The following is a 144,179-nucleotide window of genomic DNA, read 5'->3' on the forward strand; positions in this document are numbered from 1 at the left end:
CTTTGTTAGGGGCAAAAAATAGTTAAGAAGGAATAAGTTTCAGTGGAAATCTCTGATTAAATTGAGGCAGAAAGTAGATAAGGGTAGAGGCTCTGCTTTGTTTTGCCACTATGCTGTTCTGTTCAGGGAAAAAAAAAATAACCAAATATTCTTGTGAAATAGATGTGAGTTCCTAAGATTTATTCACTCATCAGTTTAAAGATCTTGATAACCCATGTTCCTGATAACTAGGTCAAAGGCAGTCTTGTTCTGCAGGTAATTAATAACAAACAAATGTTTATTAACTATTAGATGCTTCATTCAGTTCCTACCAGGAGCTTTTCGAATACTTGGAGAATCAAGAATAACATGTCCCAAAGTACAAGATAATAGATGGTTAAGTGCTTAATGACTTTATCCTTGATGTGCCTCTCTGTACACTCTTGAATATCTCATCTCTCATGACTTTAAGTAGTAACTACATGGAACAGTATTTCTCAGTCTCAAGAATGTAGGAATAAACTGGTGCAAAGATGTCTCACGTTCCCTTATTATGGAAGGAAAATATTTTTATAATAACTTTACCAACCTAAAAATAGGCAGAAATAGTTTTGTCTCATAATTTAAAGAACTGTAAGAAACAAATTTACAAGTTAAATACAGAAAAGCTATACAGTCAACAGGATTTTAATTAAATTAGTGACTGTTTTATTGAAGCAAAAACCACAACTGAAGCCCTAACCAGCCAAGGCTCGGGCTCCTGGTACTCTTTAGGGCTTTCTTAGCAGGAGTCATGTGATGACAACTCAACTCTTGCTACTGTATTTAAACTACTGTGAAGCTATTTTTTATATACATGCTATGGATTTTGGATTTTTCCCCCCTATTTCACCTGTGGAATTATAAAAACAAACTGTGTCTATATTAACTCTGTTTGTTGTATTTTTTTCCCCTTATTTGGCAATAATCAATGTACAACTATGTATGGTCAATCTGACTGAAATACAGATGAAAGGTAGGGAATATAATTTCAGTGCTACTTGATATAAGGAAGTCATTCAGATGGTCCAATTTTTTTGTTGCTTTTTTTTTTTTTTTTAAGAGAACTCTAGATAGGGCAGAGGGGTTGAAGGGGAAGGGTGGGGGCATGGGGTCATTAATGATGGTGGAATGGGATGATCAATAGTATTCAAAGTACAGGTATCAAAACATGAACACACACAACCAGAGATATGAAAAATTGTGCTCCATATGTGTAATAAGAATTGTAATGCATTCCGCTGTCATATGTAAATTAAAAAAAAAGAGAAAAAGATTACGTTTTTTCCCATAGAAGTCAAGGACTCCTGCTTGTTAAATGCAATAGCTCATCGGTGAGTTTTCCTGACTTTGATATTAATTGCAGGGACTATCAGTATAATTGTGACAAATTATAGTACAGACTATAATGAAAATGAAAGCAATGTTGCACTGGTTTTTTAAAGATCATCATCAATATGAAAACGTGAAATTCTCATTAAAATGTATACAAGTCTTCAGTAAAAATTCAGGGCATCTGTGGTGGACACAGCTGTGCCTTCCAGACCTCCCCTAAGAAGGAAGCTTGTGGTGCCCCAGCTATCAGCAGAAGCTAATCTCCTGCTCTCACTTCCTGTCCAGTGCTCAGCTGCAGAGAGCTGCCTAGCCCAAGGGCTCTTCCTTCCCCAGGTGTCCATTTGCATTCCCACTGATGGAGGCAGCAGTACTAAAACTTTGGCTATTTACTCTGAACTGGGAGAGCTCTGATGGGTCCTATGTGCTCCAGATTCTCCGTGAACTCGAAGGAGGCTTCGCCAGCTTGCACTGCAGTTCTATTTTTCCTTTCCAATCCTGTTTTTCTCTCCCTCTCACTAGTTATGATTCCTGGTCAATACCCTGCAGGAGAAACCCTATTTCAGCATCTACTTCCAAAGGACCCAGTCAATAAGAGCTTCCAACATATCTCTGAGGAGAGAGATGATGCCTCTTGTGTAGCTCTGATTCTTACTGCAGCTTCTAGTCATTCAGTTCAGCTTCTCATTGTATCTTCCTGCCAGCACTGCAAATTCAAGAGTTCCAAATTTGATGCACAAATAGTCTTTAAGGCTCATGCTTCAGAACAATACATGTGTGTGTTCTGTTTTTATAATAATGTGACCATCATAGTCCCACAACATCAAAAATTGGGAGGTGATTTTACTTCCTCACACACCTGGGTCTGCACATCAGATCTATTATTCAAACTTCTTAACAGTGGGAGCATTTTACTCCAGGGATCCACTTTTCCCTAAACAAGGGATGCTACTAAAGTTATAATAGCTTCTGTTTGTTCTTCAGATAATCATTCTTTTTAATTGTTTAGCTTCCCACTCGCTTCGATTCTATATACTTTAAAGACTTTTTTTTTTCTCTGTCCTGAAGGACACATACACAAAAATCCAACTCATAATCACCTACATATTTTGGAGCACAATATCTTGGCTCCCATGTTAAGTAAAAAGAGTAATGCTTTGATGAGATTGCAGCAAACATTAAAGGCTTCACTTTTCTTTCCTCAATTAGCATCAGTGTACTGAGGTCAGAAGAATGAAGCATTTGTTCTAGTTTACAGTAAAATATATTCAGTTTTCTTTATCTTTTACATTGCACTGAAGAGTAAACAAACACAAGTCTTGATAAATGCCAAAATGATAATTTTATCATATAAATAGAGATAAACGTGAATATTATTAAGTGGTTTAGAAGTCTATGAAAACATGCATATTTTTAAAGCTGTCAACTCATTGAAAGAAGCTGATGTTTAAAATGGAAAGTTGTGTTGTCAGTTGAAAATGAGAATCTGAGATGTTTGTGAAGGAGACATTGTCAGGAAAGCAGTAGAACATCTCCTGCCCATGGGTACAGTCCTGAGGATTTGTGATAGCCATGATGAATCCAAAAATCATGACCACAGCACCAATGGGAAGCATGACACAGGACACAATCTTATCTGAGTGTGTCCTTGGTTCTTCTGACAGTTTCAGATAACATGCTGAGGGGATGATAAAAATCAGAGGAGCTGCACAGAGCACACCCTGTGAGTTGAAAACAAGAAACAAGATAATGTTACTAGATGGAAACATTCTTTGGACAATTTTTAAAAACATTTTTCAAAATGTATTTTTCATTGCACCTGTTGAATCAAGCAAAGGAAAGAAAAATAATTCAAAGAAAGACTCAGAAATAGGTTTTTCCTTTTCCAAAGAAATATTTACAAATGAAAAAGATAATATATAATAGTACATCAGACTTAAGACCAGATGATCAGAAAATAATATAGAAAATGAAACATAATAAGACCAACTTCTAGCAAATCTGCAGTCTCCCTTTATTTCAGTCACGTCCTGTGTCCTTATATTCTTCATTTATGGTATCCACTATGCCTTTCAAACCTGAGTGGTCTGTTTGTCATTTGTGTACAAATGGGGACTTTGAAAAATTGTATGGGCATATTGTCTTCCTCTAAATCTGTGCTTGTATGAAAGTAGTGCCTGTCTGTGTTGAGAAAGGAAAACTATAACCACAGGGCATTTAACATGGAAGAACATTTCTAAATCCTCTTTCAAGCAAAATGAAATGCATTAATTACCCTAGAAAATTGACAGCAGAACTAAATGACTATAACTTGCCCCTACATTAGCTATAGATAAATTTAACCTAAGGCATAATGTCAGATTGAAAATAATAGCTAACAGAGTTATAGAAATACCAAATTAAAGCAGGGTATGGTGGTGTATGCCTGTAATAACAATAGCTTGGGAATCTGAGGCAGGAGGATTGAGAGTTCAAAGCTAGTCTCAGCAAACGAGATACACTAAGCAACTCAGTGAGACCCTGTCTTTAAATAAAATACAAAATAGGGCTGGGGATGTGGCTCAATGGTCCAGTGCCCCTGAGTTCCATCCCTGGTAACCCCATCCCCAAAATACCAAGTCATTGACTTCAAAGGAAAGGAGACTTCTCCCTGAATAGTCCTAAACCTCACTAGACACTTTGCAAATGATGTAAATGTTGAAATTCAATTCATTTTTGGTAATATATTTTTTCTAATTATTCCATTTTAATGACATCATATATTAAATAGAACATAAAATTAATAAAATATATTAAAATATGGTGAATTTTATTCTCAACCCACAAAATAAAAGTTTTCCTTTAAATTATGTGGGATTTTTTTGTGTGTATATTTTAGATTTATCCATAACAAAGTGTTATGGATACATATGGATAGTGAAATGATTATCATAATAATGCAAAGTTCATGACTTTTATTTTACATAATCACTTTTTTGCATATGTGAAAAGAACAGCTAAAATATACTTAACAAGCATCCCATATACCATACAATTTTATTAACTGTAGTTCTTATGTTCTACATTAGATCTCTAGACTTGTTCATCCTATCTGCTACTTTGTGTCATTTAAGCTTTATCTCATTTCCTCCCTACTCTCTGTCCCTGGGTAATCACACTTTTATTCTCTGTATATGTATATTTGACCTTTTAAAAATTTTTCATATATAAATGAGATCATGTAATATTTTTCTTTCTGTGTCTGGCTTGCTCACTTAGCCTAATATCCATTAATGTCATGGCAAATGGCAGGATTTCCTTCTTTTAAAAGGCAGAATGACATTCCATTGTGTATATATTCCACATTTTCCTTATCCATTTATCCCCTGATGGGCATTTAGGTTGTTTCATATCATGGCTGTTGTGAATAATGCTACAATTGACATGGGAGTATGGAAGTACAGAAATCTTTATGAGATGGTGATTTTACTTCCTTTGGCTATAAACCCAGAATAGAAATTGCTGGCTCAAATGGTAGTTCTGTTTTTGATTTCTTTAGGAACCTCCATAATGTTTTTGATAGTAACTGTACCAATCTACATTCTAACCAACAACGTACCAGCACTCCCTTTTCTTCACAGCCTTACCAATATTTATTGGTAGAATGCCAGATTGAAAATAATGGGTAGTAGAGTTATAGAAGTATCAAGTTATTAGCCAGGTACAGTGATGCACACCTGTAATCCCAGCAGCTCAGGAGGCTGAGGCGGGAGGATCTAGAGTTCAAAGCCAGCCTCAGCAAAAAAGAAGTACTAAGAAACTTTATTTTATTTTATTTTATTTTATAATATTCATTCTAGTAGCTCTGGGGTGATATTGCACAATTATTTTAATTTGTATTTCCCTGAAGATTAGTGATATTGAATACCTTTTATTATTGGTCATTTTTATATCTTTGGAGAAAGATATATTTAGGCCATATGTCCATTATTTAATATTTCTGTTATTTTTATATTTTCTGCTACAGAGTTGTAAGAATTATTTAAAATTTTTGTATATCAACCCCTTATTATAATACTTTTTCCCCTAGTGCCTAGGTTGCTTTTTCATTTTGTTGACTGTTTCCATTGCTGTGTAGAGGTTTTTAGTTTTCTGCAGTTATATTTATATGTTTGTTTGTTTGTTTGTTTGTTGTCATTGTAGCCTGAGTTTTTGCTATGATATCTAAAAGTAATTGACAAAAACAATGTCAAAGAGTTTTATCCCATGTTCTTTTAGGAATTTTATGGTTTCAGATCTTACAGTTGTCTTTTAAGCCTTTCCAGTTGACTTTTGTATTTGATAAGGGTCCAATTTCATTCTTTTGAATGTGGAAATCTATTTTCCCAGCACTATTTATTCAGGAATTATCCTTTCCCTATCATGATGACCTTGTCAAATACTGATTTAACTATATGCTTGGATTCTGTTCTGCTCAATTAATATGTTTCTATTTTTATCCCAGTGCCATACTATAGCTTTGCAATATCTTTTAAAATCAGGAAATGTCATTCCTCTTTGTTTTCCTTCTTTAATTGCTTTAGTTTATTTGGGCTTTTTCTGTGGCTCCATATAGGTTTTAGATTTTTTTCCTATCTATGCATTACTCCATTTGAATTTTGATAGAGGATGTATTGAATCTATACATTGCTTTGGAATATACACATTTTCACAATATTAATTTTTCCAATTCATCATTACAGAATATCCTTCTATTTATTTGAACCTCCTTAAATTCCTTTCAACAGTATTTTATCTCCTTGGTTAAATTTACTCTAAATTGTTATTTGTGTAAAGAAATGTTCCTGATTTTTGTATGTTGACTTGGATTCTTCAGCTTTACCAAATTCATTTGTTATTTCTAGAATTTTTTGGAAACCTGGCACAATTGCACAATTGTGTCATCTGCAACTATAGTTTTACTTCCCCCATCCTGATTCAGATGTCTTCTATGACTTTTTCTTTTCTGATTGCTCTTTCTAGTATTTCCTTTAGTACGTTGAATAGAAGTGCTGAAAGTGGGCATCTCTCACTTGTACTGGATCTTAGTGGAAACACTTATAGTTGTTTCCCATTGATTATGATCTTAACTGAGAGTTTTTCATAACTGTTCTTTATTACATGGAGAAACTTTCCTTCTATATTTAAACTGTTAAAAGTTTTTGTCACAAAAGGCTGCTGAAGACTTTATCAAATGCTTTTACTCTGTCAATAGAGATGATCATGTGGTTATTAGCTTTCATTTTGTTAATGTGAAATAGAACATGTTATTGTCTTAAAGATAAAAAAGTGTTAAAATACATAATCAATAACTAAAAATGCAATATTGATTCATAATTAAATACAAGATTTCTTTAAAGTGTTTTTCTGTATTTTAAAAGGTCATTGTGTAAATTTGTAAGTATATATAAGCATAATATAATGAAACTCTATGTATCTATAACCTATGTTTTATGAGCTCTTTGGAAAACTATATTCACAGATTTTTCCCAGATTCAACCAAAGCAAACTGAATTTGAAGTTGGGTGATGAAGAATAACAAATTATATTTTTTAAAAAAAACTTTACCTATTTTCTCAATGTCACCACTTAATCAAATTACTGTGTGTTCCACATTAAGCACCACTTATATTATTATAGGTGAAATATTATTACTATGATTTCAATAATACACCTCTTTTTGTTTTTTACAAAACCAAAAAAGAAATCTAAATTGTCAATTACATGTTTCACATTATCAAATCAGACTAGTTAGGGAGTATCTAAAGGTCTGTGGAAGAATAGTAGTGACCACACTGCATGGAAAATATTTCACCAGTAAGAGAAACACAAGAATGAGGAATGAGTAAGATAAAACAATATTACATTCCAATTTAAAATATGTAGACAAAGTACTTTTGCAATTTATAGTGCCTGAATACAAAAGAATACCCATAAAGGTACACAATAAACAAAAGATTAGCTGTCATATGGCTAGAATTAAAGAAATGCTAGGCAAGAACTCTACCACCAAGCTGCCTCTCCAGCCTCACAGTGCTTTTCTAAGTTATAGAAAATATTATAGAACTCAATCTGTGCTTATACTCTATGATTTCTTTGAAGGAAGAATTTCTGAAACAAAGTAATTCAAATCCGTGTATATACTGGTTTGTATATGTAGTCTCTTCTCATTGTAGGAACAGACCTGGAGCTGCAGAGTCTGAAGGTATCATCAGGATGACAACTGCTGTCAGCTGCTATGGAAAGGCTGCTGTCAGCCCTTGAAATATTTCAAACCTAACTCCCTGGGCAGGGCAAAGAAAGGGGTGTTCTGTTTATGTTGTAATTCATAAGAGGTGAGAAAGTAACAATTACAGAGAAAATTACATTGATGATGTTTGTACTGGAAGGAGCCCAGTTGATTATCACGTCTTGAATACCAGTTACTTTCTGGTAACTTGAAAGTTCAGTTTTGCGAGAGGTTGTTGCTGGAATTCAAGATCATCAGTAAAATGATAGTGCATTTCTATCTGCTCTATTTCCCATAAATTAGTCCAACTTATTTCCTTCCTTTAGTGTAGACCTGTTTGAGGATACATTACTGGCTTTGGAATGATTTTTAAAATTGCTTGACAGTTTGTAAAATCAGAACTACTTATTAAAGAGAGAGTAAAACATGGTTTTATTTATAAAGACAGAAGAGTGCTATCCACTGGTAATAGTACAACTGATGCCAGGACATTTTACCATTTGCAACAGGGAAAGAACAGAAAGTGTTGAAGAATTTTACCAACTATATGGATGGGAAAAGTGTCTGAATTCTCTTTTCTGAACAAAAACCTCTCAAATTGTGCAGGGAAGGTAAAAAAAAATAATACTTATTAATCTTTTAAATTTCTATTTTTAACCAGTTCAGACACATGAAATTTATTTCTATACCTTAAAAAAACAAATACTGTCTTTAGCTCAGGATCTGTCAACTTGGACTATGTCTTGCTCACTCTGATGATTGTATTTCTGTATCTGGGTTCTCACTGGGTATTTGGCTTGCTTTATTACTTCCATGCAAGCTTCACACAATGCCTGTTGAACTGGTTACTCTGGCCACAGGCACCAGCTGTTTCATTTTTTTTTTCCTCTCTTTGTGCTGCTGCAAGAAGAAACCCATAGGGCCCAATTACTGTACATGCCTCTTTTCTATAATAGCAATGTCAGTGCCAAAATCCTGGATTCTTATTATCAAGAATGAGATTTACATTCATTTTATTTGCTTTTAAAATTAATCCTTTAAAAGTGAGGGTACATTTGCTTTGGAAAAATATTTCATTGTCTACTGCCATGAAAATGATGAATTAAACATAAAACTCTAAATGAGGTTTTAATTTTATTGAATAAGTAATATAACCCCAAATAATTTATCCTTTGATGTTCAACTTTACTAAATAACATTTCCCTAATTTCCAAAGATCTTATTCTAATATGTATCACATCTATGAAGGTCATTGTTCTACTTAGTGATAATTGAGAAGCCATAATAGAAAAGAATTCCTAAAGTACTACAATTATTAATGAAGATGACAAGGACCTGGGTTCAGTCTCCACAGTCCCCACCCCAAATTATAAATTAAAATGAAGGCTATTAACTATAACTTAAGATTAAAAAGTTTCAGTTTGGGCTGAGGATGTGGCTCAAGCGGTAGCACGCTCGCCTTGCATGCGTGCGGCCCGGGTTGGATCCTCAGCACCACATACCAACAAAGATGTTGTGTCTGCTGAGAACTAAAAAATAAATATTAAAAAAAATTCTCTCTCTCTCTCTCTCTCTCTCTCTCTCTCTCTCTCTCTCTCTCTCTCCTCTCTCACTCTCTCTTTAAAAAAATAAAATAAAAAGTTTTAGTTTTATTTTAATCCATTTCCTGATATTTTAAACCATTATTAAAGTCAATTCATATGTATTGTGAATTACTCTGAACCTTATTTGCAAATGAACTCAATGCATAGATTTTTAATTATAAAATGGGTAAAAAAGCAGAATTATTTGACATAATTTAATACCTGACATGTAGAAAATCTCAGATGAATGCAATGATTAAATGTATGGGCTAGAGAGGATCCAAATACCTGTGTTCAAATCTTGATTCTTCTACTTAGCTTGTATGGCCTCAGATTGATTATTAATCACTGGGCCTCAATTTCTGCATCTGTAAAGTTAACATGATCAAGGAAGATAATGCATGCAAAGTGCTTAGCCCAGCATATGCACATGTTAGCTCATATTATCCCTATGCAGTAGAACACAGTATGCTTTAGTTAACTCCTCACATGTTGCATGTTCCAGCATGTATTAGTTACTGACAGAAATGATGCTAAATTTGGCTTGATTACTCATTGTCAGTGTCCACACAAAAGGGAGGTGGGGAAAGAGCAGAAGATGTTATTGTGCATACCAAAAACTTTTTTGATGGACAAAACACATATTTTCAGATGGTCTATAGAGAATGGAGATTCTAGATTTTACTAATTTCTGCAAAATGCTTTTAAAACAGGTGTCATTGTCTTGGGTTATTAGGTTATAGCCAACAATATAACACTTTCCTATAATTGTTTTGTGTGTATCTCTCTATATTGGTTAAAAAATCTAAGAACCTAGAATTATGTTTTAATTTTTTTAAAGTAGTCTTCCACAGAAGCTCAGATTTTGACTTTTTAATATTTACAAGGTATTCTCTGACTATAATAACCAGGACCTATCTTAATCACAAATGTTTTTAATATAAGTATAATAGTGAATATTTAGTGTTAATGTTCTAAGGATTTTGTTGTACATGTGTCATGAAAATTAGCAATTAAGTCTATGTAAAGCAATGGTTAAATTTACAAAAATATATCATTTCCCAAAAATGAGCCATATGTATGTGCTTGGCTAACTAGAGACAAACAAGACATTTCTTAGTTTACCAAGATGTGGTTGCCTGTTTAGGCAGCTGATAGATATATTTTTCCTCATAACAAAATTCTACAACATTAAAAAACAAAACTTGTGAATTCAAATGAGACGTTTCATAAAACAAGAGAAAACAGAGTGGGGGATGATCATGTTGGTCGTATCTACAGCATAGTTGAAAGATCACTACTACTATTAACACCAACACTTTTTATCATACTTTATTTCCTGGTACTACACTAAACAATGTCATATGTGGGAACATGGAAATAAGTCCTGATCTTTGGTCTCAAGGGGCAATCACCCATGCAGGAATTTGAACACACTGTTTTTATCCTTATTCCAAGTATCATGGAAAATGAAGAAGGTGGCTACACATTCTCTTCAAAGAGCTTACATTTTGATAGGGAAGACAAATTTACAGATGGTTCAAATAGCACATGATATGAGATAATATACAAATGAAGTTACTTCATTAAAGTTACTGCATCAAGGTTGCTACATGAAATAATCTTGAGTGGACCTACTAGCCCTGTCCTATGCAAAATTAGGAAGCAGGTTAAAGTTGCCTTTGGCATTTGTCCACCTCCTGGTTGGTTGGTTGGTTTGTTCTCAAGATGGGGTCTCACCATATTGCCCAGGCTATCCTTGAGTTCCTGGGCTTAGGCAGTATTCTTCACTCAGGAATACTGGGACTTCAGGCACACCTCACTGTGTGCTGCTGGGCTTTGTTTTTCACCACCAGTGAAAGGGCAATTTCCTAGTGCCCTGAGGTTTTGAAAAGCTGCATATTCTCCACTTTCCATTTACTCTGTTCCCAGAAAATTCCCAGAAGTGTGTTCTCAACAGAATCTCCTATGGCCTTTTCTGGGAACTTCAAATCATAATGGCATCTGGAGGGAATAGTGTCTTGGGCACTAACAATAATACTTTCTCCAAGCCCTAACTCTTAACATAATGTGTGAATGATAACTTGGGATCCTACCTGTAAAATTTTGCCCTCCCATGGTGCATAACCTAATAAATCCTAAATGGTGTGATTTCGTTTAGAAATCTGTGCTGTTTCTGCTTAGAAATTAGAACCAAGGAGTCATGCATAATGTGCCCTTCTATTCCTCTGTCCTTCTAATTAAACCTGTCACCAAATTATGACATATTTTCCTCAAAAATGTCTTTAGATATCCTATCTACTTCCCTATCATCTTCATCACCTACATAGCAGTTGAACTTTTATGTTTGTGAGAAAGCAAGGATCCCTTCTGATTTCCTTCCATCACTCCTGTTTTGTGGCACGAAAGAAGTAAACAATAAATATGTGATCTATGAGTACATGTGTTATTATTTGCACTCGATTGTGAAGTCTTTGTGATATATTGACAGAAATGAAAGGAAACTGGTCATTGTAGGAAAAGGAAACAGGTAAGACAAAGGACAAAAGAAAGAACTGATTTGGAATATATATATATAAGCCATAAAAAGAAGGTTGGCTGGTACTGAGGGTAGATTTTACTAAGTAAAGGGGAAATAGCTTTTCATAAAAGCAAATATAAACTCTGCTTATATTTGCTCTGGGAAGAAAGTGGAGATATTTGGGGCAGGATGCTAATAAACTGAAAGTAGAACTTTAATATGTTCTAGTGGAAGCAAAAAAAAAAGGATCAATTTAGATGTAGTTGTGATGAAGATCTAGATTTGAATGGTGGCAGTAAATGCTACAAAAGAAAGATCTGGAGAGAGAAAAATATTAAAAGAAAAAGAAATTTGGCCTGGGTAAGTGATTATACAATATGGATATAACTCTCTTCCTTTCATATTTTCAATGAATTTCACTAGGTATATATTTTTACCCAGAAAAAATATTCCAGGTCCATTTAATTAATATTTTTTTTCTTTTAGAAATGTCTATGGGCTGGGGATGTGGCTCAAGCGGTAGCGCGCTCGCCTCGCATGCGTGCGGCCCGGGTTCGATCCTCAGCACCACATACAAACAAAGATGTTGTGTCTGCCGAGAACTAAAAAATAAATATTAAAAATTCTCTCTCTCTCTCTCACTCTCTCTCCTCTCTCTCTCTCTTTAAAAAAAAAAAAAAAAAAGAAAGAAATGTCTATATATCATACAACCATGACCTTGCACTCTTGATGTTTTCAATTAGTTGATACTTTATTGTGAGGGGCTGTGCTGTGCACTGTGGGATCTTGGTAGTACCCCTCACCTTCTCACTAGATGCCAACAGCACTGCCCACCTAGTTAATAGTATACCTCTAGATATTGGTGGGGAGAGCAAAGTTAACCCCTATTTGAGACCCACTGTTTCAAAACTATATAGTCCTATGTAAGTGCAGAGTATCATTGTTATAAATGTTTACTATTATATTACAAACATGTTTTCATTCTAATTCAGAAAGTAACAATTCTCTTAGGAAAATACATCTTATATTAAATAGAAACATTTTCACCCACCCCAGAACTGAGTACTTTACCACTGAGCTACATCCCCAACCTTTTTTCCTTTTTTATTTTGATACAGGGTCTCCTCTCAGTCACCCAGGCTGGCCATCAAGTTGTGTCCCTCCTGACTCAGTCTTCATAGTAGGTGAATCAGAGGTAAGTGCCTCCTCCCCCAGCAGAACCATTATTTTAAAAGAGTTTTAGGGGGCTGGGATTGTGGCTCAGCAGTAGAGTGCTCGCCTAGCACGGGCAGGACCTGGGTTCTATCCTCAGCACCACATTAAAAAAAAAAAAAAGAAAAAAAGGCCTTGTGTTGTGTCCATCTACACCTAAAAAATAAATATTAAAAAAAGGAGGTTTAGGATGGAAGAAGTAGATCTTTAAATGTACTTACATTGAGTTCTAAAACTATTCCAAGGCAATCAATCAGCAATGAAACCAATGTGGCTATCATAATTATAACCACTGTTATAAGCACATGGAAAAATGATGAAAGAGTCCCTCCAAAAAACACGTTGGCAATGACCTGCCAAATAAACAGATTATTTTGAGAGGTAGTCTTCAGACATGCAATATTTATTGAAAGAGTATTTTGTAATAGCATGTAGGAGTATATACAATATTGTTAATAAGACAATCAAATTTTGTCTCTATGAATGTTTTATATTTCCAAATTACTTACACACAGACACATAATGCAAGAACAAGTATTTTTTTGTGGTGCTATTAGTCAGTCAGTTGATTATATTACAGATGCAAAGCATGACACAACAGGGTTTAAATACATGCATCTCTCAAGAATAAGCAAACCCTTAGGAAGTTACCTTATCCTTCTTCTTGAGCCTAACAAGGTTACTACTAAAACAAACTGCAGATGCTATTTAGATTACTTGAATGGCCTCTGAGGAAAGCATTACCACATTTCCTTTTAATGATGCTGGATGTGTAATATCCTTTACTAAGAGGAAATTGATTCTACATAAATGAAATCCTAATTGTTACAATTTAAGTCCATGATATATTGCTTTTCCTCAACAAAAATATAGAGAAGATTTTATCACTATTTCTTATTAATACTCAGATCAGGAGACCAATTGACAGTCTCCTATGTAATATATCCCACATTGTGGTATAATTTACAAAGAGAAGATGTCTGGGAGATTCTTCCTTTCTCTGGAATTAACAGCCTAACTAGAAATTGACAACCCATTTAAAGAAATGAATGTATACAGGAGGCTGAGGCAGGAGGATTGTGAATTCAAAGACAGCCTTAGCAAAAGCAAGGTGCTAAGCAACTCAGTGAGACACTGTCTCTAAATAAACTATAAATTAGGGCTGGGGATGTGGCTCAGTGTTTGAGTGTCCCTGAGTTCAATCCCCAGTACCAAAATAAATAAATAAACAAACAAACAAATTTATCAATTTGTGATGGTACAAAAAATATCAAATAGCTTTTAGAACTAGAAAGAGCTTCAATCATCCAGATCTATCTCCCTTCAAGTAATCTTCTTTACAGCATTCCTGAAAAGTTCTGGACTCACCTTGGTTTGAGATAGGGATTGAAACATGGATAAAATTTGAAGCTGAATTGCCAACTGAGTCAATAGCATGCAAAAGAGCAAAGAGGTGAGAGTAGGAACAAACCTGTGGAGGGAGACAGGAGACTGAATAGAGGAGTGACTATGCAGAAGATCAGGGGTAAAGATGGCATGGTAGGAGAGGGTCAGATGCTTAATATGGTAAAGAAGCAGATCTCCAAGTTGTGTTATCTTGGTAGGTAACATTCCCCAGAGGCCAGATGCTGCCGTGGCTCTGCTAGAGTTGAACTAATAACTCTAACTGATTATAATTTGAACAGTCTTCCAAATATCATCTTATTTAAAATCTATTATTATCAAAACTTCTAGTATAGGACTGTGAGAATGAAAAAAATCTGGGCAGGCTAGTGAGGGATATTTATTAGGGACACACAGCCTTTTTGTTCCTTTTATATGTGGTTGGATATCTTACCCATGATTTGAGATGGTTTCATTATATTAGCTCTGTGTGTGTGTTTATGTGTATAGAAAGAAGTGGACGGGTGAGGTATATATGACATTCCTCTGCCTAATATTTGCTACGATGGCAAAGATCTTGATTTAGTTCTGTCTTCCTGTCATGGCAGCTAGAAAGGAAATTCAGGTCCAAGTACTGAAGACAGAGGCTGCCCAGGTGAAGTGACTCAGACGGTCCACACACAGTTTACCAGAAACCGCATGGGAATGCACCATCTGTTCTTTCTGATCTAGAGATCAAATCTGAACCTCAAGTCCTGGGCAGACGCTGCAAGAATACCATTTCCTGCATCTAATAATAGTTAGAAAATTTCTAAAAGGCTCTTATATTTTAAAAACCTGCATAAAGTATCAGTGTATTTGACTTCTCCCTCTAGTCAAGGTAGAAAATGGCCTGTGAATGCCACATTAGCAAGTGAGCAGAAATGCTAGTAGCAGAGGGCACACACAGTGCTGCCCTCTTCCCTCTTTCAAGTCCCAGTGCTCGTCCTCACCCAGCACTGCCCATGGGAAGGGAAGCTCCAGGCTGTCCTGAGAGGCTTGCTGATTACTGAGTGCATTTAAGGCTCTGTGGACGTTTCACTTCATACATTAGACCCATTCACATAGTGCACTGTGTAAACAGCCCCCAGGAATAGATCCTAAGACTAAGCCCTTTTCAGTATGACTCCTGAAAGAACCACTGTGCCTCAGGATCATGTTTCACTGCTAACCAGTGCAGTGGGTGTTTAGCTGTCAGCAAAAGGGATTCCTGACAAGCCATGCTATCCCATTTCACACCAAAAGGACTCATTCTCTTTCAGCTAATCTTTCTCCACAAATCCAAGTGGTTTATACAACATAATTTGGAAATGGATTTATAAACAAAAAAAATTGTAGAGAAATAATATACTGTATGTTTACATTATTTATATAATTTTTGTATGTCACATATAAATACATAAATGAAGTATATATGTAAAATCATAGGTTGATGTTGCATTTTGATTCCCCACAGTGTATAAGACATTTTAGTTTTTTAAAAATAACAAAACCAATTAGAATTCAATGCACATTGATTTACAAAATGTTTTCCCAAAACTACAATTTTGAAAAATGCTTTTTAAACCTTGGTACTTAATTTATTTGTAAGAATACTATTTTTAAAAAGCCAATAAGTATGGGCTGGGGATGTGGCTCAAGCAGTAACGCGCTTGCCTGGCATGCACGGGGCGCTGGGTTCGATCTTCACCACCACATAAAAATAAAATAAACATGTTGTATTCACCAAAAACTAAAAAATAAATATTAAAAAATTCTCTCTCTCTCTCTCTCACTCTCTCTCTCTTAAAAAAAAAAAAAGCCAATAAGTAAGCCAGGTGCAATGGTGCAAACCAATAATCCCAGCTATTCCAGAAGGCTGAGACAGGAGGATCACAAGTTGGAGGCCAGCCTTAGCAATTTACTGACATGACACCCTGTCTCAAAATATCAAGGGCTAGGGATGTACCTCAGAGATAGTGTACCCTTGGTTCTACACATGGTATTGGGGGGAAAAAAAAAAGAAAAAAGCCAACAGCTTCAGTTTAACTATACTAAAGGCTGGCATTCACTTTGGAATGCATTTGTATAAATATTTGTGCTTATGCTTATAAATATAATTTTCACTTCTAACTTTTGAAAAATTAATCTTATATTCTAATATTCTAAGTTGAGAAAGAAAATTTTATAAATTACATCATAGTTGTGTCCTTGAGAATTTTCAGAATAAAATTATTTATAAATCTTCCTAAGTAAAGTGTTGTAGAGAGAGAACCTGGGTAAAGTATTAAAGAAGAATCATGCTTACCTCTCTAGTTACAAAGCATTCGATTGGGTATGTCAAAATGACAGTTATGCCATAGCAAAATCTTCCAAAGGTTACCAGGTCATCACTTCTGCAATAATTTTCAAATAAGTCCCCTAGAGAATAATATAAAATAATTTATTTATTAGATACTAGATTTTTGAGATACATAACAAATGAGATATTTATTATTATAAGTCAAGCTCTATAATCTTCATTTTATTTAATTAAAGGAATAGATTACCAGGTCTAAATGTGTTTGCATTCAGTACCATATAGCTATTTATTGATATTAAAATCAATACGTGTCCCATTTGATGAGAAATGCAACACGAATAGTTTTTTTTTTTATTATTCCTATTATTTGTTTTTGGTGTATTTGCCTCAAGTTTGAATCAAATTCTAAAAAACACTTTTATCCATTGTCTTCTTACATTAGAATCAACTCCCTAAATTCTTGTTCACTGGCTTTGTAAATTTGTTTCTGGCCTTTGTTTGTGGTAAGTGACTGAATTACATATATAAAAAAAATCTATTAAAATAAACAAATTTCCCTTTGAAGTGCTATTCTTAGATCAAGGACAAATCTGAAAGGAAGAGTAGTCCAGTACATCTGGGGAGTTGAGTTTCCTGCACACGATGCTGTGGGGGTTAATCACAGTCTTGGGACCACACCAAGGAATTCTAAACATATTGTCTTTTATGTCATCCGATGTGCCTGAGTGTAAATGCACTGTTTCAAAACTGAAAATATGGCTGCCTCCCAGAAAGAACATTAAATTTAGTTCCAGACTAAATAATGAACTATATACCTTGAACCAGTTCTTTAGATCCCGTATGTTTGCAGAAATTGATGAAGAAATACAGGAATCTAATTAGGACAGAGAAGTCATCAGGCAGAAACACTCAGTCGTGTTTATTTCCTGAATAACATTTTATTTCCCAAATAGCATGCATTTGGATCCATTTATTTCCCAAGTAGTGTGCTTAAATTTGAAAACTGCAGTTGCCTTTTTTTCAAGAGCACTGAGTACAAAACTACATCAAAGTCACATATCTCACTACTGTTTAAAAAGAAAACAAAATAATGCCTTTGTACTCTTTTCATTAAAAAGCTAAATACCCTAAATGAACTGCCTCTTGATCCATTTAAGTGACCCCCTCAACTCCCCCATCAAGTAAAACAAACATACATTCCTTTCTAATGTCCTTTTTTGGGCAGAATGAGTTTGTACCACAAAGCAGCAGTGACAGGGAACTGTCTGAAAATTGATTGAAAAGGCTCCAGATTCTCTGAAAATAAAAAGAGTGAAATTCCCCATTCACTAGCCTTCACTAATAAATGGGCCCTGCACCTTATCAAAAGTCAATGAGAATGTCAGCAATAATCTAGAGTTCCTACTGCCTCACAAGCTGGACTTTATCTATTCATCAAGGGGAGCAAAGCAGCACACAGTTTGTACAAACAAGACCAGATTTGCCTAAGGAGAAATGACCTGAAGGACCAGGGTCAGTTTATTCCAGTTTGAAATGAAATATATTTTAGGGAATTAGAGCCAGGGGAAAAATAAGGACAACAACCACCACATCAAACACCTGTCAGCTTTGTGATAGAAAGATTTAATTATACTGAGTAATTACCACTTATTAAAAAAAAACAAAAACAAAAACACATACACACACACACACACACACACACACACACACACCAGGAATGTGTGACTAGCAAAAAAAAGGTTTATGTTTTAATGAAGAGGCATTTAAAACCCAAGGTCCCACACAGACCAGAACCCTTAGGCCATTCATCTTGACAAACTGTGTAGCAATAGTGACACATGCCAATGTTTTGAAATAGTTTTTATCAAGACCTTCAAGGTCACTTTTAACTGCTCTTTACTGGCACACACAGGTATTATATTTTGGCTGCATTGGTATCATGTTATTCATTATTTATTAAGCCATCTTTCTTCATTTTCTGAGAAATATCTGTGTACAATTACAGTGACCTGTAACCTCTGTTAAAAAAAAAAAAAAAAAGGCAGCCATTCTCCCAAGAACATTCTAGTGTCACAGAAAACTGAGCCCAGAGGAGCTGGAGGTAAGAGATAGCTTTTAGTGGGTCATGGTAGATCAAAATGGAGGAGGCAGGAAGAGAATGGAAAGAAAATGGGATTTGGATGTCAGAAGACTTTTTCTCTAATTCGTCACAAACCAGCATAGGCAAGCTACTGCAACTCTTTGTGTCTTAAAAGGAGGTAAAACTAGTTATTCCACTTAACCTTCCAAGGGTTGTTTGAAGGTCAAGTGAGACACCAGACCTGCAAAAGCTGTGAAATACATGAATCACAGCCTTGGCCTGCTGTCAGACTACCTTCATATTGCACTCTCTGTCGGAGTGTAATGAATGAATGAAAAGGTCAAGGGCCCTTTAAGAAAGGATGATTCAGTTGTTGCACCTGGGTGAAAACAAGAAAAGAGAAGTAACTTTGGAAGGAGGAAGGGAAAGGACTGCTTTTATGGAAAAGATGATGTTTTGTAATTAAGAGGAGAATGGAACAATTCAATACAAATGCCCTACAGGCTGGGAAAAAAAAAAAGAAAAAAGTCTGGATAAGAAAAGTCTGGATTAGAATTAAAATGATGCAAACATCTAGAGAATTTGTTAACAGAAAAGCAGGCAACTTGCCTAAACTAATCACCCAGGTGAGGTAGGGGATGAGAGAGATCAAATTAAAAAAAAAGAAAGGAAAAATCAACAGAAAGAATAACAATGAGAGTACAGTAGGAAGAAATTTGAGCAAAGAAAGGATGTTCAGTGCTGTTAAGTGATTCAGAAAGAGACAGGAGACACAGAACCCAGAAGATTATCAGCTTTGAGCATGAGGAGGCCTTTGGTAGTTGAGTTTGAAGATGCAGTAGAGTACGGGGAGGACCTGAACCTGGGTTCGTGAGCCTGGAGTGAGGATGGAAGGAGAGATTATGGACCACAGAACTAAGATTAACAATTTAGAGGGGAAATCTGAGGAAACAGCAGAGAGACAGGAGGGTAGAGCAAAGAATGGGTGGAAGAGTGATTATTTCGAAAATAACAGTGGACAAATTTGTACTAAAAATTGAGTAGAACATTGGGTGTATTGGTACCAATCCACATGAGCACCAAAATACCATGGAACTGAATCTCTCATTTTACCTTGGGTAAAGCCAGTGAAAGTCAAGTATCCACACGTAGCAAAGAGCACACAGATAAATACAGAAACCAAGATGGACATATGGATGATGCGGGACCATTTTGCTACTGTGGCTTCTTCCAAAGAACCATAGACTAAGAAGCAGTTATGGTGGCAAATAAATGCTGTAACACAAAAAACGAAAAAAGGAAGCAAGCATTATTGAAGTAAGCCCAGGGTTGTTTTTTTTTTTTTCATTTATTCTGTAATTTAGAGATGAATACTACTTTAGAATGTCAATCAACTGATGTTCAAAATATTATTTTACTAAATATACAAAAAAACAATTTTTCTAATGAGTCTAGAAATGAGAAACTTCATTCATATCAGGCTTATGTTGTATCTTGTCTTGATATAAACCAGACTATCCAAACTTCTCTCCCACTTTCCTTCTCCTAATGACCCTTCCCATCTAAAGGAAAATCTAAACAACACCATAATTATCAATGCATGACTTCCTTTGCCATCTGGGACACAGAGTTGCTTTAGATATCCAGCCAATTCTTAGTACATTGTGTGCAAGTTTTGAAGAAGTCCATAACACTTGCTAGAATTTCAAATTAAGAAACAAGATAACTATAAGGGTTTCTGTGTGAGAAATGGATTTCTCCAAATTGAAGCAAATTTTAGTAATGAGTGAGAAAAGTTTGAGCATAAATTAGGTCATACACTGCTAATAGGAAGTTTAAAACTTAGGATATCAGACGTCCAGGCATATATATCAAATAGATCTTTTTCAGTGAATAGGTGACTCGTTATTGGGAAGGGGCCTTTTGAAGCCATGTACTCACCAAAAGACATGACCCCAATAGCCTGAATGGCATTGGGCTTTGCAAATACCCAAGCATCTTCCATTTTGGGTCTAGAAGAGAACCAGTTAATTTGATAAGTTATCTTTAAACATGTCAACATGGATATATCAGAGAGCAAGAAATGGTGTTACAAATAAAAACTGGGGGCCTATAAGCCAAAAATAAAAAAGGGGCCAGCATGAATCTTATTTAGTCATAAGTAAATTTCCTAGGATCATCAATACAGTCTCAACCCCAGTCCTTTAAAATGCATTTGGAATACTTGTGCAAATTTTTACATATGTAAAATAGCCACTGGCTATGTAATTTTGTGGATTTGTTTGCTCATCAATTTAACAACAAGCATTTGTTATGTACTCATTGTTGAGACTCTCATTGAGGGAGATATAAAATTAATAACGTCCAATTGCTGCCCTTTATTCTCCTCCTTACTTTTTCAGGCTCCATCTACCCAAGGTATATTTAGCATTGCAGTTGAGGGTTGATGCACATGAACTAATAGTAACTAAGAATGTACTGAGTGTATCCTGGAAACTCAACTGTGTCATCTCATTTAACTTTTACAACAACATTGAGTATTACTCTCATCATTTAACAAATGAGGAAAGTCAATGGCTGGGTGGTGACATAATTTGCCAAGCTCCCACAGATAATAAGTGAGGAAGTTGGGGTTCGTCTTCTTGGTAAACTTTATCCTTATCAAATGTCTCTTCCATGCTGAACTTTCTGCCAGTGGCCTCAAATTTCCACCTGTGGTTATATTCCTCAAAAGGAGTTTTGGAAATATATACACTTTAAAGAGCTTGAAGCACCCTGTATCCTAGCAAAATTAAAATATTCAATATGAGCAGGAATTTGCCTCCCTGATTAGAATCCTCTTGTCCCCCGTCAGCAATGATGAACAGCACAGGCTCTAAGATCAAACAGATGGTCTCTGTGTTCGTCTGACTTCTTCTATTTATTATCTATGTGACTTCAGGCTAATTACTTGATCTTCCTGTGCTTTGATTTCTACATCTATAAAATGGGGATAACAGTAGACCTAAATCATTGAATTATTGTGCAGATTAGAGAAAATGTGTAAAACTTCCAAAAGAGAGACTATAACATAGCACATGTTAAATAAGTGGTCATTTTTATCATCATTTTTTATTAATACCTTTATTATCATCTATAGTTATTTAAGAAAAGGTAGCAAAAAAGGGCATGCTGGCAGACACCTATAATTCTAGAGACTTGAGAGGCTGAGGTAAGAGGATGGCAAGTTGGAGGCTAGCCTGGGTAACTTAGGGAGACCCTGTCTTTTTTTTTTTTTTAAGGCAGCAAAAAGTATAAAAGTATGGCCAACTTTCCTAGAAAGGAAAAACTTAGATAATACTTAGAATAATGCATGAAGGTAGAAGAGATGGGCACGGGAAGTATACTATAAAAATGAAGGCACTGGGGCTTTAAAATTTTAAAAAGAGAAATTCCAAAGATTAAAATCCACCTTTCCTAATTTTGTTATTCATTCTTTATGTAAATAGGACACAAAATAACCCTGTGTATTTTGCCAAAGTTTGTGGGATTTGTGCGGGATATCACCTTTCTTTCCACATAGGAAAGGAGCTATGATAGGAAAGGCTGTGGCAAGGGAGGCCCCGAGGGTGCCCTGACCTGCTCTGATTCCACTTGTTGGAGCGGGAGCTGCTGCCACCTGCTGCCCGCACTGCTGCAACTACAGTCAGCATTAGCAATCCCAGCACACCTGTTAAATTCCAAAATTAATGTGGAAAACACACACATTTTGTTTATCATCCTTAAAAAATTAATTTAGATCAAGGACAAATAACCGTTATGGAAATTTGAAGACTGTCTAAATTTCTAGGATGTTATAAATGATATCCTTTTTCATAGGGTTTCTGCTTGTGAAAAATACTCTCTTTTCCCCTTCAAAACAGATTGTGATAGTGTCCTGCGTTTAAAACTTCTATTAAAAACAGAAATGGAAGAGTTTGAGCTTCATTTTCCTCCTTTAATTCAATTTTTTCAGGTCCCTATGGTCTTTTTTGAAGATATTTCTGGCGTGTACAATAATACCTGAAGATGATTTTGGATTTTCTCTGTTAATCTTTTTAACAATATTTTTTAGTTGTAAGTGGACCTTTATTTTATTTTATATGCTAAGAATTGAACCCAGTGCCTCACACATGCTAGGCAAGCGCTATACCACCGAACCATAACTCCAGCCCCTCTCTGTTCATTTTAATGATGGTAATTTTTAAAGATGGGAAGTGCCAAAGAAGATATTAGAGACAGAAAAAAATGCATGTTGCCCAAATCTAGAGGAAGAGAAGAGATATTGAATGTGACTTTTGAATCATTTATAAAATAGTAAAGGACTGAGTACTAGGGGGAAAAAAAGCTTCACAGGAAAAAAAATGCACACACACACACAAATACACACACTTGGATATTTTATGTGATTGTGAAGTAATCATAAACTTGTGTGCTATAAAGCAAGTGTTAAATGCCAAATGTACAAAAAATAAAATACATGGAATAGAATATTTAGGTAAAATAGTAAGTTATAGAAAAAATGTAAAAATTATTGCTCAGTAATCATCAATATTTGTTTTGCAAACACATTGACTGGTACTACATGTTGTCAATAATATGTGCCTGTTAAGGGTATAAAAGCATGAACATGAATGAAGTTAACTTTAGCACATAATGGTAATCTCTGGGGAAACAGAAATGAATCAACTTTTAAATATGATCATATATCGCCCATCAAGATTGGATGCAAACATAAAAATGATTTTCGTCCAAGTTCCTGTTTCCTGAACTGTATGTAATTATACAGTATTTTCTACATAAAACCTCCCTCTCAAAGATGGAGAGGTAGTTCAGTGGCAGAGGGCTCGCCTAGCATGTGCAAGGCTCTGGGTTTGATTTCCAGCACTGCAAAAACAAAACCTCTCTGGATCTTAACCTAGTTTTTAAAAATTTTTTTGAGTTGTAGATGAGCACAATATCTTTATTTATTTACTTGTTTGTTTTTATGTGGTGCTGAGGATCTAACCCAGGGTCTCACACCTGCAAGGCAAGTGCTCTACCACTTAGCTCCAGCTCCAGCCCCTTAACCTAGTTTTTAACCTTGAATTTCAATGAGTATTCTAGAATTGAAACTTGATACTTCTTGTTTTCTAGTTACTTATTCATTCATTTAACATTCAACAAATATTTGTTGACCACACTGTGGTAATCATTGTTACAATCTTTGGGAATACTGCAGAGAAAAAGACTAAAGAGGTGAATTATTTTGGTGTATATTCTGCATCATAGAACAACTCTGTACAATGGTATTTTCTGTAATGATAGGCATGTACTATATTCATGCTGTGCAATATGGTTGTCTGATATAGAAGTCAAAAATGGCTACTGAGTATTTGAAGTTATGGCTAGTGTGACTGAAGAATTAATTTTTAATTTTATTTAATTTCATCTAACTTAAATTTACATAGCCACAAGTGCCTAGAAACTATTGTATAGGAAAGCAAAGATATAAAAGGAGTCATGTAGAAAGTCTAAGATAGCCTAAAGGAATTATACAAATTACCTAAAGAAGTTTCATTTTTCCTGTAACATAGTTTGTTCATTAATTTACAGTTTACTATTTACCATTTGAAATTTCCAAGTGACAACTAAAAGAATGGAGTAGTTGTGTGTTAAGATAACTAACAAGTGTACTTCATTAACTTCTAGAGAACCATGGATATTTGAGAATTTGCCAAAAAGAAAAAAAAAGGAGGGAACGTAATTTAAAGTGTAATTACATATAGAGTTATATGATAAAACAGTACATAGGAGTCATACTTTACTATAAAATATGAATTAAACTACTTCATAATTAAAAGATTAAATTATGGAATAAGTGCTTGATTTTATTTAAAACCAGAGGTGCTTTACCACTGAGCCACATTCTTGGTCCTTTTCATTTTTTATTTTCAGACAGCATCTTTCCTCACTAAGTTGCTGAGACTGGCCTCTACCTTACCATTCTCCTGCCTCAGCTTCTCGAGTTGCTAGGATACAGGCATGTGTCTCCATGCCTGGCTAAGTTCTTTATTTTAAAGAATAAGTCACAATAAGTTACCTTTAAATAAGGAATATTTTTCAGTTGATTATTCAAATTCAACCATATTAATTAACCTAGACTTTTCAGAAATATTTCTTTTCCACAAAAAGTCAGAAGAAACTCCTAAATAAGAACTTCTCTCCAATTTAAGTTTGTTCTAGATTATTCTATTAAAATTCATTTCCCTGAAGAATTGAAATCAATGTCACTTGCTGGTGTGTGTCTAGAATTAACAGAAGCCAACAGTTATGGAATTAGTTCATTGATCTCAGTGTTGTCTAACCTGCGAGTGTGAGTGTTACCCACCTATGAATGGAAGCTCTTTATCCACATCTTGCTCCTCCTGCTTCTTTAATTTAATAAATGTACTTGCTGGGTAAAGACCAAATAGTGACTAACATAATCAAACAAGGAACAACTAAAATAAGAATAAACTTAATTTTCATTGCGAAGAACACATTTTCTTTATGACTAAGAAATACACAGCAGATTGTAATAGAAAAAAATATGGACTTTGTGCTCAAAGAAACTTGGATTTAAATTTTAACTTTATGATTTATTAGCAAGTGACTTTTGGCAGATTGCTTAGTGATACTGTTCTCAATATTGATAATGCTATTTTATGTATTAATGTAAGAGTTAAATGAAAAGATGAAGGAAAGAAAGTGGTACACAGTGGATAATGTTAGATGAGTCCCTCTTTTCCTTGTTCTTTTTCCTTGCATTATAATTAAAGTCATAATCCATGTCTAAATCTGGGTGTAAGGATCAGCAAATATGGGAAATGAAAACTTCTTTATAGTATTCATAATTTTTTCTTCAAGAAAAAAAGGACCTTGGGCAATGCAAGATAGCTTATTCTTTTAAAAATAAGGGATTCTGGAAAAACATCAAAAATTTGTCTATCTCCCTACATACACAACGATCGCATTGGTACAGTCTGCCTGACATAACCATTTTAGAACTCTGGAGCTTATTGAAGCTTGAAACTTCCAGAAGAAAGAATCATTAGATGGTAAATTGAGGTTACTTTTAATCAAGTGGAGTTTTCACCATCGGAGCAACCACCCAAGACCCATACCGGGCAGACAGCCATGCTCACACATGTTCTAGGAGGAACTTGCCTGGAGCTTGTGGGAGCCAGAGTGGACAAAAAAGCACCATGTGTTCCAGATACAGGGATCTATGCTCAGATTTCTGATTGTTGCTTCTGATGACAAAAGTGCTGACAAAAAGGTGACAAACCATGATTACTGCATCTCCTCCCATTGTGGCAAGCCACTTCCTCTTGGCTAATGGGACTTCCACAGTGTTTGAAGAACCAGCACCCACCTCCTCTTAATTTTTGTATGTCAATGAAAAATATAAAGAACAAAATTATCTAACTACTGGATCATCTACTTCCTTTCTCTACGTGTTAGTTTATAGTTGCAATTACCCTACTTCATTAAGACATTAGGCAAAAAATTAAAAATAACTATATTTTGTGGAAATATTGTTGTGGCAGCCGTTGAGAATGGAACGCATTACAGCCAAGTAGAGGAAGCTCATGATGAGAACGAGCTGGCTTGCTGCACACAACCCTTTGAGTATAAACTCAGAAACATCAGAAAGCTACCAAGGATACTTCACCAAAAGGTAAAAATAAGAAAAATGGAAGGTCCTGGATAGAGGTCAGTGGATGGAGGTAAGAGATAAAGGAACTCCTAGGATGACAATGGGAAGAAAACGGAGACTCCAGTCTCTCTGGAGAGAATCAGTACAACAGAATGAAAGCTTTTTGAGGAAGCTCTCCAATAAATAAATAAATAAGTAAGTAAGTAAAATTAATAGGTATCCATATGTTTGAACATTTGAAAGAGGAGTAACAAAAATGATCAAATTTAAAAGCTAAATTGGACACCTAGCTAAATGGGTCAAAAATAACTCTGAGAGTAAAGTGCTCACTGTAGGAAAAAAACAAAAACAAAGAAAGAAAAATAAAACTATTTAACTTTAAAAGCTGTGCTATGTCTTGATGTACTATGATATGTATGATATGTATACCTAAAAAGAGGAAAGATAATTTGGGGACTGGCTTATAGCAGTTTGCAGCCTTAGTATGGCAAATACCTTTAAAAGATTGCTTCCCTTATCCTCCAAAATCTAAGCATATGCTAAGTCACATACTTGGGTTTTTGTCTTTGTCTTCTGTTGTTGTTGTTTGATGCTAGGGATTAAAGTCAGGGCTCTCTTGTGCAAAGGAGTTTTAGCTTTGAGATACACCTCAGCCAACCCCTTTTACTTTAAAAAACCCTTGGTGTGTGCATATGGCAGGGTGATGAAGGTGGAGAAGTTGGGGAAGTTGAATTGGTTTTGCAAAGTTGTCCAAGTTTTCATTCCAGGATTCAGGCTCTCATCCTGTTTTGAAAGACAGACTCCTCCTTATCTCCACATCAGCTGAGGAGCAATAAGGCCAGGCAGTAGGAAGCAAGTCCTAGGTATACCTCCAGTCTTCACCCACTCAGGAAAACAAGCTTTAGAGTGATTGCTCTGGAGCCTTAGAACAGGAGGCCTCCACATCAGGATGATCAAACAACCTTATGTCTCTCTCTGGCACATGCCCACGCTCTTTCTGGCTAAACAGAAGCAACCTCCAAACAATACAATCCTGGCAGAGCCTCCATTTTCGTTGTAAGTTTTATATGTTAACCTCCTCAATCACACATCTGAGAGTTAAGTGCTCTGGGTGGCACACAAGGCTCTTGTTTCCTGTCAGACCACAGGCTGTTCATGACAGGCAGATCTGAGCACTTCCTGCAGCTCTGGCATTAGCTGATAGCTCTCTGCCACTTCCTTGCCTGGATGGCTTGTATTCTGTTCTTTAGACAGTTGTGGTTTATGGGAACATAAAAACCTGACCGGGAAAATTCTTCTTGGGGAACTTTAACATCAAAGCTGATACGTTTTTAAAAAATAAAATTTAAAAGTTGATTTTGATTTAAAATGTACCTAAATCTTCAAGCTGGCTTTTTTGCCATAAAATAATTTTGGTTTTTAAAATATGAATATGTTCCAATTCCTGTGTCAACCCTTTAAAAATGGTCTTTACCTGTTTACTATTGTTCAGAATGAACAGTGGAGTGTGCGTAGGAGAGGGTGAGATTCACTTCTTTCATATGATAAAAATTTGTTAGAATTTTGGATGTTGTTTTGGTTTTCTATTGTGTCTTTCCACAAAACAATTTAAAATATGATGTGAATTTATATTAAAAATTAACATAATTTTAGATGTGAGCTACTGATAATTATTTTCACTGGGTTTCTACTCATGTTTTAACTGCTTCACCTTATATGCTGTCCCTGTACAGTCTTGCCCCCACCAGACTCTCCAGATACTCTAAAAGTTGCATTTCTAAAACTCTGGATGACTTCTTCTTCCCCCATCTCCCCCCACAAAAGTTACACAATATATAGATATCAAAATATCAAAAAGTTATTATATTTTCCCCAAATCTGCTTCTTCTCTGTCCTGGTAAGGAAACTAAAAGAGGATCCTGTCCTCTACATTTCTACAGCACCCTGCTTATAGCCCTGTCTATTGAGACCTGGATATGGTGGGCATGCCTATGGTCCCGTTTACTTGGGAGGCTGAGCAGGAGGATGGTTTGAGCTCAAGAATTCAGGGCCTACCTGGGCAAAGTACTGAGACTGCATCTCTCTCTTTTAATTTTTTAGTTGTAGTTGGACACAATACCTTTATTTTATTTATTTTCATGTGGTGTTGAGGATTGAACCCAGGGCCTCATGCATGCTAGTCAAGCTCTCTACTGCTGAGCCACAACCCCAGCCTTTGAAGTTATATTTCATGTGCTTATTTGTTCTGCTTTACCATCGATAAGCTATAAGAGAACCACAGAAAGGGCAGGGGTATATTTTCTTTTGAGCCCCCAAACCTAGAAAAGTGACTGACTTGCAGTCATTTATTTAATAAATACTAATTGATTGAAAAGACTCTTTCATTTTCTCAAATTGGTGGCAAGTTCTGGACCATCTACTGATCTACTTGTCTATGCCAGAAGTCTTGGTGTGACCAATTGCCCCTAGGTAACTCCTGCTCCCATGACCCTCTCTGTCATTAAGTCTTACTAATCTCATCAGCTTGAAATTAATTGAATATTTTCTCCACTTCATTTTTATCTGCTTTGCCTTTATAATGTTCCAATTGTCTTTTGCCTGGACACTTGCTATGGATAGCCTCCTAGGTTTTTACACTCCTATCTGTTTTCACCTCTGTTGCAAGAGAAGTCCAATTAAAATGGAGACTTAACTGGCCACTCTTCTGCTTAAGAACTGTCAATGCCCATTCAACTAAAGAACAAATCCCAGTTTCTTACCACTACACATGAAGTTTTTCCTTCATGTTGGTCTCTGCTAAACTCTATAGGTTCCTTTCCTTTTATATTCTACCCAAACTTTGTGCCCAGAATCACCAAATTCTAGGTACTTCTTAAATATAGAAGCTATATAAGGGGTGGTGATAGGGTTGTAGGGGCTGGTGGGAGCTATGGTTTGAGTAATTATGTCCCCTTTAAAATTAATGTTGTGGGCTTTTAAAATTAATGTAGTAGCATGCTTGCCTAGTACGCATGAGGCCCTGGGTGTAATTCCCAGTAGTGTTAAACATATAAATGAACAAATAAAATAGGTAAAATAAAATACTTGTTGCAACTTAATCCCCAGTACATCATATTGAGGTGTGGGGCCTTTAAGTGGTAAGTAGGCTGCAAGGAACTCTCACTTTGTAAAAGAACTTGAAGGAGTAAGTTCAGCCATTTTTGTTGTTCCTTCCCTTCTACCAGGTGAGGACATAGAACTTATTTCCCTCTAGAAGAAGCAGAGTTCAAGACACCATCTTGGAAGCAGAGAGAGCAACCCTAACAGCCACTGAATGCTGGTGCCTTGATTTTGTACTTAGCCTCTAAAACTGTGAGAAATACATTTCTGTTTTTTAATAAATTACCCAGTGACATTTCTGTAGCAGCAAAACAGACTGAAACAGTGGGCAAGGACAGCACAAATTTTCAGCAATTTTTCAAAAGTGACAATATGGAGATTAGTCATTGTTAAAATCATATAACATATATATGAGCAATATAAGAGCATATAGAATTCTTGACAAAATTATCAAGGCATTCTGGATACAGGGTACCTACCACAAGAAGGAGGAAAAAGCAAGTCCTAGGATGACAGAAATAGACACATTGTTTAGAAAGGAGTAGCATAAACTTATTTTTACAGGCTAGCTCCCCCAACCAATGGCAGTGTGTGCCTGCTGTCCAAATTTCTCCTAACATTGGAACCTTGAACTTCTGCCACTGCACATAGTACATCTCTAGACCTCACACATTTGTGCTAACAGTAGCTTCCACCCCGCCCTCATCCCCTTTTGACACAACCAATGCCTTTGTGTTTTTTCAAGCACCAAATCACATATTGTCTTATCCTGATATATTACCTGCCTACACAGGTTGGATTAAGAGCCCTTCCTCTGCTTCCATGGCACCAAATAATAATATATTGAGATTGTCTTTATATGTTTATTCTATATAGAACTAACCATTACTTTATATGTTTATTCTATAAAACATAAGGATGTGATGTCAGGGACTGTGCTTTCTTCATCTTTGTAGTCCAAATATTTACAAGAGAGACAGGTGTCAGTTGGCCATTTAATAACTTCTTACTGGCTCAAAGAAAAGGCTATTCATTTTTTGCTCTTTGTTTGTGAATCTGTACCAGAGACCAGTTAGATTTCTGACTGGAATAAACAGAGAGCTGTAAACATGACTAAGACAGCCATTTATAAAAATACCTGATCATGAGTAAAGGAGGACTTGACATTGAGCTACTGAGGCTGTTCCTCTTGCTCTTCTGATATTTGGAATGACTGGATGAATCCTCCTTAAGCACATACCATATTGCAGACGTTTTTCCTATGTTCATGTAATCTCAAATCAAACAATAGTTCTGGGTGATGTTTCACATGGGCAATTTGTCAAGTGAAACATACCACTAGCTCTAGCAGTGAGGCAGAACCTAAAGTCAAATGATGTATTAGCAAATGAGTTAGCAAATTTTTTAAAGCATTGGAACTAGACTTAGGAGAATTTTGTTTGACATGAATTTTTTTTTTTTTATCGTCTCAAGACAACTTTTATTATCTCATTACTTTGAAATTTTGGTCAGTCAATCCCCAAGTTACATTGACTAAATCCAGAAAGCATATGGATTCATTCAAATATTCAACTGATAATTCAACAATTCTTTGCTGAATTCTAATTTCATGTTAGGCACTCTGCTGAGTAATAGGTATACAGTGTGAAAAAGCATATGTGATTTCTGTTATCGTGGCACTTGTGGTATGTGGAGAAAAATAAAATACAAAGGGAAATGCATAAAATATGAATAAAGACAATTTAACAGAAGTATCATCATTTTATTCCTGTGTGTGGCTCCAAATGTAATCAACTAGAATATTCAAGTCCTGAACCTATTCCCATTCATCATACTCTCAGGTAATAATCTCACTGTTGAGATAATTGAGGCTACTGGGTATAGACACTCAAGTCTCCTACTATGGTCTTCAGAAGGTATCCATGTTTTATTCTCCATATCCTTATTCTACCATTTCAAGAAATGTACTAGCTCCTTTCCAATATTCTAAATTTCAATCATTCAAGATTTCATGGAGGACTTGTGGCTTCATCTTTTTACTTGATCTATAACATGCTCACTATCTCCCATGGTAAAAAAAAAAAAAAATATATATATATATATATATATATATATATATATATATTAAATACACTTTTTAAAAAGTACGTTTAGAGCTCTGACTCAAGACAGTTTTACCATACTACTTTTATTCATTGATGCTTTTCATCAAAGAAGAAAGAAGAAGAGAGATAAGAGGAAGTGGAGAGGGGGAAGGAAGAAGGAAAGAGAGAAGGGGAAGATTTGCCAAATTAATTTTTCTATTATTTTCTTAATTCTTAATTCTCTCTCAGTTGCTTCCTCCTGTACCATTTAACTGAAACTCCTATCCTCTGAAGAGGATTTCTGAGGTTTGCACCACATAATGGCCACTCTTCTAGCATCACTGACCTGACTTCTTTTGGGATCACCTTTTGTTTTTTCTACTCTTTGGAAGGGTTGACTATATTCTTAACTCCAAGAATGGGCATGTATAGTCCAAACACAAGCAACTCAACACAAACTGTGATGATGAGGTCTGAGATCATCCTGGGTCCTCATTAGAATCCTCATTAGAGCCAACCACCACTAATTCTGGGAAGTGAGGCTGAAGGAACCCTAAAAGAGAAAGCTCTTTCCCTTTCTATGGACTTGGACTTCAATGGATATAGGTTAAGATGGCTGAGGCCATTGTGACACAGTGAGGAAAATCTTTCAGATACAAGATCCAGAACAGGAAACAGAGAAAAGAGACAATAACAACAATAGCCCCAAATCAGAAAACAAAAAAACTATACCTGATTTCATTATTTGAGACCCTACATCCAATCATACCTAATTATAAAAAATAATCTTGAACTTTACAGTTGTGTCAATAAATTCTCCTTTGTGTCAACCAGTTCATAATCCTGTGGTTGTCATTTGCACAACAAAAAGGGGAATAATTTATATATCATCAAAATTTTCAATGGCCAGTATTTGGCAGAATGAATTATTTCTTTCTTCTATTATGTACTCTTTCTCTGCCTTTACTCATATTTTAAATGATCCTTTCTTTAAACCGCCTCTAGTGCTTTATACATTAAATGGTAGAATTTCAAGGTTAGAGTAGATAAAGGGTAAGGAAATTAATATGTACTGAGATCTATGGAAAGGCACACTGTATATAAATGCTTGTTAAAAGTTCAGACATACAAAATTATGTTTAGAATTCCACATTATTGATTGAAATGCTTTTTTTCTAATTTTTTTTAGTTGTAGATGGATATAATACATTTGTTTTATGTATTTATATGTGGTGCTGCAGATTGAACCCAAGGCCTCACACATGCCAGGTAAGCGCTCTACCACTGAGCCACAGCCACAGCCCAATTAAGATGCTTTTAAAAGAGATGTCATAGGAAGGAAAAATAGTTTTAAGTTTGGAACTGCATATTATTGTTCCCATTCTGAATGTAAAAATCGAATATTAATGAGAAAATAAATGAAGGATTTTGCCTCTTACTCTAGCTAAGAAAAAAAAGTAGAAAAAAATAGGAGAAATGTATTACTGCATTTTTATCTCACACACTTTCTGGAAAGCAATTAAATTTCCTTGCCACCTCAGTTTTTAGAAAGCAAAAGGTTAGAAAACACAATAAAATTGAACATAATTTCCAAAAAGTACTGGAAGTCATTGGACTGTGAGATATTTGAAATCATATCAAGAAGCAGGATTTATAGCCCTATGAGTTATGGAAAAGGAAATTGAATTGTGTTTTATTTTTAAAACACAACCACTAAAAAGATGTTTCCATAGTAACAAGGTCAATACCAGTGGCCATTACAGACCTTCCTCTTTTCTGATAGCGGGTTTAAAGATCTTTTTCAAATACCACTTTAAAGGCCCTATGAAAAAACTACAGCTTTTCTGATCATTCATCTGAACCAAAAATGAAGAAATCACACATGGTGTATTGAATTTCTCATGTTTTATGGATTATAAGCATTCATGGCTGCCATATTTTCAGAAAGAATCTTGCTTGACTAGCCAACCCCTGAACATGGGATTTAATTAGCCTGATCTTAAATAGGGACAAACAGAAGTTGTTTGCAGTAGTATTCAAACAGAAATAAAAGGTGGCACAATATTTTAAAACATACTCCTTTAACATCTAAACATTGAGAGAGTTAAGTAAATAGCCCCTGTTATTAGAAAATTTCAAAGGTTCAGATTAAATATGATATCACTGCTAGAAGAAGATACTGTCCACATTTTGTTTATACTGCTGAATTTAAATAGCTCTTAGTACACAAAATCAATTTATTTAACACCACCAGGATGTGGACTCTCCTACCTGTTTTCTCTGTATCAAGCCACACTATTCATCTGATAATCATTGTATAGCTTTATCATCTTCACTAAATGTGAACCCTTGAGAGCAGAGATATTTTACTTTGTGTTCATGATAGTACCTCACATTTCACTTATATATAAAAATACTGAGAAATAGTGGTGAATGAATTGTAAAAAATAATCATACAACAGCAACTAAGATAACACAAAATCTCTGGTTTAATTTTAGAAACAATGTGTCAGTTGATATACTCATGATTGTAATCTCTTTAAACCAAGAGCTTTTAATTCCTGTAAGCCAAGATCCTTGTTCACAGAGTCTTCAACTGTTAAGTAATGAATTCAGTTGCCTGTCTCTTAGGTCAGTTCTGTCAGAATCTCTGCAGGTGGGGCATGGAAACAACGGATTTTAAAGCTATTCAGGGGATTCTAATATGAAGCCAGAGGTGGAAATCACTGATTCACACTCTGCTTCTGGGGCACAATTAAGGATTAATTTCTTTACTCCCTAATTTAGCTACTTCACCCCCCCCCCCCGCTTTAATTTTGCCTGAAAGTATTATGTATATCAAATATAGGGCTGGGCCTCAGTGGTAAGAGTGCTCACCTAGCATGTGTGAGCCCCTGGCTTCAATTCCCAGTACCAGAAGAAAAAAAAAATCTAAATATATGTCTTCTTGTTGTAATACGATTTGTTCCTTAGAATAATTTTTAACAATAAAATGTTTCAATTACAATGGTTTGGTTTCATATAATTAAAATTTTTAGCCAAATTATTATTTATTATATTCTGTTGAATGCTTTTTGTTGCTATAAATTTAGAGTTTGAAAAGCAGAGTTGAATACAGAACCAATATAATAGATACTAAATAAATATCAGTAGAATTGAATATATGCTTTTGAACTCTTATAGCTCTTATAGATGCCTTTCTTGGACCTGTAATGCCTTTTACCCCCTTATCTATCTAGAAAAATTCCATTTTATCTTTCAAAATTCCCAGATCATATTTTCTTCCTCCCGGAATCTCCCCTAATCTCTTAAACACTCTCTCTCGGTGTTTCCTCTGCCCCTTTCATGGTTCTACTTGGTACTTATCACGTATTACTTTTATTTATTTTTCTTCTTTGCTTGTTTGTAAAATAAATCCCTTCTCCATAATTGACTGTGAACAGCTTGCATCAGGTACTGATTTATGCCTTTCTACTCTTTTTCTCTCAGAGACTGTTACAGTAACTGGAGACAATAGACACTCAGTAGAATTTCACAATCTCTACTGTTAGGGACTGACTTGAATCCCCTCCAAATTCAGGTCAAAGCTCTGACTCTGAGTGTGATGGCATTTGGAAAAGAGGACTTTGGGGGCAGTCAGGGTTAGATGTGGCCATGAGAGCTGGCCTTCATGATGGCATTAACCCCCTCATTAGCAGAGGCCACAGTGACCTTGTTCTTTCTCTCTGCCGTGTGAGAACAGAGAAGAGGAGGAAGACCCTCCCCAGAATCCAAACTCATTGGATCTGATCTCTGACTTCTGCCCTCTGTTTAGGGAACTCATTCTACGGTGTTTTGTGATGGTCTGACCTAACTAACACGACTATGAATCAGGATTAAGTAATTTGAAGAGAAAATTAATATCAACATGACTGAGAGTTATACTTTCTTTAAGTTTTCTAAAAGATAGGCATTTTATTTTGTAAAGCAAACGCCATATTAAATATAATTGGACTATATATTTAATACCTTCTTCCAAATAAACTTGAGGTTTATTGTTGTTGTTGTTGTTTTTGCATTTTTCTGGTATACCAAGAATTTTTTTTCATAAATACATACAGTTGAAATGAAGTAATTTTGCAGAGCAGCAATCAGTCCAATTACCTTGTGGCCTGCATTATCAATTAGAGCTAGTCAGCAGGTATTCTTTTCATTTTTTGTCATAGATACCACTCATTGAAGACTCAGTGTCCCTTGCACTGCTTCAGACATTATGTCTTAAATTTGTTTTACTTTGCCTGGTTTGGTACAGACAGAATATTTAAGGTATCATGAAAACTCCCTAATGTATTATTTATTCATTCAATAAATATTTATTATGCATTGTAGAAATCCAACTCTGTTTAAAGACTATTTTAGTTGGTTTCATTCCAGCAAATTCTTGGGACTACAAATGTAAGTTACTTGGCCCTTACCTAGTGAACCTGTTCTATAAGTAAAGCATAAAAACTGTAGCTTAGTTTAGCAGTCACACACTTGAATTTCATGGATGAATAACATTTTTAACATTTGGGGAACTAATAGCACTGTGCCAATATTTTACTTGACCAAATAATAACATTTAAAACAAATACCACTGCCAACTATCACCATTAGTTAACAAATGATGGAGCATTTATTTTTATTTTATTTTATCTTTATTTTTATTTTCTAGTACTAGGGATTGAACCCAGGGGTGCTTAACCTCTGAGCAACACCCCCATCCCTTTTTATTTTGAGACAGTCTCACTAAGTTACTTAGAGCCTTGCTAAGTTGCTGAAGCTGGCCTCAAACTTGTGCACCTCCTGCTTCAGCCATCCAAGTCACTGGAATTACAGGTGTGTGCTGCCATGCCTCACTGATGGAGCATTTTAACACAAAATAATTAAAGAACATAACCTTAGAAGAGAATAAAAGGCAGTCTTGAAAATGACTACATTTAACTTAGTAGGGTAAAACACTATATTCTTTATTCTCATTTTGGCTTAGACTGCAAAACTTTGTTAAAAATAAATCCATGTATACTTTGTTCCTGTTTTCCATCATTCAAAATCCCTTTCTTATTCAAATTCTTAGGACTGGTCACTAAAATCTTCAGTAAATTTGTTTTAACCCCTTCAGCCTTGTAGGGTTCAACTGAATAATGCATAATAATAATAATAATAATAATAATAATAATACATTTTACTTGTCTATACTTATTTTCTGTTAGTTTTTCAAACACTAAAGATAAATGGTGTTTCTGATTAAGTTTATTTCTATATTTTCTTCATGTTTCTGATTATATTTCTGCATTGATAATATATCATTTAAACATCTATGTAAAGGCTATAAATCAAAGTCTAACAAATGTAATAAGACTTACATGTGTGGACCCAGTGAAATTGCCCTTGTCATTACAATTCCAAGAATTACAACTGTTAAAATTGTAGAAATAAAGGAGATCTGCAAAGAAAAATGTAAAGATTGTTAGTGTAGCATACAGATTATTTATTTTTAAAATATTGCGTCTTTTTCCTTTTTACTTGGGTAAACTAATGCAGTTTCTTTTTTTTTTTTAAGTCTAATTCTTTAGTCATGTATATTCTTATATGCTAGTGTTGTTAACCTCAGGCATGTAACTTCTTATCAAATCACAGTTTGGTCCCTCACCTCCAAATAGATATTCAAGTACCAAATATGACTATTGGTATAATTTTGCAACATGGCTTTAAACATTTTCAGTGGCTTTCTGTATAAAATATAAAATTGTACTTTTTTTTCTTCTGTTTCTGGGTCTGTTCTGCTCCTTCGTTTTTGTCACTATTTTAACTGATTAAAATATCAACTGCTAAGAACAGAGCAGAGAGGAAGAGCATGAGAAAAAGATTAACATTAAACAGGGACGAGAGGTGGGAGGGAAAGGGAGAGAAAAGGGAAATTGCATGGAAATGGAAGGAGACCCTCATTGTTATACAAAATTACATATAAGAGGATGTGAGGGGAAAGGAAAAAAAAACAAAATAAGGGAGAGAAATGAATTACAGTAGATGGGGTAGAGAGAGAAGATGGGAGGGGAGGGGAGGGGGGATAGTAGAGGATAGGAAAGGCAGCAGAATACAACAGACACTAGTATGGCAATATGTAAAAACGAGGATGTGTAACCGATGTGATTCTGCAATCTGTATAAGGGGTAAAAATGGGAGTTCATAACCCACTTGAATCTAATGTATGAAATGATATGTCAAGAGCTTTGTAATGTTTTGAACAACCAATAAAAAAAAATAAAAAAAAATATCAACTGCTCTGTATGTATATCTGTTTATTGCAACAAAACTGTAGATGTCTTAAAAAGAGCTATTTGGCTTAAGGCTGTGTTAGGGTCTGTAAACAAGTCAGGATGGCACCTGGCAAATGTTAGAGTCTGTAAACAAGTCTGGATGGAGCCTGGCATTTTGCCAGAGGGAGTGGTTTGTGAAGTAATGCCAGTGAGCCATTAAGTGTGGAGATTTCTTATTGGTTGACTGATGTATCTAGTTTATGTTAATTAAGATAAGCTGTGTGGAATGTATAAATACCTCTGTTGTCCTACAATAAATGGCTCCCACTCCTGCTGTATCAATCTACACAAGTTGTTCGTCACCCCCCGGCTATTTTGCTGCAGACAGACTGTGGCAAGGCTGTATATTGTTTGCATTGGGTGTTGTTATTATTTGTCTTTCCCTTAAAGGACAGGTACTGGAGACCTTCAGGGACCCTATGGGTTTACAGGATAGAAACTGTATTGCCTCAAATCCACACTGCTAAATGGATAGACACACAAACAACATGAAAAAACAAGAGAACAAATTGCCCTACACAAACCAAGATGCTCCAATAATAGAATCCATTGACACTGCAGTAGAAGAAATGTCAGAGGTGTTTAGAATGTACATAGTTAAACTGATCTGCAATGTAAAGGATGATATAAGGAGTGAAATCAGAGATAATATTAGGAGATGAAAGATCACTACAATAAAGAGATTCTAAAAAGAAATCAAGCAGAAATCCTCAAAATGAAGGGGCAATAAACATCATTGGAGAAAAGATAGCCTATCCAAGAAATAATGCTGGGAAAACTGGAAATCCACATGTAACGAAATGAAATTAAATCCCTATCTCTCACCCTGAACAAAACTCAACTCAAAGTAGATCAAAGACTTAGGCACTAGAACAGAGACCCTGTGCCTAATAGAAGAAAAAATAGGCTCAAATCTTCATCGTGTCAGCTTAGGAACTGACTTCCTTAACAAGACTCCTAAAGAGCAAGAAGTAAAATCAAGAAACCGATGTGATTCTGCAATCTGTATTTGGGGTAAAAATGGGAGTTCATAACCCACTTGATTCTAATGTATGAAATATGATATGTCAAGAGCTTTGTAATGTTGTGAACAACCAATAAAAAAATATATAAAAAAAAACAATGGGCCAACTGACAGAAGACTGAAACCATGAGCCAAAATAAATCTGTTTTTAAGTTGTCTAAAAAAAAAAAAGAATCAATAAATGGGATGGATTCAAACTAAGAAGCTTCTTTTCAGCAAAAGAAACAATCAAGATCGTGAAGAAAGAGCCTGCAGAATGGGAGAAAATCTTTACCACCTGCACCTCAGATAGAGCATTAATCTCCAGGATATATAAAGAACTCAAAAAACTTAACACCCCCCCCCAAAAAAAATAATAACCCAATCAATAAATGGGCTAAAGAACTGAACAAACACTTCACAAAAGAAGAAATGCAATTGATCAGCAAACATATGAAAAATTGTTCAATATCTCTAGCAATTACAGAAACGCAAATCAGAACTACTCTAAGATTTCATCTCACTCCAGGCAGAATGGTAATTATCATGAATACAAGCAAGCAACAATAAATGTTGGCAAGGATGTGGCGGGGAAAGGTATACTCACACATTGCTGGTGGGACTGCAAATTGGTGCAACCATTATGGAAGGCAGTATAAAGATTCCTCAGAAAACTTGAAATGAAATCACAATTTGATCCAGCTATTCCACTCCTTGATTTATACTCAAAGGACTTAAAATCAGCATAGTACAGTGACGTAGCCATGTCAATGTTTATAGCAGCTCAACTCACAATAGCTGAACTATGAAACTAATCTAGGTGTCCTTCAACAGATGAATGGGCAAGGAAAATGTGGTATATATACACAATGAATTATTATATCAGCCTTAAAGAAGAATGAAATTGTGCCATTTATGGGTAAATAGATGGAACTGGAGAATGTCATGCTAAGTGACATAAGCCAGTCCCAAAGATCAAAAAGCCAAATGTTTTCTTTGATATGTGGATGTTAATATAAAACAAGGGGAAAGGGTAGGGAAGAATAGAGGTACTTTGGATTAGACAGAGAAGAGTAAAGGGAAGGGAGGGGGCATGGGAATAGGAAGGATAGTAGAATGTATTGGACATTATTGTCCTATGTGCATATATGTTTACATCACCGGTATAACTCTACACCATGTACAATCAGAAGAATATTCCATTTATGTATGATGTGTCAAAATGCATTCTGCTGTCATGTCTAACTAATTTGAACAAATACAAAAATAACATATAGCTCACATATTGAAATAATATTTTGGACATATTGGGATAAATAAAATATTAAAATTTAAAAATGGAGGGAAATGTTCAAATATTAATAGTAGAATAAATATCAGTAGCTTTATTTTCATGAGGACTTTGATTTCTGTTCTTGGATAATATTTCTGTCTACACTGAACATGTAAAATGAAAAACAGTTCTATCATTCAGAAAATTAACACACACACACACACACACACACACACACATAAATCCCATTTTGGTACTCTTATTTATTTCTGAATGACTGTTAAGGATGGAAGATATGGTGGAAAGAATACCTTTTTATTCCCCTCTTATTGGTGCATTATAGTTGTATACAATGGTGGGATTCTTTGTTAAATATTTGTACATCCGCACAATGTAACCAATATAACAACATAACTTGGCCAATATCATTCCCTTGCAGTTCCAGAATACTCTTGAATACTGTCTCTACCCTCACTTTTAAGTGGAAGGAGAGAATTCATCACTGGGTATGAAAAGTAAAATTTTACTTTGAAAAGTAAAATTCGGTCAATTGTTGGAATTGTTGAAATAGAATATAAAAGTATCATATAAATAGTCCTTTAAAATATTCTTCATCAGAATGCATAGAATCATGGAGACAGCACCAATGATATTTTGGGAAAAATATAAATATTCCTTGAGAGCAAGGGTATAAAATACAGTCAGAAAGTCTAGTTTATGCAAATAAGCTTATGTGATGAGTACAATAATTATGTGCTTGGTTTCCCTAGAAAGAGTTCAGTATTTATCTTTAGCAAAAAGAATAAAACATTGGCCAAATTCTCAACAAGTGATGAATCAACACATTGACATTTAAATTTACTGAATGGAAAAAGGCATAAAAGACATTATAATCTACAAATAAAAATATTTTGTGCCATTGAATGATTCATCCTTGCTACTAGGTTAATTTATTTTATTTTTAAAATTTTAGCTAATACATGGAAACATAAAAGTGGTATGTATTAATGGGGTACTACACAATTTTCAATATATCTATATATTGCATAATGTTTAAATCAGGTTAAACATGATTACCTCTTCAACCATTTCTCATTTCTTTGTGATGCTTAGTTTAGTTTTGAATTGTTTAAATATGGAACACTTTTCCAATAATTGAAACTTGCTTTAAATATAGTTCTTTATTATTTCTAAATTTAATACCTGTTGTCTGATACCACTTAGGGTATCTATTTTGAAAAAGAAACACAAAGAATATATTTAGTTCACATTCATCAACTACTTAACCATTGGTTTCCTCAAACAAGCTAATGATTCAACCATGGTTTATTCTAGCATAATCACAAAAACACTATAAGAAACTAAAAAGAGTACTGTACTTAAGAACTTTGCCAACTAGATGCTAGATCAACAAAATTAATGCTGGTAACAAGGTTCATTTCTACATCAATTTAATATGTAAAACTTACCTTTCCAAGCTTTGCTATATCTCGGTACAAGGACAAAGGCAGAGTAAAGGTTACCGTGGAAAGCACAATAATGAAGTGACGACCAATAAATACATTCTCAGGATCAACTAAAATACAACAAATAATATTTAGTGTTTGGAGATACAAGTAGCACATTGGTCACACAACTAAATAGGCAAGCAGTTAATTATAAAAAAATGACTGAAATAATATAAATTATCCCTAAATGAAAATGATTTTAAACATATGTAAAAATAGAAGGTAAATAGGGAGCCTACATCCTGGGAACAAATTTTTACTCCTCACACTTCAGATAGAGCCCTAATATCCAGAGTATACAAAGAACTCAAAAAATTAAACAATAAGAAAACAAATAACCCAATCAACAAATGGGCCAAGGACCTGAACAGACACTTCTCAGAGGAGGACATACAACCAATCAACAAGTACATGAAAAAATGCTCACCATCTCTAGCAGTTAGAGAAATGCAAATCAAAACCACCCTAAGATACCACCTCAATCGAGGAAGATTGGCAGCCATTATGAAGTCAAACAACAACAAGTGCTGGCGAGGATGTGGGGAAAAGGGTACTCTTGTACATTGCTGGTGGGACTGCAAATTGGTGCGGCCAATTTGGAAAGCAGTTTGGAGATTCCTGGGAAAGCTGGGAATGGAACCACCATTTGACCCAGCTATTGCCCTTCTCGGACTATTCCCTGAAGACCTTAAAAGAGCTTACTATAGGGATACTGCTACATCAATGTTCATAGCAGCACAATTCACAATAGCTAGACTGTGGAACCAACCCAGATGCCCTTCAATAGATGAATGGATAAAAAAAATGTGGCATTTATACACCATGGAATATTACGCAGCACTAAAAAATGACAAAATCATGGAATTTGCAGGGAAATGGATGGCACTAGAGCAGATTATGCTAAGTGAAGCTAGCCAATCCCTAAAAAACAAATGCCAAATGTCTTCTTTGATATAATGAGAGCAACTAAGAACAGAGCAGGGAGGAAGAGTAGGAGGAAAAGATTAACATTAAACAGAGATATGAGGTGGGAGGGAAAGGAAGAGAAAAGGGAAATTGCATGGAAATGGAAGGAGACCCTCATTGTTATACAAAATTACATATAAGAGGTTGTGAGGGGAATGGGAAAAAAAAACAAGGAGAGAAATGAATTACAGTAGATGGGGTAGAGAGAGAAGTTGGGAGGGGAGGGGAGGGGGGATAGCAGAGGATAGGAAAGGTAGCAGAATACAAAAGTTACTAATATGGCATTATGTAAAAATGTGGATGTGTAACCGATATGATTCTGCAATCTGTATTTGGGGTAAAAATGGGGGTTCATAACCCACTTGAATCTAATGTATGAAATATGATATGTCAAGAGCTTTGTAATGTTTTGAACAACCAATAAAAAAATTTAAAAAAATTAAAAAATAAAACATCTATGTGACCGGGGAAAAAAAAAGAAATAAATTACAAAAACAAAATAACTTACGGGTATACCAAGGCCTGAAATGAATTTATAAAATTTCATATTCATATTCTTTTGGTAGTTCCCTAATCAGTTTCTCTGCTCTTCAAAGCAAATAGACTCATGGTCTCTGAATTATTCTTAATAACCATGATATGGTGAAATGTTGAACAGGAAGTGGGATCCTGGTGCATGTTGTAAAGGTCTGCTTGAGAATACTGTAGCAACTTTTTTGTAACCATCCCACCCTGCAAATAATGAGAATGTCCCTCTCTTGGGTGAAAGACACACTTGTCTTATGTATATCCATAAAATGGAAAGCCCCTACAGAGGCCAATTACTGATACAACTGTAGATCTAGACAAATCTAAAACACACTCTGCCAAGAAAAAGAAGCCAGTCTCAAAAGATACACATTGTATGATGTCATTTACATGGCATTCTGAAGAAAAGCCAAAGACAGGGAGAGAAACCAAGTCAGTGGTTGCCAAGGGTGGAGATGAGGGCGCTTTTCACTAGAGGGAGTTGGGCAGAACTTTGGAGGGTGATGGAAAGGTTCTGTATTTTGTTGTAGCTGTGATTATATGACTATAAACATTTGTGAAAACTCACAGAATATATCCTAAGGATTAATTTTATTGTATTAAATTATAGCTTGATACAAATAATTGGGAAACTATTTTAGAAAAGATATAGTAAAAATAGGATGTGAAAAATGTTACCACAGAGCTGTGATATGAAACATAAGGAATTTAAAATGTAGACTATTCTAAGTATGTGAAGAATGACAATGTTTTTAATTGGCTAAATAAAAACTATGTATAAAAATAGATCAAAAATTAGGATCAACATTGATCATGGGAACTGCAAGATATCTGAAGTAATCCAAGTCTTCCACTTTCAAATATTTTATTTATATATTATAATGAAATACATTAACTATATATAACCATATAAAATAAAGCAATTTAATTCTTCAAAAGTCTTATTTTCACTTACCTCCAGGAATCCTTTGAAAAACTTTGCTCAAAGTATCTCCAGCTATTATGTTATAACTTATCATAGCTAAAAATATAATTAAAATAATAGTCATTAATAAACCACCACACATCTCATCTTGAATATTTTCAATGTAATCAGTTATTACTTTCCAAGAATTGACATAATCCTACCTTTTAAAATATATATTGTAATTACTAATATTAGCCACCTTAAATTAACTATTCAACAGATTTATGGCAGAATATCAATTTATATTACAAAAATATTTTCAATTTATAAATAGATTTTCCTCAGGACACCTTTAAATAATGAGTTCTGGTAGTCATTTAAAATTTAAAATGCAATTTATCTTGGTATTAAAGTTCAGTTTCAAAACCTTTTTTCAGGAATACATGTACTGCTTAAAGTGAGGAATAATAATAGTAAATGTTGAAGGCACCAAAGTATTCCTTCAATTGAAATTGTAAGACATTTGGAAGAAATACAATGTTGACCTTTTGTGGAAACATATGCAGTTAGACATTTGGACAATAACTTTTGTGATAATGATTTAAAAAATGAAGTCTATTTGGGCATTGGTTTCTATTAACATTTAACCATTTAAGAAGTGCCATGTAGGGGCTGAAGTTGTGGCTCAGAGGTACAGCACATGCCTGGCATGTGTGAGGCCCTGGGTTCGATCCTCAGCACCACATAAAAATAAATAAATAAAAACAAAGGTATTGTGTCCATCTACAACCAAAAATAATTAAGAAAAAAAAAAAGTAGTGCCAGGTAGCATTTTCACCATTGTCATAGAAATCTTAGATAGCATGTTTGTCTAGTACATCGTTTTACAAATGCTTAGGGTTTCACAACAAAGAAAAAAATATATTGAGCCTTAGAAGAAATTTGTTATGTCTCTCATTCATTTCACTTTTAATTACAAAACATTCTATAGTTTTGCCAAATAAGAAAAGCCCAACCTTAACTAGATAAAAATCAATGTCATTTTATTTTGGAAAAACACTCAGAGAATTGACCAAAAGGACCAGAAAATAAGGAGAAAAATAGTGAAGATGTAAACATTTAATTTGGAAAATATTTCAACTGCTAATTTTCTTTAATGATTCTTAAATGATTATTAAAATGTTTTTATTCAGAAGTAACTATTTAAAACAAATCATTGTAGTATTCATCTTCATAATCATCTTACCTATAAACGGATATAAAAACTGTAGAACAGAGAGGAGGAGATACCCAGGAAAACCAAAGGTTTTGTTAACCAAAGACTGGTAGCTGTCTGTTCCAGAAAGGGCCCCTCCTTTTATCAACAAAATAAGGGAAAAGTCTGTGGAAAATAAAATACCAATTAAACAAATGTCAAAATACATTTGATAAAAATAGTTTTTTTTTTGACTTATCACAGAGATAAAGGGAATGTTTTTTTAAAGTTTAATGGTACAGCATTATCATGACTATATATATAATATTATATATATAATTACCTTTCATGAACTGTCATGTTTTTAGTGACATATTTTTTTAATCAGGCTGCATATGCACTTAACATATCCAGACAGTGAACTGGATAGAAGAGGGATACAGACTGGATGGAGTCAATGTGTCAGGATTCCATTTTACTTTTCCAACCAACAATGTAACCACTGTTACCATAATGTGACAACTCTTCAAGCAACAGAACACAGGGACTTAAGAGTTTCATACATAGTCAATGTGTAAATATTGAGAATGGACGTGCTATAGACATTTTAGAAAATAAATTTTAGGAGATTCATAGTATTTGTTTTATAACAAAGTAACTTGATTTTTTATATATCATGGTTAAGAATATTTTAAAAATTCACATTTTAGGAATTCCAGTTCCAATTTTAGAATCAAAGTTAAAAATAGAATCAAATGTATGAAATATGTCAAGAACTATGTAATGTTTTGAACAACCAATAATAAAAATTTTAAAAAAATAGAAATTACATTTAAAACTTACTTTCTCTATTTAACTTGATTGATTTTATTTTATTTTTTATTTTTTTACTGAAGGATACTATAGCTTTATTGAGTACAAAGACATGTACAAGGTGTGGTACTGATTCTTTATTTTATTTCCTTTTATATTTTTGAGTCACTGGAGATTGAAACCAGGGTGGCTACATCACCAGTCTTTCTTGTTTTTTTTTTGTTTTTTTTTTTTGTTGTTGTTGTTTTGTTTTGAGTGGGTTCTCATCTTGCTAAATTATCCAGGTGGTCCTTGAACATGCTATCCTTCTGCTTCTATTTCCTTAATAGCTGGGATTACATGCATGGACCACCAGCGTGGCCCCTGGCCTGGCACTCTTTAATCTATCTCTCTTATACTTCCATCATGGCAATTTCTTTTTATCTTCTAAGTAATTTGGAAAAGTATTAGAATACAAACTAGAAAATACAAATCACTGTGGTATGGTTATCCACCTTGATTTTCTCCCCATAATTGAAGCTTCTTTCCACAAGATCAACAGTTTCCAAGTTGATGAATATAATTTCTTTTCTCCTCCCCCAATCTACATTACCATTTGCTCTTTCTGACTTTTTCCCCTTTCTAGTTATCACTTCCCTTTAACTCATCCATCTTGCCTCAATCTTTGTGACAGCACTTTCTCCTGGTTGTCCTCCTACCATTCTGGCATTTATACTGGTTTTCAACAGTTTCTTGACTCTGCTTCAAACCCTGTATCCCTGGGATTTTTGCTCATTCTTCAAGATGTCTTCCTGTGACCTTATCAGATCCCTGGTTTCAATTTTCATGCACATGTTAGTAACACCTAAATTTGTGTTTCCAGTTCAGATCTTTCAAAACTCCACACTTCTACATCTAGCTGCCTAATACAAGTCTTACCTTCAAGATCTCATAGGCATCTCAATATTAAAATGTCCAAATGCTACTCTGTGTATTTGTTCTGAAACTTGATTCCTCAACCATGCTTCTCCAAATGGTGAAAAATAACAAAAACTTGAGACTCCTCCTAAACTCTTCAGTATTCATTACTTGCTATATAACTTTGGTCCCAAATCCAGTTAACTGTTGTATCATAAATATGGACTAATATCTCCTAATTGTTAACCTCTAACCTCCTTTATTATAGAGCTTTGGCCTTACAATTTCTTTCCTGGATTGCTGCAATAACCTCTTTACAGTTCTTCCATTCACCAAACTCGTTCCCAGTACAATTTTGACATCTCCCCTCCCCCAGACGGATCTAACCATAGTTTAAATCTAATCAGTCTTCGCTTTAAACTCTCCAGGGATATCCACTAGTGCTTTGAATAAAAATAAAATTCTTTCATGGGCAGAAAAACCATATGTGTTTATCTGTGCAGCCCTTCTTGAATCTTTGTGAAGCAAAGCAATATGCCCATCTTGAAGAATGATATAAGGATCATGGAGTTTAAATGTCTAACACAATGTCTGATATGTTAGAGAGGTGTTTTAGTTATCGTTTTTGCTGCTGTGACTAAAGGACCCAACCAAAACAACTTGTAAAGGAGCAAAGATTTATTTAGGAGCTCCCAGTTTGAGAGGTCTCAGTCCATAGACAGCCATGTCCATTCCTCGGGGCTCAAGGTGAGCCTGAACATCATGATGGAAGAGTATGGCAGAGGAAAGCAGTTCACATGATGATCAGAAAGCAGAGAGAGAGGTCTCTACTTGCCAGATACAAATATATAGCCCAAAGCTACACCCCAATTCCCACCTTCTCCAGCCACACCCTACCACTTCAGTTACCACTCAGTTAATTTCTATCAGGGGATTAATTCACTGGGTTAAGGCTCTCACAACCCAATCATTTCTCCTCTGAATATTCTTACATTGTCTCAACTGTGGACTTTTGAGGGACACCTCACATTCAAGCCACAACAAGAGGCGAACTAAATTAATGAAAAGTTATGCTATTTTTATTTATTTTTAACAGGTTGCATATGGTGGTTGAAAAAAATCATTGTGGGGGTTGAATATTAGTGATAACAACTAGAAAATCGTAGCCAATACTTTTAGAATGCTTTTCTGTAAGCCAGTCCTCTTCCCAAAGATTTGCATATTAACTCATTTAATCCTCACAATCATGCTAAATTGTTGTTGTTATTATTATTACAATTTGATAAATGAAAAAAGTGAGGCTTAGAAGTTTAGGTAAATTGCTGATTTCCCCATTGCTAGAAATGGAAGACTCAGGACTCAGGACGTGGTAGACTGGAACCAGAATCCATGCACTTAAATTAATATCCCAACTCTGTCACAAGTAACTGCAGACCTTGCATAAACCATTGTAATCTAGTGGAGTCACACTTTCTTCCTTCATAAAAGTGAGACGTGAATACCTACCGCATGGGGACAGAAGGATTTAATATTGTGGTTTTATTATGCTCATCATAAAGCCAGTCCTCAGGAAATGGTAATTACTATCTTTACATGAGAGCAACCTCTCCAACTTCCTCTCTCTCCACTTAGGAACATCAACCCTACACTTTAGCCATACTGAATCACATTTCCATCTTCTTAGAGTACCCATCCATTTTCTTTACTAACTTACATTTTTCCATAAACACTCAGTGGACATCTCCTCCTTCCCAGAATATACTTATTCTATTGAGGCTATGTTAATCACCATGTATTTTCATGATGTGTTATAATTATGTGTTTTCTGATCTGTCTAATATATTACATCACCAGCTCTTATAACAGCATGGATATCATTCATCACTGCTATACTGGGTGCAGTATCAATGCCCAGCACATTGATGATCTGTATACATTTGATAAAATTAATTAATTCAATATACTAGTGTTGCTAATTGTTCATCTATTTGATTCTCATTTAATGTGATAAATGACCTAGTAATGAGACTTTAAACTATCATTCATGCCTAAAGCATATCGCAATTAATTCTATTTCCTTTACTGAAAACCAGGAATGACTTCACTGAAGAGTTAAATGATGCCTTTCAGGACAAAAGATAGGATTTTTCCAGGTAGAGAATAAAAGGAATGTCAGGCAGGAGAACTAGCATCAGGAAGGCAGTGTAAAAGCATATTTTACATGTGGGGAATGAGATCGTCCAGAATTGCTAAAAGAGAAGGCCTGAATGTGACAGTATTAGTGATAGGTCATTAAGTAATTAGAAATGAGAGTAAAAATACAGTGACCAAATCATGAAGGAATCTAATTGCAATGATTTTTTGTTTTTGTTATTATTACAGGGTTGTGGAGAATTTAAAATGGTGCAGTAGCAGATATGAGGCTGTTTTAGAAAGATAACTCTTAAGCAATAAGCAGGAGTCATCAGAAAGTAGACAGACACTAGAAGCACAAAAAACTGAACATCTACTTATTGGCCAAGGAAGAGAACCAATGAGGGGTTCAGTCACTGAGAGGAGGCAACCAATTTCACAGATGCTGTGAAGGTTTTGGGGAAAAACTGTATGTTTGAGATGAGAACATTGAGAGTTTTATAAAAGTTCAAAATGTATTGCTTAAAGTTAACAATTTTTAAGAATTAAGTCCACAGAATATAAATGCTTTTGTCTGCTTATAAAATACAGGCTATACATATATTCTCTTAAAAGTTTAAGGTATTTCAAGTATCAATCACTATAATATTTTGATCCCCCTTTAAATATATTATAGGCACATTTAAAAATAAGCCATGAATGAATTAAAGTTGTTTAACAGGCAAATTTTCTTTTAAACCATTATGTATATGTGAACAATTATATTGTACATGTAGATTTTGCTTTCAAAGCCCAAGAAACAAAGTGAATCATAACCTATTAATTATTTGTCTTTTGTGTAATAATCCTTTATAAAAAATAATTCAAGTATTTGAATCATGCAAGTACATGAATAAGTTGGTAATTTCCACGAGCTTGGTAGTATGTGATTTTGCAAAGGACAACTCATAGTCATTGTCATATATGTATCATTATTTGAAAGTCACTTACATTATCATTTATTCATGTATCATATGATCCGATTTTAGTAAGCTGTTCATTCCCCTTAAGTCCTTAATTCTCAGGTGATATATATTGCTTGGCTTTTCTATCTACTGATTGACAGTGTATGTAAATGTTTACAGTGCATTTAAGCTACTGTAGGCCTGGGTGGAAATTGTTTGTCAGTGCTGATTGACTGGGAAACAGGAAATTAAAAAAAAATCCTTGAATGAGTTTTTCTAGTGTGATATGTGCTTTAATAAATGCAATCCAAATTTTACACACCAGCAAATCTTAATGAGCACAAAATTGTGGGTCCCCTGCCACCCATGTAATGAGTTTTAAGCTACAAACTAAGAGCTGTAGAATTGGAAGTAGTTTAGGTCTTGGGAGAGGGTAGTGGGGAGAAGATGGCAGGGAGGAAAGGGGTCCAATAACTCTGCATCTTTGAATTTGCTATCTATTATATGCTTTACTGCCTCTCAGTTCAAGGAAAAATAGCAGTATTAGGGGCTGGCCTTGGGAGTCTGAGATTTTATAAAGGATAGAATGTTGGTCAGAGCTTCCAGATGCAAAGCTGAGACAGAAGTTTGGGGGCAAGAGCTCCAGGAGGATTGGAGTAGAAGGACAAGATAGAGAAGACAAATCTGCAAGGATGTGTCCCTGCTTGAGACCAGCGCACCCCAGCCCTGTGGTTGTAGAACTATGGGAGCTTCTACCATGTCACATATTGGACCTTGTGGAGGTAAAAGGGGAGGCAGAGGCTGGCTTTTGGATTTCTGTCAGCTCTGGGCTGATGGCTATAGGACAGTAGTAGTTGGGGGTGTGGGTGGGAGTCATAATCTCACAGGAAGGTGAAACTCTTGAGTCCCAGGCCCACACTGAAGACAGGGTACAGTGAGTTTTTTGCACTAGCTAGTAGTAGGATACTGGGTCACCACTCAAAGTGGTCACCACAGTAGTAATTATTACAGGGGGTGTCTATTTAGAACAGCTGCCTTTTTTTCTGTGATCCTAAGGCGGAGGAAAGATGCTGTGTTTATCAGAAGGTGAGCTGGTTGGATGACAGGCTGGGATAAAAACAACAGGAAGAGTAGATGATTATGAGTGATACAGCCTGCATTTAGATGGGGAGTGGCAAAACGGGGGCGTTAATGAACATGTTGCATGGAGAGGGGAGCAGAAGAGAAGGGATTTAGAAGCACCTTATTGCTGCATTTAAAGGCAGTGGCAAGCACTGAGCAGGGGTTGGGTGGGAAGGGGGCAGTGGAGGTGGGAAACCCTGCTGGTTGAGCTCTGGGCTTCCAGGTGGACCTGCACAAACACAGCTGACCAGGCTCTCATTCACAGGCACCTGCCCTCAAGTTTGGCTGCCTGAACTTTGAGAGCATCATCTTTTCTTAGCCTTAATCAATCTTCGAAATGACTTTCTCATCTATTGCTTTCTGGATGAAGTGACAGAGGCACATGAATAGGATTTAGGCTTGGTAATATATAATGTTCTTCTACTTCTTCTAATCTGTTTAAAGGATTAGGATGAAAAGTAAATCCCCTCAGACATAATGCTTAAATTCTTTAGGATCCTTTGATATGCTTCTTAATTAATAAGGAAATTCAATTGCAGAGTATTATTTTGTGTGTAAAGGAATTATTGCACAATTTAAGTTGCAGCAATAAGCAATTATATAGCATTTTTACCTGTAATATATGAAACCCAGAATAAAAGCAATATTCCCAAAGGAAACCCAGCTTGCTTCATTGAATAAGGCAATCCTGGAAAAACACAAACACCCCAACCCTCACATTAATAAGACATGTAGAAATACAGAAATTTCCCTAATTCCTGTATATAATGTTAAGTTAAATTCATATATTTATGACATAGTTGTAAGCAATATATAGTCCTAAAATTGAATGGTAACGTATTAATACTTATTTCAGAAAAAAATACTTTTAAGCTAGGGACATGTCAAGACAGCAAATTTATGAGGTGATGAAATAAGAATTAAAAAACATAAAATGAAAAATAGATGCCAGTTCTCACAAATAATGTGGGTGAGGATGACATATTCCTGGAATATATGGGTAGTAATGGCCCCAAACCCTTTCTTATATGGATAATAAGGAACAAAGAAGGGTTATAGGATATTAAGAAAGACTTACCCTGGAATCAAAATGCAGCAACCATATAGATAAAAAGGAAGAAAATGTGAATGCAAAAGTGTTTTTTATGAAGCTAAAGGAGATATATAAAATTATGTCTTATTTTTTGGAGAAAGTGAACTATTTTAGATTATGAAAAATAAAATATTCAAAACAAACATAATTTAAATGCTTATACCCAGATGTTTTATTTTCTGAAAAATATAATTTAAAAAGGCTGCTGAACATAATTAAGTAGTATTTTAAATGTTGCTGGCATGGGTTAACCTAAAGCATGCACATCAGCAATTAACTCCAGAACTCTGCTACACAGAACTGCCATACCTCCATGGTACATAGAGGCAGAATTTTACATAAATTTTTGCCTCTACTTTCTTCTGCTTTATCTCAGATACCTCCAAATCATATATCATTTTAAGTAAATGTCCATATATGGATGAAAGTAAAATAAAGAAGCATATCAACTTCAACTTGTGAAAAAGGAAGAAAAGTAACTCAAGACAGATAAGCATAAAATTTTCAGTAGATTAACCTATTAAAACTTTATAGTAAAAAGTTGTATTCTCAATGAAAAATTCAGTTTGCACTATTTTGTTTTCTTTGCCCTTTCTGAAATGGAATGTTCTCAAACAATGAAAAGAATAATAAACACTGAAAATAATAGCTGCTTTTTGTTACTATAATACAATGCACTTTTTCCCTTGCCTCAAAAACATTGGGAAAATATGAACTGTTTCTTTATTTTAATTGATTATTTGGCTCCTCTTCTAAGAACAATGAACAAACTGTGTTATTGATTAAATGATATTTAAAATGAACACATCACAAGTTTGCACTTTAAAATCTAACATCATTTAGACAGATAAGGAAATATTGTATGGATTTAATTTTTCATGTTTTCACATTAAACTTTTCTACTTATAATATTTAAAAAATAATATTTAAAAAAAGGTTTGAAGGTGATTTGAGTAATGGTTGACACTTCATGAATAAGAAAGAAGTTAATCAGACAATATAATCAATTGATCAGGCAGCCTATTAAAAAAGAAGAAAGAAAGAAAAAGCCCAGGCTTGGTGGCATATGCCTGTAATACTAGCAACTTCAGAGGCTAAGGCAGGAGGATTATAAATTTGAGGTCCGTCTTGGCAATGTAGCAAGGTCTTAAGCAAAAAAAAAAAAAAAAAAAAAAAAAAAAAAAAAAGAAGGAAGGAAGGAAGGAAGGAAGGAAGGAAGGAAGGAAGGAAGGAAGAAAAGAAAAGAACAAAGAAAAAATTAAAAGGGCTGTGCTGTGCTGGGTATGTAGCTCAGTGGTAAAGGGGCCCTGGGTTCAACCCACAGTACCCACAGTACCCAAAACAAACAACAAAATTCAGCCCCTTGCTTGTGCAACTCCACCATGTATGTGGAGAATGCTATCAACTGTGGAAAGAGTGTGAATCTCAACTCCATCCTCAGGATAAAATAGTTGGAGGCATATTTTTACAATGCGGGATAAAAATAAAGGAATATTTTTATGGAAGAAAATTACAAATTTTCTTAGTTAACACTTTCTCCTTTAAAAAACAATCAACGAATACTAGCAGTATATTGAGTCTTAGATTTGATCTTTTTAATTTAAAACCCCAAACCAAACCAAACAGAACACAGAACACTTACCTATTATACCAGATCCTATAATCGAGTTGACAACATTAAAAACAGCAGCAGACTGACAAGATTTCCTTGAATGCTCGTGTTCAGAAACAAGGGTTTCTCTGTCATCTAGATCTCTCTATTTTAATAGATTAAAATGGTGATTAAACAAATATTTACTACCTTGAAAAATTGGAAAATATCAGACAAATATCCAATGCAAAATTCTACCATGATACTAGTAGTAATAAGTAATATGAAAAACTATAATAAACTAATTATGAGGATAATAACGTATAACGTTTAATAGTAATTCAGCGGAGCTTTGCAAACAACTCCATCCTCAAGTGTCAGTTTGCAGCTGCCCCAGCTGATCCTTGCAAATCCAGAGTACAGAGTCTGTGGGGAGCCAGCAATGAGATTGTGTGAAACAAAGAGGTTATTGAAAAGTACTTTCCAAGGAAGAAAGTCAGATTAAGTCAGATTAAGGAGAATAGTTTTCTCCACCAGAATTTTTCACTAAACTAAAACCCCAAATGAATGTAGCTGACCTGTTGTAGCATGAATGAAACCAGAGGAACTGGCTTCAGAGCCTGACCCAGTTGCCAGTTTTACCTGCAGCGGGATGAGGGGCGGCTGTCCCTGGTACCCCATTGCGCGGTGATCCTGAGCAAGTGGAAGGTTCTGGGGCTGTGCAGTAGGCTCTCGCCTGCCCAGCCTCCCCCACCACCTTGCATACACACGAGGTATCCGCGCACCGGGAGGAGCTGGAGGGAGCCGGTTAGCTGGCTGCCCAGACTGTCTTCACCCACTGCTGTGTTATAGACCTGAACTCTGGGTCCTCACAGTCCCAGGAGGTTTCCCAGGGGAGTTTGCCCAGCCACAAGCACTCTCCTCCTGATAACGGGATGCTGCAGAAGTTTCTGACCTGGGCAGCCCTCTCCCCACCCACTCTGCATCTCTCTCCTCCTCCCCTCCCACAGGGATGACTGAGAGCTACTCTTAACGAAGCTGCAGAATACAACTTGTTCCACTCATTGCCCTGCCCAGATTATACGGTTATGATCTGATGCCCAGGTAAGAGCACAGTGGCACCCCTGCTCCATGGAGCATCTTTCCTGGTAGCTCTTCCTTCTCTCTACACCTCTTCTAGGGCAGAGATGGCAAACGAAAATGTAGGACTTTAATGGTAAGTGGAAATGGAAAAAAGGATTCATTAGAAAATAAATAGGGGGGGAAAGCCAAAAAAGTTCCTAGAACTTTTAGCAAACTTGATTATTGTGCAAATCTTGATCAAATGCTTCCTGGTAACTCTTCAGAAAAGGAGAAGTAAAGAAAAGGAGGATGGGTTGTTACTAGATTCGGGTAAGAAAACCAAGAAAGGGAAAGAGGGCTATCTGGGGACTGAAAAGGGAACATACCCAGATGTCTGGGCTAGCTGTGTTCACCTCTTTGTATTACACATGATGAAACTGAGGCCCAGAGTATTCAACCACACAGAGGCAGATTGCACAGAGCGGAGTTTCAGGGACAATGAGGGTGGTAATCATATACAAGTATTTATCAAAAAAAGAGACTTTTTTCATACATATTTATTTAAAATTGTGAAAAATTAAAAACATGGAAAAATTAAAGAGACTTATAAATGACACACTCTCTACTGTCAAATTAACAAATGCTAACATTTTGTCAGGGTCATAAAAGACACTGAGCCAGACTATCCAACCAAATTGCTCTCAAAATTTTGATCCACAAAAAATGTGGGTTAATAAATGTTTATTGTTTTTTGTAGACCACTAACGTTTGGGCTTATTTGTTACAAAGTAATATAATACACACACACACACACACACACACACACATACATATAGAAAGTAATATATGAATATTTTTCATATACAAAGTAATATATGTATATATACACATATATGTATATATACACACCTAATTATATGTACATACATATGTACAAACATATGATAGAAATACATGATATTATAATATGTATGATAGTAATATATATACACACACATACATATTTAACAGTGATTCTATTCATATGTTAATTATATTTCTTTAAAGGACCTTTCTTATAATTTCAAAAATATTATTATGTAGTATAATTTCAAAAATATTGTTATGTAGTGTAATTTCAAAAATGCCATGTTCTCAATGAGAAATTTTCAAGAAGAAAGAAAAGGACCCAGAAAATCACTAACAATCCTCCCATGCAGAGGTAAACACAGCTAAAGTGTTAGAACCCTACAGTTTAGTCAGATTATAGAGTGTTTTTTTGAAGGGTAAGTGCATATTCACTTACAAAAACAAAAACAAAATCAGTTTTATTCAGTCTGCTTTAATCCCAGGGGCCATGGAAACCAGACTTTCAGAAATAGAGAGAGACTTAATTTGAACTTTTTATAGGATTGTACAATTATATAGAGATATACTGAGCCCACATTGGAATATTGCTTTTCCTCATTATTTGGTTGCAGTCCAGGCAAGTTGACGTCAAAGAACACCTTGCCTTCTTAGAAATAATCAAAGGCGATTGTATCTGGATAGCAATTTGAATTTAGAAAGTTCTTCCTGACCGGTACTCTGTTCAAGTAGGTTCAAGGGAATAACTTTCAACATACAACTTTATAAGAGTTTATTTTCTCTTAATTTTGGAAACGTCTCTGTAAGAGGAGCAATTTTGTATTGTTAAAAGAAAAAAAAAACAGATGCTTGATATTTTTCACAATATTGGGATATTGGCTTACTGTTACTAGTATGCAGAGTTTCGAACAATATAAACCTTTCTCTTTCTTAACTTTATAGGGATAGGATTCTCAGTCTTTGGAGAGTCTGGATTTTTGCTTAGATATTTTCAGCTAAATAATGAAAACATATCCTTTCTCTTCATGGATTAATCATTTTTCAAAGTCATTCTTGTAACTTTTCTGGGATTTTTATATTACAGTAAGTATTATTTTAGTCCTATTGCACCATGTTGTTATTATTATCGAAATGTTCAAGTATTTTGATATATTTTTATTGTATTGTTGGAACTACTATAGTGATATTCCTGGTTAGGAGTCAGGATGAGGATGGGGCACTGAAGAATAAAAATTACGGCAACTGTGAACCTTGCCTTGCCCAACCCCTTTTTGGACTTCTTGTTCCAGTGTAATTATAAATAGCATCTTTTTCATCCTCCAAAGTATCCTGGTTAGATGCTAAGTACCTTAGTTGGCTTTTCATTGTTGAAGCCAAAATATCTGACAAGAACAACTGAGAGGATGAAAATTTTATTTTGGCTCATGGGTTCAGAGGTTTAGTCCATGGTGAGCTAAATTTTTAATAACTTTATTTTATTTATTTATTTTTATGTGGTGCTGAGGATGGAATCCAGTGCCTCACACATGCAAGGTGAGCATTCTATTGCTGAGCCACATCCCAGCCCTCATGTTGGGCTAATTTTATTGCTGTGGGCCCAAGATGAGGCAGAACATCTTGGGGGATGTGTGCAGAGAGAAAGAGGGAAACAAGGAGGAGAAGAAGCAGAAAAAAGAGAGGGAGGAAAAAGGAGGAGGAGGAGGAGGAGGAAGAGGAGGAGGAGGAAGAGGAGGAAGAGGAGGAGGAAGGGGATGCAGGGAAGATGCACCCTTCCAGGGTGCAAATCCAGTGATACCACACCCCATCAGGCCTCAGTAATCATCAGTCTGTCCATTCAAACTAGGATGAACTGATTAGGTTACAGGTCTCACAATTCAATCATATCACCTCTGAACATTTCTGCGTTAACACAGGAGCTCTGGGGTGACACCTCATATCCAAACCATGACAATAGGCTACAATATTGTGTTACAGAGGGACCAAAGGAATAATACTATTGCCTAAAATCTTCATAGTACTTCTCAGTTTTCTGATGTAATCTCTAAACTAAGAAAGAATGAATAGATCTTTTAAAAATGGACTTTTGGTTAATTCTTCAGCTAGTATTCAGCAGATTAGAAGCTCAGGCTCTGGAAAAATCTTTGAGTCAAAAGTTTGCATCAAAGTTCAAGGAATTGAGGCATGCTATTTAACTTTTTTAGTCTCAAATGTACTCCTTTCTAATAGGGGAAGACCAACGTACATTTCTCTTGGTCATAGTTATGAGAAGTAAATGAAATAACCAAATTTTATTAGTTTTCTATAGCACTAGCAATAAAGTACCATAAAGTTGGTGACATAAAACAACTAAAATATATTGTTTCATAGTTCTGGAGGCTGGAAGTCCCAAATCAAGGTAGTAGTGAGGCCACACTCCCTCCCAAACCTTAGGGTTGGACTCTTGTTTCTTCCTCACTTCTGGTGGTGTGGGGGCAATTTGTCATGTCTTGGCTTGTGGATGTCCCACTGTAACTCCACATCTTCACTTGACATCCTCCCTGCCTGTCTTCACACATCCTCCCTGCCTGACTTCACACACTGTGTATGTCTATGTCTGTGTCACAATTTCTCATTTCCATTAGGACACCAAACATATTGGGTTAGGGCCCACTCTAAGGACCTCATCTCTACTTTACTACACATGCAAAGACCCTGTTTCTAAATAAGGTCACATTGTGAAGTACTAGGGGTTAGGGCTTCAACACGTCTTTTTTGGGTGTTGGCACCATTCAACTCATAAAGCTATTTTAAAAGGATTTAGTTAATTGTTTGGTATATGAGGAGTTCTCCATATGTGATATCTGCTGCTACTTCTAAACAGAAAAACACTCTGTTAGGTCGGTATTGTTTAAGGCAGACAGCCTCTGATTTTTGTCTAGACTGTGGCTGCCTAAAAGAGAACTAAAATTCATATCCTCACTTGCAGCTGGTTGTTGTCATGTCACAAATTCTGACTAAGAGGATGCAGATGAAATGTATGTCTTTAAAGAGAAGGATAATAATACCTTGACTTCTCCTTTGTCATTCTTTCCTGATGAAATGCCCAGACACATGGCAGAAGATGGAGTTTTATCCCAGAGCAATCACCTGCTGGAAGCTTCATAATAAAAAATGGCTAGGTACTGGGTCCCTGGTGGATATGCCAGATCTAGATTGTTCATGGGGGTGTGAAAAGGAAATAAAATTCAATCTTGCTTAAACCATAGCTATTTTAGTTTTTTCTTTTCTGTTTTTTTTTTCTTTTCTTTCTTTTTTTGTGTGTGTATGTATGTTTTGTTCCTTATAGACAATTGTAACCCTTTTTAATATGCTTCTGGGTACCAAGTCTATTAGTCTAGTAGTAAAATAGGAGGAATTTAGTTAAAGAACTTTTTTTAGGTGCTGCTCTATACAAATATGTAAGATAGGATGAATCCTAAAAAGTTCTTTAAATTCCTTTCGGAAGTAATAGAAGGGTTCCTGTGTTCCATCAACGACTAATCAAAACCTATATTAATAAATATATACATTTTATCAGTATATGCACAAAAATAAACTATAAATTGTTGCCTTACTAATTACCTGATAAGAAATCTTGGCTAACAGAGGTAGGGAAATACTCTGTCAGTTTGGTATGGATGCTCTTCTATGTGTCCTATGTTTGTACCCTTTGATTCTTACATTTCTGGTCGATATTGCTGTCCAGGTCTTACTTTGGGATCTACAGAGAATTCTTAGTCTCTGATCATTAGCCTATGGGCTGACCCAGGTACTGCAGCTCTGGCTCTGACTATAGTGTACTCTCAGTGTCTTCTACTCTACTGTCTGCATTTTCTACATGTGTAATAGAAAATGCAATTTGAAAACCTATTTCTACCAAGATATATATTTTTTTATACTGGGGATTGAACCCAGGGGCACCTTACTATTTAGCTACATCCCCAGTTCATTTAATATTATCATTTTTTTAAAATTTTGAGACTGAGTCAAGCTGAGTTACTGAGGGCCTTGCTAAGATACTGAGGGCCTTCTGAAATTGCCCAGACTGGCTTCAAACTTGGGATCCTCCTGCCTTAGCCTCCTGAATTACTGGGATCACAGGCCTGTACCACTGTGCCCAGCTTCACTGGAAATCTGAACTGAAACTTAATCCTACTTGTATAAGCTCATATTTTCATTGTAAGATCATGAAACACCTCCTCAGTCCAGAGGCTGTAGATGAATGTCTGCTATGGAGGGCAGTCATTTCACACTCTTTATAAGGTGAAAAATGTGGTATAAAACAATAGATAAGAAAACTGAGGTTTATCTTCAAACCATACCACCTTTTATCACTCACTAATTAAATACACCAAGGACAGGGTTGAAGAAATGAAATAAAGAAATTAAATTGGGTGCCATGTATACTTCAGTGTCTTCTGGTCAAGGAGATCTATAAAGGTTTTACCAGTATAAATAAAGCCTCAATTAATTATTTTGATCCTTTTCGTTTTCATTCTGTTTGAGTCAATTTCCATTTGTAACATTTCAGCCTCATCTCAGTTGAATTAGCCTGGGAGGAAGGATATTGAATACCCTTAGGATAGGCTAGTTAGTGTATCAGAATTCATGAGGTAATACTTAGGACCACCTGGGCTAAATAAGTTGCACAGCTGGAGAAGACAGTAGGGTGGAAATTTGGCAATAAAAGGATAAGGGGCAGCTGGGACTGTGTCTTCTTTTGGGGCTGGAAAATCGCCTTCTGATGCCTAAGGCTTGCTGGACTTAGTCCTTGTCACAAAGAATGGAAAGTGGGACAAAATTCAAGAAGTGATCCAAGAGACTAAAAAGAATCTTGTTTCTAGAACCACAAGATGGCCCTTAGTGTAGAACTATGGGGCTGGCAAACTGTGGCCAAATTCCCAGCTCTGACTTTTATCTTTCGTTCTGGCCTTAGGTAATTAAAAAAAAATTGTTCTTTTTTGATATACATGACAATAGAGTATATTTTGACATAATATACATACATGGAATATAATTTATCATAATTAAGATCCCATTCTTGTAGTTGTACATGATGTGGAGTGACACTGGTCATGTATTCATATATATAGGAAAGTTATGTCCCATTCATTATTTCTTTCCCATTCCCATTCCATCTTCCTTTCCTTTCTTCCCCTTTGCCTAACCAAATGAACTTCTATTCCTCCTCCCCCCACCCACTTATTGTAGTGTTAGCGTCAGCATATCATAGAGAACATTTGGCCTTTGGTTTGGGGGGTTTGGCTAATTTCACTCGGCATGACACTCTCCAGTTCCATACATTTCCTGGCAAATACCATAATTTCATTTTTCTTTATGGCTGAGTAATATTCCATTGTGTATATATTCTATAGGTTCTTTATTAATTCAGCAGTTGAAGGAACCCTAGATTGGTTTGATAGCCTGGCTATTGTGAATTGAGCTGCTATAAACATTGATGTGATTGTGTCACTGTAGTATGCTGATTTTCAGTTCTTTGGGTATATGCTGAGGAGTTAGGTAACTGAATCAAATGGTGGTTCCCTTCCAAGTTTTTTAAGGAGTCTCCATACTGCTTTGCAGAGTTGTTGTACCAATTTGCATTCCCACCAGCAAGGTATGAGTATACCTTTTTCCCACATCCTCACCAGTATTTATTGTTACTTGTATTCTTAATAATTGCCATTCTGACTGGAGCAAGCTGAAATCTCAGTGTAGTTTTTATTTGAAGTCCTCTAATTGCTAGAGGTGTTGAACATTTTTAAAATATATTTGTTGACCATTCACATCCCTACTGTGAAATGCTTATTTAGTTCCTTTTCCCATTTTTTTTTTGATTGGGTTATTTCCTTCCTTCCTTCCTTCCTTCCTTCCTTCCTTCCTTCCTTCCTTCCTTCCTTCCTTCCTTCCTTCTTTCCTTCCTTTCTTTTTGGTGTTTTTTTTTTTTAAATTCTTTGTATATCCTGGAGATTACTGCTATATGTGAGGTGCAAGTGGCAAAGATATTCTCCCATTCTGTAGGATCTCTGTTCACATTCTTGATTGTTATCTTTGCTATAAAGAACCATTCAAGAAGAACCATCCTATTTATTGATTCTTGATTTTATATTTTGCACTTTAGGAGTCTTATTGAGGAAGTTGGTTCTTCAGCCGACATGATGAAGAGTTGAGCCTACTTTTTCTTCTAGTAGGCACAGGGTCTCTGGTCTAATGCCTAGATCCTTGAAACACTTCAAGTTGAGTTTTGTGCAGGGTGAGAGGGGTTCAATTTCAAGCTACTACATATGGATTTCCAGTTTTCCCAGCACCATTTGTTGAATCAACTATCTTTTCTCTAATGTATGTTTATGGTGTCTTTGTCTAGTATGAGATAACTGTATTTATGTGATTGTGTCTCTGTGCTTTCTATTCTGTTGGTTTTCATGTCTATTTTTGTTGCAATACCATGCTGTGCCAATACCTGCTATTTTGCTGAATAAGTTTATGAGTTCATAAAGCTTTCTGGTGAAGTTTTTTGGGGCTTCTAAATATAGATTCACACTGTAGATAATTAGGGATAGTTTGAGTACTTCTTTTCCTATTTGTATCCCTTTAATTTCTTTCATCTGTCTAATTGCTCTAGTAAGGGGTCAACGAGTATGTTGAATAGAAGTGGTAAAAATAGGCATCCTTGTCCTGTTCCAGTTTTTAGAGAGAATGCTTTCAATTTTTTTTTTTCCATTTAGAATGATGCGGGCCTTGGGTTTGGCATATACAGTTTTTACAATGTTAAGGTGTATTCCAACAATCCATAGTTTCTCTAGTGTTTTGAACATGAAGAGGTACTATATTTTGTCAAATGCTTTTTCTGTATCTATTGAGATAATTGAATTTAAGTCCATTGATGTGATGAATTATGTTTATTGATCTGTATGTTAAACATACCTTGAATCCTTGGAATGAACCCTGCTTGATCATGGTGCACTATCTTTTTGATAAGTTTTCATATGCAATTTGTCAGTATTTTATTTAGAATTTTTGCATTTATGATCATCAGAGATATTGGTCTAAAATTTTTCCCCCATGTATCTTTGGTTTTAGTATCAGGGTGATATTAGCTTCATACAATGAATTTGGAAGGTTTCTGTCCTTTTCTACTTCATGGAATATTTTGAGGAGGATTGGTACTAGTTGAGAATCCATGTGTTCCTGGGCTTTTCTTTGTTGGTAGGCTTTTGTGGCATCTTCAATTTCATTGCTTGAAATTAATCTTTTTAAATTTTTTATGTCCTCCTGATTCAATTTGGGTAGGTCATATGTCTCTGGAAATTTGTTGATATGTTCAAGATTGTATGATTTATTAGAGTATAATTTTTCAAAATAGTTTTTGATTATTATCTGTATTTCAGTTCTTTGTGATATTTTCTTTTTCATCACAAATTTTGGTAATTTGAGTTTTCTCTCTTTCTCTTTGTTAGCGTGTAGTTATCAATTTTATTTATTTTTTAAATAACCAAATTTTGTTTTTGATGATGATTTTATTGAATTGTGATTTTTTTGTTTGTTTCAGTTCTATTGATTTTAGTTTTGACTTTAATTATTTCCTGCCTTCTATTGCTTTTGGTGTTTATTTATTCTTCTCTTTCTAGGGCTTTGAGGTGTAATGTTAGGTTATTTATTAGGTGACTTTCTATTTTTTTAAAGTAAGTTCAATTTTTATTCTTCTATCCAATACATGGATATATGGATACATTTTCCTTAAAGAGCTTGCAGCTCTAAGGCAATATTCTTGGGTACATATTATATAAAGCAACAGCAAAAATAATTGAATGCAGGAATGACAATTGGACTGCTAAAACATAATTTAATATTTATGAAATTGCACACATACCAATAATATCCTATGCCTTCTAATCTCTTAGTCCAACTATCTGAAATGCTTTGCTGTTTGTATATTTGATAGCCTAATGCTCTACATATATTTTGTCATATACAAAGCCTTTCTTCTAAGTTAAATTTAATAAATGAACATAGGATTTACATATAGGGGTTTTTGTCTGGTGTATGACCAGAAAGCACATCTAGTTTTTGACCACAGTATTTGCCCACATAAAAACATTGCTCCTCCCCTAAAAAAAGACCTTGATGCCATCTGACTGCAGTAATCTTGGGGTCCTTCGGGGTCCCCTGAGATCCCCCAGAGTCAAGTAATGAATAAGCTTAATGCCATGAACTTTCCTCTTAGAACTGCCTTCATAGTGTTCCAGAGATTTTGACATGTTGTGTCACTATTCTCATTTACCTCTAAGTACTTTTTAATTTCATCCCTGATTTCTTCTGCTATCTACTGGTCTCTCAATAGCATATTATTTAGTCTCCAGGTGTTAGAATAGCTTCTATTTTTTAATTTTATCTTTGATTTGTAATTTCATTCCATTATGATCTGATAGAATGCAAGGCATTAATTGTTTCTTTTTGTATTTGCTAAGAATTGCTTTGTGGCATAAAATATCATCTATTTTAAAGAACTATCAATGAACTGCTAAGAACAACGTATATTCAGTCACCTCTGAATGAAATATTCTATATACACCCGTTAAATCTAAATTATTATTTGTATTATTCAGTTATACAACTTCTTTATTTAGTTTTTGTTTGGAAGAGCTATCCAGTGATGAGAGCGCTGCGCTAAAGTCATTCAGTATTATTTTGTAGTGGTCCATTGATTCTTGAAATTTAGAGGGGGTTTATTTGATGTATGTAGATGATCCATTGTTTGCAGCAGAACCATTTGTAATTGTTATTTCTTGTTGATATATAATTCCCTTAAGTAATATGAAATGTCCTTCTTTGCCTTTTCTGATTAACTTTGGCTTCAAGTCCACTTTATCTGATATGAGGATAGAAACCCTTGCTGGTTTACAAGATCCATATGAATTATGTATTTTTCCCCATCCTTTTAGATTCAGTCTGTGGATATCTTTTCCTAGGAGATGAATCTTTTGGAGACAACATATTGTTGGGGCTTGTTTTTTTTTTTTTAATTCGATAGGACATTCTATATCTTTTGATTGATGAGTTTAGGCCATTTACATTCAATGTTATTATAGACAAATAATTTTAATTCCTTGTCATTTTGATTTATTTGATTGGAGGGGGAGGGGAAGAGTCAGGTGGGTTTCCATAACCAGTAGTCCCCTATGTAAACCTCTCTCCATGTTTGATTTTCTCCTGGTCACTTAGGTATACTCCATGTCGCGCAGCGGGGGTTTGCCAGAACTGAATTTCAGGCCAAATTTGGGTTTGCCAAGAATCCGCTCTCCCAGATGCCAGCCCCCCTATCGCTGCTGCAGAATGGTTCCTTCCTCTGTTCTCCACATGCATCCAGGAGAGAGGGGGCTTCATTCCACACAAGGATATTGTTTGTGCATCCCGCCTTTCAGTTTAGTTGGGCAGTGTCTTTGATTTCTAAACTCTCAGTATCAGACACCTCAGGCCTCCTAAAATGCAAGTTACTTTAATTCCCTTACCCTCCATTTTGCTCACAGAGGCACTGCTCTGGCTGGTGCTTCTGGCAACAGCAGTGGCTATAGAGCTGGAGATTTCTTTATTATTTTATTATATCCAATATCCTGAGTCCCTGATTTGCTTTGAATGTCCAGTATTAAATTCCAATAAAGTACCCCCCCCCCTTTTTTTGTTTACCCACTTTGCTGTGAAGCTGCCATTCTGCCTTCTTCATTTCACATCATGGAGCAGTCAGGAAAGTGACCGTCTCTATTCCACCATCTTAAAACCCCTTAGATAATTGTTTTGCTCCTAAAATAATAGTACTCAATTCTTTACTTCATGGTACAGGTAAATGCCATCATGTTGTGGGAAGAGTAAGTTTCTTGAGGGAAAGGATTACATATACATTGCTGCTGCTGATTTTATTTTTATTGAACCTTGCACCATGACTCATACAATACTAGTGTTCATTAAAAAAATATCAAATGAAAGAAATGCTCTCAAGAGCAATTAGCTAGTAAAAAGCTTTGTTGTTAAGTGACAGTAAGTTTAATGTGGACAGCAATAAGGACCATCAGGAGAATATTTAAGTCATGGAATTATTATGCTTATTTGCTTCTAGAGTCTCTGAGAGAATGAGAAAGGCCTGGATCATCTCCATTTATTAACATAAGCAGAGTGTAAAAAATTAAATTTTAGAAATGGATGACACAAATCAAAACTATGCTGAGATTTCATCTCCCCCAGTCAGAATGGCATTAATAGAGAAAACACATAATAAATGCTGGAGAGGAGGTGGAGAAAAAGAAACAATTTTACATTGTTGGTGGGATTGTAAGTTGGTACAATCACTATGGAAATAATTAAGGAGATTTCTCAAAAAACTAGGAATGGAACCACCATATGACCCAGATATACCATTCCTCTGTATTTATCCTAAAGAATTAAAGTCATCATACTACAGTGATGCATGCATATCTATGTTTATAGCAGCACAATTCACAATAGTCAAACTATGGAATAGATATCCAACCTTATGAATGAATAAAGAAGAGGTATATATATACGCAATGGAGTTCATGCATCTATAAAGAAAAATAAAATTATGTCATTTTCAGGAAAATGGATGGAAGTAGAGACCATATGTTAAGCAAGTTGTCAAATTAATAAGGTTAAGGGTTATAGATTTTCTCTCATATGCAAAAGCTAGAGAAGAAAAGGAAAAGAAAGATGGGGGCAGAGCTCACGAAAATCCCAGGGAGATCAGTAGAGAAAAATGTCCAAGGATGGAAGATGAAGAAGGAGAGGAAAGGTGCTGGGGAGTGATTTTGGCTAAATTATATTGTTATATTGTGGATTGTGTGCAGGTACAAATAGGTAACAAAAATTCCATCAGTATGTACAGCTTTATATAAAGCACCAAAATAAATAAATAAGAGAAAGAGAAAGAGAGAGAGAGAGAGAGAGAGAGAGAGAGAGAGAGAGAGAGAAATGGGTGACACAAAATTGTGATTCATTTTTAATGTTTCCATTTAACATTAAATTTGCTTTGCTTTTAACCCCAAACAGAGTGTATTGTCATTGTGTTATTGATATAATAATGACAGGATGTGTTAAAATCTATTTACTCAAAGCTTATGAAATTGGTTTCATATTACATATTAAGTGATGGAATTATTATGCTTTGACGTTGATTATAAATGAAATATGTTAATTTTAGTGTATCTATATAGCTGTATATAACCTCATTTAGAGTTAAGTTAATAAATCTGAGGCTCTTCAAGCACTGAAGGCTCAAGCCAAATGGCCCTTCTTAACTTTGTGACAGGCACTGTTTATCTTAGAAATATATTTTTAAGGAGTAGAGGACACCTGTGAGACTAACAGTGAAGGCATAAATTGTCTATTCAATAGGATTATTCTCTCATCCCCTATAAGGAGAGGGAAGAATGTAGTAGGCTCCCATGATCAACTTACTGTGGTCACATATTATAAAGATCACCAGTGTTGACTAGAAAAACAGTGTAGAATCTCCAGTGGACATACTTAAGTTTCATTTTGTGATCATTACTAGTTAACAGTTAAGATTATATATTATGGCACTCTATAGGTTCTGATAACATCACTCTGCACTTCAGATCTAATCTTCATTAATGGATGACTATCTTAATTAGGAAGTATAAATGATATAACAAATAAGTGAAATATATTTATTTACTAGTAAAATTTACAGGAAGACGTGATAATAAGAGGGTGGGGTGGGTTGTCAGAGACATTTGATGAAAGAATGGAATTTAAACAGAAGTTAGCCTAATTAAGATGAAATTTAGCTTTAAGTGTTAATACCTTTATCTTATATCTAAAAACCAACTACTGTACTCAACTACTGTACCTAGGTACAATGTGAGAACATGTGGGTTATCTCAACTCATTTCAGAAAGTTATTTTAATTAGAAATTTGAAAACAATTCAACAATGTAATGGGTCTGAGAAAAAAGTCTAGTGCAAATTTTAGGTATTTGAAATAAACTACACTAAACAAGGAAGGTGAGGATGAAAGCCATTTATATTGGTCACACCACACATGGGCTATTATTTTCAGTGATAAAGGACACACTTTGAGAAAGTTATTGACAAAATGGGACTGTTACAGAGGAGAGAAATTAGAAAAATGAAGAGATACCATTATTGCATCTTTTCATTGTATACAATGCTCATACATTATGTCCATGATGCTTTAAGTAGATGGAGAAGATAAGATGTGCTGCAGTCTGGCTGGGCACAAAATAACCAGGAGGTCACGAGCCACTTGTAGGTTCAAACAGGAACTACTTTATTGCCCGAACCCAATGGGAACTCTCCAGAACTCCATGGAAACTCCGCGAGAACTCAAAAGTAGTGGGCACCCAAGGCAGCAGGAGCCGCCCCACTGCTGGACAGCAGAGGTCCACATACACAACTGAATACACAGCTTATTTCAATTTAGCATCATCCAGTTACAGCAATCAGTCATTATGTTAATAATTATACACAGCTTAACTTAATTATCATCATCTTAACGGCTAGCTGGCGTTATTTCTCAACCACTCCTTCTGGCAAAATGCCAGGCGCCATCTTGACTTGGTTATGGCTCTCAACAAAGATGCAGAGGATTGATGGGTTACTCAGTATGAGGAATGTCTTTAAAATTGAATTGCTTAGAAATGTACTGGGATGACTTGAATGATAAATTCCTACTGGAAATATTTAAACCAAAGCATGACCATTGGTCAAGAAAGTTGCATTATACCTTTGTAGGTGGTGATGAAGGATAAAAAGGGTACTAGGTGTTATTGTTTTCTGGAAAGTGACAGAAACTTTCTTGAGTTTCCTTGAGAGTGGGGAGGTTAGTGATTAGAAGAATTGGATCTAGAATTACAGAAATTGTTGAGGTTTCCGGTAGCCCATGTCTCTGTCATGACAGCATGATTTTTTTTTTCATGAAATCCTGGCTTCACTCCATAGAACTATACCACCTTCTCTTGCAGCAGACCAGCTGTTACTCAGTTCTCCGAGGGAAAGTCAAGGAAAGGAATCTGACAGGCTTAGTTAAATACCTTCACCTCTGTTGAGCACGGCCTCTTGAGATTCACCTTCCCCTAAGAGGCTGCCAGCTGTTAAAAGTTATATTTAGAAACATTACAATTCTAAAGACTTTATTTGAAAGTGATTCATGAATCTGGTAGTGCCCAACCACAAGTGGTTTGGCCTCTACAAAAGGGTACAAGGCAAATGCTTTCATAAAACAAGAAACAAGACAAAATATTTAATGGTTTGAAGTGAAACTGTAGCTTTAGAGTACCTAATGAGATTCACATCACTCAATGGCCTCAACAGCGTACATTTAACCACTTACTGATGAGTTCTTTAACTTTTGTCTTTTCCAGCTTAACAGTGTGAGCCACAGATTTTGGACCAGGATATTGCTTCCCTAGTGATGGTAGATCTCATCATATCTTCATTGTACTTGGTTCTTATAACTTCCACCAGCTTAGCCAGAGCTCCTTTGTCTCCTGAGTTAACTCATGTGAACTAGACATCTCAGTCTACCTTTCTTTTTGATGATGCACTGGGGGACTCCTGTCTTACAACACAGGGTACAGGAAGACAGCTAGCTCTATGGGGTTCAAGCTATGTGCAATCACAAGCTAAGCCTTCTCATTCTGCACTAAGGTGGCAAAGGACAGGTGGTCTCTTAATGGGGACTTCCCTTTTACCTACAGCTTCTCCTTAGCATGGCTAATGGTATTCTCTTACTTTTTATTTGATCTGCCCTTGTGAGTTAGCTTAAGCAGGTGGGTGGCTGTTATATTATACTGATTAACCAGCCTGGGTAAACTGGTTAATCACTGGAGGCACTTTCAGCTGCTTATAGAAGATAGTCCTTTGCTGTTGCAGCCAGATGTAGCAGGGTCATTTGAGAAAATGGGTCAGGATTTTTTTGAATTGTATGTCCTGTCCAATGCCATTATTGGGCTTTTTCTCAAATGGGGGATTTGCCACCTTCTTGGTTTCCTGCTTCTTTAGGGGAACAGAGGCTAGGGCCGCTTTCTTCCCCGTGGCCTTCTTTCCTTTTGGCATCCTGGGTGGCTAGAAGAAAAAGCAATTAGTTATTTTAACATAGTGTAGGAGTGAGCACTCTTTGGGCTAGGTGTCAATCCTTCATCCAGTCAATGGCTGAAGCACTGGACCAGTGACTGTGGCTTCCCTGCAAAGCCCGGGGAAATGTAGATAAGGAAACTCATTTGAGCTAAAGATAGGTCTGGTCAGTGGCCTCCACCTCAACTAGTATAAATGGACACACTGGATAGTTTTAAGTTTTTTATGACCTTATTTCTAAATTCCATGATAGAATGTAAACTGAACCTTGGTTGCTGGAAGATGAGGGGCGGGTATAGCAATTCCTGATACGGGGAATGAGGCAAAAACATGTATTATTAGGGTAAATAAAATAACAAGGAAAATGAGGTGTGTGGAACCAGATAAAGGTAAATGCTAATTAACTTTATTATTTCTAATTATTTTTTAGTTTTCTATATTGTCTTTTATTACATATTATACTTCTGTTAACTGTGGCAGTATGGTGGGCATAATACCAAACAAAAAAAGTAGCAAAGTTATTCAATTTTCAAAGATGGAAATTATTTTTTAAGTCACAAAGAACTTGCTGGGTTGACTGCCTCATGCCTGTAAATCCCAGAAACTTAGGAAGATAAAGCAGGAGGATCACAAGTTCAAAGCCAGTCTCAGCAATTTAGTGAGGCACTCAACAATTTAGTAAGATCCTGTCTCAAAGTTTTTTTAAAAAAAGCCTGGGGTTGTGGCTCAGTGGTTAATCACCACTAGGTTCAATCCATGTACCAAACACACACACACACACACACACACACACACACACACACACACACAAATTAATTAATTAATTAATTAAAAATTAAAAAGCACTATTAGTGTTTGATCAGTCAAAAATGCTATGCTGTAAGTGACTTCATTCTTGAGTGATTGATATGTTTACAGAGAAAGTCATGTGAGAAAATGGAGTGAAGCAAGACGCTTTTTCTCTTGATTATTTTTGGCATTTTAATCTTTTTAAAAGGCATTTGTTTTTTAATTTCAATTTATTTTGCTTTAGTTTTCTTTCTTAGCTGTATTTTTTCCCCTCACAGCTATTATAACCTATTTCTTACTAACTTCTTACTAACATAAAAATCTAAGATATTTTCTAAAAAAAACTGTTAGTGTGAGCACAGTGACCACTTGCCAGAGAGCAGTCAGGAACTCAGCCTTATTTTTAAAATAAGTTTTAAAGTAGTTCAGAAAAAATTTTCATAAGAAATCTTTTAGATTTGTCAAATCTAAATTTAGCTCACATAATGATCAAGAAACAGAGAGAGACTCCACTATCCAGATACAAAATATATACCCCATAGCCAAGCCCCCAGTGAACCACTTCCTCCAGTCATAACCCACCTGCCTCCAGTTATCACTCAGTTAATCTATCGGGGATTAATTCAATGATTAGGTCAAGGCTATAATCCAGTCATTTCTTCTCCACAACTTCTTGCATTTTCTCACCTGCAAGCTTTTGGGGGACACCTTGTATCCAAACCATAACACATATGTAGTAGATTGAAACTGAACCCCTATCTCTCACCTTGCACAAAATTCAAATGTTTCAAGGATCTAAGAATTAGGCCAGAGACCCTGTGCCTACTAGGAAAAAAAAATAGGCCCAACTCTCTATCATGTCAGCTCAAGAACTGACTTCCTCAATAAGATACCTAAAGTGCAGAAATCTAAAATCAAGAATCAATAAATAGGACAGATTCAAACTAAAAAGCTTCTTCATAGCAAAGGAAACAATCAATAATATGAACAGAGAGCCTACAGAATGGGAGAAAATCTTTGCCACCTGCACCTCACATACAGCATTAATCTCCAGGATACACAAAGAACTCAAAAAACTTAACACCAAAGAAACAAATAACCCAATCAATACATGGGCAAAGAAACTAAACAGGCACTTCACAGAAGAAGAAATATGAATGGTCAAAAAATATATTTTAAAAATGTTCAACATCTTTAGCAATTAGAGGACTTCAAATAAAACACTGAGATTTCAGCTCCCAGTCAGAATGGCAATTATTAAGAATACAAGTAACAATAAATACTGGTGAGGATGTGGGTGAAATGTACACTATATCTTACTGATGTGAATGAAAATTGGTGCAAAAACTCTGCAAAGCAGAATGGAGATTCCTTAGAAAACTTGAAATGGAATGACCATTTGATCTGGTTATCTAACTCCTCAGCATATACCCAAAGAACTGAAAATCAGCATACTACAGTGACACAATCACATCAATGTTTACAGCAGCTCAATTCACAATAGCAAAGCTATGAAACCAGTCTAGATGTCCTTCAACAGATGAATGAATAAAGAACATGTGGCATATATACACAATGGAATATTATTCGGCCATAAAGAAGAATGAAATTATGGCACTTGCCAGTAAATGCATGTAACAGGAGACTATCATGCCAAGTGAAACTAGCCAAACCCAGAAAACTAAAGGCTGAATGTTCTCTCTGATATGTGGATGCTGACTCACAATAGTTGGGGGTGGGGGTGGGGGTGAGTGGAGGTTCACCAGATTGGACAAGAGGGAATGGGAAATATAGTAGAATGAATTGGACATAACTTCCCTATGTTCATATATGAACATACAACCAGTATAACTCCACATCATGTACATCCACAAGAATGGGAAATTACACTCCATGTACTTAAGATATGTCAACATACATTCTACTATCATGTATAACTGGTGAAAAGAACAATAAAAAATGAATTTTTACTTCACAACCAACTCTGAAATTTTTATCATTCCATTTTTGATCTATGGTAAGTTTTGTTTAGCTCATTTTACCTGTAATAATTTTTCTTAACTATGAACTGACATCTGCATTTATTTATTTATTTATTTATTTATTTAGTATCAGGGATTGAACCCATGGGTGCCTAACCATTGAGCTACATCCCCAGTTCTTTTTATCTTCTTTTTTGAGACAGGATCTCACTAAGTTGTTTTAGGGCCTCACTAAATTGCACAAGCTCTCTATGAACTTGAGATCCTCCTGCCTCAGCCTCACCACATGCACCACCACTTGAACTGATGTGATTTCATCAGTGATTTCAATGATTATAAATTTATTCAGTAGAGATTGTTGTCTTTAGTACTTAGCATAGTTCCTTGTACATTTGTACATGTTCTGTTCCTTGAAGAAGCAGAAAGTCCAGTCCCTAGGATCAATTTTGTGGTGAGCTCAGATCTTGTGGCTGGTCACTTGGGCCAATTAGTTCTTCTGGTGAGCTGCATTTTGGGTGCAAATATTTAAAATCTCTTTTTTCCCCCCATTTTATGCCATCAGCTAGCCCAAATAGAATTAACTTCATACAGGAATCAAGGAATTCCATTTTTTTTCTTTGCTTTCCTCCTTTATTTTACACTGCATTCCACTAATTTTCTTAACCTATTTTCATTCCTCTTTCTTCCCAAAGACTAGATTCTATTTGGATGGGGTCCTGTACAGTCTTTACTGTTTCCTGCCAGGAGAATTCTCATTTGCACAACAGAATATTAAAAGGCTGACTGTTCTTGACACTATTAACTGCTCCTTCCACCCAACATGTGTGCACAGTTTCTGTTTACTCTTCTTAGGACTCCTTCCTCACTATTTAAATATTTAACACCTACCCTACCCACGCACACACTTTAAGGAAGAGAACACCAGCAGATGCATCTTTAAAAAATGGCTGTGTTCCCAGTCATAACTGACTGGCTGAGGTGATGGAAGGTTCCAGATTTTCTGGGTGATCTGATAGAAGACAGAGAAGAGGAAGATGGGGGTAGGGGGTGGTGTTACCTTGTTGGTATGGAAGTTACATTGTCATAACAAACATACAGTAATTAAAACATAACTTTATTTTGGTCTCTTACTTCTCCATTTAAAATTCATTCAGGGAGAGAATGTCCCCTTGAAAATGAATGACATTTCCTATAGCCCCCATGACAATTGTGTAATAGGATCTAGGGTCTCAGTGGGTTTAAAAGTTTGCCAAGGAAGTAGGTGGGAGCCTGTTACCTGGGAAGGCAGGAAGTAGGAGGATGGGTTGACTTTGGTCTTCCTGAATCCTTCCACTTTTCTTCTTTTTTTTTTTTCAAACAGATTTTGGCAGCTCTAGCGTTTGAGAGTCTGAGAAAGGCTGTTCTTTCACATTCGAACATAACTGGTACCTTGTAACCAGGCTTCTTTTTCAAAGGTGAACACATGCTCTTTCCCTTGTGAGTTGATTTCATGAGTTCTGAAACAAACTTTAACCTCACGGGTGCTCTCTCAACTCAAATTCCTATTATTTTACCCCGCTTGCTCAATCCCTCGAAAGTTCTTGGAAATCTGATAGTGCACATTTTTTGTGTACATTCTATGAGTTTTGAAAAAGGTGTACATACTTGTACCCATCTCACCAATTAGGAAAAAGACTTTTCCCACTACTACAAAGAATTTCTTTGTACACCTTGCAGTCAATCTTTCTCTACCCCTGAGCCCAGGTAACTACCAATCTGCTTCTACCTTTATAGGTTAGATTTTCCTATTATAAATTATCATGCAGATGAAATCATAAAGTAAATAATAATTTAGATTTTGCTTTATTAATTTAAAATAATGATTTTAAGATTCATCCGTATCAACTAGTTTGTCATTAATTCATTTTATTAATTAATATGAATAATATCTAATTAAATTGATACATAGCAATTTGCTCATCAATTTACTTATACATTTGAGTTGTTTCCAGTTTTCAGCTACAATTATAAGCCTGGTGTGAGCATTCATGTCCAAGTCTTTGTGTGGACAATTGTTTTCTCTTGGTAAACACTTAGTGTGGTATTTTGGGTCATGTGGTAAATATATATCTTGACTATAAACTGCTACACCATTCTCCTCTCTCACCAGAAGCATATGAGTGATTCAGCTACCTCAAGTCTTTCCCAATATTTAAAGTGGACACTTTTAAAATAGTAGACAATTTAATGGGTATATAAGTGATATAAAATTTCAATTTTAATTGGCATTTCAAGGATGACTTCTAATATTGAACATTATATATCTTATTTTATGAAATATCTTTTCAAGAGTTTTACAAGCCATACAGACAACACTTAATGAATATTTGTTGACCTTACATAAGTTGAATGCAGAAAACACAGCTCACTAAAGGATTTCAGTTGAGTTTAAATTGTTTCTTGGCATTTTTGAGGTTCTGTGCAAGTTACCAATGAGTTAAAGGCAATTTTGAAGAACTTAAAAGAAAGTGTGCATTCTCACCTGCCTACCAAATATGGCTTTAGATAATTTGTTCAAGGTCACAAAGGTAGGTAGTGGACAAGGATGAGAAACCGTATTTCGTCATTCTCAATTGAATTCCCTTTATATTTAACTCTGGATAAAATTTTAAAAATTGATTTTCCTATGTTATTTTATTGAATTTATGCTTGATTCAATTACAGTTTCACCACAGTTATCTCTTCCTGTTCATCATTACTAAATTTAGCCCCGTGATAAAGACCTAAGCATTCCCCAAATTTATTTTCCTTCATTAGAATGTATTCCAAGTTCCAGACACCTGAATAACAAATGAATCTTAGGTGTTTGTTTGGGAGACCTATGTATTAGGTAGTATCCTTGTTTCTTGCATTATTCTTTTATAAGTGATGAAGTGTTTACCAATTCAGAGGTGACTTGTCTTAAACAAGAAGTACGCTGTGTAATAGCCTGAGTTCTATAATTGCATTTAGGTGTGACTCAGATGAGCTCTGTGTGTGCTGTGTATAACTGGATGATAGGCTGGGCTACTCTTTTGCGTAAAACAGGGCATCATTTCCATTTAATAGTTTTGTTAGGATTAAGAAGATAGTGAGAAACAATTGAATAAAAGCCCCTGGTTTTTATCCACGGAAGTTCAGATAAAATTTGCCTGAAGCAAAATTCTGTTTAGGCAAGGAAATACAGGAAATAGAGCATATTAGTATGGCTTGTATGTCAAAAAGAGGAAACTCCTGTAAGCATCATTAATTTGCCTATTTCAATAGCTATTTTTAAACCAAAATCCCCTTTCCTAAAAAAAAAAAGAAAAGAAAAAGAAAGAAAGAAAGAAAGAAAGAAAGAAAAAGAAGAAGAAGAAGAAAAATGCCTTATTTATCCCTTGAGGCACAATCTACTTATTATTCATTTTTAGCATGGTACATTACACTGACAGCTTATTTTTAAGTCTGAATTTTTCTAATTCTTAAGTATTTGTTTTATACCTACCACTTTTTCATTGAATTATAGTGTATAATGAAAAGTGGCTTCTTGAATCATTGGATAGAATATGTGGTAATCAATTTAGTTTATAGTCCATGTTCATGATTCCTCCAAGATTCTATGTTTTGGTAGTTTAATCACAGTTCTTAACAACCATCTTGAAATTTAGAGATAAAAGTCAAGTCTAATTTTGGTATCCTTAGTCACAAAAATAGTTATGGAACAAACTGTAGATGAAGAAGATAGATGAGTTTTATAGTAGTTGAAGAAAATTTCCTAAAATGTTCCTGTTTCTCCCTACATTTATTAGGGGCTTGATTTTCAGTTGGTACTTTGCTGGTATTACTGTACTATCATATTACATGTCTGACACTTTTCACTGATGCTTTTTGAATATCATTGAGTGACCTCCTTTCTTATTTACCACATCTCTATGAAGCAGTTAATATTATCCCCAATTTAGAAATATTGAAGGTGAAATGCATCAGTTAAGTATAGAAACTATCCAAGATTAAACAGTATGTGCTTAGTTAAGTTTGTGAACTCAGGTTTGAGGAATTCTGAAGTCCATGCTCTGTCCAATACCCTTGTAGAAATTTACTACATATCTTATAAAAGCAAACAATTGCTGTTACCAAAATTTTATGTTTAGTATTTACAAAGATCCCTGAAAATCCATAGTATAGTAGATTTTTGGTTAACAATCTCTGTGTTTTTCAAAAGAAATCATTTTCAAATATTTGCCCAGTTTTTGAATAGTTAAAATTAGATTGCTAACATTTATTTGGTTTAAATGAATAACTTTATATTTAATTATACTGTAAGGTCAGTGATATTTTGATTTTTTTAAAACTTATACACACACGCACACACAACACACGAAGATTATATCTATAACATCACATTGAATTTTTTTCACTAGCTGTTGAAAAAGATATCATTAATTTTTACATTGCATTGCTGTAATCAAAATACCCAGTGGAACAACTTAGAGAAGGAAAAGTTTATTTGAGGTTCACTCTTTCAGAAGTCTCAGTCCAAAGACTGCTGACTCCATTGCCCTGGATCCAAGATGAGGCAGCACATCATAGTGGAAGAGCCCAATGGAGGAAAGCAGCTCACTTTATGGTAGCCAGGAAGCAGAGAGAGTGAGGGATAGAGGGCCAGCTGGGAAGAACAACCCGTCCAGGGCAGGCTCCCCAGTGATCCCCTTCCTCCAGCTACACCCCACCTGCCCAAAGTTACCACCCAGTGGGTCCATTCAAAGTAGAATTGACTGATTAGCTTATAACTGTCACAATCCAATCACTTCAACTCTGAGCATTCCTGCATTAACCCAGGAGCTTTTAGGGGACACCACACAACCAAACCATGACAATGCCCTATAAATCTAACATGTAGAATCATAATCCTTAATTTATAGATATTCAAGTGTTCAGTATTTCGGTACATATAATTGTTTTCATATCTGGAATGGGGCATCAGAAAATTTACTGTGACAGGAACTCAAACACGAGGTTCCTCTACACATCACCTTCCTTTTTCTTTGTAGGTGTTGCTATGCTTTTTAAGTATTATGAGGTTTTAGAGAAGAGATTTTCCTTATAGTTTGTATTAATTCATGAGTGAATAAAATCTAAATTACGCTTTAAAAATTCTCTGAGAAGTAGGCAAAGGAAAAACATTGTAATCCTCTTATAGATTTACTCCAGGGTTTTTTATTTTTTTATTTTTAGTGTTAATAAAATAATAATATGGAAGCTACTTTAAATCCTTTTGAAGCGAGGTGGGTGGGGTATAAATAAGTAATCCAAGTAACAAGATATTTTGAACTATCGACAAGGGTTTGATCCTTCTTTTAGGCCTGGTGATCCTGAAGTAATTTTATCCACACAAGAAAAAATTCAAAGCATTTAAAAGATCTCGCTATAATTACACACTTCATGGTGGCAACTATTATAATAAAGCTCAGCTAATTCGTTCTTTAGTCACATGTTATCCATTAGCTTAGCATTCTTGGATATCTTAAGATTAAGGTCTAATGAATAGCTTATCTTCATTTGATTGACAGGGAGGACTAATGCCTTCCACAAAACAAAAATTCCCTTTTCCTTTCATGACACTACGTTCATGTGTTCTTGCCATAAGTCCTTCCTCTTCCAGATGCCTAAAACTGATAGAAGAAAAGCAATCTATAGAAAATTAGCATAATTTAAAAAACAATGGGAATGTTTTGTTTATAGAAAGCCAGTTACACACATATTAGAGAGCTTATGATGTCTTTTTTATAAACAATGAACTAGGAGTTCATATAAACTGGGAGTTTTGTATTATACATTTTAAGTTATAAGAATACTATACAGCAGCTATTCCCCAGTGAAGGGGCAAAATATCACACACACACACACACACACACACACACACACACACACACCTGTCATAGATGTATTCTGAAATCTGATCATCAGTGAGGATAGGTTAGGTAATTGCCTGGTAAAAACTCATTCCCAAATCTTATATAGCAGATGTCTAGCTCTTGCTCACATTAGATGGCTCAAATTTGCTCATTACCCATCAGGTGGAGTCAGGAGATATCTGCTTATGGTGTATTTTGGAGGCTCATTTGTCAGGATAACCATCGCCTAGAAAATTATGTGTCACTATGCTAGAGACCAAAGTGAGAACTAGGTGGGTTTGTCATTAATAACAAAATTCTCTCGCTCAAAATTGGCTTGTTGCATCTATGCATCACTTCTTAATTAGGAAGAGACATATAGGCCCACTTACCACCAGGGAGATGGAAAATACAATCTTAACATGTGCATGCAAGGTAGGAGAAGAGGAAACGCTTGTGAAGCAATGGTATTATCAAAATCAATATGTACAAACAATTTCTGCTAAAGTAAATATAAGTATTATTGCAATGATGCTTGTCAAAAAAAACACCCTTTATAATTGGATATAAGTTCATGTAAATTATGTAGATTGGTCACAGCTTGCTACAAAAGATGAGATCCATAGTGTTTAATAAAAATGTTAAATTTATTGTAATATCTGCGAATTTTATGTTTTATTAAAAAAAGAAAGAAGACCAGAACAAAGATCAGTTTTACTCAAGCAGTTGGTTACAAGGAGCTGAAGGAAGTTTGGGATGATTTTCAGACACCCTGGGACAGAATTATTCAATGAGAGTGTGCACTGTCCTGGCTCCAGACTTAATTAGTGATATTTGGGTACTTCAATCTTCTTTTTTTTTTTTTTTTTTTTTGTGTGTGTATCATCAAAAATTCGAAGCTCCAAGCACTGAGAATCATTGAATTGAAAACGGATTCATGATAGGAGGAAACAGGGCCCATCCTCTAATAAGCAGGAAAGAAACAGGAATTTAAGTTGTCAGGAAGGTACTAGGAAATGCTTCTGAATATAATAATCTTCCTTTATAATTTCAATAAATACTTGATTTTCCCCATTTTTATTCCACTTTATTTACCCTCAATATCTTACTGGGTTTTTCACACAACTTAACTCAACAACTTCATGATACGAGATAAAAGTTGTTCTTGAAAGAGTTACCTTGACAAGTGCTAATTTCTTTTTCTCCACCTTATTATTTTGAAGCAACTCAAAATTACAGACAAACATAAAGAACAGAACAATGGATATCCACTTACCTTTTACTTACAGTAACCATTTGTTTGTACTTTTCTATATTTCTCTCTTTTCAACACACACACACACACACACACACACACACACACATCTCCAAGTGCGTATATGTACATGTTTGTAGGTATACATATTTACATTCTTTTATGTATGTATATTTTTATATACATATACATTAATACTAGCCTTTTGTCTAAATTACTTGTGAGGAAGTTTAGATGTCATGGTACTAAATTTTGCCCTAAATATTTCAGTATGTATTTTATAAGTACATGGGTATTCTTCTATATAAGCATAATTATCTACATTCAAAATTTGACTATGATGAATTAAACACTTATTGAAATGATTCATTTAAAAATTTCCCTTATTGTCCCAGTAATGCCCTTCATAGCCACCTGACTTCCCCCCATCTTTAACCCAATCAAAAATGAAGCCCTGTGTTTAGTTATAGTGGAGACTATTATTGCTCCAGGGACATAGATCTGATCCTCTCAATCAGGAAATTATCTCAGGCTGCCAGAACGTGCTTTGCTTGCTGGGCTCACAGATTGCAGGAAGTACAAGCATGGGCTGGAAGGGTTGCTCCCAAGCAACAACTGATGGGATAACTCCAAGGTCATGTAATTTCCCCTGGGGCTTGGAAGCAGCTCTCTGTGGGGTCAACTGATACAGGCTCTGGCCTGGCCACTTTTTCCTCTCAGCCTGGCCACTTTTTCCTCTCAGCCCAGCTTCCTCAGTTCCTGGCCTGTTTTCCCCGGGAACTCCTATAAGGAACAACTTGGTTATTTGTCTCAGGTTCTGCTTTTAAATTAGAGCAATTTCCCTGCTATAGATATAAAATTAAAAAGGTGATTCCTTTTACCAATTATTCTCAAATTGAATTTTTCTGATTGTTTCTTCATGATTAGATATAGACAAAATGTTTTTTGGCAAAAAGACTAGGTGGAAGATGATATGTCTTGTTTTTTGAAATTCTAAATTCTGATATTGCCTTTCTTCTAAGAAGTGCATAATGTATTGGCCAGCTTGCAAATGATATATATATAAACATCCATTAAAAATTGAATTTATTCCATTTTATACAGGTTTTGAATTTCCTCTCTTGAGTTCCTCCTACTTGACTTACCTGTCTACAGGTTCATCAAATTATGTTCTTATTCTTAAGAAAGGGAAAACCTGGTGTGGCAAAAATTGACATAAGTTTTTCTTCTATACTCCACTTATCTGAAGGTTTACTATTAATATGTTTTCTGCTTAATGCCATTAGAAATACATATTCTTCTGACATAAATCCATTAACATAAATTATGGAAAACAAACTTAACATTTTAGCTACTTAAAATTTCATTGTATTTCAGCCACCTAGAAAAACATTCCTAACTTCTAGAAATTATTAGGCATCTTCCCCTCACATCTTTTAAAAATTTCAAACCTACCATCACATCTGTCCCAGATGTGACACTTTTCAGAGTTCTAGTGGGCCAGTGGGATTTTATCATGTGTCATGTTCTTGAAATGGAAGACCAGCAACAGGGGCTGTTCCTCCTCCTCCTTTTCCTCCTCCTCTTCCTCTTACATTGATCCCTTTCCCACTCACCCCTAAGTTAGCAGACCATGATTGGATGACTCATGACTAATCTAAGGGTCAGAGCTTCTTTCCTGATCCCTAGGAAGTATCCTGAAAAACACTCTCCAATAATTGTATGTTTCAAGTAACCTCATTAAAACAAAAGGGGGGAGGGGTTCTCTCTTTATCTTTAGATTCTCTACATTTCAAATTAAATGATATGTCTTTTCTCCAAACATTCAAACTGAGTTTTTTTTTTTTTTTTTTACTTCTTTGTGGTATTACTACTTTCATTCAATGCATGCTATATATTTGATGGATAATGAAGGTGAATGGATATTCAAATTTCAAGGGAAATAGGAGTTTCACTAATTCCACTTAAGCTAGGTTCCTACCAAAATGAGCTTGGATAAATGTAAACGTGGGAAACGCGTTTGCAGTTTGCAGGCCCTACAATGTCTACCCTCTAGGTTTCTCTTTCATTCCTCCCTTTCCTCTTCTCTCCCTGCTTCCTCCCTTCTTTCTTCCCATTCCTGTTCCATTCCTCCCTTCCTCTTTCCAGCATGATATTTGAAGAAGAGGCTTAGCAGAAGAAAACAGGATTCTAGCAGACTTAAATCTTCTTTGTCTCTTAACCACTAGTAACAGCAGTATTAGTCATCGCTCCCCCAGCTGCCCACGGTGCTATTTAAGCATCCCTCTTTGGGTGTGTTTTTCTGTTTCCTTTTTCACTCCATAGTCACAGCTGTGGAGGAAACACTCTAGGCAACGCCTCCCACACACGAACACATAAATATTTATTAGCTTTTTATTTGTATAAATCTGTTCTGTACAACCTGTACAGTTTTCATTACTGACATTCTTCTTTATTATTTCATATGTAAGTTCATTATGGTGGTTAAAAGGGACACATCTTTGTTCCTGTTCTGAATGGTAGAGGTCTTAAACATCTCTGGCCAGTGAGAAAGTGTGCTTCTTTTTAAAACATTTGAGGGCATAATTATGGCAATCTCCTTTGCTTAACTTTTTTGGTAACTCATATTCCACTAGGAATTATTTAAAGCTACCTTAAGTCGGTTGGTTGGTTACAATTCCTCTTTCATTTGGTATTAATTCAATAAATATTGAGTGTTTCTTATGCACCAAGTGCTGTATTAGGTACTGGTAATGATTATGAAATGGACTCAATTCCCAAATGCTTCACAACTTGAATTAAACAGAAAACAATTTCATAATAAATAGTAGACTCTTATAAAAGTATGTGTTGAGACCTAAAAGTGTATTGAGACCTAAAATTTTGCCCTTTGTGTGTGTATGGGTACAGTTTAATTTCTCTGGCCCCGTTCCATGAGGGATGAAATGAAATTAAATGAAAGGGTTGAATTAAATGACACAGCCCATGGTGTAACAGTACAAAATTGTGGTAGCATAGGGAGTTCTGAGACTAGACCTGTTTGCCCTCAGATCCATCCCCAGCTCCCTCTTCTGCTCTGCTCTGCTCTGTTCTGCTCTATGCAGGAGCAGTATACCCCCACACCCCCTCACCTCAGCCCCAGGCTGACTCTCCCAGACTCTCTGGGTCTTCTGGCAAGATAAAGTCAAAGGGAGACAGGGTTATAGCCATGGTAAGGGCATCATCCTGTAGTAGGGTACAGATGAGACAAGGCACCAAAGATAGCAGGAAACAGTTTTATTTGGCTGCAGACAGGTTCAGAGGGTACAGCTTTCGCTGTAATTAAATAATCCCCTGAACCCTGAGTTCAGGTAGTTTCATAATTTTATACCCAGCACGTAAAAGGAGGGGCTCAGAAGTTCACAGTTTACAGAAGTTCACATAAAAGCAGCTTTTTATTTCACTGTTCTGGGCAAGTTAACCCTTCAAGGACAACACCTGAGAAGGAGAGAGCTTCTTGTCTCCTTTCTTTCCTCCCCCTGCCATCTGTTACCATAGAGCCCAATTGGTAACTTCTCTAAGAAATGTTGACATCTCTGTGAAGCGCCAGCTCAAGGCCAGAGGACTTGTTAAGGAATTTGTCTTTATTTATTTTTTTTTTAAATCACATTTTGCATTTGCAAACACACTTCTACAAACTACTATACTGGATAAATGTTTGTAAAAAACTAGTAAAGGGGTATTCAGCACCTGGAATGCTGAGTTCTTCCAGGCCAGTGGCCAAGTAATATAGAGCAATAGGAAAATAGGAAGTTTACCTACATTGAACTCTTTTGTAGAGAGTCTTTTGCTGATAGACCTAAAGTCAATTACAGTGAACTAAGCTTCTGGAGAAGCTTAGTTAAGATTTTCTGTGGAGGAGGGGGGAGTGCCACTACAATCCTTAAAGAAGAGGAAGACAGGAAGACACTGTGTCCCTGGAATGCTCCTTTTGTTCTCAGGTACCTGGTCAGATAAGGAAACAGAGGGGGCCTGGGCCAGGAATGCCTACATAAACTAGAAGGAAACCAACTTTCTCTCCTGGATGCTGGAAACTAAGGCAAGATGGTGTAATCTGTGGAAAGCTGCCACTGCTTCTGTATCCTAACTTATAAAACCCTCCCTGTGGTAACAGGTGCAGAATGGAGGGCACTGTGAGAAGGAAAAATGCCGCAGTCTGGCTGGGCACAAATCATGAGCCATTGAAGTAGGAACAAACTTTATTTCTGAACTCCACCAGCACGCTCCACACACGCTCCCCGGGAACTCTCCCGAACGCCACGTGGCTCCTCCAGAAAACACCAACCGGAAATCCCTCCTCTGGCACTTCCCCAAACAATGCGAACTCTTCAGGAGTCCCCACGAGAGCTCAACCGGAACTCAACGGGAACTCCGGGAGAACTCAAAAGTCATCATCTTAATGCCCGCTGGCGTCACCTCTCAACCACTACTTCTGGCAAAAATGCCATGCGTCATCCCGACTCGGCTGTGGCCCTCAACAGACATACGTTATCCATCCAGCTCGTAACCTCTGGACAAAATGCCACGAGGAATTTTCTGGTGGTGTCGTGAGGGAGAGGAGGCATTTCTTTCTTTCTTTCTAAAATTGTTTTATTTATTTATTTATTTATTTTTATTTGTTCTAATTAGTTATAAATGAGAGGAGGCATTTCTTGATGAAGCACCGTGATGGATAGAAGTGTTCATGTCTGGCCCCTGCCACTGGCCTCTGACAAAGTCATCTGTCCAGCCTGTCACCACTGGGCCTTCCCCATAAATATTTCCTAGTAAATCTTATGTCTTACCCTCCACCCTTGCCCCTGCCATCTCCAGGTGTTGTCTTTGATCTCTCAGTAACCTACCCCACAGTCCTAGCACAATTGGTCAGTGGACATTGGTTACAGTAGATAAAAGGGCAGGATGAGGAGTGGACTTGAGGGAGTGAGAAATCAGGACAGCTCCTCCTCCTCCTTTCAGGTACAGGGGCTTTTCTGTGGCTGTCTCTCCTCTGTGACAGCATCCCCCCACTGCAATCCAGGCCAACTTCAGTTCCAGTTTCTACAAGGTGGTCATCTTGTTGCTCATAATTGCATGTTTTTCCTTTTGTCCCTCCATCCTCAGGATCATAAGGAGTTCCTGCTAATGCCAGCCTCCAGGGTAGTTTAAGGCACTCTGTTAAACTCAGTCTCTTCCTTCACCATGGGTCCCACTCCTAACCATTCTTTCATTTGTGATCACTGAATATGGGTTCTGTTTCCTCAGTTAGAGGTAAACATATTTAGTATTTATCTCTTACTCACTCTGGGCCAGTGAAAGTGCTCTGAACAATTATAGAAGAAAAATATTAGCATAGATACACTAATTGAGCTAATACAAATTAGTTCTGAATATGGACATAAGCATCAATAGAAATGTTTGTTTATGACCCTTTATTGAAATATTAAAGAAAGACACAGGATCCTTTTTTTTTAAAATTTAAGTCTTCAATCTTTTTAAAATTTAAATCTCTTGGAAATTAAGGCCTACATAGATCAAGGTAGAGGAAATCTTTAATGAACAAAATTACTCTGAATACTTCTTGGTTCTTAGGGTAAGTGGCTTTATTACAGCCTCTCTCTATATATCATATGTCTCACTCTTCCACCCAGTGTGTTAATTAAAAAGAAAATTATAATGTTGAATGTTATAGCAACCTAATGTTTGGGCAGGATCAAGAGACATGAGTCCTCTTCTTAAAGACATGACTTAGGCCCCACACTTTTTTTTTTTTTTGCATTTCTTTTATCTTCATTTCTTGTAGATTGTTAAGATACCTTTTATTTTTTAAAATTTTTTTAGCAGTTTCACCAAAGAGAACAATAATCCGTACTTTAGGAGGAGATTTTACTTTAAAATAATAGGCAGTTAAGCTCTTTTTGTGGGGAACTAATTTTTGTTTAATTTAGTCATTAAGAAAAGAAGAAAAGGGGCTGGGGCTGGGGCTCAGAGGTAGAGTGCACACCTACCATGCATGAGACACTGGGTTCGATCCTCAGCACTACATAAAAATAAAATGAAGATATTGTGTCCACCTATAACTTAAAAATAAATGTTAAAAAAAGAAGAAGAAAAGGGAATGAAACTTCTCCATCAACCTCCCCCAACTTTGCTTATAGATATATGAAGAGGAGAGGTTCATAGTGATTGTGTATGAAGAAAAAGAATGATACCATGCTGATACAGTGGCTGTCCAGAGACCAACAAGGTGAATATTCACTGAACACACAGCTGTAGTAATTTCTTGTAGCATCTGACTTTAAACACAAAACCGGATGATTTAAAACAACACATATTTATTATTCACAGTTCTGGAGGCCATCTGGGGACCTGGTGGAGGCTCTGTTCCTTGCCTTTTCCTGTTTCAGGTGGCTGCCACCAATCCTTGGCTTGTGGCCACATCACTTCAGCCTCTGCTTCCATGATCGCACTGCTTTCCCATCTTCTGTGGTGAGATTCGCTTTGTCTCTCTCTCTTTTTATTGTTGTTTTATACTTTTTAAAGTTAAATTATTTATTTATTCGAGTTTGTTATACATGATGGCAGAATGCAATTCATTTCATATTATATATATAGAGCACAATTTCTCAAGTTACTGATCGTGCACAAAGTATTTTCACGCCATTTTTTGTCTTCATACATGTACTTAGGGTAATAATGGCTAATTCATTTCACCATCATTCCTATCCCCTTGCCCCCTCCTTTCCCTCCCCCCCCCTTTGCTCTATCTAAAGTTCTAAAGGCCTACCTGGATGATACCTGGAATAATCTTCCTATCGAAACATCTTTAACTTCATCTGCACAGTCCCCCATTGTCATGTAAGGTAACATACATAGATTCCAGGGATTAGAGAGGGAACACATTTAGAGGGCATTATTGAGCTTACTATAGTCAGATGAAGTGCATGGAGAGGGTGGTATGAGTTTTATTTGCATGTGGTCTCTAACAGTCTGATGAGATGCAACTAAATTATAGTTAAATGCTATCTTCAGTGTTAAGATCTTAAAGGACTGGAAAATATTGGATACTTATTTATATCTTGGATCGTATGCTGGATATGGAAATAATATGCCCTTTGGAGTGTATGAATCAAAGGGCCAAAACTTGATTAAAACCAGTGTGATTAATGATAATTTTTGTTCCAAAGATATTATGGAAAATATTGTATTATCTGTATAATTCTCTGTATAATGCATATTAAAATCTATTTCCTCATTCTTCTTGAAATTCTGCTTTATCTCCTAAATCTGTTAGTTATAAAATTTTAAGTAAATTTTCCTTTTTTTCTTAATGGTTTATATTTTATGTATTTTCACATTGCATAGATTTTTTTATGATTGTTCTACTTTCATTGTGCACTGTAACTATTGCAGATAAATAATAACGGTTTTATCCCATTAATATTTTTTTTGCCATGATACTTGATTCTTGGTTGAATTCCAACATTTTCATCTCTCTGTTCTTCTGCTCTATTGTATTCCTTTAGAATTAGACACTTCCTGAACCCTTTTACTTTCACATTTTGGGGGTTCAGTTTGCTTATGTGTATGCTTCTTGCAACCTGCAATAGCTTGTATTTTTATCTTTTGATCTAATCTAGATTATAGTTGCCTTTTATTGTTTTAGTGTAAACCCTTTTAATTTTACTGTGCCAAATGATGTGCAATCTTATTTTGCCTTTTATTTTATACTTCATAGTGCATACTCATTGATTTCTACTTTCCTATGCATTATATGTCACTGAAACTTTACTTTTTCCTATTAATTTTTTCCTACAAATATCTGTACAATATACATTTGTTTCATGTTTGTTCTATAGTTTTGCATGTATATGTGCACATATAATTTTATTTACACATATTTTATACATATTATGTACATGTACAATCATATATATATGCACACAGGTTAATATACATATATAGACTACATGTAATTTTTAATCAATGATAAGAATAGATTACTATTGATTCTCCTGCATGAGACTCATCACACTCTTATTTTCCCTTTTGCTCCTCTCAATGTATATGAATTAATTACTTTTTATAGCAAATTCTTTGGTATTAATAAGATCTTTTTATATTGCTAGTCAGCTTCTACTTGCTATGACCAAAATACCTGACAAGAACAACTTGAAGGAGGAAAGATTTATTTTGGCTTATGAGTTTAGAGGATTCAGTTCATGGTCGGCTGGCTCCAAGGCAGAAACATCAGGGTAGAAGGGTATAGCAGAGGAAAGCTGTCAGATAATGGCAACTGATAAGCAGACAGAGAAAGAGAAAGGGGCCTGAGAGAAGATAAGCCCTTCTAGAGTATGCCCTGGTAACCTATTTCCTGTAATTAGGTCCTAGTTCTCAGTAGTCCATTTGACTATCAATGGATTAATCCACTGATGAGGTCAGAGCCCTCCTGATAGAATCACTTTCCAAAAGCCCCTCTACCAACCACATGAGAATTTGGGGACATACCAGATCCAAACCATGACATATATTTTATATTTTCTTTCCCCAAAACCTCTACTAGGAAAATGATAAAACATAACTCTGTTGAAATTACTAATTATTTAGTAATGTTAATTTTAATAGATACAGCACACATCCTCAGTTTTAATCTTGCAAGTCATGATTACAATACAGTTCATAACTGAACAATTGGTCTTTCCACATTATAAGAGCATCTTAGTAAGTGAAAACTTCACCATGACAGGTTTTTATTTAATTCCACAATGTCCCATAACTCATGATTTCAGACTAGGCCTTCAGGTTCTGGCTTACTCTATACGTTTATACATTATGCTCTCCTGTGATCATTAATTTATCTTGAGCACATTTTAGTTAGGAGAAAAATATTCTAAAGCCATGAATGACTTTAAAATGACTGTAGTAGCAACATTATTCACAATAGCTGAAAGGTGGAAGAGATCCAAATACTCAGTGACATAAGAAGGGACAAATGAATTGGTATACTTGATGTGTTTACTAGGTCAAAAAGGAGGAGTGAAAGAAAGAGTAATATTCAAAAGTTATTAGAAAAAAATTATGTAGGGCCCAAGAAATAAGTTTCTAGTTTGAAAGCACTAATCAGGCCAAATCAATGTAATGTAACTCATAGCTTCTGCCAAAATAAGATTCAAGACAGGAAAAATAGGAAGGGCAGTTTGTTACCCAGTGAGAGGGTGATGTGTTTAGTCTGCAGATGGTAAGATTTAGATGTTCTGTAGGCAACTGGAGGCATTTGAATCCAGGCTTGGTTGAGAGCTAAGGTTTGGAGAATCAATTGAGTAGTCACTGGTATAAAACTGAAAATTGGAACTACAAGGTAGGATCAGTGAGCCAAGTGAAAGTAAGTTGAAAGACCCTGGGACTGAGGGTCTCTCTCTTGCAGTGAGAGAAAGAAACGTTACTAAGAGGGATGCAGAAGCCCAGCAGCAAGGAAGGAGGAGCCTATGACAATGGTCCTGCCAGTGTTCCTCCACAGTTACACCTGGTGTCAAGATTGTTCTTTTTTGTGAATATGTATTAAAAGTTTAATTTAGCAAAAAAATAAATGTTTAAAACATTCTGAAATGTTTGAACTCCTTAAAAAAGGTAGGTTTTGGGGGCTCCTACTAACCCATGTTTAGTCTAGGGAAGATGTCAGAAGGAACTATTCTAAGAATAGGTAATACAAGGTGTCAGAAATATTGAATGTTGAAGGAGACCAAAGAGAATAAAAACAGAAAGAAGATAACTTTCAGCAAGGAGAACTCTAGAGTTCTGTAAAGGAGATGTCTGATTATTGTGACCAAGGGAAGTCAAGGAATTAGTAAATGGTAAGAAAATGGGATTGGTCTCAAGCATCCTTTAGAGAACTTTGGTGACTTGAACAGTGTGTGTGTGTGTGTGTGTGTGTGTGTGTGTGTGTGTGTACAGTGTGGAGGATTGAGCCCAGGGCCACACACGTGCTAGGCAAGTGCTCTACCACAGAGTTACATTCCCAGGCCCCCATTATGCATTTAAAAAAATATATCTGGTGTCCTATCTCTTCCAATCTTGATATTCTCCAGAGAAATGGAAACCTGGCTGAAAAGCCCACCCAATCTGCTGTTGAGGAACAGGGAGTCTCTTTATGTATACTGTGATGCAAGAAGCTAGAGGCAAATTTTAAAAAGTCTTGTTCTGGCATCTGTCAAATCATTATAGAATCAAGTTATTCATGAAAGGGCTCTTCAGAAACTGGGGATCTAGGTTCATTGCTTACAGCAATAGGGCTAAAGAGCCAAAAGCTTCTAGTTACCTGCAGTAGAAAGAAATAAATGGCACTTATCTGGAGCCAAGTATAAATACCTGTGGTTAAAGTCTGAACATTCCCAGCTTGCTACTTCAAGGGCAAGCAGGACTCTTTTATTAGAGTCTAAACCCCACAGGCATCTAATATCCTTAACTGTTATTACATCTCAACCACCAATATCACCATCATTTCCAGTTAGCATTAACAGAGCACCTGACTCAGAAACAGTGCCTGAACCAGAAAGTCAGGGACTAATTTGGTTCTGAGGTGACTTGTAGGCTGTTTTGGTTAGTTTTTTTTTTTTTTTTTGCTTCTATGACCAAAAGACCTGACAAGAACAATTTCAGAGGAGAAAAGATTTATTTGTTGGCTCATGGTTTTAGAGGACTCAGTCCATAGATGGCTGACTCCATTCCTCAGGGCTTGAGGTGAGGCAGAAGAACTCCATTCCTTAGGGCTTGAGGTGAGAGAGAAGAGTGTGGCAGAGGGAAGCAGCTCACATAATGATCAGGAAGCAGAAAGAGACTGAGCTCAGTTCACTAAATATATACCCCAAAGGCACACTCCCAATGACCCACAGCCCTCCCTAGCCACACTCTGCAATTTTCACTCAGTTAATCCCTATCAGGGGATTAATCCACAGATTGGGTTAAGGCTCTCATAACCTAATCATTTCACCTCTAAATCTTACATTCTCTCACATATGAATTTTGGGGGGACATCTAATATCTAAATCTTAACACAGGCCATTGTTTTACTACATCTGTGCCAACATTCCAGGGAGCATTTGACTTGTAAACCTAGCTCTGTGGTCCACTGAGGAGCATTTCTGTGGATAGAGGTTTGAGGAACCTGCCATGAGCTTCTTCTCAGGTGCCCTTCTCCCCTTGTTTTGTGCTTTAGAATCTGTATAATCACAGGGCCAGCACGGGGAGTGGTCGAGTCTGAGCATCCATTCCTGAGGTCAACAGGGCACAGTAGTGCTTCCAGGCTTGATTTGGAGTCACTCTTGTCTTCCTGACTTTTGCTTTCATGCTATATAATCCATGCCCTTGGAGCCAGTTCAATGAACCTTGGAATCTTTGTATTTACCCCCCAAAATAGTATGTTTTCCTCTGTTTATATAGGAAAGATAGGGTTTACCTACCACATATTCATCCATTTATCCATCATTTAATTCCCATTTATTTACTTAAAACTTATACATTTATTAAGAATGTTACATGTTCCATGCCCATCCTATGCTGCTCAAAGGGATTAAACATATTACTTGCCAACATGAATAATTAATAATAATAATAACCTGTACAAATGGAGAATCAAATCTAAATGGAATTCAGAACACAAAAAGAACACATCCAACTAGGAGCAGGAAGACATAGAACCTGATAAGTTCTATGTTGAACAATTACACTAAATGAATGTGCTTTCTCTAGAAGATAAGAATTTGGCTAGAATTCAAGATTACTGCATATTAAATCAAAATTTCAACTTGTTAGGGAAATTCATGGTTATAATTAGAGTATTAGCCCCGATTCTGAAACATTTCAATCTGGCCTGAACTTTATTCAGAACTTTATTTTTTGAAAAGTTTGTTTCATCATATCAAGATGCTCTAGTCCTTTTATTTGGAAAGTCATTTAAAACCTAAACACTGCCCTCTCTTCCTGGGCTTGGTGACTTTTGAATTGCAAGATAGAACAATGTGTTTTCTTCAGTTTTGCATATAGGCCACTAGATGGTAGCATTTTACTTCTTTTGAGATGTAAGGCAGGTCTTGCAAAATGCTGAGCTAGCTGTGCCTGGAGGGCTTTGTGGTGTGGAAAATCATCAGAAATTTGCAATGAAACCCACCAATCTCTGATTGATCCTCAAAGAGGAGAAGAAATTATTCTATGTGATTGTCTTACCAATTTGGGGGTATATAACCCACTAATTTGGCCAAGCTCTTCGTTTTTGTGGTTGAGAAATTATCGGAACATTTAAATTTTAAATTCATCCTTACAGAGCCACTAATGAAAGTATATTTTTTGTAACTTTCTTTTCTGGTCTATATTTTCATCGTTGAGGAGAAAGTACTTGTTAATGCCCACGTTTAAGCACACTACACTCAGAAATGTGTACATATCACAAAACCTTTGGCAATGACACCAAGGCAGGCTCCACTGCCTTTCACTGTGAATGTGCCTGTGGACCACAATGACATCAGCTTCTTCCATCTATCTAACAAGTCTTCTTTTTGTTGCCATTTATTTTTGTATCTTTTCATTTAGTATGGTTCCGCGTGTTTTTGTATGTTTTGTATGCTTAGCGCCTTAATTACTCTACACGCTCTTTGTGGGTAGAGACTCTACATTTTCCTTTCATTCCCTACAGTGTTCAGCGCCCAGAAAAGATGCTCCTCAAAAGCTTCCTGAATCTGATGAAGTAGCAAGTTACACCACCAAGACAAGCCAAAGTTAGGCGGTGAGTTACCTGAAGGGCATCCCTGGAGCCCTGTCATTGTTTAGGTCAGCATCCTATTTCCATTCCTAGAGCCCACAATTGCCACTCTTCCAATTTTCCTGTTTCGTGTCTTATTTCATCAGTGCTTAAATTAGGGGACTAATGGAACCTTATCTCCTAAAAGTATCTGCATGGTTTCCTGTAAATTACTGGAGACAGTGTCTTCTCTCTTCGAATAGCAATTCTTAAAAATAACAATCCTAATGATTGCTCCTGATTCCTTGTTCAAAAATCCTATAGAGTTCACAAGCATGATAATGCAGGTTCCATTTGGTTATCAGAAACCTAATCCTTTCGAAGGAGTCCCTGGTGAAGAAAGTAGATTGCTCTTATTCCTGATGTTTATGACCTTGCGACATTGTCATTAATCACTGTATTTAATTTGATACTTTACTATGATATTCTATTTAGTCCCTTAAAAGGAATTATGGAAGAGGCTAATTACAAAAATTGCTACTGTAGAGAATTTTTTTGAAAGATTTAAGAGCTTAACCAAGGAGACGAAGGGATCATGGAGAAGTATGATGGATGCAAATTCTCAGGACCAAGTGAAAAACTGGATATGGAAAATGAGCAGGACAGAAGAGGCTGGGTTACATCTATATTCTTGAATGGTTTGAGGAAGCATTGTGAGTACAGGACCAAAGGAGGAAGAACAGACTCAGGCAAAGTGGGAGTGCCTGGGTTTATTCATGATGTCTGTGAGATAGATGTCCAGGTGGAGCTGTCAGGAGGCAGTAGGAGATCAGAAGTGCAGTCCAGAGAGAACTTGAGCCAAACATATAGAGTTAGGACCCACCAGTACATGTGACAGCAGCCTCTCCAAGTGTGTCTGACATTGTACACAATAAGTGATCAATTATGAAGTTTCAGGGAACATCAATATTTATGTGTTGAGGGGGAAAAAAGGGTGGAGCCGGGAAAGTCAAATGTCTAGGACTGTTGTCATAGATGCCAGGGATAAAGCTAGATTCAAGAAGATTGCATAGTCAATAGGGCTCAGTTAACAGGAGTTCTGAGAGGATAGAGAAAGTTTAAATTTTGGAACCAGAAGATCCGGCTCAAAAGAGCCACAGGCAAAAAGTGTAGCTTGTAGGGAGCCAAGGAATCAACCTGCTTTGGGATTCTCCCCAGATTGTTGCACAGTGCTGAAGATATACAAGGCACCCCCTAAATATTTTGCCTTTTAAACACATCTGGGTCATAGTAATCATAAAAACACCAAAATGATTCTTAAATGGGGAGGGGAAAGAGGCTGTCTAGAAGAGAGCATAACAAAGTATCCGGGGAAGTTTTATCAAACTACACAGGATTCTCACTCACTCTAATTCAGACCTCTGTGACCTCTTAAAGTTGCAAGATTGGAATCATTCCAAGAAATGAGAACTGACACTGCGGGGAAGATTTGGAATCGTACTCACTATGGCAGTTGTAGAAAAAATAGGAGAACCACAAAGACTCCGTGATTATAAATAGTTGATTGTATGTTTGTTCAGGTGTATTAAAGTTTGTATATATGCATGACTTTTACATTCAGCTTATTGTGAATATGTGAAAATTACTTTCAAATGTCTTTCAAACTTCCAAAATATTTTGTTATTTCTTAACATGCCCAATTTTGCCATAGTCCAACACAAAGTCCTTTGCTAAGAGAGGTGAAATAACATGCAGAATTCAGTAAAGATTCAATAAATAAATATTGAGCACTAATCAAGTACTAATTAGGCATTGTGGTTCATTTTGATAAAATAGCTCTGTCCTATAAATAAAAACAAACTTCTTGCTCTGGTAGACAACTTGTTCCCTATGTTCACAAGACTGATATCTGCACCAGATCATCTGGAACATCATTTTCACCAGTAACACCATTTCTGCCTACCTAATCTACAGAATGAACACCCTTCACCACTTTATTCTATTTCAAAGCAACCAGTTCACAACTTATAATTGTATGCTCAGCAGTTAATGTCTGTCTCACTCATAAATCATGAACCACTTAAAAGCAAGAATCAATTCTTTTTGTAGCAAATTCAACATTGAGGGAATTTTGGGAAGAATTCATTCAGCAAATATTTGTGAAATGAATGCATGTATTTCCAGATTATATTGACATGAAGCAATGGGAAATAATTCTATTGACATCTTTTCAAGCATTGACCTATATATTTTCTACTATGAATTAGTGATTCATAGGCACTGTGTATTTATTAATTTGTGTATTTTTAATTCATCAGATTTTTAATGTTTTTGGTTATAATATATATAGCAAATATTTTTCCTGGTCTTTAGTTTGTCTTTTTGGTTAAGTTATATACAGCCAGATGTGCTCATCTTCTTTTTAACAGGTGTTTTGTTTTCTCTTTTGCTTAAATAAGAAGATTTCCATCAAGGATTTCCTTCTAGCGTTTATATTTCTTTATTGTAAAAATATTTGATCCATCTGGAATTTAAAGAAATATATTGTGTAACACAGAAGTCTTAATTTTTTTTACCCATAAGTTTTCCATTGAGTAATACTGATTTAAAACCTCATTTTTTCATATATGCAGATCTCATGTGCATTTGGATATAATTCTAGATTCTCCATTCTGTTCCTTCGATTTCTTTATCCTTGTGCCAATATTATACTCTTGTGATTACAGTAGCTTTATAGCAAGTTTTAAGATCTGTAAAACTACATTAATTTTGTATAATAATTTTGTATAATAATAAAATGATGTAATCCTATCCAATATCACTTTGTTCCTCTCCATTTATATGTTATTTTTTTCTTTATGTAGCCCTGGATCTTTCTAGAAATTTCAAGGTTTTATTGTTATGAGAATATTTCTATTTCATTTCCATTTATAGCTGTATTGATAAAGAAAGGCAAAACTATTGATTTTACCATATTTATCTTGTATGCTGCCCTTGTAAAAATTTCGTATTAATTCTAATTATTCTTCAATAGTGTTTCTTCAGTTTTTAGTTATATCATAATCTCATCCAAAAAAATACAGACGATTTTGTTTATCTTTCCAATATTCATAGCACATATATTTATAGTATTGCAATTATTAGAAACTTTTAAAAATGTTGAATAATCCATTGTCCTAGTGGGTATTTCTACATTGCTCTGGATTATAATAAAAATAATTTCTGGGGCTGGGGCTGTAGCTCAGTGGCAAAGCTCTTGCCTAAGCACTAGGCACTAGGTTTGATGTGAGGCACTAGGTTCCATCCTCAGCACCACATAAACAACAAAATGTATGCCACCCATATACAACTACAAAAATAAAAAGATAATAATTTCATCATTTTACTTTTCTGTGTTTGCTAGTTTGTTTTTGTTAGATATTTTTAGTATATTAAATTTCCTTATAATCTTATTTTACTTTGAGTTTTTATTATGTGGGCATAACTGGTGGATTTTTTTTGAATTTTGTGAACCTCATTACAAAATCATGACTTTGTGCTGGTAATTGTAAATACAAGGCTACACATACACACACACACACACACACACACACACACACACACATTCCAAGGATGAACAATACTTTTTTTCCTAATTGAAACACTACTTATTATGTCATTCTTTAAAAATACTTTTGCTTTCAATTGCATCACTTAAAATTTTGCATCTATTATTTATAAGATAAATTAGCCTACACATTTGAAAACTATTTTACTAGCATGTTAAAGTTTGGATTGTCATGCTTTCTTAAAACAATAGAGAGAACTTCTTGTCTTTTGTGTTGTATAGAATAATTTAAATAGTATGTAGATTATCTGAATATTAAGATTTTAAAATGCCATTTAATACGGTTGCTAAAAAGAGTTTGGAGGGATATCATATTTGCTAGCATTGAAGTTTTTTCAAATCTCATTTCTACCTAACACACATTTTTCAGAGTTGAAAAAGAGCATGTTTATTTCCATTAAGGAAACATGCTGAGAGTCTCTATACACCAATTTTCACAAAGCAATTTTGAAGGAAGAATGAAAACCAACAACTCCGATAAAAACATTTCATATCAGTATAATTTTCTTTACTGAAACAAAACCTTTAAGGTGAGGAACCAAGGAAATTAAATTTACAAGGGAAATCTGAGGTTGTTCCAATATGGGGTAAAGTCAAGCATATTTTATTATAAGCACAGTTGTCAAGATTGATACTTCATTTGAGGTAAAAAGTAGAGAATTAAAATGACTTTCATTTAGATACATTCTACTGAGACTCATAAAAGTTATTTATTTTTGAAATATCTACCTCTTTCACCATCAAAAAAATGACCTACATATAACTGGCTAATTCTCCAAGACCATAATTTATGTGAGCATAAATGTTCACTTTGGATACCTTCCTTATTCACATGGTTTGATTTCAAAAGCCACTTCTTTGTGTTTTGTTTAATTGAAAATTAATTATCCTACAGGCAAGTCCCAAGACTCCAATCCAGGAAATGCTGCCTCATAGAGTTTTTCCTTTGCCTTAACCAATTACAATTTCTGGAATCCACTGAGATTTTTGTATTATAAAGTTAATTATTTTGCATAATCTGGGAGAAATGTCTAATCTGATAACATTTGTTTAACTGTGATTTTTGAAACTATGTCTTGAATACTCTGTCATCCTGAACAAAGACTGCAGTTCTAATAACAAATATTTAAATTGATTATTTCCATCTCCAGGATCATACCATAAAGACCTATGTGAAGCAAAGATGTTAACATAGTCCAATAAGTCATTTAAAATCTGAATAATTAGCACAAGGGACTGTTAAATATTCCATGTAGTCTTCATAATTGCTCTGAATTAACACATCCTGAAGGAATGTGTGCGTGCACACTTTTGAAAAAAATTATGAGCAGGCAATGAAGAAAGCATTTGTGTATGCTCTCATCAGGGAGAAGAGATCATGTCCTATTTTATTCAGATACATGATAAGATTAGTTATGTAGGAGAATTACAGGGACTAGAAGAATTTCTGAATGTTCTCCATCCACTTATTTTTACTTCAGTTTTTAAAACTAGAAATATTGGAAATTAAGTCTTCAACCAAAGAGATAGATATATGTAATTTTGTAATCTGAACAGAGAATGAGGGATAAAAAAAAAAAAAGATTCAAGGAAGGTTTATGGTGAATATGGAAGCTTTAGAAAAAGAAGACTAGAAATTTTAAATGATATTAACAAGCTAAAGAAAGGTTCAAGATGTGGCTCAGTGGAAGGGTACCTGCCTAGGACATGCAAGGGCCTGGGTTTAATCCCTAGCACTGCAGAAAACCAATAAATAAAACTAAAGGAAAAAATATGTAATTATTGAAATGTTAACTTTAAAAAAATAGTACTCTTTTCCCAATAACTGAATATCAATCTTTTAATTTGCCCAAAGCACATAAATCAATATCAACCATATTCCATGATATCAATCAAAGTTTAAACGAATTTGTTTTTTTTTTTTTCACCACAAAGGACTCAAACTAGAACATAGTAAGATAAAAGAAAATCTCCCAAAACTTGTAAAATAAGGATACTGCTAAAATCTATAGGTCAAAGAAATTGGAAGGGAACTAAATAAACAATGAATTTAGTGAAAATACCAATTTTAAGAATTTGTAGAATATATCTAAAACACACTTAGAGGGAAATGGATAATATTAAAAATATCAGAAATGAGGAATAGGCTCAAATAAATAATTATTGTTATTGATTGGGGAATCTTGTGGGCGGTAGTTGGAAAGCAAAATAACCCAAACTCAAACAGAAGAAAAGATTTAACAAAGCTGAGTCCCGAGTTGAATTAAATCAAAACTAGTAGCAATGAAAGAAATAAATGAGACAAATAGCTGATTGTTTAAAATGATTAACAAAATTCACAAGTTTGTAGTAACATTGAAGAAGGAAAGAATAGATGAGTTTTAAATATCAAGTATTAAATGGAATAGTAATTGCTACAGACCCTGGAGACATCAACAGTGTAAAAAGGAAATAGTTGTACCCTGCTTTGGGCACATGTAATTTTGTCCTCCAAGGGTACTGCGTGTGGAAGCTTGGTCCATAGTATGCTGCTGTTGGCAGGAGGTGTGAAATCTTTAAGAGGCAGACCAAATGAAATGTAATTGGGTCTTCGTTATCATTTTTGAAAGGGGATTAGGTAGTTATCCCCATTTAGTTCCTGTAGAGTGAGTTACAAAAGAATGAACTGGCCACTCTCTTTGCCTTCCAGTCTCCCTATGTGATCTCTCCTTTTTTTGGATGTGCACCCACCATAGTAATGCCATCTCTCTTGGGCCTTCCCCAGAGAGCAAACACATGGGCATTCTCCATCTAGGAATTTTTTGGTTCTACAACTGTGGTTGGTAGTTGGCAGTTGGTGGTTGTGGTCTTTGGATATTAGTTCTTTGATTTGGGTTTTTTGTTTTGTGATTTGGGTTTGTTGCTTTAGTTCGCTATTTTATTTTATTTTAGCTAGCATCTTTAGTTGATGTTCCTTCTTAGGATGCATAGCAAGAGCAGAGACTAGTGTAGTGTAGCAGGGGCCCAGCTCTTGTGATGAGACAGCCTTCATGAACTGTTGTGAGGTGCTCAGGGCCATTGGACATGGTGGGTTTTCCTAGGTGAAACTAGCCCACCATATCCTCACTGGGGCAGAGGTGGCAGCCAAAGTCCTGTCAAAGAAAAAAGGGAACTTCTCTGTCTATTTGGGCCTGGAATATCCCAATGGGTTCCAGGTTATTGAAACCTGTAAACATATCTACATCATGATGGAATATGCGTATATGGAGGGGGTGGGGGGGGAGGGGTGGACAGCTACTTGTCTACATCCAGTCCAGTGGCATGCCAGAGGACGAGGCCTAGAGACTATCCATTCAGATTGTGTGCACAGTGGGCCACTGCCACAAGAAAGGCATTGTTCACTGAAGGTCAAGAACATCCTGTTGGATGCCAGAGGTAACATCAAACACCTTGACTTTGGCATAAGCATGAAATTCATATCTGGGCAGAAGCTGAGCAGGTTTTAGGGCACTCTCCTGTACCTTGCCCCTGAAATCATCCAGTGGGAAGAATACGAGGCCCCACTGATGGATGTCTGGAGCCGAGGGGTCATTCTGTATCTTATGCTGTCAGGGAGACACCCATTTATGAAGATCTTCCCTGGGGAGCTGGTGACACAGATTATGGAAGCAAGGTATCACTTCCTGATCATGTTCCCACCAAGCCAAAAAGCTCATGTGTAAAATGCTGACCAAGAATCTTATGCAGCACCACACAGTAAAGAAGACCTTTCATCACCAATGGCTGAGGGAGGATGAGGAGTATTCAGCCCATCAATTTAGTGGGCCACTCCCTACATGCCCAGACCCCACAATAATGACAATCCTGTTTGACATGGGTTATAACCCATACAAGACCTGGGTGTCTCTAGCCAACAGAAAGTTTGATGATTCAATGGCTGTGTACCTAAAACTCCAGCACCAGAGGAGCCAGGAGCAAGCCTGTTGTTCCAGGTGAAGTCTGGGCATCAGAGGTTTGGGCCTCACTCACGACCCATAGATCATTCCAGTTTTCCTGTCCTTCCAAGGAGGTGTGCCTGTGAGCCTGCGTTTCACACCTTCCCTTGTTCTGTGGGAATCAGCTGCCTGAGGAGGGCAAAATGGTTCAGAACATTCAGCCTGCCTCTCACTGATCTCTATCCCATGTGCAAGGACCCCTCCTCCCCGGATTGCCTCCCAGAAAGACCCTGGGTTCCACATGCCCAACTCCAGGAGGATCCTCAGTAGGGGCATTGCAGCAGCAGACGGCAGCAATTTCTCCCAAGGTGCCTCCAATGGGCAACCCAGACAACAGCAAAGGCTGGAAGAGGGTGACCAGGAGGATGGCTGCCTGCTGTCAACAATTGTGTTGTCGCATGCTCTGTGTCAGCCAAAAAGTAGCTTCTAACCAAGAAGGTTCAAAACCTGTTAGATTCAGAAACAGGATGGTTCCAATGTAAATGCAGAGCTGAGACATCCAAAACCCAATGGACAGCCAGCCGGGGGACCCTATACTCTGTGGACTCTTACATCACAGCATGGGCATCAGTCACACGGATGCTAAACAGCTGCAGGAACCAGGTGCACATACTGGTCCAGGCTTCTCTGCATGAGTTCCTGCCAGGAGCACCTCTGGATCCACCTAGACATTAGGAGTCTCCTCTGCCCCCACCTTGAGCCACTGTAGATGAGCACTCACTTGGTTTGGCCTAGTGTGGATGGAGACTCACTCCCCTTGATCTGGTATGGGTTGAGGCTCTCTCCTTGAGCCAGTGTAGAGATGACTCACTGTGAACTGGTGATATTGGCCAGAAGTTGAAACACTAAATGAAAATTATCGGCTTCTATTTTTATGTGTTTTTGGAGGGGCTTTTCAAAAAAAAAGTTCTTAAAGACTTCTAGAACCTGATGTTTCTTTAACTATTCAGCTTATAATCAGATATTTAATTGTTTAACATTGTAGACAATTATTTTGTTGTTAAGAGTGAACTAGGATATTACTTGCTACTTTAGCAAGAAGCAACACTCTGAGAGTCCTGTTGGCAGTCTACACACAGGGTCTTACCTGCCATCATGTATATAGTTTCTATTCTATTATTTGTATTACTATGTCCATATCACCAAGCAAACTCTATGATTGCCAGCTTTCTCAGCACTTGAGTATTAAAGAGGTTTTCACATTTCTGCAATTCCATCATGATACTTATAAAACCCCAAGTAGATCCAATAATATGTGAACCAACACTCTTAATTGCATACTAATGAGCCTAGCTTTTCTGAAGGCTTTCTGTTTTGATCAAGATGTGCAGGTGCTTATGTTTCAAAAAACAAAAACAAAAAAACCCACAAACTAAAAATTCCCGATAAGTACAGAAAGGTTAAGACTTGCTAATATGAAAACCAGATCTAGTTGCTTAAAAAAGAAAAGCATGTAGGAAGAGCCTATAATTTCTCCTACTATCTTTGGGCTTGGAGAAATGCCCAGGTTAGTGACAAAGGGAACTTTAGGGGAAGACTCTAAATCTTCCACACTGTATGAGAAAATGGAAAATCAGATGGATAGCTTTGTTAAAAGCACAAGCCATGCAGAATCTTGGAGAGCTCAAGGAGTAATAGCGGGAATTCTATTGATATCTTCTCCAAATTGAAACATTACTATGATTTACCAATTTAAATTATTTTGAAAATAAGCACCAATGCAGCTGTAAGCCATTAACTACAGTCACACTCATAATGAATCTGCTTTTTAGCCATTGTTCCTAGACCCACAGTAATACAGCCTCAAAAACCTGTTGTCCTCTAATCTTTGACACTTTGGAAGCACAATTTTTCCTTTACTTGTCTGTTCAGAGCATAGGGTCCGATGGCTGGCTGTCCATTGGTTTTGGATGTCAGCTCTGCATTTACATTGGAACCACCCTGTTTCTGAATCTAACAGGTTTTGGGCCTCCTTGGTTGGAAGCTACTTTTTTGTTGACACATGACTATCTTCTGGCATCCAGAGCACTACTTCTCCTACTTTTTATGTGCAAAAAATTGTCCTCAAGATTGCAATGGAGATTCTGATTCTACCCTTCTGGGTTAAAGGCCTGAGAATCTGAAATTTAACTAGTTCCCAAATCAGTGCTGCTGTTCTGTGGGTAGCAGGGGTTTATATTATAGAGTAACAGCCTCCCAAGTGATTAAATATCCCTAGGGTTTTCTTTCTAGAGCAATACTTTAATAAAAATTTTCCTTTGCTGGTAAATATTCAGGAATCTGCCAAATCTAGTTTGAAGCTAAAATCAAGTCGGTTGCTGCCCTTCATCATTCTGAAATAATTTTCAAACTATATTTATTACTACTCCGTTTTAAGAGTGCTGTTATTTTCTTGAAATCAGTCAGAGTTCCACTTTCTGCAGAGGTAAGAAACCTCTAGAAAGAATTTAACCCTCCCAAGGGCCTGTAAAAGCTTTCTCCACCACTTCCCAAGCCCATTACCCAACAAAGGAGGGGGAAAGGGAGGGAACTGGGAAAGCTCTGAGTTGAGGGCTGGGAAGACAGACATGTTGAACTTCAAAATGGGGCTGTGGCTTCAGCCTCAGGCAGGAGGTTGTTTACCCTTTATGGGAAGGTAAATTAAAAGTTTCTCTTTCCATCTCTATGGGACCATGCAGTGCCAGGTGCTAGGACTACATTAATTCAAACCTGGGCTCATATCCCCAGGAGGGAAATCAGGGCAATGTAAGATGCCTGCTGCCTTTGGAAAGATGACCTCAGGGCTTCCCATGCTTGATTCCCTCCCAGCCCCAGGCAGGGTTGGGGAAGTACAATATCTTCTGTTTATGGGGGCACAATAATTAACTGTGGTTCTCTGGTATCCTCTTCATTACTTAGTTAGTGTAAGGTCAGACAGCTGCGCCAAAAGGAGGCAGATTTAAAAGGCTGCTGAATGAGGCTTTATTGAGATTCGCTCCAGAGGAGACCCTCCAGACCAACAGGGTGCCTCAGGGGAGAAGTGCTTGGGGCTCAACTGGACTGGAATTTTTATTGGGCTTAGGGCAGGAAGGGAGGACTTGGGGCAGGAAAAGGAGGTTTCTAGAGTCCCTTGTCCTACTGAGGTTAGTCGGGGGGAGCTTGCTAAGATCCAGGATTGGTCAGGAGACCCCGCTGATTGACCTGTGGTTCTTTGGTGCATGATTGGTGGTTCTTTGGCGCACCAGGTTGCTAGGTGCTTTGTTCCTCAGCCAACCTCAAACCAACCTGACAGTTAGAAATGTTATGCTTCACAGAAAAGTCCAAAACTCTTCTGTGCTCTGGATCCTTCCTCCCCTTCTTCCTTCCTTTATCTTTTGAACTAAAGTATGAATTTATTTACATCTAAACTCAATTATAGATAAGGCCTTTTATGGATCCACATGCCCTCCCTGAGCTACACCAATCATCAAATACAGTTAGCTTAACTCACACTAATTAAACACAGCCAGCATGTCACACAATCCTGGGACAACCAAAGCATCTCCGATTTCACTCGACTTCCCTTAGCTAAGAGATCTCTCTTAGCTGAAGAGTTGTCATTGTCTGGTGGGCCTCTCCAGCCAATGGTTGGAGGTTGGAATATGGAATTGATCCAGGGACAAACAACAAGGCAGCCAGTCTCACTGACATCCTTGGAGTGAAGCTCTCTGATGTGGCAGTGCAGCCGGGAGTAGACAGGCAGTCAGCATAGATAGGTAAATTGAGTCAGGTCGGATCAAGGAGGCCAATTTTCAGTGAGTTGGGTGAGTTGGAGACTGCCCCCTAAGGATTGAAATGTTAATTCCTTCAGAGCCCTTCCTTTATCCTTAACAAGAACTTGTCCCTGCTCCAACATGTTGCTAAGGTAACCTGTCTCAGGAATTGCCCCTCCCAACAGGGAGCTGTAAGATTGTTATTTAATGTGTCCTGGGCTGCTCCATCCTGCCCTTCCCCCTTCAGCCCACCTGTTTCCCACCTTTTGCCCCTCCCACTGAGAATTCCTGGCCCTAGTCACATACACAGGAAGGAGAAAGACAGGGGAAGGGGGCAGGAGAACAGAGGAAGCCTATAAAAAAAGCAAAACACGTTGCTTCTTGGGTACCAGGATACCAGCTATGGCCCCCTTCTCCCTCCTAGAAGTCTATGTTACTTCTTTTTAAATAAACCCTGCATTATATGCTTGCTTCTGTATGCTTCTCTAATGTTCAAACTTCCGCATGTGAAGAAGCAGGATTCCCCAGAGATATCATATTTGTAGGTCCCACTGATATCTACACCAAGGTAAGGACCTCTCCATGCACCCCACATCTGTTTGAGGTGCAACTTTCTGTCTCTTTCATTTTGGAGGTTGATGGGCACCCATTTGCTACTTAAATGCAGTCAGTGTAGCCACCACTCTTCAAGAGTTGGGTGAAAGTTTTCCTGCCTAGGCAGCTCTGAGTCACCAGGTCAACACAGAGCAGGCATGTGGGGTTCTGTTGAAGCTGCTTCCTACTTTTCTGTCCAGGCTCAGAAAGCAATTAGCATGAGTATGCAGTGTCCATAGTCCTGATCTTCCTTGGATGCATGAAGGTGAATGAAGGAGTATGGAACAATTGTGGAATTTCCGGCCTGGCTACACTCAGGTGAAAATCCTAAGTTCCTTCTCTTGAACCTGCTCCTGACTGCTCATTTGGGTGATTGGTAGATAAATAGCACTGAGGGAAAGCCCCATTTACATTTGCCTCCATGTGGGCTGCACAACAGTACCCATCCCCACGTCCATTCCTTCCAGGATGCTCCTCCCTTCCTTCGCAGATCAGAAACACTAGAAATTCAGATTGTAGGACTGAGAGAAAGACATGAGATGATTAGTAAGAAAACATCTAGGTTCTCTTTGTTCACTTAGTTAAGCTTCACAAGCCAATTTAAAATCTCTCATTACTGTTTCTGTGCTCAGATGTACTCAATGATTTTTTTTTTTTTTTAATGCTGCAAGAGGGAGGCACTCTATTTTAAGGAATCTCTCCCTCTCCTGTAAACTCCTCTGGAAAACGGTGTTTATTATGTGCTTAACAAAAAATAGATGTTCCCCTTACCCTCTGGACATTTCTTTAGTCTACAGGAAAACACTTAGGCACAAAAGGTTAAGACATATACAATTATTCTTGTTTTTCATGGATTTTTCAGGAGTTATAGTGACATGCCCTTAAGTCGGAATCCTTCCAGGGTCTCTGGCATAGGGCAAACTGGGACCCTAGCCTTTGCCAGAGGCCAGTGATAAACCCAGCCTAATATCATTTTAAGATTGGGAGCCATCTCATCACCAAGTCATAAGAAGTTCATTTCTGTTTTATTATAAAATACTGAGATTTCTAAATTTCTAACTTGTTTGGAATTCCTGCTCATGCTATCAACTCACCCATGCCTGGCTCTCCTTCACCAAATAACAACCCTCCCTAAAACCTTAGTGGCACCTCATAAATCCTGCTCTCCATGACTAGGTAACAACCCTCTCTGAAACCTCAGCAGCACCTCATAAATTCTCATGTTGGGATCTGAATTTACTCCCAACTTGAAATATAAAGCCATGTAGATCATTAATCTGCTAATTGCCCTTGTATTACATTTGCCAAAATCCTGTTAGCTATAAGTTCCCAAGACACTCCCTTTGTAACTTTTTATGCTATGAAAACCTTTTCTTTTCTGAGAGCTGGGCTGTTCTCTCTCTGCCCCAGGTTTCGGGTGAGGTTTCGGGTGAGACAGTCGCTGGCCAGGTCTCTTTGTGTACACAATATAAGCTTTTTTTGATTTGGTTTAAAATTGGAATCAGTGGTCTTTTCTTGCTTCATGGTTTAACAGCCAGAAATAACTTTGGCAAAGCCAGGTGATGTAAGATGGGTTTTCTGGACCATAATGAAGCTCAAGCTTAGGGAGACATCCCTAATAGGATAAACAGTTTTTTTTTGTTGTTTGTTTGTTTGTTTGTTTTCTGATGCAGGAGAAAACTTGAATTTCTCATCACTCAGGTAGAACTTCTCTCTCAAGTCAGTTTGTAGATTGACCACTAGTGTACATACTGGGAAATTACAAATGATCAGGAAAAGTGCCTCATTTTCATGTGCTGTCAGGCCTAACTAACTTCAATCTCTACCATGAGAGAAGGCCTTAAGGAATCACCTACTGAGGAAGAGAAATCAAGGGGAACACCCCAACTTAAAAAAATAAAAACAAATTCAGGGAGATTTTCAGAGGATCTGAATAAATATATTGGGATGTTTCAGAACTTATGCCAGGTGTTTGACCTCATCTGGAAATATATTTTGTTGTTACTTAGCTGAACTTTAGCCTCCAATAAGGAGACCACATTGAAAGGGTAAAGTTTCTAAGCTGGAAACCTTGAATTGAAATGTAAAAGATTAGGTACTATTAAATTCCTCTGTTACACCCAGATTCCTGAGATAGTTAAGACAATGCCCTACTGGCCATTCAGCCTAGGGCCCTGTGCAGTTTGTCACAGGGCCCGAACCAATCAGTTTGAATGTGTACCCAGTTTAGAAGTGACCAATCACCCCTGCCCAGCCTGTTCCCGCCAATGAATGGACTAATCATGTCTCAGAGTTGTTGTTCAATTTTCCCGCGCCTCATGATGATTTGTTCTGATGTATGCAAAGCCCCCCACCCTCTCCAAAAAGTGTACTTAAGCTCTGCTTGACCTCTGCTCTGGGCTCTGGGCTGCTCTCCCTTCTTGAGTGAGCACGGAGCCCCAGCGTGCTGGAACGGATCCCCAATAAATCCCCCTTGCCATTGCATGGAGCTAGTCTCCTGTGGTCTCTCCTTCTCTGACGCTTCGCCGGACCCTTACAATATGGTACTTTACTAATTATCAACATGTCATTTTTTTCTAGGACTTTTTTTTCTTAAATTCCATATTTTTGGAGCTCATCATTTTGATCCTATACACCTAAGTTAATGTTTTTCTGATCAGTCTTAATTTTTATTCAACTATGGAGTTGTTTTTTTTTAAAACATCTGTATCATTGCAATGGAGATTCACCTGCAAAAAGCTACAAGGCCTTTACTTTTGTGTGTGTGCACACTGTTTATTGTGTTGTCTGTCCATATGTGTGTGTCCATATGTCATGTACATGATATCAAAATTGGTAGATAACGAGTGCTCATAGATTAAAAAATGGATTCAGATACCTTTAATTCATGTGATTTAAGACAGTTGAATTTAAATTGGGTAACAGATGAAGGCAAAGATGTCTTTAAAATTAAACTTAACTCACAAGTCTCTCTGGGTGGTCAAAGAACTAATAAAATGTTGATGTCTACAAAATGTCCAATATCCATTGTTTCTAGGGCTTTTCATCAATAAGAAAGAAATGGCTAATACTGTTCAATACACTTATTTACTATCTTGGTAAAAATAAATAAAGTAGATTTGACATGGGATTACTCATAAGTGTGTTTGTTAGACATCTGATTAATTTACAATGCTAACATGCTAACTGTTAAATATACCATCAATAATTTGTGTGTGTGTGTGTGTGTGTGTGTGTGTGTGTGTGGTGCTGGGAATTGAACCTAGGGCCTTATGCATGTGAGATCATCAAGTACACTTAATTCCTTGAATTCCATTGGGTAATATTATTGATGTTTTCATAAATTGGTAAATGAAAATAAAAGGGTTTAAAGTTGTTTTGTCATCACTGGAAAAGTTTATTAAAAATTTAAAATCCCGGGCTGGGGATGTAGCTCAAGTGGTAGTGCGCTCGCCTGGCATCCGTGCGGCCCAGGTTTGATCCTCAGCACCACATACAAAACAAATGTTATGCTCGAATTCGGGACCCCCAAAGACCACCAGAGACCCAAGATCGATGTAAGCAACAAAGAGGTGTTTATTGAGAGCTAGCTCCACGCGCACACACACACACAGCAACTGGTGACGCTGAGAGGCCCCGAGCCCAGGGTTTGCAGCATTTTTATACATTCTTTGGAGAGGGCAGGGACTTCACATACATCATAGCATCTCTTAGCAAATCATCACACACCGTGGGAAAACAAATAACAACTCTAAAACATGATTAGCACATTCACTGGCGGGAACCAGTTGGGTAGGGGTGATTGGTCAGTACAAAAGGGGTATTCATTTGAACTGATTGGTTTAAGCCAAGAGGGGTGTATGTGCTGAACTACATGGTTTCCCAACATGTTATCAACCACCATAAACTACTGGGAGGGTCATCTGGCATCCCAGGTATTTCCCTGTCTCATGCTGATTGGTGGCTGCTAGGGGGCTGCTATGGATCCCTACCTAGCCTGACTGAGTCAGGGACACCTGGCCAGCAGATCTCTCCTGTTATTTGTAGATAAACAACTTAGCAGGGTGGGAATGTGCCTAGGAGTGCTCTGTGGGTTTTTCCAATGACAAAGGCCATGTCCCTTCCTTGCACAGGCTTTGCTCTGAGATAGAGGCTGGTTTTTCACAAAGATGTTGTATCTGCCGAAAACTTAAAAAATAAATATTAAATTTCTCTCTCTCTCTCTCTCTCTCTCTCTCTCTCTCTCTCAAAAAAAAAAATGCTTTAAAAAAATTTAAAATCCCAACATCCAAACATTGTGTTTTCATGAAATGGCAAAGAGATATGATTCTATATACAAAGGTTATAGAAGATTTTTATACAGAAAGGTCCAAAGGTTTCAACTGTTCAAATTAAGAGTACTGTAAATAACATAAAGTATTTTTTCATTAAAATGAAATAATTTATTTAAATTCAGAAATTTACAAGTATTGTTTCAGAATGTGAACAGAAAAGGGAGTTAACAGGTAGAAAAGAGAAATTAGAAGGTTATAGGTATGGAAACCATATTTAATAGAAGGAAAGGGAAGTGTTTCTGGATAAGAAAGTCTTTATGTGATGAAATAAGTAAGAGAATTTAAGTAAGTGACAAAGAAGGTCTGTGTAAATTGGTTATATATGTATGTGAAACAATCAAAGCTATTTAAAGTCTTTTCCCTAAGGTCAAATGTTAATGTACTGGTATAAACCAATGTTTAATCTATGTGTTAAAAGAACAATGACTTCTTAAAAACATTAATTTACCCATAACATTGTGTTTATTAAGTTTTGAGTTTTGTTTTTTTTAATCTTGAAGGAATTAAAGATTATACAAATGTGGATAAACAACAACTGTTATTTTGGAATATTGTGATATGTTATTTCTTTAAGAGCTAAACTTGATTAATATAAAAATACCAATGTAATTGTGGTGCTATTATTCTTCTTTGTATATTAAATGTGTTCATATCTTCCAGGTATACAAGTTTTAAGGTAGAAGCTTTAAAACAGCATTATATCAAGCTGGTGTTTCCAAACTAAAATTGTATGGTAATTTTAGGCTTATAAGGATAATATCTTGTAAATTTACTTATATCACTTAATTCTACAACTGGACCTGTGATCAATAAGATATATAAAGTTTTATGTTACTTTTTTACACTGGGGCACAATTTAAAAGTATTTTTAAGTTAATGAGAGCCTAATCTATATAAAGGTTAATATTGTAAAACACAAAAGCATTTTGCTACTTTTCCACAAAAGGTTAAAAGCTCTCAGCCTTTCTTTAATTCATGTTTTAAATGTAATACCACATTGTGTTAGCTAATGTTAATGTGAACTCAAGCAACAATACATGAAAACTTTGTAAAATGATATTTAAGAAGCAAAGATCAGCTTCAGAACTAGAACATATTACCTAAGATTTATAAAGAGCCCCTTCTTACCTGAGATAAGGCTCTGCCTCCCAACTTAAACTACATGTCAGAATGATTCCAATGTAGGCCAGACTTCAGTTCACTTAACATTATGTTCAAAAGATTGATATTTGTTGTTAAGATTACTAGGATCTCAAACAGGGGGTATAACATATAACTCAGACAAAATCAAGATAGTTATTACACAAACTAAATATATTTTTACTCTTGTTAATTTTATTTTGCATTTTCCTTATAAACTGTCTAAATGTTGCCTGTTAATGTTTTGCAGAGGTATTACTTCAAGAACACAACTTGGTTAATTTAAGATAATAAGCCATCACCTACAGGACAGATACCATTGTACAGACCTCAATTAATGAGGTACATGACTGTAAGGTTATAGAGATTTAAGTTAAAGCCCAGTACTCTTAATTTAAGACTAGTGAGACTGATTTTCTAGATGTTTTAAGATCAAGACTTAAAAATTAAAATTATATTAAAAGAGCTAAGAAAACCATATTTGGCTCTTACCATCTGATTCAGTCTGAATCCAGGCAACAGGGGACTTTTCTAAAGAGCTTTGTAACTCTGGGCTACATAACCTCCCCAGCAGAGAGATTAATGATACTCCTGGAGAACAGAAAGCCAATCAGTGCGCTTGCTATGAAGATGAGGGTCATTGGAGAAGGAAGACATCCCTAATACTTCCAAGGGAAGCCACATGGTCCAGGAAGACCTGGAGCCATCCTAGTGCAAATGGCACTAGCAGAACAAAGAAGCTGCTGTCAAGTTTCCCCAAGAGTGACTCCCAAGGGAACTCAGCTGACTCTTAACAATAGATAGAAACAATAGTCACTTTGACCTGCTTCATCTTAAACACCTAGCAAAAACAGTTAAAATCAAAACACAGCCATTCCTGGGCATTTAAACAAATTAGTTAAATGTAACTTAGGATATACATTTTTGTTAGTCTCCCAAAATAAGAAAGACTGGAGGCTACAAAAGAGAGATTCTTAGGAAGAAATGCCTAATAAGTATCAAGTGAAACTGCCAAGTCAGAAGTTTTTAGTCAGATTAAGGCCTACAGATCTTCCTAACCTCTTACACAGGTAGAATTAATATTTGTTCACATAATTATCAAGCCCTAAGTAACAGAAATAAAGAATTCTCTACTAGACACAGAGGTCATACCAGTAGAAAGGTTTTACAAGATCAGATAACATTAAGTAGCATATCCACATCTTATGGGGATGGACATCTGTAACATTAAAAGTTAAATGTTGTGTTTACATTCCTGATAACTCTGGGATTTACAGTCTCAAATAAATCCTTGTCCTCTGATCTTATTATGGGGACAACTTCTCAGCCCTCACACCTTCTGGTGAGAGATTATTGACTTTTATCATCTTCATGGTATACATTGACATGTCTCAGATGCCACAACATTTGTTCAGTACATTTATTTATGTTTTTGTTTCTGTCTCATAGAAGCACCCATCCCCAGATGACTTTACAACCTGTTCTCCCCTAACTTCAATCTGACCCTGACTTTTAAAAGGGACCTCCAAAGCTGCTTGCCCTGCCTCACATTGCCCTCTCTCAGCTTCAAAGCAGCCAGTGTACTCGTCACCCGTCACCCATTCTCCTTACAGCAGTAAGACATTCCTAAAAGTAGAGGGGCAATAAAGCCAAATTATATAGGCAGTCAGCATAGATAGGTAAATCAAGTCAGGTCGGATCAAGGAAGCCAATTTTGAGTGAGTTCAATGAGTTGGAGACTGTCCCCTGAGGGACTGAAATGTTAATTCCTTCAGAACCCTTCCTCTATCCTTATCAAGAATCTGTCCCTGGGCTGGGGATGTGACTCAAGTGGTAGTGTGCTCACCTGGCATGTGTGGGGCGCTGGGTTTGATGCTCAGCACCACATAAAAATAAAAATAAAGATGTTGTGTCCACAGAAAACTAAAAAATAAATATTAAAAAAGTCTCTCTCTTTCTAAAAAAAAAAAGATCCCTGCTTCAACCTATTGCTAAGGTAACGTGTCCCAGGAATTGCCCCTCCCAACAGGAAGCTATAAGGTTGTTATTATTTAATGTAATGTATTCTGGGCTGCTCCATCCTGCCTTTCCCCCTTCAGCTCACCTGTTTTCCACCTTTTGGCCATCCCACTGAGCATTCCTGGCCCTAGTCACATACACAGGAAGGAGAAAGACAGGGGAAGAGGGCAGGAAAACAAAGGAAGCCTGGGGTGTATTTTAAAAAAAAGCAGAATACGTCTCTTCTTGGGATGCCAGGATACCAGTATGGTCCCCTTCTCCCTCCTAGGAGTAGTCTATGTTACCCCTTTTTAAATAAATCCTACATTATATGCTTGCCTCAGCGTGCTTCTCTAATGTTCAAACTTCAACATGTGAGGAACAAGGACTAGTCACCAATAACCAGCAGTATCAGCAGGACAAGTGTTTTAAATACAGTTCCAAGTTGGTATTCACTGATTACATCCTTAGGTGCTGTTTTATGACAGTCAAGCTTTGCTGTCTCTAGATGATGGTCCTTATCAATTGTACCCAGGCATTGCTAAGCACACCTGTGACTATTGTTCCTTACAGTCAATAACTTAATGAGTCCCAGCCTGGGGGGATAGTAGGGGTTAGGAAAGGTAGCAGAATAGAACAATTACTAATAGCGCATTATGTAAAATTGTGGATGTGTAACCGACGTGATTCTGCAATCTGCATTTGGGGTAAAATTGGGGGTTCATAACCCACTTCAATCTAATGTATGAAATATGATATGTCAAGAGCTTTGTAATGTTGTGAACAACCAATAAAAAAATTAAAAAAAAAATGAGTCCCAGCCTGGTGTCAAAACATATCTATGGCAGATGCTCCTTACAGTCTCCAATCCATAAGCAGATAGACCCCTTCTGAGAAGAAGGTGGTTAACAAAGAAGACTCCAAACCAGTCCCAGTTCTCCCTCTTATAATACTGCAGGCTTGTACATGGACAGTGGACTCAATGATGCTGGGTAGTCTGTACAGGTCATTGCAAGGAAATGTGAGTTGGAGCTCAGAGAGAGCAGGTCAGAGAAAATCTTCTAACAGTTCTGCTGTGTTGGGATGTTTGTGGAAGTCAATTATCTGAATTCTGTGTTGATGTGAATTCAGCTCCAGATGACTATGGATGGATTCAGATTTCTAACTCATTGAAGCTGGACACCATGAATATGCTGGGGCAGAATTTCAGCCATGTATTCTCCAAAGGGGGAGAGCTGCTTGTGGACCACATCATGCTGCAGGCTGACTGTAGTGCACCTGTTAGCCATGGCTTTCTCTTCCTCTCTGGCAGTATCCTGATATCCCCAGAAGTGAGGACCCTCTGCCTTTTTATATGTCCTAGGTTTTCTTTGTTCTTTTGCTCTCCTCCCCTTATCTTTCTCCTTCTTGGGAAATGGGTAGGCCCAGGAAATGCTCTCCGTGGGATGGCTAAAAGGTGGGAAACAGGATCCTGGCAGGAAGGGAGCTCAGGGTGAATTAATTAGCATTTCTCTGTCTGCTCAGGAGTTGCTTCATTAACAACTCTTTTTTTGTGTGTGGTGGGGATTACCAAGAATTGAACTCAGGAGCACTCAGCCACAGAGTCACATCTCCAGCCCTATTTTGTATTTTTATTTAGATACATATTCTCACCAAGTTGCTTAGCATCTCACCCATTGCTGAGACTGGCTTTGAACTCATGATCTTTCTGTCTAAACCTCCCAGCTGCAGGGATTACAGGCTTGTGTGGGCCACCATCAGGCCCATTAACAATTCTTTAGGATGAGTGCTTTAGATGGGGGCTTTGGAGACCTTAACATTTCAATCTTCTGGGGACAGTTTGCAATTTGATTTCCAGTCTATTTCCAAAATAGACTCCATTTTCTCCACCAGACCTGATTTACCTACCTACACTAACTACCTGTCCTTGAATCCGGTTTCAAGGCCAGTTCTAATAATTTCTGCTTTTATTTTTACTATTTTCCTTGTGGTGCTTTCTCGTGGCTTACAGTGTTTTTGTTGTTGTTTTTACTTCAGATTTGGGTTGAGATTTTAATTTGTTTATTTATTTAATTGAAATAAGTACTTAAGGCTATGAATTTCCCTGGCATTATTACATTTATTATATCCTATATATTCTGATATATATTTTTATCATTAATTTTTAAAGAAATTCTGAACTTTCATTTAGTATTTCTGCTTGTTTTAGAGTTTTTAGTAGACTTTTTACATTTTCAGCTCAGAAAGGCATTTTGTTTTGTTTTGGTTTTGTTTTCCTTACTAATATTTATTTATATGGCCAGAGAATGTTTATTTATATGGCCAGAGAATGGCCATATGAATTATAAATAAATTTAGTTTGTATAAATTTACTTTATACAAACTACTGAGGCATTCCATGTGATTTAGTGTATACTTAATTTATGTAAATATTCCATATCCCAAATATTCCATATCCCTTGAGAATAAGATGTATAATATATTGCTGGTGGGAAAATTTAATATATATTCATAAGCTCTATCTTGCTCACTATGTAATAAGTATTTTACAACTTTCCTTTTTTGGTTTCATTTGATTTTCTTGGTCTGGAAATAATATGTTTAAGTACTATATTATCTTTGTATTTTTAGACCATTTCTCCTGCATTTCCTATAGTTTCTGGTTTATAAAAATGGTGGTTGTGTTAATTTAAAATGCTATTTTCATTATTAATTATATCCTTTGTCATTTTAATATGCCCTTCTTTGTCTCATTTAATGCACTTTGGGGGGTCTTGTTTTGGTTTGGATATGAGTATGAGGTATGCCCTTGCCCCCCCCCCCCAAAAGCTCATGTGTGAAACAATATAAGAGGTTTCAGAGAAGAGATGATTGGGTTACAAAAGCCTTAACCCAATCAGTGAATTAATCACCTGATGGAATTAATTGAGTGATAACTAAAGACAGATGGGGTGTGGCTGGAGGAGGTATGGCATTGGGGGCATGGCTTTAGGATATATATTTGTATCTGGCAAGTGGAGGAGGTCTCACTCTGCTTTCTGATTATCCTCCACATTCACCCACCATGATGTTCAGCCTTACCTTGAGCCCTGAGGAATGGAGCTGTCCTTCTATTACTAAGACCTCTGAAACTGTGAGCCCTCAAATAAACTTTTCTTTGCCAAAATTGTTTTGGTCAGATCTTTTAGCCACAGCAACAAAAAAGCTAGTTAAAACAGGCCTGATTTTTACCTTGTCCAAAACCAAAATTATTATTATTATTCCTCTTTATTGTTTATAATGTTGGACATAACTTTTTCCATCCTTCTATCATTATCTTTCTTGAGTCTATTTTTTTTATAATAATAATAATACATCACATTCCTCTAGATATGTATTGTATGTTTCTTTTTTTTTTTTTTTAAAGAGAGAGTGAGAGAGGAGAGAGAGAGAGAGAGAGAACTTTCAATATCCATTTTTTAGTTCTCGGCGTACACAACATCCTTTGTTGGTATGTGGTGCTGAGGATCGAACCTGGGCCGCACGCATGCCAGGCGAGCGCCCCACCGCTTGAGCCACATCCCCAGCCCTTTCTTGAGTCTATTTAAAGAATATCTATAGTATGTAGCATAGAGTCGGGTTTTACTTTGTGAGCCATTTTGAAAATTTCTTTATTTGGTAAATTAAGCTCACTTACAAAAATCAATATGACATATGTTTGGCCTCAATTTTGTCATTTTTTAAAATATTTACTTTACATATAGTTAGAGTGTCCATGTTTCTCCGTGCGGTCTGTTTTCTTGCTTTCTTTGAGATAGAGAAGAATATTTAATTTGGTATCGTAGAAAGCTTGTATTTTTTCTAGTGGTTTTCTTTCATATAAACACCATATATATTGCCCTTAGTTCCCTATTTCTTATTCTTATGTACTTTAGCTTGTCAGTTTAAAATGATGTTCTTTTATCACTATGATATATTCTATTAGTGTATTTCACTTTTTTCATTCTTTTTCTCTATCACACTCCAATTTTGTTAGTTGTATAAACTTTGTTAGAATATATACCAGTTGCATACTACTCTTTAAGCTTTCCCCCCATTTTTATTCTAGTCTCAGATCTACAATTAATTTGTGTATATGTGTGTGTCTATTCAATGTTCACCATCCGTCCTGAAACTTTCCCATTTATATCTAGTAAGAGGAAGCTCCCTCTCTAGTAGACACTAAAGAAGGGTCCATGAGTACCATTTTCCATACTCCCAGAATGTTGCATGTTTAAAATTATTTTCTATCACCATGACTCTGTGTGCAGGGGTGAGAGATTTTGTTGGTTTCCAGGAATATTGGTTTCAAAATGCCTTATGCTGTAGTAGTCAAGTAGTTTCTTTAATAGATGGCACCCTTCGAAGAGGGAGCTGGTGTATCTCCTGGTTTTGATTAGGTTTTGTTTCTTCATTTGTCTTAATTTCTAACATGTCCTCCTACCTTCCCTTACCACCACGCCTCCAAGTGATGCCTCCCACCTCCATCTCTGCTGCCTTCCTCTACCTAAGAGGACACCCTTCCAGAGAACTACCTTTTCACAGAGAACTTTTCTGTCCCTTCTTTTACTTTTCCAGACACCTCCAGGAGCCAGTGCTCTGATCCGCCAGGTCTCATCATTGTCCTCAGTATTTCTCCACTCTCAGTGAAACTTCATCTTTCCATGAGTGAATTCCCCCCTCCCTTTATTTCCATTTTTATTTTAAATTTTATTTAAAAAATGTAGTTGATACATAGTAATTGTAATTGTACATATTTACAGGGTGCAGTGTGATATTTCAACACTTATATACAAGGTACAATAATCACATCAGGGTAATTAGCATATCCATCACCTCAAACTTTTATCAACATTTATCATTTCTTTGTAATAACAACATTTATGATCCTCTCTTCTAGCTATTTTGAATTATCCAATAAATTATTGCTAGCTATAGTAAACCTATTATTTTATAGAAAGCCAGACTTTACTCTTTCTATTTAACTGTAGTTCTATATCTGTTAACCAGCCTTTCTGCAAGTATCTTTCTGACCTTGACTTGTATCACTTTAGCATGTCTTTCTGGCTCATTCCTGTTGCTGAAAATGACACTTTTTCATTCTTTTTTATATGACTGAATAATATTCTACTGTGCTTGGTGCACGCGTGTGTGTGTGTGTGTGTGTGTGTGTGTGTGTGTAACACATTTTCTTTATTTGCTCATTTAATGATAGGTAATTAGGTTGAGTAATATCTTGACTATTGTGCACAATGCTGAAATAAAAATGGGAAGTGTAATGTATAATCTCTTCTCAACATACTGATTTTTCTTTCCTTTGGATTTAGACTCACTAGTAGAATTGATAGATCGCATGAAATTTCTATTTTTAGTTTTTAAGCTGAAATTGATCACATTTTTCTGTCTCCCAATTGTGCTGTAGGCATGGGTTATGGATGGTTTTGTTTGCTCTCTTTTTGGATCTGTGTGGGTTTTGGAGAATGAGCAGAAATCTGACTGTAGGTAATCACTGTCACCCTAAGAAATCTCCAAGGATAACAGATATCACTTTTTTATTTCAGTAGTTTGAACTCAATTATATTCTAGGAAAATTGAGAGCAATTTAATACAGCATCAGCTATGCAATAAGTGATAAACATCTGATGGATGGATGGTAGACACTATGGAGGAACTATTCTAATGTTTAGGATAAAATATTATCTAAATTTTTTTAGCTGCTGATTCAGTTGCTTAATTATTCTACCAGTGATAACATATTAGGGAAATTTAGTACAGAAATTGTTTCATGCAACTAGATACAGTTCTGAGAGATCAAGTGATGTGAGCCCACATCAGGATAGAAAAAGCAACATGGTACAGAATGATTTTCTCCTGATACTGCATGAAGTCAAATGAAGTTTTTAGGTAAAGAAAGAAATGTACTATATAATTATGCTTTCCTTGATTAAAAAGTTTGCATACATTAAACTCTCTACTTCTAGCTTTGGAAGTATATCATATAAGAAAAATAAATAAATTCAGACTCTTGCCAATGATTTCAATCAAACAAAATTTGCATACAAAAGGAGGTGTCCAATAAAGTAAGCATTACCAAAATTTTTTGATGTTTACACTAAATGGTTTTCTTAAACTTAATTGTGTAGCTCTATGAGGATACAAACATAGAATAACCCAGAAAATATGAATCAGTTCCACTTCTAGGGATCAGGACAGCCATCTTTTTTCCCCAAAGCAGAGTTTTCTATGATGATGAACATATTCCACATCTGTGCTGTCCAAAGAAGCCACTAGCCAAATGTGGCAAGTAGACAGAGGAACTACATTTTAAACTTGCTTATTTGATAATTTATGTTCAAATTGCATAACCACCTGGTTTATAGCTATTTTATAGGGCATTGTTAGTGTCTAGAGAGACATTAGTGTGCTCAAGCTTGAAGCTATCTGGTTTGGAGGATAGAAAAATAAAAAAAAATATATATTTTTGCTGCTGTGTCTCAAAGATCTGACCAGAACAATCATAGAGAAGAAAAGGTTTGTTCAGGAACTCATGGTTTTAGAGATCTTAGTCCATAAAAGGCTGGCTCCATTCCTCAGGGCTCAAGGTAAGGCAGAACATCAGGGCAGAAGAGTGTGGCAGAGAGAATGAGTTCACATGTTGATCCGGAAAGAAAGAGAGAGAGAGAGAGAGAGAGAGAGAGAGAGAGAGAGAGACTCCACTCCTGCCAGATACTAATAAATACCCCAATTCACACCCCAATTCACACCTCCTCCAGCTATACCCTACTCTTCAGTTACCATTCAGTTAATCCCTATCAAGGGATTAAATCCTTAATGGGATTAATGCTTTTACAACTCATTCATTTCTCCTCTGAACCCTCTTGCATCATCTAATACGTGAGCTTTTCAGTGACACCACATCTAAACCACAACAAGATGACTTTAAGCAGAAGGTGGAAGTGGAACTAACTATTCATCCACCTACCATCTATCTATCTATTTCTCTGAGAAAGGGAGAGAGTGACTGCTTTTCATTGGGGAAAAGAAAGAAATGATGCTCCTTACATTGGGGTAAGCCAGAGTACTTGTTAACAAAGCATTGAGGATGTTCAGTTGCCGCCTACACTATTTTGTATTGAACTATGGTATACATGTTTATGCTCCCTGATTCACATTTCATACTAGGGAAATTATTCATAGTGTATCACTTGGTGAATTGAATATTTTGAATACTAAATTAAGGGATATATATTTATTTACACTAAATAGGCTCTTGCCACATTTCTCCATTTTTTTTTTTTTTCATTTGTCCTTCTGTTAAGCCAAAGCTACATACAGATTGGCTAACCAGATTTGTGGTTTACTGCTTGGTTGGGTTGCCTTGGGTTTAGGCTAAGATTCATGACCTAGATTGCCTGGATTTGAATCCTGGCTCCTCCACATATTAGGTATATAATTGTTGTCTAGATTCGGTGGCAAGTTAGCCATGGGCTGTGTGTGGGAGCTGTGAGCATTTTGAGCTCACAAAGTAGACTGGACTGACGATGCTGCTCTGTCTGGGCTGTGCACTTATATGTCCTTTTCGCTTGCTCTGCCTTTGATCCCCACACAGCACATGAGATGGGCATGACCTTTCAATCAGGAAGCTAGACTCAACCCCCTGAAATGGGTCAGGATCCATTGCCTTATTTGAATGGCTTCTCCTCAATAAAAGGGTCCAGAACGCACTTCTTGCTCTTTTTCTTGCCTGCCTTGTCCCCCTGTGGGAGCTGCAGCTGAGGAGCGGTCACTGAACCCAAACAAAAAGATATTTCTCTGTCTTTGTGTGATTATTTTGTGACATCTCAAATTCACTGGGAGTGACCCCAATTGATTTAGTTGTGTGAAGCTGCAATTTTTAATCTCTGATTCATTTTCCCATTAGGGTTGTTATGAGGATTGAATGAACTCATATTTGTAAAGTATATACAACAGTATCTTGTACAGTTTATTGAACACATTAAGTTAAAATTTAAAAAGAGATTACATGTTACCAGTGTTATGCCACTTTCTTACTTGGAGTGCATTCAATATTTGTCACATGGTGAGTAACAACATGATCATCAGGCATCCAACCAGGTTGGTGCTGGTTTGGTGAGCCTCCTGTTTGGGGGTCTCCATCTCTAGAGTTGAAAGATGATTGCACAGCTCTTTTGCTCTCTGTTACAGGGTGAGGGGGTTGGGGGGTGGGGGGAGGATGTTGAGGCTTTTAGTGAGGTCAGTTTAAATAGCTGCAAACAGGAAAAACATGTCTGACTTTGTCATTAAATACCTTCCGATTTAGCAATCTTGAGACAGATCTGTTTTCAAATGTGAATAGGTACCCAGGTCAGGCTGCTGGAATATTCAATATTCTGTTGCTAAGGATCTAAGCCTATTCATGGTCTCCTATTTTTAGCGTGTACAAGAGTGAATCAGAGATCTATGATTAATTATTAATGATTATGAAATAACACTGTTGGATGTCAGAAAATAGAAAGTTTTAATAACAGATGCTTTGAGGATTACTTTTAAAAAACACATAAAAGGATTTTTGAAGTTATATTTACTGCTTTGGAACTTCGCTTGTTTTGAAATAATTTTTTCTCCAAATGTCTGTAGTGCAGTCTTATCTTGAAAAGACAAGACTTGCAATGAGATGCTTTGAAAGTTCAATTGTTGTTTTTTATTTATTAGCATACAGACTAAATTCCTAAAATATTTATGAATGTTTGACAGCCCGTTAGATTAAAAGAAAACTTTTAAGTAATTATCAATATTGATCATTTCCTCTGTCTATGCTCTGATCTTTGAGTTAAATAGACAATTTAGGGGTAGAGAAGATAACACCTGCTCAAGCTGGCATGGGTAGTGAGAGGTAGATTTGATCCCTATCCATCTGACAAGAGTCTATTCGCTTAACATTGATTTATTTTCTGGTTCACATTAAGGACCCATCTACTTTATTAAATATGGATTCCATTTGCACTGATTTCATTATTGCATAACTTATGTAGCCATTCATTTGTTTCACAAATAGTGAATACACATGATGCTAAAAATGGATTCACTTCCTTGAGCATTTATAGCTGATAGTTGAACTGCATCATTCTATTAATCCTCAAAGCAACCCCATTAAGTAGCTTAAGTAACCTGACAGTGTCTCAAAGTAAGTGATTATGGAACCAAGAGTTGAAAGCAGGTACTGTGAACCCAGGGCTGATGCTGTCCAACACATCTCTGGCAAGTTCATCACTGGAGTATAAGAAAGATGTTGATTTTTTTTTTTCTTTTTTGTGGTGCTGGGGATTAACTCAGGGCTCACACATGCAGGTGCTTTACCATCCCCAGCCCTAAGCTATTGATTTTTTATGTTCATATTGTATCCTGCTACTTTGCTGAATTTGCTTATCAGATCCAGAAGTTTTCTGGTAAATTTTTTTTGGGTCCACTAGACATAGAATTATGTCATCAGAAAACTGAGATAGTTTGACTTTTTCTTTTACTATTTCTATCCCTCTAAAATGTCCTTCTCTTTCTGAACTGCTCTCACTGGAGCTTCAATAACTACAAGGAATAGGTGTGATGAGAGTAGACATCCTTGTCCTGGTCCTAATTTTAGGATGTTTTCAGTTTTCCTGTGTTCTGTGTGATGTTGGCTTTGGCTTTGTCATGTATACCCTTTATGGTATTGAGGTAAGTTTCTTCTATCCCTAGTTCTCCAATGTTTTTAACATGAATGAGTGCTAAATTTTGTCCAAAGGCTTTTATTTGCATTTATTGAAATGATCATGTGATTTTTGCCCTTGACTCTATTTATGTGATGAATCACATTTATTGATTTACGTATATAACCAACCTGGCAGGGGATCGTATTCAGAGCTGCAGCTTGTGGAAACTGCATAAATCACCAATGTTTCCTTCAGAGAACTTGGAATTCATTTTTGCTGATAAGATGTTCATATAACTCTAATGATTACAGGAGAAGTTTACTGCTTCTAGAGATACAGACACATGCTATGAAGTTCATCAGGGAGAACATTCACTTCTTATGAAACAAGGAAGACTTAACAGAAAACAATATTTGAGCTTAATAAAAAAAAGAAAGTGACATTTGAAAAAGGTGATATTTAGAAGATAAAATTCAGACAGAAAAAATTATTCATAGGAATCTTTAAAAAGTCACTAGAGTCTTGTTATTAATAGTTTGATTTCCATTTTTAAAACATAGTGTAGAAATTTCCCCCATTTTCCTTCCTTCATTCAGTTAGTATATATCAAGTGCCTGTTTGATCCAGCTATTACTAATGTAGGCATTAAGGGTATGGCAGAGATCCAAAAGAGACAAAAATATTGCCAGCTCTCTTGGGACTTATGTTTTAGTGAGGAAAGGTTGACAACACAACAGTCATTGAAGTGCCCGGCTTATCTAATAGTGATGGTGTTGCCACCAAACTCAAAGAGCTGAGGGGAATAGCAAGGAGCAGGGGAGATGTGTTGCTACTTCACACGTGGTGAGAGAAGTCCTCATCAAAGAGGTTACCTTTGAGCAAGAACCTGAGTTGGCCAATGGAAGAGCACATTTAAAGACTTGTTTAACACATGTAGCTTTAAAACTTCCTACATGAGGGCCCATGCCAGGTAGCAAAAGATTTGAGTATAGTTTGATTGGGAGGGTGTATCTGTCAGGGTTCTCTAGAGCAACAGAATCAACAGGAAGTATTGTTGCCAGTTGGCCAGGCTGGCAACTAAAAAATAAAAAAAAAAAACCCAAAAAACAAAAAAAACCAACCAACCAACCAAACAAACAAACAAACAACAACAACAACAAAAAAAACAAAAAAAACAAACAAACAAAAAAAAAAACCCCACACAACACAGAAATACCTTTTTGAGGAATCAGAGACGGCCCTGAGACCTCAGCTCTCACACTGGGTAAGGGGAGCAAGAGAGGCAAGAGGCAAGAGAAAGAGCACACTCTGAACCCCTCTATTTATTTAGGGGAAAGACATTTGATAAAAAGTTCCACCCAGGGGCTGGGGTTGTGGCTTAGTGGTAGAATGCTCGCCTAGCACCTTCGGGGTGCTGGGTTCGATCCTCAGCACCACATATGAATAAAATAAAGTTATTGTGTCCAACTACAACTAAAACAAAATATTAAAAAAAAGAGAAAGTTCCACCCAAATAAGGCAAGGGATTGGGTTTCAAAGGGTGGAGTCTTGCTTGGTGATGTCTTGTGGTCAGCAGATTGTCTGACATCTTGACAAGTCATGCCCATCTCAGGTGCTGTGTGGGATCACAAGCAGAGTGAGAGGAAAGGCACACGTGCGTGGCACAGCCCAAAAAGGACATAGCCAGACTAGTCTCCTCATACGCTCAAATGCACATAGCTCACACACACAGCCCATGGATGACTCACTACAAAGCGTAACTATAAAAAGGGGATTTATCAGGTTATTTTTTGCGACCAGAGGCTGGAGAGTCCGCAATGGTTGTCTGCAGACTGGAGGGCTAAAAGAAAAAATAACTGCATAGTCTAAGAGGCTGAAGCCCTAGAACAAGAGGGATCAAGGTGCTACCCTAGTCTGAGACCCAAGGCTTCTGGAGAATCACTGGCACAGTTCGCTTTGGAAGAATGAAGAGAGTCCGATATCTGCCAACAATCACAGCAGCAATCAAGAACCCATTCAAGAAGAATCAGCTTGCATCTGCTGCTGCTTTCTTGTTTCTCCAATTTTTATTCCATCCAAGCCATCATCCTATTGCACAGTGCTGCACATGCTTAGGGAGGGTCTCCATTTCAGTTGGCTATCCCACATGCCAATCATTACTAGACACACCCTCATTGACACACCCACAAGCCTCTTAATCATGGGCATCTCCTAATCCAATCAAGTTGCCAATTTAAATTAACTATTAGAGAGGGTGTAATTGGGGAAATGGAAACTTCCTCCAAATATCTGACCTTTTTCTAAACTGAAATTAGCTTACAGAAAGATAGTGGTTCTCTTTACAGATCTCTTTGGGCACTAGTGACTTAGTGACTTGACTGTATTTTTAAGAAGTATAAGTGTGCACACACACACAGACATATTTACATTTCAAGGGGTTAACAAATTCCTTGAAGCTGTTTTGCTGCTCATTCATAAATTCCAGAATAAGACCCCTGTTCCCTGAAAATGAGAAAAGACTCCTATTTTTAGGAGACATGTTATATGAAATATAGTGGCAGTTAACATTTAACAATGCTTAATTTTTTGGTGGGGAAGAATAAAAGATAAAGTAAATGTTTTCTTCCACTTCTAGAGCCCACAGCTTTAATGTGGGCTCTAGGTCTGCTCTTGCATGAAAGCCAGATATTGCTCTGAAGCATTTTGGAAATTAATGTTCTATGCAGACTACATATCTTTACTACCAGCTATAACTTAAATTACAAGAAACAATGTGTCTCCAAAAAATGTTTTCCAAGTGTAGATGTATTCTTGAAATGATGGCACAGAATATTTGGGAACAGACAAAATGCTACTAGTAGTAGAATGAAAATAATTTAAAGTATTACTCAGATATACTAGCTAAATAAGTAGTTTATAAAACAATTGAATAAACAATTGAATTTGCCCTCTCTCTAGGGTGATCTGAGTTCCTTCATTTGTGCCACCTCATCTTTTTCTCTGACTTTCTAGGGCTTAGCATAGTACAAAGCACTATATAGAATTCCACTAAATGCTGATAGCTATATGTTATTTCTATTTAGAAAATAAAACAAATTGTTTATTGGTGGGATATGACTATGAGCAGCCCATGTTCTTGTTCTTAATAATGTTAAGAGGAGGTCTTTAAGTTCAAAATATTATAAAGATGATGAAATAAATTTTTAGGATAAACTAAACTCACATTCATCAGTGAAACTTTAGGTATATTCTGTACAGTTAACTTAGTGATACATGTGTAAGTACACACACACACACACACACACACACAACACTACTGTGACTTTTTTTGGTTGGGGGCAAACAAGGGATGGAACTCAGGAGCACTCGGACACTGAGCCACATCCCCAGCCCTATTTTGTATTTTATTTAGAGATAGGGTCTCACTGAGTTGCTTTGTGCCTCTACTGTGACTTCTTGCATGAAAATCTTTTTTTTTTTTAAAGAGAGAGTGAGAGACAGTGAGAGAGAGGGAGAGAGAGAGAATTTTAATATTTATTTTTTAGTATTTGGTGGACACAACATCTTTGTTTGTATGTGGTGCTGAGGATCGAACCCGGGCCGCACGCATGCCAGAGGAACGCGCTACCGCTTGAGCCACATCCCCAGCCCCGCATGAAAATCTTTAACTGTCTGTAATCCATTGTGCTTATTTGTTATGGCAGCAATAGGAAATTAATACAGTCATCTTAAAATAAATCATGAAAAATTTGAAAAGCCATAACAGAGCCATTTAAAGGTTAGGACAAACTTATTCACAAAAATAATTCTTCATTTGTCCCTTTACTTTTTTTAGACCATGTGTAAATTGATGCAGAAAATGGAGAATAACGTTGTTTGTGGTAAATAATGTAATTAACTCCAGAACCCAAGTCACTGACCTCTGGATCTTTCACTACATCTCCTTCTCTGACTCTGACTGTCCTTGTCTGACTCTTTAAAGGGAGGTTGTGATTATGTTAGACTCTCAGGAATAATCTCTCCATCAAGCATCTTAATTTAGTTACATCTTCTAAGTCCCTTTTGGCATGTAGGGTAGATTCACAGGTACTAGGAATCAGGCTAGGCTGTAACCACACTCTGAGAATGACCTTTTTTTAGGTGCTGTTGATCTGCTTCCACTTGTCACTAACCCTCTACTATGACATAGCTGCCTTCATCCAGCCCTTTAACTCTTGACCACAGAATTAATAACTGGTGGTTTCCTAAGTGTTTCCTAATAAATAGGGTTTTTAGCTCTTTTTATTTCTCCACTACTTCATTCATTTATTCATTCAAATTAGTGAAGTCAGTTTTATCAGTTCATTTTATTGAAATGTTGCTTTATTTCCAATAGATTTAGGAAAGTATTAGCTGATTATTTTACACAGATAGAAATTGCTGCAGGTTACAAGATGAAATAATTGTTATTGTTACTAGAGTCATTATTTGCTGGCTAGTGATAGGAATGTTATTACTATTATTTTTTTTTTGTGAAAAGATTTACTTTTATGTTTAGAGTCTTGTTTCATAGAAGATTATTTTCCTATAATAATTGGGGGCTAGCTTTATAATAATTACTATCAGTCATCCACTCTCAGCAAGCAGTTAAGGAGAATTATTGTTTTATTACTTCATGTTCAATATTCTAAAGGTGGCAATAAGTTTTCCCCAATAAGGATAATACGGTTCAGTGTAAAAATTAAAGCATCATTTAATAATTTTTTAAAAAATTTCTATCATCAATGTAAGGAAGACTATGAATTCTGATATCATTATCGTTTGGTAGACATCTGTATAATATAAAATGCCTATTCATCATAGTCATTCTTAAAAATGAATTCATACAATATTATAACTAAAAAAAATGGGAGATTATTTAAATAATTCTCTGTTTTGTACAAATGAGACCTCTGAGATCCAAAGGGAAAGTGACTTGCCTGAGGTCAAACAATTAAAATCAGAGCTAAATTAGGACTGCATTCAACTTAATTCTTCTGGATTTTGAAGAGGGTTGTTTTGAGCACAATTTTATTAATATGCATTAAAAAATCCTGTAGAAATGTGACTGTGAGTTTCAACATAATGCTATTGCAGGAGTGATGAAAATATGATACATAGTCTCTGTGTGTGTGTGTGTGTGTGTGTGTGTGTGTGTGTGTGTGATACAAAAGGTACTCTGCTAGTTTCTCTTCAAATGACCAATAGAAATATAGTGACTATGATGAAGGCTTTGGGTCAAGCCATGAGAAATCCAATTCCAATATAAATTAGTACATAAAAAGAACCACTTGGAAGGGCCCAAAGATGAGAATGGAAGTCTCACTGAGGAAATTTCAGTTCTATCTTCGGAAATAAATGAGGGATTTCCTCCTCTATAGTGCTCTTTAGTGCAGTTTTCCTAGAAGACTCTAATAAAACAAAGACTCCTGATATTGCTCCAACTGTCTTAGCCAAAGCATGTAGTATCATCTTTGTCAATATACACCTGGAGTGGATAATTGTTAACTGGGTGGTGCCTGACTGAAATCCCTCTGAGTTGGATTTTGGGATGCTTTCTTGGGCTTTCACAATGTATAACCTGATGTTGAGAGCCACAGCCAAAGGGGCCCCAGCAAACTTCCAGCTGCCAGCAAACTTCCAGCTGCCAGCTGATGATTGGCTCACAGAGGCCCCAGCAACATCTAGCTGATTGGCTCCTCTGCGGTGATGTTCATTGGGCTGTTTCCCCGCCCTTCAGACTGCCAGTTGATGATTGGCTCACAGCGGCCCCAGCAACATCTAGCTGATTGGCTCCTCCACGGAGCTGCTCATTAGGGGACTTATTTGGCTCCGCCCATGCGACCCAGCCAATCAGCCTCAAGAGCAGGAGGATTGTGGGAGGTGGTGAGGTTTGTGTGTGGGTGAGAGGCTTGTGGGAAGCCTGTGGTGGCAGTTGGGCTCTGAGGGGTTTTTCCTGAGGAGCTGTTTTGTTTGGTGTTTGTAGTTCTAAAAATAAAGTTCGTTTCTTTTGACAAGTGGCTCCTGAATTGTGCCCAGCCAGACTGCGGCAACCTATGATACTTATAGACTCATGTAGTTCACTTTATTAACCTGAAATAACAAAATGCCACATAATGGGAATGAAAAAAAAATTGGATCACACTGTGTTGTAAAAATATTTTACTACATTTACTAAACTCAAATCAGAATATGTTACTTTCCCGGTTAAAAACCTATGGCTTTCTTTGCTTTTAAGATGCAAACTTTAATCACACGGATTCAATTTCAATCTCAAACAGGAATTAGGAACAGGAAGTTGATGTGAATATATGCTGCCCATGCCTGTAAGACCGTAGTGTGTGATGGGGTCTGAGCCATCTGCATCTCTAGTTCCTATTGAAAGGCATTCAGATCCAATTAAAAATGAATCACAACAAACTGCAAATATGCCAATAAGGAGGAAAAACTCTGACTAGAATTTCACTGGGGCCACTTCTTCATTGTCTTGCCATTCCTCCCCTGCCAATATTGCGGTTTTCTGCAAATGTCTTTTTCCTACCTCTGAATTTAAGAATAGATTATTTTCTGTGCCTGACCTGTTTTCTTCATTTTTTGCCCGATTACAAATCCCTTGCTACATAGACATTAGCTTAAAAATCACTTAATCATGAAAACATCTCTCTTGCTGTCCTCCTTAATTAACTTCCATTTTTCTATTACAGCATACTTGTCCTTTGTTCAGCATTATGATTATTTGTCTGTTATCTATCGTTTCCTCTCCATCCATTCATCCATCCATCTTCTCATCCATGCAATCATTAATTCTATAAATTCTCATTAAGTATTGACTTCTCAGGCTAGAGAAGTAGCTGAATGGCAGAGTGCTTGACTAGCATGTTTAAGGTCCTGGCTTCAACCACCTGCGCTACAAAAAAAAAAAAAAAAAAAAAAAAAAAAAAAAAACAACAAAAACTTTTGTATGCAAAGCCTGAAGAAAAAATGAGACTACTTGAGAATACAGAAAAATCAGGATGGAGGCATATTTGGGGGTAGGAGAAAATATTCTTGTATCTAGGGATTATAGTGAGTCATTCAAAGATTAATGACTAATATACAAGAGAAGCTGGGGAACCATTGGCAAATCATCTACCTAAGTGTGATTATGAAGCTATGAGACTACTTACAGTCTCTAAGGGATAGACTAGAATGAAAAAAGAAAGCAAGCATTGGCATATTTGAAGGGTACTTTAGAAAATTTGGCTCAAAAAATGAAAATTTTCTATCACATTTCATATGTAATACAACTTGGCATAAAACAGCTTATTTTTTTTTTAAGGAAATGGGTATATTTAGCTTCAATAAACTAGGAAGATTAGATTAATTCCCTGATGTGTATTCTGCCACTAGCAAAGAATGGTGTAACACCTCCAAGGTGGAAAAAATACAGTAAGGTTCACTGCTTGACTGAGCAATAATTGGTCTGTAATTGTACAAGTTGGAGCCTTAATTAGCCAATTACGTCTTGCTCCTTTATTCTTTCTATTTCTAAATATATATCTTGAACTCCCTTCTAATGTTGGAAAAACTCTTTTCTTTCACACAAAGCCTGATGATATTATCCAGTAGAAACCCTTCTGCGCAGTCATTGAGTCACAATAAACCTGATTCCTGGAATCCCTGGGAAAGGCTTGAGCTTGTCACGTCATCCCTCCATTTTCATTGTTCTGCGCTGGGGACATTGCGAGTTTGTTTGCAGACAGGATTTTCTATGGTGCTCTACGCTGTCATTTCACATGAGGGCAGCAGAGAGGCGGCGTGGAAGGCCCTGAGTAGCAGACCAGAAGTGCCTGAAGCTCTAATTTTGGGCACAGTGTTTTCAGAAATACCCGTTCAAAAATTAAATCACATGTGTTGTCTTTTTAAACAATCCTAGTCAATAGATCTGTCTATTCTGCTCCTTTAAAAGAACAATCCGATCTGCAGCTAAGAATAGGTATGTCTATGTAAACAGTCTTTGCAGGGTTACATCTGATATCCTCAGAATGCATTTCCTAATTTTTCTTGGGTAGTCACAATTTGATAAAGGCTTGTTTAGGAATGGCTGTATCATATTGTCCTATATCCTTAACAATAATAGTTTTGAGCACAGTCTGAGCACAGTCTGTTTTGATACAAACATTTTTATTAAATGCAATTTGAATAGAAGAATAGCTTTTTGTATTACATTTGTGAATTGTCTTTGACACCATCCTACATTACAATAAAAATTATTGTGTTAATTTGAATATTGTGAAAAAAATTATCACTATTGAACTATAAGGATAGAGGGTAATGAATTCCCCAGGCTTCAGGCTTCCTGCCTCTGGGGAATGCCTTTGTTTTCTTGTGGCAGAAGGTCTTTTTCCCACCCGGCCTCCCAGCTCAGTTTCCAGCCACTCTCACCGTTTTTGCCTGAGGAATTGCAAGCTACTTTGGTCTCAGAGTAGAGGTACCAGCTGCAGACTGCCTTCCCACTGTTCTTGACTTTTCTGACCATTTTATGCCTCTTCTATTTACTCCCTTCATGCCTTATAGGTTTCTATAGGAACTACATGTTCTTAATTTTATCTCCATTACTTAGTACTATGTGCTTAGTAGGCATTCCATTAAAAAAAAAAAAAAAAAAGAATTACTTTGAATTCTTATCAAAGTGTGGGTGGGGAGTGAGGAACAGTTAATTTTCCAGCTGTAAAGAAGAGGTTAAAAGTTTGCCACCCTGACTATAGTAGGGTGGGGGTAGGAGTTCAATGTTCAAGGTCATAGCAAAGATGATCTCTTCTCAGCAAACATGTGACAGTCCCAGGTAAGACCAGATTGACCATAGGTTGGCAGCTCGTCAGTGTCAATCATATGACTCAACACTGATGAGAGCCAGGGGCTTCAAAGGAATAAAAACGTGTTTGTGAAATTGCTTTGTGTAGTGCTCAGCACAGAGGAATGAGCACCCTATATCTGTTGAAAACAAAAGAAACTTAGCTTTATAGTGTTCTTAGCAAAACTCCTCTCTTGTATCTGGTTGTTAAGGTGATTCTCTCAAGGGTATCCATCTGTTCTAGAGGTCACTGTAGCATGTAGCATGGTGGGGAGAGAGGAAGCTCTTTCTAGAGACAGAACCCAGCTCCCAGCTCTGCTTGCCTTCTTAGCACCTTGTTGCTAGGCAATGCTCCCTGTGAAAGCTCATCTCCCTCTTTAAAGATGGAGCGAGGTCTTGCTGAGGGAAATGTAGTTTGTATAAATTGGACCATATGCAAACAATATTTAGCTCTAGTTCTCAAAGCTGCCTTATCCTACAAGGGAGACAAAAGATTTCTACTTACAATCCTGTCACTTAGCAACCAGATACTATAACTCCTCTCTCTCTCCCTCTTTCTCTTTTCTGTAAAGCTATATACTTCCTTTTTAATCTTATTGATTTATTTTTGCCTTTCCACCCATATGCCTTTCCAAATTGATTTAATGAGATTCAGCAGGGCATTGTTGGTGATAGTATTTCCCTAGACTGCTGAATTAATTTCCATTTGAAAAATTACTTTGGATCTGTAGCTTCTAACTGGCACCTTGGCTAGTGTCTATTACATAATGACAAAACATACTAGGTTGTCAATTAGAAGGGCCAACATGTATAGAATGCAGCTTTTAAAAAAAAATGTAAAATCATATTCTTTGTACATATCTTCAAAAAACTATACATGGCTTGCTAGACTCTAGAATTTCAAAAATCAATGTAGAATAATTATCTTTTTTAGAACAGTAAAATATCCTCAGACTCAAAGAGATTTTGGTATTAAACTTTAACATTTTAAATTGTTGGTCAGTTTAGAAAGTCAAATTTGCAATTTACTTTTATTTTATCATCTTATCACACAGATTTTTGAAAGCTAGTGACCAAATTAATGTAGCTGCATTCTATCAGTCTTCTTCTCCTAAATTCTGGAAGACTGAAATTTCTAAATAATTAATTGGAAATTAATTTACCAAGGAGCTTTGACATTCTCTTCTAATTATTATTATATGATTTACATCGTGAATTATTAATGTTCATTACAAAGTTTCTAGTTTTTCTTTTCCAATTAGATTCTGCAGGTCTGACATATGATTGTTACCCAAGACCCATAATTCTGATTTCAAGTTTGCAAATTTTTGAATTCTTGAGTAATTAGTGAAGTTGAAGAAATTTTCTTGGCTATTTAGCTTTTTAATTTTTCTTCCATTATTTCTTCTTCCTTCTGTCATCTTTTGTTTACATCAGAAACATAGAAAATAAAATGGCATAATGAAAAAAAGCCATGACTAACACAAAATGTAACATTCTTCTCTATCTCCAACAGTTTTACAAAACATAGAAAAATAACAGAAATTACTATATTTTTAGCAGAATAAAGGCAAAGAATTAAAACGTGTTATAATCCTGATTTAATAGATGTTAAAAAGAATGAGTAAGATACTATTTATAATTCGTATAAGTTATAAGAATTCTTCAAACATAGGAACACCTCTTTTATTGTCTCATGGTGAAAATAATCTTGATTTGCTGATAAAATGAGCCACTGAAACACAAAACATTACATGAAATTAATGTTTGAAATCTTGGTAAGTTCTCAGTTGTCTTATGGTATGTCTACATTAATAGTAGCTATTTAAAAACACTGTAGACATACTTTATGATTTTTCTGGAAAAATCTCTTTTCTCAATTATGATTTTCTAGTTAAATCTTAAAATTAGCTTTTATTTCTTGAGTACACACCAGCTGGGCAGCAGAGGTAGCTAAAGTAAGACCATAGTGTGTCTGGAACTTACATGACTTTGAGTCCCCCATTTCATCTCTACAGAGATATTACCATATAAAGGAATTTAAAACATTGCATTTGTAAGATGTAAAATTTTATGCAGATATATATTCAATTATACATATAACTGAAGTAAAATATGTGAATAATACAAATGTGTTATTGTAATAGGAATTTTTTTCAGAGTGCTACCTTTTCTAATTCCTAGTTTAACTATGTACCATAAGTCTTTCTCTGAAGTGATTTTATTTTTTCATTTTGCCATTATTTTTCAGATTTCCTAAACAGTATACAGTGGCCACATATCAACTAGAGATAAAGTCAGAGAAATGCTCCAAATGAATAAGTCTTTGAACTAAGCGCAGACATTTGCAATGACTATGCTGCTTAAAATTCATTTATTCAGTCTCTTATGCTGTTTAGAGTAGTAGTATGCATATAAAATTTGTCAGTTTTCTAAAGTGTAGCTCGAAAAATTCTGAACTTATGATGCTCATAATAATTTTACTAACAATAGATCTGCACAAATAAGTATATTAAACCATTTAATTTTTTATTGTTTATTCATCAGAAAGATTGTAATTCTTCCTACCACAATTTGTCTATGTGTCTTTCTCCATGTTTTTTTTTTAAATTCACTTATGTACTGATCAATTTAATTAAGATAAAAGAGAATTAAAGCCTTTTTCATAGACTTCTTTTGATTTATATCATATTCCTGGGACATGCAACTTAGTTAATGAAAACGTCTATAAATGGTGTGGGGATATAAAGATCTTAAAATAATGTGTTATGATATTCAAGGTCAAATGTTTAAATATGATTCCCAGGAGGGGGAGATTTCATCAGAGCAACATTAGAAGGGCTGTGTTGTAGGTGCTGTTGGATTAGATAAAAGTTCAATACTTTAGAAATAGCATTTAGGCTGAATTATAGAGAATGTTAAGGACATTACAGTAGTTTGTAGCTCTGAAGCTCCAATTAAGACAACTTTTAAATGGAATTTGTTTTCAAATCCAAATGTATGATATTGCTTATGCAAATGTTTTATTTGTAAAAGTAGAGATGGAAATGCCATGCTGGATCATCTCCTGCCAATGCAAAATAGACTCCTGAAGTCTGCTTATGGTGACTTTACCCATACTGATTTAACGCTGTTGGGTCAAATTCTATAGTGATGGGAAAAAATACATTTTAATGTTGAAGGTAGTTATTTTGATTTGACTTCCTATTAAAACATCAGTAGAATCAAATATCACTATTATAATTTTCAGATAATCCATTTACATATGATGTGACTCAGCAGAGGTGTCAAAATCAAAAGCAGCCCTGCTCTGTCTGATAAACTGCCTATACAACACTCAAAATGCTTCAAGAATCTTTGATGCTATTTAGGTTGATATTGTAAATTATCTAGCCCCACATGTTCAAAGAGTGTCTACACAGCAACACCAAAGATCAAAAGCAATGTAAGTTGCTATTTTATTGAACTTCAAAGACTAATAAAAATCATGAAGTTAAATGAAAAATATTTTATACTGAATACCAGAAGTCTTCAACAATATCAGTTGTATAGCCCTGGTGGAATTAAAGACATTCTGGTAGGCTCTTGCTTTAAAGTTCTCTAGCTAGTTTCCTCTGAAGCCTCTCCTGACTTCTTCGTACATATTAAGACACAGATAAAGAACAATTTTAACAATAATATAACACTGAATTTAACCTATTGCCAAAATCAAAAAGGAATTTTTCATTCGCTGCAAGAACCATGAAAAATAATTTTCAAGTGCTGAGAAGAGACTCCTAGTTTCGTCCTACTTTATTTTTTTTTATTTTTTATTTTTTTTAGTTTTATTGATTTTATTATTCACTTTCAGAGTGCTACCTGTTCTAATTCCTAGAACCTACCTGTTCTAATTCCTTAAATAAACGACAGCGGAATACATTACAGTTTGTCCTGCTTTATTTTTATTTTATCTACTTGAAAAGAGTAGAAAAATGATTTTTTTTCTCCTTTTGGTCTCCTTGTCCCCCATTCCCTCCAGACATACAGTTCAGGGAGATTGAGCCAACAAAAACCCGAGGCAAAACTAAGCTGTTATTCTGATGTCTTTTGGTTATCACTCACTGCTGCCTTCCCCCCCGCCCCCCACCCCCACACATGCACAGACTGTACAAGCAGTCGTGGTCCATAGGATATTAAGCAGGAGTGTGGTGGGGGATTTACTAATTGTAGCATGCTGCATCTTAGAGATAGTTGTGCACAACAAGTCAAGTACCATAGAGGAGATGCCCAGACTCATGATACAAGCTTTTCTGTGACTTTTATTGTTCCTGATACCACTGCAAAACCAGTGTGTGGGAGGTGGCAGAAGGCCAGTGCAGAGGAACATTATTGGATTAAAAGCAGCTAGTCTACTTAGAGTGGGCCTAAGACAACATTTATTTTCTTGTCCCAAAACTGTAGATCACAGAGGGAGATCTACAGGATCAGGGCAAAGAGACAAAGTTGATTTACTCATTTGCTCTCACTAAATGTTTTCTATTAGAAAGTATTGAGAATCTGGATAGTAATGACTGACTTACATTGAGCAATCAATAAGAAAAAATCTACCGTAGAGACTGAAAAATTGAGCAAGGTTATTATTCCTAAGAATCATATTTTATAAAAATGATTGGCATATCTGCCATGATGCTGGAAAGGTTCCTCTTCCTCCTCCTCTTTCTTTTATTGGGAGCCAAGATGACAATAGGATAAAATCAAAAGGGAGATTCATGAAATAAAAAGGGAAATTCAAAGGGATTAAATAGCAAAAAAAAATCATTACTTGGAATAAATTCACTTGGGATACAGTAAACTATTTTGACACTGCAGAAATTTGAATCTGTATTATGAACAATGAGTAGCATCCTCAGACTAGAGGGAAAAAGACTCAATAATAAAAAGGACGTGGAGGACAATCATAGAAATGAAATGCCAGAAATGGAAAGCCGATCTTAAAATTATACATGTTATGAGGAAAAGATGAAAATAATTGGGTCAGAAATAGTAATTCAAGAGACATTGATGAAAAATTTCATGAGTTGACAGTTATAGTTAAAAGAGTTTTCTATGTCCAGACAATAATCAATACAAAGAAGCTTTTTTAGCTTGGCATATCTTGGCAGTATTATTTTTTATACTGAAGTAACAGTATATTTCAAAAGGATTAAGATAATAAAAAGCAGCCTATTTGTAAGAGAATAAAAATCACAGTGACGTTTGATGACTCTGTCTATGCATGAAGATAGTGAAACAAACAACCTGTACTAATATTCTATAATATTAAGAGGAAAAGGTTGTTATCAGAAGGTCTTATGTAAAATTGAGATTTCTGTTATGAATAAGGCAACAAAAAGTAATTTCCACATGACTATATTCTCAGAAAATATATCATTTATTTTCTTTGAAAAGTAACATGAAAATGTTCTTCAACAAATGAAGACAAATCACAATCAAAAACAAATTAAGCAAGTTGCACATGCCTATAATTCCAGTGACTCAGGAGGATACAAATTTGAGGCTACCCTTAGCAACTTTGAAAGAGCCTCAGTAACTTAGTGAGAATTGTTATTTTTAAAATAGCTTATAGCTTCTAATTAGACCCATTTAATAAAACTAGGAGAACTAACCCAAACCAGACTTAATCTTTTCCATCTATTTCTGGACTTGCTATTTGCAATATGACAGTCTAAAATCTATTCTCTTGATTATTTCTGTTTATTTTAGATGGAAAGTGTAGAAAGCAGACAATCGGGCTCAGGGTGGAAAGTTACACCTCAAATGGCAGCACTAATTGATGATTAGTGGCTGTAAGGAAGGCTCCACAGGAGAACTGTGAGATCTGCTGTTCTCTGTGAAAAATTGCCTAAAGATGTCAGCAATGGCTGTGGAAAGTGGGGGCACACATGCACATCCTAACCTCTCATTAACAGTCAGCCTCACAGAGGTGATAGAGGTGCAATCATTATTTCAGCAGACTGGAGCTGTAGGCAGTATCTCATGAAAAATCGCATCATTCAGATGCTAAGCCTAAAGGAGAATATTGTGGCAGGCATTCTGCAAAATGAGGTAGAACTCTGGTCCATAGGCTCCCAGGTGCCATTCTTGGAGAAGCAGCCTGCCTAAGTGCCATGTATCTGTTCATGTTATAACCAGCAGGCTTTAGCAAAAAGTGTGAAAAGGTGGTGTCAGAGAAGATCAATTTTAAAAAGTGGAAATATATCAAAATACTGGATAAGACAGTACCAAATTATTCTACAATCGATTTTAGCAGCATGTTGGTGGAAGGTTATATTTGGATTTTTGTACAAAAAGATAATATTTGAAATATACATTTATAGACTTTAAGAGCTAGAAGCACTGTAACTAATTCATCCTGGCCTGGTGATTGTATAGCACCGGTGAGGCCCTGGGTTCTATCCTGCCCTCCCTCTCCCCAGCAATCCTGCTGGTATTCCTACCACTGTGATTCTGCTGAAAATTCTTTCCTGCCTCAGGGCTTTTACTTGCCTGTGATCTCTTGCAGGACCAATTCCTTTCCTCCCCCTTTACATGGCTAATTAATTATTTTTTTAAGTTGCAGCTTGGAGTTACTTCCTTGAGGTTCCTTCCCAATTTTCTTTCCTCAAAACACTCAGGCTTGGATGCACAGGCATATACCACCTCCTATCTTTTTTATGTTTCTTCACCTTCTACTGCTGTGATGTCATGTAAAAGGAAAGCCTAATCTAGCCTTTTAAAATAATTGCTTGTGCAATCATGTGCTTGTTGTTACTCTCCAACAGTAGAAAAGGTCTTGTACTGTATATATGCTGTTTGTTAGTCTAGATGTTCAGTAAATATTTTTTTAATAAATTAACATGGCTACCAGTATAAAAGCTATCCCATTTCATAGTTCAACACTAGGTACCTATGGTATTTGTTTCTGTGAGAAGCAGGCAAGTTCTGAGTGTGATGGATTTGACCACCCTTGAATCATGTTTTCTTTTCTGAGGCAGCCCGGATGGATAGCAAGAGCCATGGACATTTGTGGAGTTAATGATAGTGGACACTGTGTGGCAGATACCTAAAAGAATAGTTGGCAGGTTAGCAACCAGGTAAGTGGACCTGAGAAGTTCATATATAGATGTGCAGAGGACAGTTAAGAACAAAAAAATAAGTTATATAGATAGAGAATGATCAGGCAAAAATTCTAAGTCTCAAATTGTTGGGATGGTATTAAGTGATTCACTGTGAATCTACTATAAAGCTGCCAGCTGAAATTTCAGTTAGTGGAATATGTTAATAAAAAGATATTACGTAATTACTTTCCATAGTTATCATTTACCATAAAAATCTGTTCCAGTTTCCTTTACCTTAAAATGGTAGGAGAGATAATGACTGATGTAGACGTGAAGAATAGAAATCATCACTATGAAAACTAAACTTATTAGAAAAACTCAGAGAGAAGAATATTGAGAACAGATGCAATATGCTTTGACTACAAAGAGTTAGTTTGCATAGAATCAAATAGTTTTAATTGCTACTACAAAACAAGAGGAAGTAAGCCTGAAACATTACAATTATTAACAGTCTCATAAACGCAAGAGAACGGACTTTGTGTTCACCATTATTGCCCCAATGCCTAATATGATGCTTGGCAAATGGGGAATTCTCAACTAATGTAAGTTGAACGAAGGAAGGAGTAAAAGTGTTAGCTATTTAATGTTCATAAGCATGTGCTTCTATGAAATGGTACCAAACAAAATAGATGATATTGGAACGTTTATAATGTGAGGTGCTGTTCTATAGCACACTTACAGATAAGATTTATTGAATATTCATAACAACTTGTTTTCAAATATGGGCTTTATTATTACTCACATCTGGAGAGGTGATAAGATCAGAAGGTGACTGCCACTGACAAGATATTTTTTAACTCACAGTTCCCAGGAGGAGAACCCATGAATACCATGTGGGACCACACAGGAAAACACCAGAGACAGTTAGGGGTGAGGGGTGAGAGGAAAGCATTGGCAGAAGCTTTTATTATGGTTTTCATGGAAGCAGAGTAAATAATTGGGTGGGCGTTTCTTAGCCTGAAAAATTAAAAATAAAATAAAATTAAATTAAATTAAAAATTCAGTGGACTCTGGGCTATAGGAATGGTTCCAAATTGTTTGGACCTGGCCCTGGGGTGATTTAGGGAAGCCTGGTAGAATCCAGGACTGCAGGATCTTGATAAAAGGGAGTGGGTGGTTTGCATAACAAAGATGTGCTCACAGGCAGGTTGTTTGTTATCCCCAGGAAGTAACTAACCCTGGAAGGGGCCATCCTTCTTTAGTTACACAGGCTCAGGATGTCAAACATCAAATACAGAAAAAAAGGAAAAAACAAACAACAAAAAAGACATGATTGATATACAATGTCATGAAGTAGGAATTATTATTACACAAATTTTCAGATGAGTATGAAGGCAGGGAGAGGGTAACTTTCCCAGAATAACATCTAGTAAGTAGGCAAGCTGGGATGCAATATGGCTTTCAGAGACTCAGTTCTTAAGGATCACATTATGCTTTCCATATTCATAGTAAGCAACTCTTGGATAAGACAAAAAGCTTAGATAAAACAAGTACACACAGAACCACACAATCAAGAAGTAAATTACTAAAACTATCAGTGTACATGTATTTAACCTAGTCATGAAAATCTTGGTGAAAGGTGAATGGGTCATTAGAAAATATGAGGAAGACTTCACAGAGAATGTATACTTTTAGGATGAGAAGAAAGATACAATCCTGGGACAATAAAAACTATTTATGTTAACCCTTTCAAATACTCTATTGCATTATGATATTTTTACATGTGATTTTTCCACATTAGACCTGTCTAATGGCAGAGAATTTATTTACATCAGTATCTTCCGATATCTAATGTATAATAGGAATTCTATTAAAATGTAAGAAATACTGAAACTCCAGCGGAAGAATAGTAAGATGGGTAGATAGATGATGACCTAACAGAGATACAAACAAATTGATACTACATATAGCATTTTGAAGGCAGTGGCCTGACCTGGATTGCTCTGTGTTCTAAACTCAAATTTCCTCCTTATGTAATAGCACAGAGATAATTATCAGGGGGGAAATAGATAGGAAGAGAGGATATGACTATCTCCTGATTGCACTTTGGTTATTCAGCAACCCAACATATCCCCCAGATCATTGTTCCCATCCCATGGTCTGTTTTTATTAGTTGTACAACTGGGAGCTCATGGTTTGAGTGGACCAGTTTTGCTGAGGCCCAGCTCAAAGATCTTAAAAAGAAGATGACAGGAGAGGGTTAAATATTTAAAGAGAACTAAAGGAGGCAGGATTCATATTGTAATAAAATGCCATTAAACTTTTTAAAAAATCAGATCAGCATATTTGCGTGTAGTGTTTGTGGTTCATTTTCTATCTCTTCATCTGTGGAAGACATTTGTTTCTCATGGGAGAACATTTCACCAAGCATACGAGAGTTAATTGCATTTAGCTATTTTAGATTGTGAAATGAATGCACACTGAATATTAGACTGTTCATACAACAGCCTCTTGCAGAAACTGAAAAGCAAAAGGGCTTATTCCCACATGTTTGTTTAAATTTTAATTGCATTTTGAAGAAACCCAGAAGCTTCTAGCCAAGATTTGCAGATATTAGAATCTAGGTCATTATACTAGCTCACAACTTCTATCTGCAGGGCTGTAAGATGTGGTTTAGAAAAATGATTTAAATGACTTGTTTTCTACTGTTTAGCAAGTCAATAAAATATTTCTAAACATTATAATGCTAGGTAAGAAGATAGCTAATCCTGTTCTGTGGATTCTTTTTGGTGCCTGCTTGGGTGCAGGTGGTTTAAATAGCGTGTCTCATTAATAATTGCTAGAGCTATTAATTCAAAATGCAGACTTTGGACTCATTTCCTTTATAGTACCCTGCAGAAGGCCACACTTCCAGCTTTTGGTTTTATACCAAGCCAACCCAGTTTGATGGATTGTCATTTTTCTTCTGTAAATATCTTTGGAGTGAGAAGAGAACAAAATCAAAGAAGCTGCTCTCTTTTTAAGGTGTATATTAGAATAAGTTGGATGTGCCCAATTTTTTTCAATTATTTGTTTATAATATTTCTTTCTTGCTTTTTGTTGTTGTTGTTGTTGTTGTTGCTGCTGTTCTTAATTATTCTCATGCAAGTGTCAAAACACAAAGCAGGAGGTTGTGAGTTTTCCTGAGTCCCCTCTTTAGCATGTTATTTGAGCTATTATACTTGTTTTCTGAGAATTTCAGTGAACAGAGGAGCACAAAATACTGCTAAATTCATTTTTAAAAGTATTGTCATGAAACTTTCTAATTTATACTAGTAATTTAATTCAAAAATAAATTATTGAGCACCTAACATGTGATAGTCATGTACCAACACTAGGGTTATCAGTATGAATAACACATAAGCCTAGCTTCCAAGGAAGGCTTGAATTATTAATTTTATAATGGTCATTGATTTTTTTTTATAAAACTGAAATCTGAGCTCAATAAAAGCCAATAATTGTAAATGTTTTAAAATTTAAATCCAAGATCCATGTTCCTAGATCTTATATTTGAATGTTTAAGTTTTCTAGATATTTGTGTTTCTAGAAAATAATGCAAATATCAGGGAACAAAAAGTTCTATGTAAATAACTTTGTTATTTCTGGATTTTTGTGCCCCCCTCCGCCCCGTTTTACCTCCTGAGAGGCTTTGCTTAGGTTCTTAAGAGAAGTGAGATCACAGGGATGGAAGGTGGACTGACTTCCACAAATACTTTAAGTAGCCAATAAAACATTGAGTTGTATTCTGGGGCCAATCCTAAAGAAGACCTAGTCATCAAATGCTGTCTTTGAACAGTGGAAATGCACTCTTGATATTATTTTGAAGACGATAAGTCTCCCAGCCATAAGAATAATGACAGTTAAATTTCAGTGAGCCTTTACCTGACCCTATGCTATAATCCTTTACACCCTTGGAACATTTATTTTTATTTATTTTTTTTTTAATTTTTTATTGGTTGTTCACAACATTACAAAGCTCTTGACACATCATATTTCATACCTTAGATTGAAGTGGGTTATGAACCCCCAATCCTACCCCAAATGCAGATTGCAGAATCACGTCGGTTACACATCCACAATTTTACATAATGCCCTATTAGTAATTGTTGTATTCTGCTACCTTTCCTATCCCCTACTATCCCCCCCCCTTGGAACATTTAATCCTTAAAAGGTGTCAAACTTTTTTGGGTTAATATTATTCCTTCTGGGGCTAGTTGGTCTGGATTTCAGTCTACCAGAATATCCTACTAATAGTCCAAATGCCATATTTCCTAACTGAAACCTGTTGCTCCTGCCAACCACCAGTCCCCCTATACCTGCATTTGCAGTCATATTAGGCAGTGATACTGCCATCTTTATCCAGTCATCAACTTTAAAAAGTGAAAGTCATTTTCAAGCCTCCACTTTTTTATCTCTTAATTTTTGATCATATGTATTCAAAATCAATCCTGTTGTCTCTTCCAACTCCAACACCATTGCCTTCCTGTAGCTGTCAGCATTTTTACGTAGACCATTCCACTAACCACTACTTGTCTTCAGTCTTGTACCACTAAAAATATGACTACAAAACTGTGGGGAGTCACTCTGAATGACCCACACCTTCCATCCTGAAGTGAGAGGCTTTGACCGATCACTACATTTCCTAGTGACTTGGGCTTTGTCCTAGCTCAGGAAGTTGAGGGTGCATGTTCAGATGTAGGTGTGTCACCCGTGGGGTTGAGCTACACTCACCTATTCATTTATAATACTTCCCCTTTGCCCTATTTGGAATAGAATGTTCCACGGGAACGCCCTCTGTGTGTCCTCTTCTCTTGCTCTGGTTTTGGGTGTGGCCTTCCTAGATGTCAGTCAACCTGCTGACAGCAGAAATCATGAAGCTAGACTCCACCACCTGAAACTTAACCCCTTGCCTCATTTGAATGGCTTTTCCCAGTAAAAGAGTTCAGTATGTGCTCTCTCTCTCTCTCTCTCTCTCTCTCTCTCTCTCTCTCTCTCTCTCTCTCTTTCTGTGGACCCTTAAGGTCAGAGGAACTGTCACAGAACCCCCCCCCCCAAAAAAAAAAAAAAGTTATGTTTGTCTCTTGTGTGATTATTTCGTGCAGCCCAGTTCACCTGGAGTGACCCTGAGTGTTTTAGTCATGAGGAACACGACACAAAACCATCACATAAATCTAGCTGTGGAAAACCTATTTAAAACGCTTTGTTTTCCCCTTTACAGTCAAATAGTCTATACAAAACTTACTTGCCAAAAGTCTGGAATATTGAAAATACTGTTATTTGACTTCTGGTTTCTGTTCTGGTATATAAGGAGCTTTTAAGTAGCCACTCTGTCTTAATGACAAGTTAAATGCTGGAAAAAAAAAAAAAAACTGGAAAGAATCAACTATTTTTCTTACATCCTCAAGAGAAGTAAGGTCACAGGGTAAACAGTAGTTTACTTATTGACCTCCAAATTGTAGAGCCAGGTGGTTATACAAATAACAACCTATCAGAATAGACACCAGCAAAAACTTCAGGGGGAATCAGCACTAGGATAGGAAAATCAGAACTGTAATTACTGAATTGTTGGAGACTCAGTATGGGAAACTCCTAGGATTGAAACATCCAGAAGGACCCAGGCAGTAGAGGGCTTCCACACTTGCTTGAGTTTTACCTCTAGGAACTTTACCAGCTCCTCTCTTACAGTGAATACTAGGGAAAAAGTATTCACACTTCAGGCAAAGGTAAGCAAAAAGGAATCATTTTGAAATACTTTTGATCACTCTGTTCATACCAAGTCCTGCCCTGTATTTTATCAAAGCTTAATGTTCTGGGATTTTATCAGATACTAGTCAACCTTGGAGAAGGGAAATACTCAAGTTATACCTGTCTTTAACCTTCCCTTCAGGGAAGGGAAATATCCAACTGCATCTCCTCTAGCCAGCCTGTCCCCTCTAAGGATGGGTGGGATGGGATACTGAGAAGCATTGATGAAATTCGCAATCCAAGGGAAGGGGTTTACAGAAGACTGACATCTAATCATGGAGCAACAGAATGCTTCTGCTCTTCCTACTACAACGCTACCATATCACAAATGGCCTGTTTGCCATATTTACTTCTATCCAGTTCATCATGTCTGCCACTCAACAAAAAAATTACAAGGCACACTAGAAGCCAGAAACATTTAAGGAAACTGAACATGCATTAGAAACAGAGACAAATATGGCAGAATGTAGGACTGGGGTTGTGGCTCAGAGGGGATATGGCAGAATGTAGTGAGTATCACACCAAGAACTTTACACAGACCAACATTAATATGCTAATGGCTTTAATGTATACTACACACAAGAACACATGGATAGCATAATCAGAGACATGAAAAATTTGAGAAAGAGTCAAAAAGAAATTCTAGGGATCAAAAACATTAATAGAAATGAGGAATGCCTTTGATGAGCTTATTAGTAAACTGTATGAGACTGAGGAATCTATGAGCTTGAGGATGTGTCCATAGAAACTTCCAAAACTTATGAAAAAAAAAGATATAT

General features: G+C 36.2%; 1 protein-coding gene across 1 annotated transcript; it reads right to left on the bottom strand.

The window, feature by feature from the left end:
• Positions 1 to 2,707: 2,707 nt before the first annotated feature.
• On the bottom strand, positions 2,708 to 54,570 carry SLC38A11 (solute carrier family 38 member 11; the record flags this gene model as incomplete). The annotated part of the gene is made up of 12 exons (XM_081261851.1): positions 2,708 to 3,071; positions 13,135 to 13,266; positions 16,623 to 16,735; positions 19,810 to 19,971; positions 20,638 to 20,708; positions 36,963 to 37,042; positions 41,662 to 41,768; positions 44,150 to 44,215; positions 45,348 to 45,482; positions 51,819 to 51,893; positions 53,941 to 54,055; positions 54,532 to 54,570. The coding sequence occupies 12 exons, from the start codon at positions 54,568 to 54,570 to the stop codon at positions 2,778 to 2,780; spliced, it is 1,389 nt and encodes a 462-aa protein (XP_081117977.1). The 3' UTR covers positions 2,708 to 2,777.
• Positions 54,571 to 144,179: the final 89,609 nt, after the last annotated feature.

Source organism: Spermophilus citellus (assembly GCF_964194105.1).
Source record: "Spermophilus citellus genome assembly, chromosome: 11".
NCBI lineage: Eukaryota > Metazoa > Chordata > Mammalia > Rodentia > Sciuridae > Spermophilus > Spermophilus citellus.